Source organism: Trichosurus vulpecula, chromosome 2, assembly GCF_011100635.1.
Source record: "Trichosurus vulpecula isolate mTriVul1 chromosome 2, mTriVul1.pri, whole genome shotgun sequence".
Classification (NCBI taxonomy): domain Eukaryota; kingdom Metazoa; phylum Chordata; class Mammalia; order Diprotodontia; family Phalangeridae; genus Trichosurus; species Trichosurus vulpecula.
In genome coordinates, this window is record NC_050574.1 from 198,129,029 (window position 1) to 198,251,550 (window position 122,522).

The following is a 122,522-nucleotide window of genomic DNA, read 5'->3' on the forward strand; positions in this document are numbered from 1 at the left end:
TGTATTAATACCTAATTGCTCTTATATCACTTTAAAACACCTAAGGACCAGATCCCACATAGATACAATATAATTTAAATCCCAGCCTTAGTCTATGGGATAATGATTCAGCTTTACATTTGCACCTTCACTTCACAAATCTCTCTTCCCCCTGTCCCAACTACTCCCACCAATATCCAGAAACAACACTATCTTTCACATATTTGCATTTATCCAATTTTCCATTTTTCCCCATAAACCCTTCTACATCTGTAGGTATATACCTTTCCTTTTATCACTACTTATTTATTTTTGATTACAGAGACCTGCCATAAAAAAGCATCATATCATCTCCCCCTGAGAGTGGGTTCTTTTACATCAGATGGCAAGCTTTACTAATGAAAACTACCAAACCAAACCCTGTCTCAAATCTAATCTTATCAGTTCTGCTGACTTTAAGAAGCCAGGTTCGGAAGCTTCTGACCCCTACTGTTCTCTTTCTTTCCATAAAAACTCAAATCCCAGTACTGCTGCCCCTCCTCCTTCCTTCCCTTCTATCAGATGGGCATAGATCAAGCTTTCTTCTTATATAGACCAAAGGAGAGGAGGGGAAGTGGGGGAAGAGACTGGCTTTTCAACACAGTCCCCACTTTTAAACTTTAACTCCTTTAGAATTCCTGTCTCTGCCTTATCTTCTATCCCTGGTCCTATCCAGGGAGTCATAAAATTCAAGGATTTAAGTCCAAAATCCTTGTTTTAGTTAACAGCCTCAATTTCTTGATTAAGTACAATTATTACTCTAACAACACTGAGATTACAAGAAAAAAATGCTTTTTCATAAATTCCCACAACTCAATTCTTTGTTATTACAGAATTTCTAGATATCACAAAGTTTCCAAATTTTCTATTCACAAAACCTCTTGTACATAACAAATAAAACAGGAAATTCCCACAAAGTCTTAGTTAACAATCTCAAAAATGCTATTAAGTAATAGCAAAGCAATTTTAACTGAACAATAACAGCTTTTTAACCCATTTATCATTTGCCTCTGATAGTACAATTTTAACGACATTTAAACCATACAAATGAATGTTTAAACCATACAAATTTAATGCCTTAAACATTTTTATGTATGTAGAAACTTGCATAACCAAATATAACAGTTTCAAACTATCATATTTTTATCACACACTTTTTTAAAAGATCAATTCGTATATAACAAAATTCAGACCTCACAAGGGTCTCTCAAATTTTACAGCCTAAGAGAACTCTAAAAATACAATTTAGAAATAAGATGACTCCAGTTACATTTTCAGATTATCACATATTGAAATTATTGATCCTAATACTTCTGGTATTTATATATTAATACATTAATACCTTAAATACATTTTATTTATTTAGCTGTATATTCTTCAGCACTGAACAGCTCTTCTGAGCTACTCGACTACCTCTGGCCCAAGTATTAGGAATATTTGCCTGGCCATGAATGAACTTATAAAAAAGAAAACTTTATTTCATATCATTATTTGCTTTTATGAACCATCCAGATTTGAATTTGGCACCCTGACCCTCATTGGTCAGCTTTCACCAAACTCCACTTTAGGCATTCCAATCCCTGACTCCAATTCTTCAGAATTTTTACAGAAAGGTTTGAATTAACAAAGGGCCTAAGGAATTTGAAAAAGGTGGGCCACTTCCCTTTCAAGCAAAATGACCAAGCTAAAACATTTTTAGTTTCCCCTCCCTTTGTATGCCTCAGCATGAGAGGGGGATCCCTTTCACTTGCTGAGGAGGATTGACAAAGGTGAGTTGAAGAGGAACACAGGATTATCCATAATAAAGATCTCAGCCATAGGTAAATTACTTTGGGCCTAGCAGTCCCTTTGAGAACAAAGAAGCCTGCCTTTTAGATATGCTAATTTTCAGTGGCCAGCTTCCTCAACAGCTTTGGAATGTAGTTTAATTTCCTACCACTAGCCAACAGTAAGACTTCATATTTTTATATAATCTCTGTGGAAACAAAATTCAGCCATACCTTACATGGCCAAACTTAATGATTATACAAATCAAAATCTTTCTCATAGTCAATACCCTAGACTCAATAAAACCTTTCATCACTAACTAATCAGCCCTATTTTCCAATCAGGTTACAAGTTTCTTTTAGCTTCAGCTCCTGATTGACACACCCAGTCTTCCAAGGTGGAGTTGGGGGGAGGGGGTGGCCAAGAGCATATGGACCCAGGGCCACATGGACTCAACCCACCCAAATCTCTTACTTCCAGCTTCTATCTCCCTTTCTTGCACAATCTTTACTGAAACATTTTACTCTCTGTATCTCCAATTTCAGTCTTTCCTAATCTTGACCCAAACTACTTCAAACATTTCAAATAAATGAAAAAAAATATTATACTCACTAGGCTTCTTCTCCAACTGCTTTTTACCTTAAATCTTAAAAGGTTAAAATGACCAACAATTTTTAATCACATTCTAAGCAGACCACTGAATCCCCAAAGCGATCATCCCATCATACAGAAGATTCCCTTTACTTCAACAGTTTTTAAAACACTTTGCTTGATGTTAGAGTTAATGCAAACACACAGATTTTTAAAAAACCTTTAGGACCTAATCAAATCTTAATTCAGAGCTCCCAGCTTTCTTCTCTTTCCAATTCAGTCATAACTTCTAAGAGCTCTCTTCCTTTATGTTTTCTTGTCCTCCCTCAACCCCACAAACTCAACAGAGCCAATCCTCACAAGGACTCCCTGTTTTTTGTTCAGGATTTCTTGAGAGCTTGCTCCAGGGTGTAGAGCAGCACTTTCCCTGGGTCAACCCACCAGTGCTTTTCTTCAAATCACTAGGAGAAATCCATTCTCCCCTCCTAGGTCAAATATGTTAAGAGCTCTTTTCCCCATTCCAAGCAAATCTTATTTCTCAATTTGGAGTGAATCCAGACATGACAAAGCAGGACTCCCCCACCTTGCTCAGGCACCTGACTCACGCTGTCTATGGCGATTTTCCTTTCCTTTTCCTCCTTTACTCACATTCCTGGGTTCCCAAGGATTCCAGAAAAATAATGCCGGGAAATTAGCAGTCTGAAGAAGGAAATTTTCACCTGCAGATACTAGGACCCACTGCAAAAGAGTGGGGGTACCACCCATTCTCTGCATGAAATACCTCTTTCTTCTGATGCTATATTGATCCCGGACGAGCCCCCACCTGTTAGAAACATACATTGTCTAGGAATAAGCAAGACTCGTTGGGAAGTCAGGAATATTTTAATTATAATTTACATTTATTCCCCCTGAATAAATGGGTACCTCCCCTGAAGAAAGTACAGGAGAAAGTACAAAGGACTCAGATGGAAGCCAGTCCTTTGATAGACCCTCACCTTAAATCTCCCGCCAGGCTCTTCATTAGCCAGATCCAACCCCCTGACTGCGTACATCATGCCCTCCTCAAGTGGCTCCTTCAAGCATGCTTACAAACCTCTGACCTTTCACCTGACTGTCCTGATGCCTGGTTTCTGCTAAAGCTGGGGTGGGGGAGGGGGGGGAAGTACACCTTCAATTCTGTGGAAACAAAACTCTTCCTCCCATTTTTTACAAAAAGTAATAAGTTAGACCTGTGGCATGCATGCTTAATAACTTCATGCATAGTACCTGACATACCCCTAACTATTATCTGTATGTGTGTTGCATGACCCAGAGGAAGATCATGTCAGAGAGCAATACGTAATGGCAATATAGGGGAGATTGTAACCCCGAAGAGCTGGGGCCAATCCCAGCTCTGAAGGGACGGGCCAGGAATGATTAGCCTTATAAAAGCTTGCTAAATTTCTGTATCTGGGCCTCCTGGTGCATTCCAGCCCAGGTGGCCCACTTCTCAAGAATCACATTAAATCTTTCCTTCACTCACTCCTGTGCAAAAATTTTATTTATGGACATTTTCCAGCATAGCTGGTTTGTACACAGTTGTTTGCAGGTTTTATCCTTGTTTGACTGTGAGCTTCTTGAGAGCAGGAACTCTTACATTTCTTTGTAGCCCTAGTGCTTAGTTAGCAGTAGCCACTTAATAAATATTTATTGACTGGCTAAATCAATTTTAAAATCCATTCAGACTCCAGACCGAGGCCAAATATCTTCATTCTTTTCTCCCTGCCTTTCATTTCTTTCTCTCCTATGTATGTCTACTACAGAGGGGTGGAGAGGCATTATCCATGTGCCTTAATCATATGTTTGCCCATTTGGACTTAATTGTTTACTTTGTTTCTTAAGCTGGCTAATGTGATTGAGTGGATGATTAGTGAAATGTTAAAACTGTTGGTGCTATCACTTGAATGCTGTAGTTGAATGGATTGGTTGTCAGAGGACTGGAAGAAAAGAGAAAGATTTAAAACAACAGTGTTTTACCAGCAATGAAAGTTAATAATTCATTTTTATAACCTTCCAGGAGAGAGAGAATACATTACCCCATTTTTCTTTGGATAAGTGAATTAACAGCAGTGTCAGGCTGGCACTGAGGCAATCATTCATTTGATTTGAAAGGAAAACCACTCCTCCAGAGGGTTGGGAGGCCAAAGGATCGGCTGTCAGAGGTGGGGAACCTGAAGCCTTGAAGCCACATGTGGCCTTTTAGGTCCTTAGGTGCGTGTGGCCTTTTGGCTGAGTCCAACTTTTATGGAACAAATCTTTTTATTAAGGGAATTTGTTCTGTGAAGTTTGGATTCAGTGGAAGGTCCTGCCACACTTGAAGACCTCGAGGCCACAGGTTCCCCACTCCTGGGCTAGATAGATATGTAAAGCATTAACTGCTTATTGTGTGCCAGGTTTTGTTATAAGTTCAGGGAATGCAAATACAAGTAAGCTGTTATCAAGGAATTTACATTCTAATGGAGAAATGGAACTGAGGAGAATCAGAAAGGGAGGTGGGAGATGGGTAGCCTGGCTTGGAAGAGTTAGCTAGGAAGGCCACAGGTTCCCCACTCCTGGGCTAGATAGATATGTAAAGCATTAACTGCTTATTGTGTGCCAGGTTTTGTTATAAGTTCAGGGAATGCAAATACAAGTAAGCTGTTATCAAGGAATTTACATTCTAATGGAGAAATGGAACTGAGGAGAATCAGAAAGGGAGGTGGGAGATGGGTAGCCTGGCTTGGAAGAGTTAGCTAGGAAGTGTTATGGAGGCTTGGAACCAGGCAAGAAAAAGACAAATAAGCTGGCCAATTAGAGCCCAATGTGGTTCCAAAGCTGGAATATAATTTTTAGGCCAGAGAAAAAGTAGTACTTCCAAAGGGAGGGGGTAACTTGGTAGCGTGTTAAAGTTATGATTGGCAAAAATCTAAAAAGGAAAGAAGTGATTACAAAGAGCCAGTCTGACTTCATCAAGGACACACATTGCCAAACTAATCTCATTGTCAGTAGGATTGTTTCATTCTTTTGTAGTGAAGCCCCCAGGCAGAGCACGGGGAAAAAGTTAACTTTGGGCTATTATGTATAGATATTTGAGGCTACAAGGCAGTTTTACCACTGACTTCCTTCTTGGATTTTATCTTATGTAAACTGTGTTTCTCATTTTTCTTTCTTCACTGTTTTTTTGTTGTTGTTTAGTCATTCAGCCATGGCTGACTCTTTGTAACCCCATGGACCATAGCACACCAGGCCCTTCTGTCCCTCACTATCTCCTCCCAAAATCTGTCCAAGCTCATGCTTGTCTCTTCCATGACACTATCTATCTGTCTCATCCTCTGCCATCTCCTCTTTTTGCCCTCAATCTTTCCCAACATCAGGGTGTTTTCCAATGAATCTTGTCTTCTCGTTATGTGGCCAAAGTATTTAATCTTCAGATTCAGTATTTGACCTTCCAATGAATAGTCTTCACTATAGCTTTTCTCAGTGGTATGTAACTTGGGGGTATTCATGGACCATATTCATCCTCAACAGATTCTTTTCAATCAAAAGTCCTTTTGATTAGATTTGTTAGACATTTAGCAAATACATTCTTTTGAGCCTTTGTTAGGAATTTTACACCTCTGGCCAGGAATCTGTCATCTCTGTATTTTAAGCCATGGTCCAAAGTATGGAATCCATTCTTATTGCTGCTACCTTCTTAGCCAGCTATTCACTTTCCAAATTAATTTTTCTCTTCTGCATCTTTTGCTCTTAATGAGAATTTATGTGAGGAAAGCACAACCTATTCTCTTTGGTCTTTTGCTTCTTGCCCATAAACATTGGCAGAGCTTTTCAGTTTCCTCCTGGCAGTATCATTTATGCCTATGTGGATAACCAGAAGTGGGTAGTTGTCATCCACTTTGAAAAGTCTTGAGGAGATGCCTAGGTACATGCCCAGGGAAGACAACAGATTTCTCTATTACTGGTTCAATAAATAGCTGCTTCAACAACCCCTGTGCATGGAATTATTGAGGTCAGGGAATCATATGTTGAGGTTTAGGGGTGCTCAGGACCCCAAAATACCAACATGCCGAGTCCTGCTGAATGAATTCGACCCAAATCTTCTTATAGCCAAAGAAAAACAAAGTTTATTAGAGATTCGCCACATTGGGTAGACTCCCAAGAGTCTGAGGCATTCAGGCCAGATTGAATCTGAGTGCCTTCAAGGATGCAAGAGGAGACTTCTATATAGAAAGGCTGTGGGAGGGATCTAGGGATGGTTCTGGGGTGATGGGAGGAGGAGTTTAGGGAGGGTCTTGAGGAAGAGTCTAAGGAAGATCTTGATAGGATTGGGGTGATCAGACTCCAGGAATCAAGAAAATGAGATTTTGATGAGATCAAGGGTGGGAAGTTGCCAGAGGCACTCTGGAGGTAACAGACAATGGAGGGCTGGGCTAGTTTAAGGCTAACAGATTTGGTCATAGATATTTTGATAGGATCAAGGATGGGAAGTAGCTGGACAATGGAGGGCTAGACTAGGTTACGAGTAACAGAGATTTCACCTAGCAATAATGAAAGGCTTATGACTTCAGGCAAATGCTTCATCAAGGTGGGTTCAAGGGGGGGTCCCAGAGCCTGTACCCTATCAGAATGACCAGCTATTACCATGTATCTCTTCTTCCTCTCTTACTCGATGATCTGTTAACCAAATAGCTTCTGTGGCTCCATTGTGTCATTCTTTGGCAGACAAGCAAGTTTTCCTTCTCAGAAAATAGAACTCATTACTCTTTGGCAAGTCTCAAACCTGTTTGCACATCTGTCCTTTTCCTTCTCTTTCTTCTCTATGGAATATTCCACTCTCTAATATTCTTGATGAAGGTCAAGCCTACTTCCTTCCCTGCAGATCATCCCCTTGCCCCCCATCCCATTGAAGCCCTACTGCTGGTTTTTTTTAGGCATACTTTATTCTCCCAGACAGCTTGGAGTATGAGAAGTTCAAGTCCCTTAACCTTCTTCCTCAGGAGGGACGTTAGTCTAAACTTGGATCGCTGGTGATGTTTGCTTTATACTATGGCATGAATATAAATTATATACTTGATGCAAATCATGACATGATTTTCCCTACTCTTTTTTTTTGTAGGTGGGAAGGCAGGGCAATTAGGGTTAAGTGACTTGCCCAAGGTCACACAGCTAGTAAGCGGCAAGTGTCTGAGGCTGGATTTGAACTCAGGTCCTGTTGACTCCAGGGCTGGTGTTCTACTCACTGTGCCACCTAGCTACCCTGGTTTCCCCTGCTCTTGACATTGGTTGATTTTCAATCTTTCAAAAAAAAATTCTTGGTGTGTTTAATGCCTCAAACTCAAGTACCTGGTTAAAATGTTTACAATTAATTAATACCTCTTAAGAACTTGGCAACCCCATGCTGCTTTCCTGGGTCTCAAAAACAACTCCACCATCTCTCCTTTGGCCTTCATCCATTCCTATTTCATAAATTTGTCCCACCGGCCATTCCACTCTAGTAATTTATTTTAATTTTGTTTGTTTCACTTACCTTTGTTTTGCTGATTACCTTTTCCTTTTTCCTCAAGTCTTCTTCTTCAGGTTCTACTCCAAAATCATCCTTGGCCCTCCTTAATCTTCTTATATCCTTGATCCTCATTCTCTTTCAACCTGGAAGCAAAATCTAGACAGGATCTAGGCCTGGAGACAGTTTTTAAAAATTTCCTCATTGTATTCCAAATTATTCTTCCTCCAATTTAAACTCTAATAGTCCAAATGTTTTCAAATCACCAACACAATTTCCTTCTTATTTGGTGCAAATCCTTCTCTCTTATCTTGCTCCTTCTATAACTTTTCCACCATTGTAGCCTGGAAGCAGAAGTTCAAAGTGCCTTAACATTTTGTTAGTGTTTAGTAGGGGTTGGTTATTATATTTCTTTCTTTAAGCTACACGCGAACCAAGTTAGCTTCTTATTGCTATTATGGTCTGCCTACATCAATGAATAAGATTTTAGCCATTTGGATACCTACTAAATTGATTCCAAATACCTATATTTTCTTGTTTATTTAAACATGTAAGAAATTTTTTTTGATGAAACAAAACCCATGTTTTCTTTTTCTTTTTTTTAAAATTAAGTTCTCCATGCCAAATGAAATCATGAGTTTCAACAACAACAACAAAAAAATTCAGGATAGTTTTCTTATTTCTTCGAATGAGTGGCAATGTAGTCCAATGACCAGGCAGGTGGGGCCTATATAAAGGGGAATGAAGTAGACTTGGTCCAAAAAGTTTTATTCAACAAAAATTTATGAAGATGTTGATTATACTTGAAACATGTACTATGATACAATGATACTGGAGAAATGGGAAACACAGAGATGAAAATGAGAGTGCCTGCTCTGAGGGGTTATATTTTAATGGGAATGAGGATGGTGGTAGATGGCAACACTATATGAGATTTTTCTTGCTCAAGTTTACTAAAGATATAGCGACAGTCTTTGAATGACAATAATATAAGTAAAATAAATGATAACATTTTGCATATAACTACTACATAACATTTCTTAATTTTTTAAAGAAAATAAATATAAGAATGTAAGATGAGTAAACGTGCATCTAGGTCAAAAATCCAAAGAATATGTTGTAGGCCCAAAGCAAGAGTTTATATATTTTCTTGTGCAGTTTTTTGAGTGCCTAAATTCAGAAATGGAATATTTGAGCAGGTTATTTGGTTAATGAATGCAGTATGTAGTCCATTGCAGATTCAAAGAGTGTTATGTTAAATGTGGTAGTTGTGGTCAGGGAAGGTGGGGGACTTGCATACTTCTCACCACCATATTATTCCATGATTTGCAGCCATATGGTACCATTGGAAGGTTATTGGTGTGTGTACTTTTTAAAATGACCTTCTGTTTCAGTCTCTAATTAAAATTGCAGGTCACTCGGTAGACAATGGAGAGATGTATACAAGGCTCCTCAGTGGGCTGAAGCACATCCCTAATGAAGAATTAGGAAAGAAGAAAATATGAAAGATATTATCAAAGAAATTTATATCCAGAAGAAGAGATAGTTTGGACCATGTAGAAAAAAAGATGGCTGATTTGTATATTCCATTGGTGACTCACATAATGTGGAGAGATTGAAAGTCAAGGGTCCTAAAGTATACTGGGGCCTTGTGGAGGATTTACCAAAGGAGATGGACAAAGATCATACAGGATTAAAAGCTATGAAAGACCAATGAGCTGCACTAATGGAGAGAATATACACTTTGGCGAGATCAGAGTTCGACTGAAGTGTTCCCACTGTCTGTCTTCAATCTACAATGAAAAGCCCCTTCCACCCTACCCTACCTCAAAATCCAAACATTTAACAGAGGTAAGAGGCACAGTAATTGCTTATTGTGTCCCAGCATGGATTCTGCTTCTACAAACTCATTTGAAATAAGCCCAGAAATACTTCTCCTATCCTTACTTATGCATGGCTTGAGGACTCACAGCTTTGGGTCCATGGTCTTTCAAACCCTAGAAAAAATTCATCCTTTCTGTTATGAGAGAAATGTTATCAAACATTATATTGTCAGGATGTAGAAGTCTTAAAGTTACTTAATGTGACAACAGGGCAGAAGGTGCTAGGAATCATGTGGTTTTTAGTTGTAGTTCAACTATTGGTTTTATAAATGTGAGGTTCTTGTTCGGTGACCAACAAATGGAAGTAGTACTAGACCAACTGGATCTTATCAGTATTAATATCCTCAAAAGCAGAAGCACAAGGAAATAATAGTGAAATAGAAGGATGACTCAGAAAAAATAAAAATAAAAAGTAGTTGAATTCATTGTGCTCAAAGGCAATAAGAAACATCATTTCATAGTTCTTGGACAAGAGTTGCAAAAGATGAGGTGTGCATTGGTTGATAATCTGCACCAATAGCATAAGTGTTCACATCAATGAGATTCTGTCCAATGTAGTATTAAAATATATTAGCTATTAAATTAATGGCTATTTTCCTTGGAAAAACTTCCCACCCACCCCCCTTTTTTTTTAACAAAAATCCTTGGAAAAAGTGAAGAAGGTAGTCCATGGGTATTTTGCAGAAGTTTCTGAATTTATAAATTTGAGGATCACTGAGTTGCTGTGTAGTGTTAATAATTTAGTCACAGATTTAATAATAATATGGGCAAACGTTGTTGTTCATTCGTGTCTAACTCTTTGTGACCCCATGGACAAACTCATCCTGGTGTTTTCTTGGTAAAGATACTGGTGAAGATTCCTTCTCCAAATGGATTACCTTTTGTCAGCTAGTGCCACGATGAGGCAGTGATCCATGAGGCAAATATGGATTAAGTGACTTGCCCAGGGTCACACATTTAGTGTCTAAGGCTAGATTTTAACTCAAATCTTCCTGGTTCTCCTGGCTTCCAGCCCAGCACTCTATCCACTGCTCCACCTAGCTGCCCCTGTGGGCAAAGGTACAAAGGTAGAAAACACAAGTTGTAGATGGAGAAATAGAGGGAATCCAGTTTAGCTGTAATATAGAGTAGGATAAAGATATACTGGGGGCAGATTTGGGAGCAAAAAACAAAAGTTTGTCTATTTTTGAGTAGGCATTGGGGTATCGCCATAGGCTTTTGAACCAAAGGATGAGGAGACTGAAGCGTCACTGTAGGAAAATAAACCAGCAATGATGTAGAAGGTGGTTTGGAGGAATAATAGATTGTAAGTAGGGAGGATCAGCTAGGAGACTGTTTTACTAGTTCAGATGAGGGAGACTTAACAGCTTGAATAAGGATAGTGACAGTGGGAATAAACTACATATTGTCCAAGGAAGAATGCTCACCTTGAAGATACCCAGACAGCTTTGATGGCTTCCTTGGATTCCTTCCAGAGTCTCTTTTGTCAAGGTAGGCCTGAATTTATTTCCATATATATAAAATGTGGATTGTAATACTTATACTCCCTCACAGGTTTGTTTCAAGTGTAACAGTTAAAAATAAGGTAAACGGAGGCACAAAGTTCTAGGCATGATCAATTCATTGGTAAAGCACAAATCTACTAATAAACAGAATCTCAGCTTCCTCAGTAAGCTAATATTCCAAATGAAGGGGATAGTTTTCTTTTATAGGTTTTGGGGAATACAAAACAAAGAACACAACAGGTGAGGTGACATCATGGCATAACTGAGGCACAGGGAACATGATTGGTTGGAAGTTTGGTAACGCCCCCTTCTTTCTTTCCTGTGACTCACAAGTGCTCATTGTCAGAGTCCACCAGCAAGGTTACTTGTAATGGTCCAGACTCTTGGACGGCAAACCAGACATCCTTGAAGGATAGCCTGGTGGTGTAAAAATTAGGTAAAAATATTAGATTAGTTAGTGGTTAGTGATTAGTGATTAGCAGGAGAACTGGATTTGTAAATGTAACCCATTACAGGCTAGCTGAATTCTAAACTAAGTTCTGAAACAGAGATCCATGACTTAATTACAGGACCAAAGCTAATTAACTATAAATAGGATCAGTTAGAAAACAATACAGAATAAATATTGATCATTTCACAAGGAAAGTGCTTTGTAAACCTTAGAAGCATTATATGTGAGCCATTATTAGGAATATTGTAAATTTCTAATAACTGCTATCTTAATTCAGCCTCTTATTTCCTTTTACCTTAACAAGTAGAGGTAAGCTTCTTGAGGGCAAGAACTTTTTGTCTTTGCATTCTGAGAACCTGGCACCTAATAAAGTACTTGACATTTGTTAAACTGCATTTCTTTTTTCTAGGTCCTTTGAGTTTGTCTGAACACAGTTGCCTAGGGACTTTCTCCCACACGCAAGCTTTTCTAAGCTGATTGACCTTTAACCAGCTACTGTTTTCTTTTTCTGGCAGCCAGGTAAGCTCTACAAATTTCCTAAATCTTTCTACATCCGCTCCAGTTTCTTTATGTCTTTTTAATTCCCTAATTTTCTCAAAGAAAAAAAAAAGATCTGAAAAGCAGTTTGGCAGAAACTAGGCATAGACTAACATCTTATACCATAAACTAAGATAAGGTCAAAATAGGTACATGATTTAGAGATAAAAGGGTGATATCATAAGCAAATAAGGAGGTCATGGAAAATTTTACCTATCAGAGCTATTTTTGGATAAAGGAAGAATTTAGGATCAAACAAGAAAAAGAGAATCATGGGAAGCAAAATAGATAATTCTGATTGTATGAAATTAAAAAAAAAACTTTTGTACAAACAAAACCCATGTAGCCAAAACTAGAAGGAAACTAGGAAAAAATTTTACAGCAAATTTCTCTGGTAAAGGCCTCATCTCAAACATACAGGGAAATAAGCCAAATTTATAAAAGTAAAAGTCATCCCCCAATTGATAAATGATCAAAACATATGAACAGACAGTTTTTCAGAAGAAATCAAACTATTTATGGTCATTTTTAATTAAGTACTTACTATGTGCCAGACACTATGTTAAGTGCTAGAGAAGCAAAAAATAAGCAAGAGAGTTGTCTGAAGAAGTTAGAGATGATTTTGTTGACATGGGGGGTGGGGTGTAATAGAGACAATGAGCTCGGTGACATGTGTGTTTCTTGAATCCTTTGGTGATGGTGGTCATTTATGAGATGTCCTCGTGAAACAACAGAGAATAAACTGGATATGCAACCACTGGGGACATACATTTAAATGCACTCTGCTCTTTAAGAATTGTAAACTCATTTGTTGGAAGTAACTTTTGTGCTTGAGGGTGGATAGTCATCTCTAGGCCCATCAGATTTCTTCCCCCTTCCCCCTTCTCTCCTTAGAATTTTTTGATCGTCTTAAGACATGGAGCCAAGGAACTGCTTGGTACTTTTTAGCATTTGGAAACTGTGCCAAATGAACTTTGTTTTGACTCTGTGGTGCAGGGCTCTGGGGAGGCGGTTGACAGGAGGGTAGCTGACACTGTAGTCATAGTATAGGGAGGCAGTACCTGCCTGGCCCCCAGCAGAGGAGGACATCCCTAGCTCCAGAATAGGGGCTATTTCCGGGAAGACAGAGCATAGGCCCCACTGGGTAGCAGTGCCTGTTATTACTTCTGGCCTGGCACATGGGGGCAGCAGCAGTGCCCTCAACAGCACTTAGGCCCTGGCATGAGGAGATAACACAGCCTCAGGACGGGGGACAAAGTTAGGCCCCAGCAGAGGCAGAACATCTTGTGGGAAGCAAAGGTCCCAGCATAGGGAGCGTTGCTAGTTCCCAGTACAGGGAAGCAGGGCTTGGCCTCAGCAGGGCCGCCTCATTGGCAGCAAGCAATAGTTCTGGTTTCAACAGCAGTAAAGTGGACCCCAGTGAAGTGAGTAATAGGGTAGTGGCAAAGACAGGCCCAGCCAGAACAGCCCTTTGCTTACTATATTCTAGAACCATTGGGATCCCTCTACATGGCTGCTAAAACCCAGCAATCATTGGAATATTCTTTCCAGAAAAGATTTGGATGAATTACTGGTGGATGAGATTATCTTTCTTTTAGTGATAGTAGGGAGGTGAAACTGTTTCCCCAGCCCTTAAAGAGGGGGCAGTCCATTAGAGGTCTCTCAAAAGACAAAAATCTTATATTCTTTCTACCCTCTCTAACATGGGGTTTCCAGGGAGGAGGAGCCCCTCCCTCCAGCAGGCCATTTCTCAATCTCCATTGGGATAGGCTATATACAAGAGGGTAATGACTTCCTAGGTGCTGTAATACAGATAACCCTGATCTGCAACCAGGATGGATCACTGTGTGGGAAGTAGGATTATCTTTACTTTTGTTCCTGGTACTGCTCCTGCTCGTTGTCACTTCATCTAGGAAGACCTATGGTGACATTAAAAAAATTGTTATCACCCACTGGGGTGGGCCAAATCATTTTAGATCCAGGACTCAGTCCTTCTGATGGGGGGATGTGTGGTATGGGATTCCCGTGTCTGGATGCTCTAAGGAGCTGTTATGTTGCTTGTCTTAGGATTCTCTCTCTGTGTCTCTCTCATATATTTATTTAGCATTCTTTCTGTTTAGGTTTTCTTTTCCTCCTCTAGTGCCACCTACGCTAGGCTTCTCAAATCTCCAAGGTCAGTTTTGTTCAGTAATAGCCCCAAAGCAATTTAGGTGGTGGAAGGATCTTTAAAAGACCCTTAGGACTTTGCCACTAAGGGGTAGGGTATGGTAGGAGAAGCTCTACCAGAACTCACACCCCTCCCCGCCACATGAACTGTTCAGGAGACTGAGGCTTGGACTGGTGATATGGCTTCCTGGTTGCCTAAATAAAATGACAACAGAAACACCACCACCACACCAAGAGGATCCAGCGGCTCCTGAGGCCTGCCCAGCCGCCACTACAGGTACCGCAGAAGCAGGGAAGCTGTGCTCAGTAGAAGCGATGCGGTATGTATGGATGAATATCTTTTCCTTTCTCTAAATGATCTCCCCTTGTTATGGCTAAGTAAACCTTCTTTTGTTAACTGTTAGAATGTTATGCGTCTCGTTTTGTTCCCGTTACAAACTTGAGCTAGCACCTGACACGGCCAACTATCACAAGCAGGCAAAGTTTTGTAACTTAACAGAAATAAGCAATCAGTGTTTATGTCTAAAGGTAATAACAGTAGCTAATATTTATATAGTACCTACTGTACGCCAGGTACTACGCTAAGGGCTTTACATATATCATTTCATTTGCTCCTCACAGCAATGCTGGGAGGTAGGTGCTATTATTATCTGAGGCAAACAAGAGACTAAATGACTTGCCCAGGCTGACACAGCTAGTAAGTGTATGAAGCTGGATTTGAACTCAGACTTTCGTGACCCCAGGCCCAGCACTCTTAACCACTGTACCACCTAGTTGATAAAAAAAAAAAATCATCAACAAATATTTATTGCATGTCAAACACTGTGCTAATCACTGGGGATATTAAGAAAAGCAAAAACATAGAAAATGCTAAATAATGGCCATATTTATTGATTTAAAGGTATATAAAATGTATGAGAAACAGTGACAAAAAAATGAGAATAAGGAGAAGGAACAGAAGATCTTAAAGGCTTCTTTTTTTTTTGCAGGGGGGAAGGCAAGGCAATTGGGGTTAAATGACTTTCCCAAGGTCACAAAGGTAGTATGTGAAGAATCTGAGGCCAGATTTGAACTCAGGTCCTTCTGACTCCAGGGCTGATGCTCTACTCGCTGCACTGCCTACAACAGAAGATTGTTGGGGCCTAGCTGCCCCAACAGAAGATTTTAAAGACAGTACTTTCTATAATAAAATGGAAGCCTGACCTAAACAAATCACAGGAATGAATGGTTCAAAAGAACTGAATTTGTTAAAATAGTGGTGACATAGAACATTTTACTTCATTGGCTTTGCTCTTGAATTCATGTCATCTGGTTGATTGGTTAAAGTGTATATGCTAAGGGGCTTTGGGGCTAGAATTTTGAATGGCTGTCAATCCAGAGTGCCTCCAACCTGGGGTAGCCTTTGAGGGAGGCCACATGTGAGAAGACATGTCCATGTACTGCACTTCAGTAGGTCAAGGATCTAGGATTCCATTAGCAAATTAGAACATCTGTAAAGCTTAGAAGGTGAGTTGCTGTTGTTGAAGAAATTTATCCTCCTGATAGTCAATCTTTTCATGATGTTTCTCTGAACTTAGTCTGGTCTTTGGACAACAGTCATACATAGTAAGGACCATAGTCTAAATCTTTCTAGCCTGGTGGTATCATCCAGAGCTCATGCCCTTGGAGAATCCCACACCACCTCCCTAGTATGATAAGAACGGGAAGCAGTTGCTGAATTTTAAATACTCTTTAATTCATTTTCCATATTTTAAAAAATTGTTTTTAAAAAAGCATGACTTTTTACATGATTCCACAGTTTGACAATCATAATAAGACTTTACTGACATTACAAAATAACTTGGCACAGGATATTTTCAAACATCAATTCACACTGGCATTATGTAGGACAGAAATAATTGGTTTAGTGTGGGGCAGCTAGGTGGCACAGTGAATAGAGCACCAGCCCTGGAGTCAGAATGACCTGAGTTCAAATGTGACCTCAGACATTTGACACACTTACTAGCTGTGTGACCTTGGGCAAGTCACTTAACCCCAATTGCCTTGCCTTCCCCACTCCAAAAAAAAAAAATTGGTTTGGTGAATTTCGATCCATGTCATTGTACTTTTTTTTTTTAATTTTTATTTTTAGTTTACAACACACGGTTCTACCTACTTTTGAGTTCAGATTTTTCCCCTCCCTCCCCAAGACGGCATGGAATCTCATATAATTACCACGTATAACTTCGCATTGAATTAATTTATATACTAGTCAAGTTGTGGAGAAGAATTATGACCAATGGAATGAATCATGAGAAAGAAGAAACAGAACCAAAAAAAAACCCCCAAAAACAAAAGAGAAGAAAAAAAGGCGAGCATGAAGTGTGCCTCAATCTGCATTCAAACTTCACAGTTCTTTCTCAGGATGTAGATAGCATTCTCCATCGTGAGTCCTTTGGAGCTGTCCTTGTACCTTGTGTTGCTGAGAAAAGCGAAGTCTGTCAGGGTTGGTCCTCATGGAATCCATATATCTGTGGTTGTGTATAATGTTCTCCTGGCTCTGCTCCGCTCACTCAGCATTATGTCGTGTAGGTTTTTCCAGGTTGTTATGAAGTCCGTATCATCCCCATTTCTTATGGCACAATAGTATTCCATTACCTTCATATACCACAGCTTGTTCAGCCATTCCCCAATTGATGAGCATCCCTTTGATTTCCAATTCTTGGCTACCACAAAAAGAGCCGCTATAAATATTTTTGTACATATGGGTCCTTTTCCCGCTTGTGTGATTTCTTTGGGATACAACCCCAGAAGTGGTATTGCTGGATCAAAGGGTATGAACATTTTTATGGCCCTTTGGGCGTAGTTCCAAATTACTCTCCAAAATGGCTGGATCATCTCACAACTCCACCAGCAATGTAACAGTGTTCCAATTTTCCCACATCCTCTCCAGCATTTATCATTTTCCTGTTTTGTTATTTTAGCCAATCTGACAGGAGAGATCATGTCATTATACTTTTAAGAAAATGTTACCTAGTGTAAACCAAATGTCAAGTACTAGGAAAAGTTTACTTTAAACTTTAGTAGAACCTCCCAGAACAAATATTTTTCTGGATAATGTATGAGAGATTGTGCTGTTGATTTCCCCAAGCTGGTGGTGTTGACATGAATCTAGAAATAGGTAAAATATAATATTTTAATATAAAAGTTATTTCACTGTTTCTTACGGTATGCTCGTATGATTCAAGCAGTCAATCAACAAGCCTTTATTGGGCATTTACTTTGTGTCAGGCACTGTGCTAAGCACTGGGGATAGAAAGGCAAAACCACAAAAACAATCCCGGCCCTCAAGAAGCTCATGTTCTAAAGAGGGAGACAACATGTAAATTAATAGGAATGTATATCTTCTATATGATATTCACATAAAAAGGATAAATATTTTACAAGAACACAAAAAGGATAATTATAGATAATCTCACTGAAGATACCGAGTAAAAGTTTAAAGAAAAACTTCTAAGAGAAACCCTTGATGCTCATTAGTAGATCTGCTGACTAAGATTTCAACTGAGGAAGCACATAGGAGCTTAACACTACAACACTATACATTTGAAACTAGTAGTGTATACTACTCAGTGGGGCTTTTGAAAATCTGAAACTCTGCCAGTAAGTGATGTATGTCAGGCCTAGAAAACAGTTCTAGAAAGTCAAGAAATTCCATAAAAGAGGAATATGTTATAACCCCATACACAAATAGCTGATCCAATGGCTTATTATTTTAGCTTAGCCAACTCAAAGCCAAATGAATGGATTTATTTCCAAAATAAGGCCAAAGTAAATTAATTCACAGAAACAAATAATATTATAGCTTGGGCCAGGTTAGAGAGTAAATTTAAAAAAAAAAGTATACCACTAATCCCTTTCTTTTTCCACATTTTAGATGTGGAGGATGTCTCTCATAATCCTGACAGTGCTATAAAGCATTTTATGAGCACTTGAAAAAGTTACCTCTGGGTCGTCAAAGACCTTTTTGGCTTTGTAGTCTGGTAGTCAGTCCTTTCTTACCTATTTCATTCCCTTAGTGAAAGTACTGAGTACTAAATGTAAAGCCTGAATATCATAGGTGAAAAAACACGGTCAATCACTGTCTGGAGTCAAGGATTTAGTTTTGGAAGATGGTTTGTTCTTACAGTCTTTTTAAATGGTCCTTTCTTGATATCTGATGTCCTCCAGTTTCCTGGAATCCATCTTCCCCTATAAAAAAAGCAAATGCTAATCATTTAATGTCATTCAGCATTTTAGGCTACAGAAACATTACCTGGGAGAGAGCAGCATGTTGCTTTTTTTTTCCTCATAGTTTATGTAAGCAACACATTTTAAGAATAACAGCAAATTCCTAAAAGGTAAAGGGTTAATGAATCATTTAATTATGCCATATTTAACATAATCTTCAGCTAATGCTACTTGGATGTTGTTATGTCTCCCATGTTCTAGTCAGCACTAGCCTCTCATAGAACTGGGTTTATTGTGAGGGTAGGAGATGAGAAATGGAGAGGATGATTTTCTGGTAAGTGTGCCTTGCGGATCTCAAGTTCCCATCACCATATGAAATAGGGAAATGAAGTCATTTTGAGTCTAAATATTGAGCTATTACAATAGCATAAAATCAGCTATAAGGCATTTACTTGGAACAGAAAAGGAAATGTATGGAAAAGTACACCTCAACAATTAGAAACATTCTCAGCATCCATTCCTCAAATGAATAGAACATGCAACAGATTCACAGGCTAATGGAGATCGGTTCAAGATTCTGCCTTGAGTTGGAGTTTGCAAACTACATTTTTAGGAGTGGCCGGGCTCGCTCTCTGTTCCTGACAGCTGAGGGTATGATGAGGGCTCCCTGCTTCAGAAATCTCTCTCAGCTTTCTCTATAGAGGCATCAACTCTTGGGATTACTGGGTTTGGGGATGACTGTAGTCCCCATTCAAGAGCCCATACCTAACCCTACATACCAGCTTCTAGTTTTTATTCTCCCACCTCTCGGAAGATTCTTATTCCAGTCATCTGGTTTAGGTATCAAGACCATATTTCTATCATAGAATGTATATGGTGGGATTCTTCCTATTTTTAAAAAATCAGCTTATCTAACACTGGAACTAATGTTTCTTTGATTTTGGATTGAATTTGCCTGTTTGGTCATAGGTTTTTGTTCCTCTGGGAACTAATTTATGGCTTGTTTAAATTTCTTTTTTAAGAGACTGGATTATTAAAATTCCCTATTTTTTGTTCTGTTTATGTGAACAGTTTGTATTTTTTTATACATATTAATCCATTTCATTTATGCTGTTGATTTTCTTTGACGTAATTGGACAAAATGGTTTCTGATATTTTTCTTATTCATTTTTTGTGAATCTTTTTCACTTTTAATATTAGTATTTTGGTTTTTTCTTTCTTTCTCTTTCTGGTCTGGTGTATTCTTAATGCTTTTTGCCCTATTTCAATCTTCCCCACTCCATACCATCCTCAAATGAGTTGTCAAGTTGATTTTTTTCTAAAGTGTATGTAGATCTGATTGTGCAGAGTTAGCCACTTGTGCAAGTCTGAGTGATCCCCATGTTTGAAACCTTGCTTAAACTTTGGCTATTTGAGCAGCTAGCCTACAGGAGATGGCAGTTCAAAACTACCCTCAGGCATGTGCACTGAGACATGGAGAAAAAAACTGAAGTGGCACAAAACTCCTTTCCTCAGGATATATGTGCCACTCAACATACTTTTGCCCTTATATGGAAGTTATTTACTCCTATCTATAAAAGCTATGTGTGTTTTGAAATCTGCACCTCTGCACTCCAACTGCTTGCTGCTTTGGTGTGCTAATAAAATACTTTTACCATTCTTTTCCCGAGTTTGCCTCATTGACAGGGTTAGGTCCAAACCAAGATTTTTCTAAAGTAATTTTGGCAGCAGGAACCTTTGCTTGCATGACTGTCACTAGGTGAACCTGCTCCAACTCTACCACCAGCATTCGGACCTTTGTCTGATTGCAGTGTGGCCTGGACTCTCTCAGAGATCAGTCAGCTGTGATGTGCTCATAGAATTAAACTCTCCAGACTCAGGAAGGATAAGAAGAAATAGGTCCCAAGCCCAAAATTTGTGCATGAAGATATGGGTGCTGTGTGAAAGAAAAGGCAGTCTTAGGTCTCCAAGGGACAGAATGGTCAAAGGAATACAGTTATCATTACTGGCTCCCTCTTAGGCAAGCTGTTAAAAGCTTGGAATAAGGGAAAACTGCCATTTCAACTGGGAACATCCAAAACTTTAGTCATAAAATTCAGCTTGGACGGGACTCCATACTTAGATAATTGTGGGAAGCAAATTTGGCCAAAGGGGACCTTTGATCACAGTCAGCTGTGTATGCTGAAAATCAGACTTGAAGACCTAGAGCCTGGGCAAATAGACACTCTTGGGAGAACTTTCAAACTGAGACTGTCCCTCCTTACCATGTCCATTAGAGGTGCCAGTCCTCACCATAAAACCATAACCATATAATCCGTATTTTTCATAATCAGAGATCATGCACCCTTAAGAACCACTTTTGGGGCAGCTAGGTGGTACAGTGAATACAGCACCAGCCCTCGAGTCAGGAGGACCTGAGTTCAAATCCAGCATCAGACACCTGACACACTTACTAGCTGTGCGACCTTGGGCAAATCACTTAACCCAATTGCCCAGCCTTCTCCCCTCAAAAAAAAAAAGAACCACTTTTATAGGGAATAATCAGAAGAAAGTATGTATCTCCTATTCACCAGAAGACATTGTATTATGACAACAGTTCAGTCCACTCTTTTGGATAGACACAGTCACCATCATTAAGAAAATTAGGACCGTTATAAGGAGCCACAGCCCCATTTGGGAGGATGCCAAGTTGTTAGATGCCCTTCTTATAAGGGATGAGAAGGCAAAGGTCCTGTCCTGTCATGTAAAGTTAGAACATAACAGGACCACATTGCCCAGAATGGCTCCTGATTGGAGCTAGAAGGAGAGAGACTGGGAGATGTTCAGTGAGGCAAAAATGACCCTCTAAAGCAGGCTGCACAACTGATAGACTGTGAAAAATTCCATGACACTATACAAAATTTAGATGAATATCCCAATGCTTTCTATATTTGTTTGTGTGCTGCTGCCCAGAAATGTGCTTAGATAGAGAATATGAGCATGGTCTAAACTGTTTTAGCTTATGTTAATCACTCAGCAGCAGACATTGGTGATTACTGTCATAAATTCTGCCCCAGCTGGAGTGAGAAACCACTAGTGAACTCAGAGGAACTGCCTTATGTTTTATGGGCAGAAGGATAAGGAACTTAGAAAGAGCAGGAAAGTAAGTTTAAGGAAGTGAAGATTTTGGTGCTTGCTACGAAGGGGGTGATGCAGGAGGGCAAAGGAGGAGGAACAGAGGACCAGGAAGGGAGATTTAGAACACAGGGGAGGTGGCCGATGTGCTTTTACTATAAAAAGGTGGGACAATTTAAGAGAGATTGCACGAAACGAGCAGGACAAGGCCTCCAGCAGAGGGTCACATCCTCCAAGTTATCCAAAGGGGACCCCATGAAGAACCAGCTACCACATGGACCCCACCAACAGTTGTGTTGATGCCTGCAATCATAATCACCAAATAGTCTGTACCGTGTTTTGGATGCTAGGAATGAATGGTCACATTAACTGGAGGAGATAGGTGGTTGGGAACTAGGGGTGTTTCTTGAGAATGCTGAAGAGGAAGAAGGTACAGTTAAGGAGCCCTTACTTGAGATTGTGTTAATGAAACACTTTTTGTTTGCTTTGTGGACACAAGGGTGATTTTCTCAATGTTTAAGTGCCCTGAGGGCTTCCTGATGTTAAATATTGAAAGGACAATAGGTGAGACGTGTGCCTCAGCACTCTGCTTAAAGTAGTTATTGGACCTTTAATATATTTTCATTCCTTTTTGTTAATGCCTAATTTCCCTACGTCATTGTGTGGAAGGGACATATATAAACTTAAGGCCATTATTCACTGTGATCTGGGAGGGGGTTAGGTTAGAATATGAAGGAAGTGATTTGGCTCATTAGGCAATTTTAAAGGAACTCAAAAAGTTTATGGGACCCCTAGTGTCTGATTTGTCTGCCATGTTATGAAGCTTACCTGCCACTTTGTGGGGATGGAAGGCATGGGTGTGGGTTTCGTATTATCATCACAGCCTGTGCGATTCTAGAGGAAAGATGGACCACCCCCTTGTGTGCAACAATGTAATATTAATTTAGAGGCTATTATGCCTATTCAGAAACTCATCGATACTTACCTCCATCCGGGGGTGACAGTACCATGCCAGTCACCCCTGTGCTGCCAGTGAGGAAAAATAAGGTGGAAGATGAAGGCCTATCTGTATACCGTTTTGTCCAGGATATGCGAGCTCTCAATAATTTTATCACCCTGAGAGCCTCAGTGGTTCCAAATCCTGTTTCTGTTATCACCAACTTTCCTTACAATATGAAAGTATATTCTGTTATTGATTTGTGTGCTGCCTTTTTGTGTGTGTGTTCCAGTAGGCTTGGACTCACAGTACCTCTTTGCCTTTACTTAAAAGGGCCACCAGTATACTTGGATTAGGCTGCCTCCAGAGTTATTGTGAACCTCCCATTCTATTCACGTAGTTGTTATCAAAGACCTACAAGATGTGCACCTGCCCGGGAGGTACATCTTATTTTAATTTGTTGATGACTTACTGCTTACCCTTCTTTCCCAGGGAACCTGTGAGGAAGATACTATTTTTCTTTTATGCTGTCTTTATTAAAAAAAAAAAGGCTGCCAGATCTCTCCTTTAAAGTTAGTTTGCCCCTCCCACAGTGTAGTACCTGGGATATGAGGTGGGCCCCAATACTAGGGCCGTGATAAATGATAGGATCCTGGGTATCCTTCAAATGCTAATACCAAAAACAAAACTCCAGGTGCCAGCCCTGTTGGAGCTGTGGGATACTGCTGCCCTTGGATTTCAGCACTAGGGGAACTCACTAAGGAATTAGTTGCTTATATGGCTAAAGAGGCCCTAAATCCTTCACACCTTCAGAAACTTTGAAGAAAACATTAGGTGAGTGAAACAGATGATGGCCATCCCAATAAACCTAGGACTGCCCAGTTATAACAAGCCTTTTTTCCTTTTTGTACATGAAGGGAGAGAGGTTGTTGGGATTCCTCACCCAAAATTTAGGCCCCATCATAGGCCTGCCTATTGGTCACTATTCTTGCCAACTTGAGCCCGTGGCATGAGGGGAGGTACCTATGGGCCTTTAATGGGCATTTGTAAAAAGGACCCCAAACCTTTGTCCTTGGCCACTCATTGAGAGTCTGTGAACCTGGACCGCATAGTGTTGCTGTAACTTCATTCTGGTCTAATACTCAAGCCTTCTTCCACCAGCAGGTAGATGTTTATGAGGTAAGCCTTTGGTCTGACCCTATTCTCTGCATTAAGCACTATTAATATCTTTAATCCAACCACTCTCTTTCTTGAACCCCTGAAAGATGATGAGGTCTTGGTCAGTTGAGGTAATTGAAGCCACGGAGAGCCTATAGCCTCTTATAGATGTTCTCTTGGAGGAGCCCAATCTCACATTGTTCATAGATGGCTCCCCCGTTTATTAAAATGGAGTATGAGGGATGGGGGGAATGGTTGTGTCCCCTGGGCTGTTGAGTGGGCTGCACTGTCTGATGCCAGCTGGCTGAGGGTCTCTGAGTGAACAGATCCCAAATATACCTTTGGGAGTCTGTCATGCTACTGGCACCTTGTGGAAGTATCATGGCATCATCATCACAGATGGTAAGCCAACAACTTACGCCTTACTTATTGACCAACTTCTTCAAGCTATTTTGCTCCTTGGGACCATCTCCATGATGCACTGCCTGGACCATTCCAGAGGGCAGTCATTTTTGTAAAATGGCTGCCCACTGGGGTCCTTGAGAGCCACCAAATAAGAGAGCTTATGCTCTCTGCTAGCCTACCCACTGATCATATTCTTCCTTAGTCACAGGTGCTGAGATTGACATCTGGGAGACCAGACATGGATCCATTCTGTGCCACATGGGTGCCCCTGTTATACCTAAACAATTGTCTGCCTCTGGGCCAGGAGCTTCATGCCTGGGCACATATGGGAACCAAGGCACTTGTACTGCAAGTTCTCCGATCATGGTTTGTTTCTGGTGTTCATGCAAAGGCCCATCATATGGTCTCTAACTGCTTCTTTTGCCAACAGTTCATCTTTTCACAGAAGAAAACTGTGACAAAAGTGGTCAACCCTACCAGTTGAACACCTGCAGTCTGACTTTACTGAACTGCCAAAGTCTGTGGGCTACAGTTGTTTTGGTATGCAGAGAACAATTTAGCCACTGGGTGGCCTTTCTGGTGACACACACCACAGCAAACATTAGCAAGGTGTTTGGCCAAGGGCATAATAGTGAGATTTGGTCTGCCACGTACCAGTGGCCACACCTGACCTCAGAAATCACTAAGCAGCTTGTCAAGTGTTTTGGGATAACCTTGAGCTTGCACATACCTTACCACCCTCAACCATCAGGAGAACTGAGTGGCTAAATGGGGAAGTTTAGACCCTTTTGGGAAAACTATGCCAGGAAACACAGTTAAAATGGCCTCAGGCACTTCCCCTCATATTGTTCCAACTAAACTAAGAAACTGCAGTAAGAAGGACTGTGGATTGTCACCTTTTGAAATTTTGTTTGGAAACTGCTCCTCAGGGGCTGGACCCTCACAGCCTGGCCACAGGGAATGAAAACCTGATAAAATATATGATCTCTCTGTCTACTTCTCTTTCACAGGTCTAGAAGGAGGTAGCCTTGATGCAAACTCTGCCTTTGGAAGAGAAGATGCATCCATTTAAGCCAAGATCCATCCACAGCTTCAGAAAGACATCTGGTCTCCAGCCCTTCTGAAATGGACCTTGCCAGGTCCTACTGCCATCTTCCTATAGTCATACTGTCATCAAGCTTGTTGAGTGGACAATCTGGAAACTTCACTCCTGTGTGAAGCCTACCGTGATTCATCTCAGCCTAGCAGAGGAAGCAACCTCTGATCAGGTATTGGACCCAGGTGAGCTGAGAGATAACCCCCAACATCAATCAGTGGTCCTTGGCTGCTTGTTTGTTTGACCTTTATATTTAGAATCTAATTTCTCACCTACTATCTCTGTGCATTTGCATTTTGTGCTTTATGCCCTTGGAGTTGGGGAAACAGAAAAGCCCAACACTTGTGTGTATCTGATCTAATATTCTAGCCTGGCCTTTAACTGGACCAACTGCTGGATATGTGCATATGCCCTTTTGTCCTTAGGAGAAGGGATACTTCTGGTGGCTGTGGGGTCAGACTTCCAGGACTCGTGTGATAATTTTTTTGTAAGCAATAAGGCAAACTTAACGACAACACCATATTGTACTGACATAGTCTGGAATAATAAGTCTTCCTGCTCATTCACTTTTAATTGGGAAAAGATCACTAACCTTTCACAATTCTCAACCCCCTTGAGCTTGCACCATATTGTTAGACCACCGGTTCTGTGTTATGGAAAAAAAAATGGAACACAAGGTCAGGAAATGGCGTGGCAAATGGGATGTAGTTATGCCCTATCCCTGAAATGAAATATGCCTATTCAGGAGGGGAATGGCCTCCTGAGAATTTTTCTTAAGTTGGGGGCCAGGCACACACAAGCAGATTTTTTTTTTGGATAGCACCACAACGTTTTATTTCCTGTGTAACAAAAAAGCATATTCTTGAATCCCCTCAAATTAGACAGGCAGGTATGGGTTGTGGTGGGTGTTCTTTGGTCTTTGGCCCACATCTACCCTACCTATTAGTATACACTTGCAAAGCACGCATGCAGCCATCCAAGTTTCTGTTATCTTAGTTACTCATATATTTTAGAAATAAGACTTTTATCAAAGAAATTGTTGCAAAGATTTTGACCCAGTTCCCTTTTTTTCTAATTTTACCTGCATTAGTTTTGCTTATGCAAAAATTTTAAATTTTATGTAATCAAAATTATCCATTTTTATTTCCTATGATCTTTTCTATTTCTTGTTTGGTTACGAACTTTTCCCCTATCAGTAGATTTGACAGGTAATTTCTAACATTCTCTACTAATTTGCTTTTATTGCCCTTTCTAGCTAAATCATGAACCTGTTTTAAGCTTATCTTGGTATTCTGTGTGAGATGTTGGTTTATGCCTCATTTCTACTTTATTGCTTCCTACTTTTCCCAACAGATTTTGTCAGATAGTGAGTTCTTGCCCCAATAGCAAGGATCTTTGAGTTTATCAAACACTAGGTCATTTAGCTCATTTGCTTATGTATATTAATTACCTAATCTCTTCTACCAGTCAGCCTTTTAATTTTTTCCCACAGCACTAAATTGTTTTGATGATTATAGCTTTGCAATATAGTTTGAGATCTGTTACTGATGAACTCCTTTAATTACCCCACTTTAAAAAATTTACTCCCTTGATATTCATGACCTTTTTTTTTGTTCAGCCAGATGAATTTTTTGAGTTTTTTAACATTTATTCATAAAATTTTGTTTGCAAATTCTCTCCCTTCCACCAATCCCTCCAAATCTATTCCAAAGGCAAACAATATGATACCCATTATACATATGAAGTCATGCAAAACATTTCTATATTAGCCATGTTGCAAAAAAAAAGCAAGAAACATAAAGTGAAAAAAATATGCTTTGGTATGCACTCGAGTTCATCAGTTCTCTCTTTGGAGATAGAGCTTTTTTCATCATAAGTATTTTGGCATGATCATGGATCATTGTGTTGATCAGAGTAGCTAAGTCTTTCACAGTTGATCATGATCATTGTTACAACATTGCTGTTACTGTGTACAATGTTCTCCTGGTTCTATTCACTTCACTGTGCATCAGTTTATATATAGCTTCATGAGTTTTTCTGAAACCATCCTGCTCATCATTTCTTATAGCACGACAGTATTTCATCACAATAATATACCACAACTAGTTCAGCTATTCCCCTCAGTTCCCTATATATTTGAGAAATCAAGCCTTTATCAGAGAAACTTGTAAATCTCCCCTCCTCCTCCCTCACCCTGTCTCCTGCTTTCCTTCTAATTTTGGCTGCTTTGGTTTTGTTTCTGCAAAAAACTTTTAAGTTTCATGTAGTTAAAATTATTCATTGTATGACCCTCTGTCTTTGTTTGGGCATAAACTCTTATGATATCACCCTTTATATCCTTCAACTTTGCTAAAGTTATTGTTTCAACTATTTTTTAGTTGGTCCTCTAAGAATACTGTAATTTCATCTTCAAAGAGTTATGGTTTTGTTTCCTCATTGTCTATTCTTATTCCTTCAATTTCTTTTTCTTGTCTTATTGTTATAGCTAGCATTTTTTCTTTTTTAAAAATTTTATTTATTTTTAGTTTTCAGCATTCACTTCTATAAGATTTTGAGTTGTAAATCCAGCCCCGCCAAGACGGTGTACAGTCTGATATAGGCTTTACATATATATTCATATTAAACATATTTTCACATTAGTCATGTTGTGGAGAAGAATTAGAACCAATGGGAGGAACCATGAGAAAAAAGAAACAAAATAAAACAACAACAAAATAAGGAGCAAATAGTATGCTTCCATCTTCATTCAGACTCCATAGTTCTTTCTCTGGATGTGGATAGCATTTTCCATCACGAGTCTCTTGGAGTTGTCCTAGATCCTTGCATTGCTGAGAAGAGCTAAGTCTATCAAAGTTGGTCATTGCACAATGTGGCTGTTACTGTGTACAATGTTCTCCTGGTTCTGCTCACTTCACTCAGCATCAGTTGTAAGTCTTTCTGGGTTTTTCTAAAGTCTGCTTGCTCATCATTTCTTATAGCACAATAGTATTCTATTACATTCTTATACCACAACTTTTTCGTCCATTCCCCCATTAATGGGCATCCTCTCAATTTCCAATTTTTTGCCACCACAAAAAGTCCTATATAGCTAGCATTTCTAGTACAATATTAAATAGTGATGATGATGATGGTAATGGACATCTTTGTTTCACTCTTGATTTTATTGGAAAGGGTTCTGACTGAATACCATTATGAATAGCGATTACTCTTGGATTTAGATATATACTACCTTGTGTTTGTCCTTTGTTTTCGAAGAGGACTATGACATCAGGGAAATGATGACAAGACTTGCAGTTGACATTGATTTGAGCAAGGGAGGGCTGTGCAAGGTCACCAGCCTTGCTTTCTCCTCCAGAGCCATCTGGATCCAGTGACCAGATAGTCATCAGGATGACTGGAGATGATCCAGGATGCAATGGAGACTCTGGCCCTTTTAGGCTAATGCCTTTTCATGTACTCATTTAGAGTGAGGTTACCCCATTCAGTGAAAGGCAACTGTTTTTCTCTTTGGAACAGCAACTCTGAGGGCCTTCCTCTCCCAGCTTGATTTTTCTTTCCTTTTTTTCTTTTTCTAATTAAAGGGTCTATCCCTTGACTCTCTTCTTAAAGAGGCCTATATACTACCTATCATTTTAAGAAAAGCTCTATTGCTGTGCTTTCTGATGTTTGTAAAAGGAGTGTTGTACTTTGTAAAAGCTTTTTCTGCATCTTTTGATAATAATCATATGATTTTTGTTCTTTTTGTTATTGATATGGTCAGTTATGCTTATAGTTTTCCTAATATTGAACCAGCCCCTGCCTTCCTGGTATAAATCCCAACTAATCATAGTGTATAATCTTTGTAATATACAGGCATATCTTGGAGATATTGCAGGTTTGGTTTCAGACCACCACAATAAAATTAATATTGTACTAAAGTGAGTCACACAAGTTTTTTGGTTTCCCAGTGAATATAAAAGTTGTTTACAATATACTGTAGTCTATTAAGTGTGCAAGAGTATTATGTCTAAAAAACCAAATGTACATACCTGAATTAAAAATACTTTATTGCTTATAAGCTTATGCTTACTGTAAGTAAAATCAGGATTGTTTGAAAAACTTTCAGGTTCAGCATTTTTGAACACAGAAAAACATTCAGCTACGATCAAGTTGAGTAAAGACTACAACTGTTTAAACAATTTCAGCTTTTCTCAAGGTAGTTATGTTGCAGGAGTGTACTCAAGCAGTAAGTGTGTTTAGGGTAAAGCAGTTTCAATTATGTTAAACGTTGCTTTTATACCACATTACATGGACCACTATTTGAGATGCATGTTGAGAGACATGCTTTTTTGCAAAACAAATATAGGAGTTGTGTCTGCAATCCAAAAGTGAAACATTTGGCATGTTTGTTTTAGTTTATTTCATTTACTATCCTGTGAGGCACATACATTTAAGCCTTTTTTTTTTTGAGTTAATGGGGACAATTTTGAGATGCAACATGGATACTTTAGGATTTGGTCTTGGTATCTGTATTAAATTCTGAGGCCTTGATTTAGATCTTTCATTGTATTGTGATTTCCGTTTAGGTGTATTGTGCTAAGTGAAAGTTGTTAAATAAATCTAACTTTCAAAAAAAAATTTTTATTGCTAAAAAAAGAAATGCTAACCATCATCTGAGGCTTCAGTGAGTTATAATCTTTTTGCTTATGCAGGGTCTTGCCTTAAAGTTGCTGGCTGCTGACTGATCAGGGTAGTGGTTCCTGAAGGTTGGGGTAGCTGTGGCAATTTCTTAAAATAAGACAATAATAAAGTTTGCTGCATTGATTGACTCTTCTGTTCACTTGAACACTTAGAGGCCATTGCAGGGTTTTTAATTGGCCTAATTTCAATGCTGTATCTCAGGAAGTAGGAAGACCTGAGAAGAGGTAGAGAGATGGGGAACGTCCAGTTGGAAGAGCAGTCAAAACACACACATTTATTAAGTGTGCCGTCCTATAGGGGTGTGGTGTGTGGCGTCCCAAAAGAATTACTAGAGTAACATCAAAGATCATTGATCACAGATCACCATAACATATATAGTAATAATAGTAAATTTTTAAATATTGTGCAAATTACCAAAATGTGACACAGAGACACAATGCTCTTTTCTAACATGCTGTTAGAAAAATGGCACTGATAGATTTGTTCAATGCAGAGTTACCACAAACCCTCAATTTGTGTAAAAAAAAAAAAAGAAAGAAAGAAAAGAAAAGAAAAAAAAAGAAAAGGGAAAAAAGCTGTATCTGAGAAGTACAGCAAAGTGAAGCACAATAAAATAAGGTATGCCTGTATTGCTACTATTTTATTTAAAATTTCTGCGTTAAGATTCATTAAGGAATAAGTCTGTAGTTTTCTTTCTGTTTTTGCTCTCCCTAGTTTAGGTATCAAAACTATATTTTTGTCATAAAAGTAATTTGGTAGGACTTACCTATTTTCACAAATAATTTATATAGTAGTGAGATTGTTTCTTAAATGTTTGGTAGAATTTACTTATAAATCCATCTGACCCTGTTGATTTTTACTTAGGGAGTTCATTCAATTTCTTTATTCAATTTCAAAGGCTTGTTCAATTTCTTTTTCTAAGATAGTATTATTTAAGTATTCTATTTCCTCTTCTATTTCCTCTTAATCTGGGCAGTTTGTGTTTTTGTAAATTTTTCTCCCATTTTCCTCAGATTTTTCATTTTTGTTGGAATATAACTGGGCAAAATAACTCCTAATAATTGCTTTAATTTCATCTTCATTGATGGTGTATTCACCATTTTCATTTTAATACAGGTAATTAATTGTTTTTCTTGGTTGATCTATTTTATTTGGTTTCCCCCTTCCCCCATAAAACCAGCTCCTAGTTTATTAGATCATTTTTTTATTTAAATTTTATTAATCTCTCCTTTGATTTTCAAGATTTCCATTTTGGTGTTGAACTTGGGATTTTTAATTTGTTCTTTTTCTAGTTTTTTTTTTAATTGCATGCCCAGTTCATTGATCTGTTCTTTCTTGTTTTTAAGGATGGTAAGCATTTAGAGATATACATTTTCCCTTCAGTACTGATTTGGCTGGATTCCACAAATTTTGGTATGATGTCTCATTATTGTCAAAATCTTTAATGAAATTGTTTCTGTGATTTGTTCTTTGACCCACTTATTCTTTAGGATTAGATTAGTTTCTAATTAATTTTTCATCTATACATTATGGTCTGAAAAGAGTGCACTTAATATTTCTGCTCTTCTGCATTTGGTTATGAGGTTTTGTATGCCTAATACAGTCAGTTTTTGTGAAGGTGCCATGTATATCTGAGAAAAAGATATGTGTACTCCTTTTTATTCTTATTCATTTTTCTCCAGAGATCTATCATATCTAACTTCTCTAAAATTCTATTCATCTCTTCATTTTCTTTCTCATTAATCTTATAGTTAGATTATCTAACTGAGAGGGGAAAGTTGAGATCCCCCCACTAGTATAGTTTTACTGTAATTCCTCCTGTAACTCATTTAACTTTTCCTTTAAGAATTTGGATGCTCTGTCATTTGGTGCATATATGTTTCATATTGATATTACTTCATTGTCTATGGTACCTTTTAGCAAGACTTACTTTTCTTGCTTATTTCTTTTAATTAAGTCTGCTTTTGCTTTGGCTTTGTCTGATATCATAATTGCCACACCTGCCTTTTTTTTTTTTAAACATCAGTTGAAACATAATAGAGTCTGCTCTAGTCACTTATTTTAGCCCTGTTTGTGTCTTTCTGTTTCAAGTGTATTTTTTATGAACAACATATTGCTGGGTTCTGGTGTCTAATCCTTTCTGCTATCTTCTTCCATTTTATGGGTGAATCACCCCATTAACATTCACAATTATGAATACTATGTATGTAATTCCATCATATTTTCTTCTTTTAATTGTTCTCTTTTTACCCTGTCCCTCCTCAAAAGTCTATTTTGCTTCTCACCACTGCCTCCCTTAATCTGCCCTCCCTTATCATCTCTTCCCTTTTCTGTTAGCCCTTTCCCTCCTATTTCTCTGTTGGTTAAGATAGATTTCTGTACCCAACTAAATGCATATATACATATATCTTTCCTTGTTTGCACTAGTTAGATGAAGAGTGAAGTTCAAGCATTAGCAGCCCTCTATTTTCCCTTCCATTGTAAAATCTCTTCCTTGTACACCTCTTTTATGTGAGACAATATCCCCAATTCTTTCTTTCCTTTCCCCCTTCTCCCACTGCATCCTTCTTTCTTATCGATCCATTTTTTAGATCATCCCAATACAGTCTATTTACTACTTGTGCTCTCTCTGTAGACTACTAACTGCCTTAATAATGACAAACTTTTTAGAGGTTATATGTGTCATCTACCCAGATGGGAATATAAACAGTTTAACCTTATTGAGTCCCTTATGATTTTTCTTTCATGTTTACTTTTTTATGCTTCTCTTGAGTCTTGTGTTTGAATGTCAAATGTTCTATTCAGATCTGGTCTTTTCATTAGGAACGTCCTATGCTTCCATTTCCCCTCTGAAGGATTATACTAAAAAAAAAAAATAAATAAAAAATAAAAGATTATACTCAGATTATTCCAGGTTGTAATCCTAGCTTCTTTGCTTTCTGGAATTCCATATTCCAAGCCCTCAATTGCTTTAGTGTTGTAGTTGCTAGATCTTGTGTGATTCCTGACTGTGGCTCCATGGTATTTGAATTGTTTCTCTCTGTCTGCTGGCTATAATTTCTCTTTGACTTGGAAGTTCTGGAATTTAGTTATAATATTCCGGAGATTTTTCATTTTGGGATCTTTTTCAGGAGGTAATTAGTGGTTTCTTTCAATTTCTGTTTTGTCCTCTAGTTCTAAAATACTGTGCCAATTTTCTTCGATAATTTCTTGAATATATAGTCTAGAATCTTTTTTGCTCATGGCTTTCAGATAGTCCAAATAATTCTTAAATAATTTTTCCATAATTTGTTTTCCAGGTAGGTTGTTTTTCTGATTAGATTAGATTCTCTTTTTTGTTTTTAATTCTTTTGACTTTTGTCTTATTGTTTCTTGATGTCTCATGGATTCATTAGCTTCCACTTGACAAACTCTATTTTTTAAAAAGTTATTTACTTCAGTGAGGTTTTGTATCTCTTTTACCATTTTTCTTATTCTGATTTTTAAGTTCTTTTCTTCAGTAAGGTTTCGTATTCTTTTGCCATTTGGACAATTCTTTTTTTTAAGGTGTTTTCTTCAGGTTTTTTGTGCCTCTTTTCAAAGTTGTTAATTCTGTTTTCATAATTTTCTTGCATTGCTCTCATTCTTTTCCCCATTTTTCCCTCTACCACCCTTAACTGATTAAAAACCTTTTTTTGTGTGGTTTTAAAAATCTTTCTTTAGATCTTCCAGGAATTCTTCTCGGGTTTGTGTCCAGTCTTTACTTTGAGGCTTTGCTTGTAGATATTTTCACATCGTCTTCTTTTGAGTTTGTGTCCTGAGTTTCCCTATCTCCATAGAAGCTTTTTATGGTCAGGTACATTTTTTCTTTTTTTTGCTGTTTTCTCATTTTTTCCCAGTCTATTTCTTGACTTTGAACTTGATGTTAGATTTGGGTTCTGCTTACCTGTCTGGTGGGTGGGGGTGGGGAGTAGTACTGTCCCAAGCTTCAGGCATTTTTGCCCTGCTCTTTCACAGCTTTGTTCTGGAATCTGTAAGTTTTTAGTGCTTCCAAAGTGCTGTGATCCAGGCAGAGGTGTGGTTTCTTTTCTCCTGGTCTGTGTTCTGGTCATTATGTAGGTAGGGGCCCTGATCTGTTGCATGCACCCCTCTCCACCCTGCAGCTGTGGTCAGGATTTAGGAAATGGGCAATAGAGTTGTCAAATAGGGCCTAGTCTTTTATCTAGAGCCAGTATACGGTTCCCTGAAATCATTCTGTCCTGTTGTCCCAATCCCTTTATTGTTTCTGGGCAGTGAAATTTTTATTTCTCTGTTTATTTTATTTCTCTGTTTTGACTCTCCTCAGTTTAGGTATCAACATCAGATTTGTGTAAGAAGGAATTTGGTAGGATTCATTTACCCATTTTTTTTTCAAATAGTTTATGTAATACTGGGGATTAATCTTTAAATATTTGGCATAATTTGCTTATGAATGTATTGTGTCCTGGGATTTTTTTCTTAAAGAGTTCATTTATGGCTCATTAAAATTTTTTTCTAAGCTAGAATTAAGAATTATATTTCTTACTCTGTTAATCTTAACAATTAGTGTTTTTGTAAATATTCATCCACTTCATTAAGATCTTGTTGGCATATCATTGGACAAAATAGTCCTAATAATTGCTTTTATTTTTTCTTCATTGGTTGTAAATTCATCTTTTTCATTTGTGATAATTAGTAATCTGGTTTTTTTCTTTCTTTTTTAAAAATCAGATTAATCAATAGCTTATCTATTTTATTCGTTCTTTTAAAAAAAGCTCCTAGTTTTACTAGTTCAATAGTTTTTTGTTTTTTAGTTTTGTTACTCTCTCCTTTGCCTTTCAGGATTTCTATTTTGGTGCTTTGTGGTTTTATGTAATTTGTTTCCTAATTTTTAAAAGTTGCATGCCAAATTTATTATAAATTTACCCTTTCTCTCTTTTATCGATGTGTTCAAAAGATATAAATTTCTCCGTATTTTTTGACTATATCTCAAAAATTTTGGTGTGTTGTCTCATTGTTATTACTATCTTTAATGCAATTATTGGGTTTCTATGATTTGTTCTTTCATCTACTCATTCTTTAGTATTAAGTTATTTAGTTTTCAATTAATTTTTAATCTGTGTTTCAGTGACTTTTATTTAATGTAATTTTTATTTCATTAAGGCTACAAAAAGATGTATTTAATATTTCTGCTTATCTGCATTTGTTTACAGGGTTTTTATTCCTTAATTCATGGTCATTTTTCTGTGAAGGTTCCATGAGAATCTGAAAATAGGTATACTCTTTCCATTCCCATTCAATAGAGTTCTAGCATATTTAACTTTTCTAAGATTGTATTCATCTCCTTAACTTATTTCTTGTTAATTTTATGGTTGCATTTATTTAGGTATGAGAGGGTTAAAATGAGGTCCACACTATTATAGTTTTACTATTTCCTCTGAAAATCATTTAACTTGTAAGAATTTAGATATAGAAGAGGATTCTGGGAAGACGGAAGAGTAGGTCAGAAAATTCCAAACTCTCAAGATTTTCCTCCACAAAAGAGATAAAACAGTGCCTCAGGGCAAATATAGAATGGTAAAAAATAAATAAGAGAATGGGCAGAACAGGGGTCCTCTTGGGATAATCTGAGAAGATGTGAAGAAAAATCCCAGATAAGGTTGGTCCTGGTGAAGAAGTAAACACTTCTAGGCTAGGGACCACTTAAACAACAAGCAGCAAGCCCTAGGGTTAGCTGGGTTTCCAGGCTGCCTCGGCCCCTGCCAAAGGAACTTTTACCCTGGGGGATAGTGAGGGGAGTTGGGCTTCTGAGCCAGGGAAGATCGAGGGAACCTCTGCTGACAAGGAATGCCAGACCCAGCTGTGCTGTGGAGATGTGGCCAGGGGTGAGAAGGATCCAGCACATGCCTAGTGAGTGCAGAAGCAGTGGGGCGGGAATGTGCTGGCTCTGGGCACTTACAAGAGGCTGGAGGTCTTGGTTTGAGTTCAAGGCCGGAGAGGAGAACTGAAGGAGGATCTGAGGCCAAAGCCACCACCAACATACCCCATGACTAGAGGTGATTACAAAAAGGAGCAAAGAAAGACTCCAACCATAGAGTTACTATGGGAATAGAGAAGCTTGGGGTTCGTCTTCAGAGGAGGATAGTGAAGCCAAGAAACCCTCTTCTACCCCAAAGAGTAATAACAAATGGTCACCTGCCCCAAAAGAATTCATAGAAGAGTTTAAATAAGACTTTAAAAATCAAACGAGAGAGATTGAGGAAAAACTTTAAAAAAAAAAGACAATCCAAGAAAACAAGAAGATTATGAAAAGAAAGTCAACCAATTAGAAAAGGAGCTTCAAGCCCAACAGCAAGAGATAGAAAGAGAAATTCCATTTAAAGTTACTATAGACACTACAAAATATTTGGGAATGTACTGCCAAAACCAATCCAGGAACTATATGAACACAATTACAAAAGACTTTTCACTCAAATAAAGTCAGATCTAAATAACTGGAAAAACATCAGTTCATGGTTGGGCTGAGCTAATACAATAAAAATGACAATTTAACCTAAATTAATTTACTTGTTTAGTGCCATACCAATTAAAGTACCAGAAAAATTATAGAGCTAGAAAAAATAATAACCAAATTCATCTGGAGGAACAAAAGGTCCAGAATATCAAGGGAATTAATGAAAAGAAATGCTAGGGAAGGTGGCCTAGCCATACCAGATCTTAAACTATTATAAAGCAGCAGTCATTAAAACTATAGAGTGGTAGATCAGTGAAATAGGTTAGATACTGTATTTCCCCACGTATAAGACGCTCATTGTTGTAGATTTTTTTTTACTTGCATTTCCCGCTTTTTCGTGCTTGTTGTCTTTGTGCTCATTGTTTTGCATTTGTTACTGGTGTATTAGCCTACGTTTTCCCACATTCTGCCCAGAAATGGCTCAGAAAAGATTTTCATACAGTGCTGAATTCAAGTTAAAAGTGATCCACTTTGCAAAAGTGAAAGGAAATTGTGCTGCTGAATATAAGTTTGGTCCTCCTCCAACTGAGAAAACAATCCGAGACTGGCTACAGAAAGAAGAAACCCTCCTGAAAATGCCACAGCAGAAGAAGGCCATGAGAGGCAAGTCAGCAAAATGGCCTTATTTAGAGAGGGAACTGAAGATATGGATTGAAGAACAAAGGTCAATTGGAATTCCTGTGTCCACAAAGATGGTTCAGCATGAGGCAAGAAGACTTGCTGATGAAAAAGAAGTTACTGATTTCAAAGGAGGACACAATTGGTGCTTCAGGTTCATGAAATGGAATGGACTAAGCATGTGTACACGCACCAGACTTGCCCAAAAGATGCCTGAAAGCTATGAGCAGATGAATAAAACTTGAGTTCAATAACTTTATGTAATACATTTTTTTTTCAAATTTCAGGCCCCAAAATTGAGGTGCATCTTATACATGGGGAAATATAGTACACAAGACACAGTAGTCAATGACAATGGTCATGTACTGTTTGATAAACCCAAAAACTTCAGCTTCTGGGACAAAAGTTCGATATATGACAAAAACTGCTGGGAAAACTGGAAAATAGTATGGCAGAAACTGGGCACAGCCCAATATCTCACACCATATACTAAAATAAAGTCAAAATGGGTTTACAATTTAGATATAAAGGCTGATAAGCATCTGGGAGAGCAAGGAATAGTTTACCTGTCAGATTTATGGAGAAGGGAAGAATTTATGACCAAACAAGAGACAGAAGAGCATTATGAAATGGATAATTCTAATTACTTTAAATTGAAAGGTTTTTGTACAAACAAAGCCAATGTAACAAAAATTAGGAGGGAAACAGAAAATTGTGAAAGAATTTTTACAACCAGTGTCTCTGATAAAGGTCTCATTTCTAAAATATACGGAGAACTGAGTCAAATTTATAAGAATACAAGTCATTCCCCAATTGATAAATGGTCAAAGGATATGAACAGGCAGTTTTCAGAGGAAGAAATTAAAGATATTTATAGTTATATAAAAAAATGCTCTAAATCACTATTGATTAGAGAAATGCAAATCAAAACAACTCCTAGGTACTACACCTCACCTGTCAGATTGGCTAACATGACAAAACAGGAAAATCACAAACACTTGAGAGGATGTGGGAAAATTGGAACACTAATGTATTGTTGGTGGAGTTGTGAACTGATCCAACCTTTCTGGAGAGCAATTTGGAACTTTGCCCAAAGGGCTATAAAAATATGCATACCCTTTCACCCAGCAATACTATTTCTAGGGTTGTATCCCAAAGAAATCATACAAGTGGGAAAAAGACTTGTATGTTCAAAAATATTTATAGCAGTTCTTTTGGTGGTGGCAAAGAATTGGAAATCAAAGGGCTGCTCATCAATTGGGGAACGGCTGAACAAGTTGTGGTATATGAATGTAATGGAATACTATTGTGCTGTAAGAAATGAGGAGCAGATGGACTCCATAATAACCTGGAAAGACTTATATGATCTGATACCGAGTGAGGGGACCAGAACCAGAAGAACATTATACATGATTATAGACACATAGTATCTCTGATGACTAACTTTGATAGACTTGGCTCTTCTCAGCAATGCAAGGTTCTGAGACAACTCCAAAAGACTCATGATGGAAAAAGCAATTCACATCCTGAGGAAGAATTACAGAGTTTGAATGCAGATTGAAGCAAACTATTTGCTCTTTTTTTTTGTTTGTTTTTGTTTCTGTTTTGTTTCTTCTTTCTCATGGTTCATTCTATTGGTTATAGTTCCTTTTTACAACTTGACTATTGTGAAAATATGTTTAGTTTGAAGGTATATGTAGAACCTATATCGGATTGCATGCCATCTTGGGTGGGGAGGAAGGAGGAGAGAGGGGGAGAAAATTTGAAGCTCAAAAACTTGAGGAACTAAATATTATAAACTAAAACAAAAACTAAATTAATTAATTTAAAAAATTAGTAAGCAAGAACAACAATAACATAAAAAGAGATCCAGAACCTTAAGGAAGTAAGTAACTCCTTGAAAATCAGAACTGGGCAAGGGGAAGACAGCAAAGTTAGAAGAAATTAAGAAATAATAAAATATAAAGAATGAAAAAATAGAAGAGAATGTGAAACATCCCATAAGAAAAACAACTGATCTGGAGAACAGATCAAGAAGAAAAAACATAAGGATAATCAAACTACCTGAAAACTATGATTAAAAGAATCTTGATAACAATAATACAAAAAATAATTGAAGAAAATTATCCTGAAGCACTAGAACAAGAGGGGAAAGTAGAAATAGAAAAAAATCCGCTTATTACCTGAAAGAGAACTTATGAGGAAAACCCACAGGAATATTATATAGTCAATTTTCGAAACCCCCAGCTGAAGGGTAAAATATAATGAGCAACCAGAAAAAAAATTTACATATGACAATGCCACAATTAGAATCACACAAGACCTAGCAGCGGAAACACTAAAAGACCACAGGTCTTGGAACACTACCAATTGAAGAGCAAAAGAATTGGAGTTCCAGCTGAAAATATCATACCCAAAAAAGCTAGACATAAACCTGAATAAAAAAAGGACATTTAATGAATTATCAGACTTTCAGAACTTTGTTTAAAAAAAAAACCCACACTTAATAGATTTGACATAAAGGAGCCAAACAAAACATAAGGTACATACCAAAGACCAATTACAAGGGACTCAATGAGGACAGATTGTTTACCTTTTATGTATATAAATATAGAACATATATCTAAGATTGTTATTAGTAATTGGATAGTTCATAAGAAAGATTAGGGTAGACCTGAGCATGATATGACTTCAAAAAGTAAAACTGTTCAGGAACAGCTAAAAAGAGTAATTATCTTATACAAATGAGGTGCGAGAAGAAGAACTGATACAGAAGAATTAGATGGAGAAAGAGGGCTGTCTGTTCTGGAAACCTACTTTCATTGGGAATGGCTTCAAGAGGGACCAACATATATATATCTAGAAGAGTACAAACATCTTCTAAATTTAGAAAGAAATAAAAAGCTAAGAGGCTGCAGGGGGGAAGGTAAGGGAGGCATCTTTGGAGGGGAGGGTAAGGAAATAGGTTAAAAGGAGGATATAGAAGGGTGCTTAGATTTATGGGAATGGAAGGATAAGGGAGGGATCCTTGAGAGGATAAGGGAAGGATCTTTAGAGGGGAGGGCAAGGGAATAAGTCCAAAGGGCATATAAAAGGGTACTTAGATTTATGGGAATGGGAGGATAAGAGAGGGATCATTGGTGGGGAGGCAGGTTAAGTAATAGGAGGGCAAGGTAGTGGGTAGAAGTAAAGTACAAGAGTCAGGAGGGATAGGAAATGAGAGACACGCACAAACATAAAAACAAAGATTAGCAGTAGAATCTCTTTGGGAAAGTATTTGTTTATATATGTATGTAGGTATGTATGTATGTGTGTATATGTCTATGTGTATGTACATATCAATATCTATATATAAATATATCCACGCTTAATTGGGTGGGGTAGGGGGAGATAGGAGGAAGGGGGAAAAAAGAACAAAGTAAAAAGTGTACAGCAGAGAACAAAACAAAACCTTGTAGGTTGTTTTGCTTCCTTGTAGGAAGCAAAGAAAAGATAACAGTTTTCAACACAACCCATGGCAGTTAATATATAGGCTTCCTTGAAATGGAAATTTATTGCTATATATTTTGAATCCTACTACAATCCTCTACAATAACTAGAAAACATCTCCCTCTCCTCTGAACTACTCTGCCTCTCTTATTGCATTTTCACATTCAACTTTATAGCTGCTTAGGCACATTTAATTTTTTCTCCAGCACTTTTTATGCTCCAAGAGGGCAAATTTTATATTTTATTCTTCCTTATAAGCCCCATAGTACCTAGTATAGTACTTTGTATAGTCAAGTCAAGAAGCATTTATTAAGCACCTAAGTACCTGGCACTACACAAAACAATGGAGAAACAAAAAAAGGCAAAAGTAGGCCTTCCTCTCAAGGGGCTTACTTGTAGAGGGAAAAGCCTCAGGGAAGACTTCAGAAATGAGATGGCATTTGGGCTAGACCAGTGACATACATGGCTTTGCTGACTACTAAGTTTTCTAGTGAAATTGTCCCAGAGAATCCTCATGTCTTGTTTTAAAGTTTTATTTAGTTGTCTTTATTAGTATTTCCCAAGTTAATCTACACTGAAACTAATAAAATATTTATATTGTTTCCAGGAAATTGCTAAAATTACATAGCTATATGGTATTATATATACATACATACAAAATATTTCGAGGAAGAGAGTTTGGAATACATGAAAATATTTATTTAAATTTGAAGTATTTTGAGGTAGAAATATTTCAATTTTGTGTCAGTTAAAATCTTTTCAGAATTCATCCTTTCAATGGCTAATACTTTGGCATAAAGTAAAAAATGTTCTAACTATGTTCTAACTTTATATGGCTCTTCACACAGAAGTATTTACATTAACAAATTCAAAGCATAGGTCTTAACTTGAATGAAAACATAAATGGCAATACTTTTCAAAGTTTTAGGTGACAGAAAGCTAGGAATACACTGAAGAGAATTAAAATCCCCCAAAACCTCTTCAGGCTAGACTTATAGGATCAAATCTAATAAGATAAAAATTAAGCAGAGATGAACATATAATCTTACATTTGATTAAAAAAAGTCAATAAGATAAATACAAAAAAAGATATGACTAAACTTAGTAGTTCATGTTTAAAAAAAAAAGACCTGGGTGTTTTAATGTACTTCAAGCTCAGTATTAGTTTAACAGCAGTATAACTTGGTAGTAAAAAGAAAAAAAAACCTAATGTGGTTTAAGGCTGGATTAATAGAAATATAGTGACTAAAATGGGGGAAATCCAATACTAACGAAGTGATAATCCCATTGTATTGTCACCTGGTCAGACCTCAACTGTAGTATTGTATTTAACCCTGAGTTCCACATTTTAGTTTCACATTTTAGGAAGGACATGAATAAACTAACAAGACATTCAGAGGAGGGTAAACCAGAATGCTTAGAAACCAGAAACCATGTCATACAAGAAATTGCTGAAGGAACTCATGATGTTTTAGCTTGAAGAAAATATAGTGAGGATATAAACGTTTTCTACAAGTACTTGAAGGATCATCATGTGGAAGAATTGGTAGGCTCTAGGAGCAATGGGTAAAATTTATGGAAAAAAATTTAGTTCAACATGAGAAAAAACTTCATCACAATTAAAGCTATCCAAAAAATGGAATGGGCTGCCTTGAGAGGTAATAAGTAGTGCCTCATCATTGGAGGTCCTCAATAAAGATGGCTGGTCACTTGTTAGATATGTTTTAGAAGTAATTCTTGCTCATTTATAGGTTGGACTGGATGATACACTGAAATCTTGTTTAGCACTGAGATCCTAATAGAACAAAATTTGTGATGTGTACAGGAAGTGCAAGAATTTGAGCATGAAGGCAACTTTGTTTTTTCACTGCATAGTGAATAAAATAATTTATTTCATTTAAGCGTTTTAGGGAAGGAGAAAGAAAAAGACAGAGAGAGACAGAGACCAACCAAGACCACAAACACTTCAGTATGATTTTGTGGATAAAGTTAGTGGTATTGGCACATAAATTCCTTTCATCCTTCCTCATTGAACTATCCATTTATGCATTTACTCAGAAAGCAATAAAAATCAGCTTATATTGATGTGTATGATTCATGAGACCTCAATATTAGGGTAGCTGAAGGGAATATGCATACATATATATATGTGTGTGTGTGTGTGTATATATATATATATATATATATATATATAAAATATATTTATGTATATATATAAGTGAATGTGTATGTATGTATATATGTATGTGTGTGTATATATATATAGAGAGAGAGAGAGAGAGAGAGAGAGAGCGGACACGGTGAGTTGAAGATGAAGGGAAAATATCTAAAAGAAATAAAATCAAATTAAGGGATGAGAGAGGAGTATATTGAGAGAGGGAGATAGGGAGAGACAGAATGGGGTGGATTATCTCGCATAAAGGTGGCAAGAGGAAGCAGTTCTGTGGGAGGGGGGGAGAGGGCAGGTGAGCGGGGAATGAGTGAATCTTGCTCTCATCAGATTTGGCCTGAGGAGGGAATACCATACATACTCAATTGGGTATCTTACCCCACAGGAAAGAAGAGGGAAGAAGATAAAAAAAGGGGGGGATGATGGAGGGGAGGGCAGATGGGGGTGGAGGTAATCAAAAACAAACACTTGCAAAAGGGGACAGGGTCAAGGGAGAAAATTCAATAAAGGGGGATGGGTTGGGAAGGAGCAAAATATAGTTAGTCCTTCACAACATGAGTATTGTGGAAGGGTTATACATAATGATACACATGTGGCCTATGTTGAATTGCTTGACTTCTTAGGGAGGGTGGGTTGGAAGGGTAGAGGGGAGAGAATTTGGAACTCAAAGTTTTAAAAACAGATGTTCAAAAACCAAAAAAATAAAAGTTTTTGTATGCAACAAGAAAATAAGATACATGGGCAATGGGGCGTAGAAATTTATCTTGCCCTACAAGAAAGGAAGGGAAAAGGGGATGGGAGGGGAGTGGGGTGACAGAAGGGAGGGCTGACTGGGGAACAGGGCAACCAGAATATACGTCATCTTGGAGTGAGGGGGAGGGTAGAAATGGGGAGAAAATTTGTAATCCAAACTCCTGTGAAAATCAGTGCTGAAAACTAAATATGTTAAATAAATTAGAAATAAAAAAAATTTTAAAAATCAGCTTATCTTTATCTGGAAACAAAATTCATCATAAAAGAACATGCAACAAAAAAAAAGAAAAGTTTAAAGAGAACAGGGAACTCCTGAGGGTAAGTGAGGCCAGTTCACCAAGTAGTGTTGGGGAGGACAGAGGACATGGCAATAAAGGAAGAATAAAGTCAGCGGGTCTTGCTAATAATAACAGGGAAATAGCAAAATTTTGAATAGGCAGTCACTTCTCAAGTAGGACAAAGATTTAGACAAGCTTGATTATATTCAGTTTGGGAGAGCATCCCTAACTTGCAATCAGCTGACTTCTGAAGTATGTTCCTGTCCCCTTAGCCGAAGCCACCTCACCCTGCTGGTTTTAAAAGTTCCCAAGCTTCCCCTAGGCCAAACCTACTATGATCCTTAATCTCCCTTCTTCTAGCAAGGAAAAATTACCCTTCCCATCATCCCCTTAATGATAAGAGGCTTCATAATAACAGCTGGCACTTACATATTGCTTTAAAGTTTGCAAAATGCTTTATATTATCTCATTTGATCCTTTCAACTACTCTGGAAGGAAGGTAATAGAGGTATTATTATTCCATTTTTAAGATGACGAAATTAAGGTTCAGAGAGATTTAAGTGATTTGATCTTGGTAAACAAATCTTGGTAAACAAAGATAATAAATGTTAGGCAAAATTTGAACCCAAATCTCTCCTGAATTCAAATTCAACTATGTATCCATTGCAGCATATTTCCTCTCTAGTATGTATAAAATGACATTTGGTCTGTACAACTTTTTCAATTTTGCCCCTTATAAGAGGGCTCAGGCATGGCAATACTTAGTTGACTTTTCCCATTGGGAAATGTGATAACTAGAGCCTTTTTATTCTTCTTCTCTCCCCCAATTAATGAAGTGTTAAAGCTTGATCACACTGTGTTAGGTTATCATTCACCTTTTCCCACAAGGTTGCAGGGTTTTTTTCCCCTTAAGCTTATGGGTTTTTAAAAAGACATTTAGTAGTAAAGTTTTGTGGACTAGCAACCATAGTCATAAATCAGGTTGGAAATCACTGACACATATATCTTAAAATATGTCTCCCAAAGTGTTGAACTTAATAATATTGTCAATTCTTATTATTAGTCAGATACTAATAATAATAGTGTAAGTTCAGGGAGGTCAAGGATTAACTAGAACTTCCTCTCCTTAAATGTAGTGGAAAATGTGCAGGACTTGGAGATGAGAAAATTGGATTAAAATTTTGCCATCTGCAGGCAGATACTTGAATAATTTGCGACCCCTACTTTTATTAAGAACTTTTTAATCCTCTTTTCCTCCTATTATACCTAAGATTTTGTTTTCAGAGTTTAAATTTAGCATAAGTTAAACGAAGAACATTATTAAATGTCAATTTTATTAGAGGCAATTTGTTATAAGTGGGTAGAGAGCTGGCCTTGAATATAGGAGCATCTGGTTTCAAGTCCTATCTCTGGATACATGGTGGATGTGTGATCCTGAGTAAGTTATTTAAACTCTTCGTACTCTATGGGACTAAGCTGCAAGCAAGGTGTGTTGGTGGAAGAAGTTTCCTTAACTAGGAGTTCCCTATACCAATGAAATCAGAGGTGTAATACCTATGCCTAATTTCATGGAAATTAAGTCTATGTAACTTAACAGTTTGTTTCAAAGAAGATTTGTGGTTTTTTAAAAAATCAATGACATGTCAACTAAAATTACTATTTTCTCAACAATCACTGAACTATATAACAAGGAGTTTGAGGGGACAGGGCCAAGATGGCATAGAAAAGACAGGGAATCACCTGAGCCTTCCCAGATTACCCTCTAAACAACTTTAAATACCACCTCAAAATAATTTCTGGAGTGGAAGAACCCACAAAAAGATGGGTTGTAAGAATTTTCCAGCCCAAGACAACTTAGAAAAACTGCAGAAAAGATCTATTGCAACAGGGTAAGAGTGAAGCAAAGTCCAGGACATGCAGTGAACTGGCAAACAAGCAGTAGGCCTTGGGGGTGACTGAATCAACAGTGGTAGCAGCTACTTGGGGAGCTAATGACTCCATAAGACATCAAGAAGCAATAAGACAAAATCAAAAGAATGAAAAAAAATAAAAGAAAACATGGAATATCTCAGTGGAAAAACAACTGACCTGGAAAACAGATCCAGGATAAATAATTTAAGAATTATTGGACTACCTGAAAGCATAATTAAAAAAAAAAGAGCCTAGACAGCATCTTTCAAGAAATTATCCAGGAAAACTGTCCTGATATTCTAGACTGTAGCCAGAATGGCCTTTGTTTTCTTTGAATGACTCAGCTTACCTCATTGAGCCTCTGGACACTGTGGCTTGCTCTTCCGGGGCAGGAAGCCCAAAGAGCATTCCAGGAAGCAGACAACTTCCTGTGTGATGAGTCATGGGGCTGGCTGAGGGGAGGTGTTAACGGCTACGCTAGGGGGAGGGGCCAAGTCAAGAACCAATCGGCCCTGGTCGTTCAGGCGGTGCTTGATGATGTCAAAAACTCTATAAGAGGGGAGAGGACAGCTTGAAGATCCTCTTTTCCTTTTCCGGTTGGAGCCAGAGACAGTTACAGCGACAGTTACAGCGACAGTTACAGCGACAGTTACAGCGACAGTTACAGCGACAGTTACAGACACAGCCACAGCTGAAGCAGGAGCTGCCAGTAGCAGAGCTGACCTACGGGAGAAAGCTGAACAAAGACTTCAGGCCAGTGGGTAATCTTATTACCATAGAGGGGGAAACATGATTTTGCTTTACGCAATCATGCTTCTCTGTAGCCTCCTGGTTACTCTTTCAAGGCGTACTTATTGGGCCTGGAAGCTTTTGATCAATATATCAAAATGGGGTTGCTGGTTCATGGGTTGGTTACTGTGGAGCCTAAATAAATGTTTTGATTCTTCTGCCTTCTACTTTGAGAGTTTCTTATATCCGGCGGTTCCGAACGTTTCAGACATGTTTATGATCCTCTTTGAGATTATAAACTCTGCCCTCCTAATACATAGACCCAGAGGGTAAAATAGAAATTCAAAGAATCCACTGATCACCTCCTTCAAGAGATACCAAAACGAAAACTCCCAGGAGTATTATAGCCAAAACCAGACCTCCCAAGTCAAGGAGAAAATACTGCAAGCAGAGAAAAAGAAACAATTCAAATATCATGGAGTCACAGTCAGGATAACACAAGATTTAAAGGACTGGAGGGTGGGAATATGATATTCTTGAGGGCAAAGAAGCTAGAATTACAGCCAAGAACATTTACCCAGCAAAACTAAGTATAATCCTTCAGGGGGAAAAATGGATATTCAATGAGATAGAGGACTTTCAAGAATTCCTGATAAAAATACTAGAGCTGAATAGAAAATCTGACTTTCAAATACAAAACTCAAGAGAAGCATAAAAAGATTAACAGGAAAGAGAAATCATAAGGGATTCAATAAAGTTGAACTGTTTACATTCCTACATGGGAAAATGATACTTCTAACTCCTAAAAACTTTCTCATTAAGGCAGTTAGGAGTATAGATAGAGGGCACAGGTGTGAGTTGACTATGAGAGGATTATCTAAAAATAAAATTAAATTAAAGAGGGAGAAAGAGGAGTGCACTGGAAGACGAGAAAAGTGAAAGGCAGACTGGGGAAATTATCTCATATAAAAGAAATTGTTTTATAGTGGAGAGGAAATGGGGGAGGTAGAAAGGAGCATGTGGACCTTACTCATAAGAATTAGCTCAAAGAGAGAATAATATACACACTCAGTTGGGTGTATAAATTTATCTTACCATACAGGAAAGTAGGAGAGGAAGGGGATAAGAGAAAGGGGGAAGGGCTGATAGAAGGAAGGGTAGATTGGGGGAGGCAGTACTTAGAAGCAAAACAGTTCTGAGGATGTACAGGGTGAAAAGAGGGAGGAGTAGGATAAATAGGGGGAAACAGGATGTAGAAAATACAATTAGTAATCATAACTGTGGAAAAAAATTTTACAGCAAGTTTATCTTATAAAGGCCTCACTTCTCAAATATATCGAGAACTGAATCAAATTTATGAAAATGAGAGTCATTTCCCAGTTGATAAATGGCCAGGGGATGTGAACAGGACATTTTTGGACAAAGTAATAAAAGTTATCTATGAAAAGATGCTTGGAATCACCAATGACTACAGATATACAAGTTGAGACAGCTCTGAGGTGCCACCCCATACCTATCAGATTGGTGAATTATGACAGAAAAGGAGGATGGCAAATGTTGGAGGGGAAATGGGAAAAGTGAGACACTAGTGCACTGCTGGTGGATCTGTGAACTGATCTAATCATTCTGTGGAACAGTTTGGAACTATGCCCAAAAAGCTATGGAACCTTGCATACCCTTTAACCTAGCAGTGGCACTACCAGATCTGCATCCCAAAGAGATAAGAAAAAATGGGGAAGGGGACCTATGTGAATAAAAAATATTTGTAGCAGCTCTTTTGATAGTGGCAATTGGGAAATGACTGAACAACTTATGGTATATGATTGTGATGGATTACTATTGTGCTATAAGAAATGACAAACAGGATGCTCTCAGAAAAACCTCTGAAGACTTACATGAACTTAGCAAAGTGAAGGGAGCAGAAGCAGAACATTATACACAGTAACAATACTGTACATTGATCAACTGTAAATGACTTAGCTATTCCTTTTTTTAAATTTATTTTTTAGCTTTCAACTTTCATTTCCACAAGATTTTGAGTTACAAATGTTCTCCCCATCTCTACCTTTCCCCCACTCCAAGATGGCATGTATTCTGATTGCCCCTTTCCCCAGTCTGCCCTCCCTCCTATCACCCCCTTTATCCCCTTTTTCCCTTTACTTTCTTGTTCAAAAAAAAAGTTGTTTTTACATGCAACTGGAAAATAAGATGTATAGGCAATGGAGTACAGAAATCTATCTTGCCCTACAAGAAAGTAAGGGGAAAGAGAAGAATGGGGGAGAGTGGGATGACAGAAGGGAGGGCAGACTGGAGAAAGGGACAACCAGAATATATGCCATCTTAGGGTTGGGGGGAGGGTAGATATGGGGAGAAAATTTGTAATTCAAAATGTTCTGGAAATTAATGTTAAAACCAAAAATATTAAATAATAAAACTTTTTTAAAAAGAAAAAAGAATGCTTGAAAGTCCTCTATTTCACTGAAAATCATATTTTACTTTGAAGTATTATACTCAGTTTGCTGGGTAATGACTTAGCTATTCTCAGCAATACAATGATCCCAGAGAACTCTAAAGGATTTATGATGAAAAATGTTATCTATCTCCAAGGAAAGAACTGATGGAGTCTGAATGAAGATTGAAGCATACTTTTTTTTTTACTTTATTTTTGGTCTGTGTTTTCTGTCACAATATGAGTAATATAGACATATGTTTTGCATTATTGCACATGTATAACCTGTACCAAATTTCTTGCCTTCTTAATAAGGAGGGTACAGAGGGAGAGAATTTGGAACTCAACATTTTTTTAGTATACTTTTTTTATTTTTTAATTTTTATTATTAAATTTATTTTTTACTTTTAGTCTATAACACTCAGTTCCACAAGTTTTTGAGCTCCAAATTTTCTCCCCCCTCTCTCTCCTCTCACTGCCCCCAAGGAACTTAACATTTTAAAGAATAAATATTAAAAATTGTTTTTACATGTAATTGAAGAAAAATAAATATGTAGCAAAGAAAATGTTAAAACTGAATAATTATGTACTTTATGATATAGTTTTAAAATATCACCTTGAACATGATGCAGCTTTAGATTATGATGAATTAATATGATCTGAGGTTTGAATACTAAAATGCTTATGACATAACAAAAATGTATAAGTATTCTGAGTAATAGGAATCTATTTTATTCAAGTTCTCTTTTTCATATATGATAACATGTATCAAAATCTAGAAATTCAATTCTTGAAATAAAATGAATACCCATATTTGTTGGTAGCATTTGCCTGCAGAGATAATTATTAGAGACAGGTATAAGTCACCTGCCTGGAGATGACTAGGCCTTTCCATTCACCCTACTGATGTGTCCTTTGGACTCTCTGCCTCCCACCCCATGCTCATACAGTGCAATTCCTCTTCCTCCTTGGCTCTCCAGCTCACCAAGTGTTGCCCCATTTCCCTTATTCACTGTACCCTCCTGCATTGTGCTCTGAAGGTGTGCTCCCCAGACCAAGCTTTGCCATCTGTCCTGCTGCTGCAACTTCCTCTGTGTGCTGTCTCCACCTACTGAAATGTAAACTTCTCAAGGAAAAGGACTATTTCACTTTTATATTTACCTCCCTTGCACTAAGCTCAGTGCTCAAGTACACGCTTAAATATTTTTTCTTTCATATTCATTCATTGATTCATCCACAAAACTCAAACTAGATCTTGAGCTGAGATTAGAAACATTCCTTACCTTTTAAGGAGATTTTCTTTCATGTTGGTCAAAGAATCCATAGGTTGTTTCTTAGAGGCTTGTGAAATTGTTAACTGAAAGAAAATTTGAAAGTAATTTATTCTTTACTTTCATGAGTAAATGAAAAAAATGACTACACTGGCTACATAGCCAAAGTAGAGTCCTAAAGTCATTAGAAGACTATTAATTCATGAGTTATATTTGGCTTTAAATATATTGGAAAGACTTTAAACCCTTCCAATAGACAGGGGAAACTGTGGCCCTGTCCACAAGTTAGAAAATCTCATAGTAGGAAAGGACTTTAGAGATTACTTAATCCAAACCATAAACTTCCTGAGAATGTCTTCTACACATTCTTGATAAACAGTCATCCTAACTATCTTAAAGACCTTCAAGTAATGGGGAAATTCAATATATCACCAGGTAGCCCATTCCATTTTTGGACAACTCTAATTGTTGAGGGTTTTTTCCTTGTATAGACCTGAAATCTGGATTAAAACAACTTTCCATTTGGGACCAAGCATTAATAAATGTAATCTCTTCCCTGGGAAAACTCCCCAAGCATGGGAAGATAGCTATGACATGCCTCCAAAGTTGTCTTTTCTTCAGGACAACAATTCCCAATTCTTTTAATGTGTAACATCATCTTATCATTTGATTTTCCTCCTTTGTACATACTGCAGCTTGCGAATATCTTTCCAAAACAGCAGAGCATGTGATCTGACCAGGGCAAAGTAATAGCCTTACTTGTTCTAGACACTATAATTTTATTAATACAGAACCAAAATGACAAACTTTCAGAATTGGAAGGGATACCAGCCATTACCCGAATAATAGTCTCCTCTTTAATATCCCCAAGAAGTAGTCAAACAACAACCTTTGTTGTCAGACTTCTATTGGAGAGAATCCCACCACTTCCCAAGCAGCTTTTTCTACCTTTGGATAGTTCTGATGGTGAGTAATCTTTTCCTTATATAAAAACTAAATTTTTCCCCACCCGTTTTTTGCAGCTTCTGCATTTGCTGATAGTTCTGCCATCGTTGTCTTCTGTGAACTTCTGGCTTTCTCTACTGCTAGTCTTCTACCCACATTGTAGCTACCTTCCAGGGTATCTAGTTTGGTGTATATAAAGAAGGAATTTTCACCTTTCCTTTTTTCTTAATAGCCCTGGTAGAAGTACTCCATCTTTGTCCAGTAGCCTGTCATTTCTATATTTTAAACCATAGTTTGGAAATCCAAATCATATTCTCAGATTCCATCTTTTTAACCTGTTGTTCATTTTCTAAATCTGCTTTTTTTTTCTTCTAAAGCTTTTACCTATGATGAACAATAGTAATTAAAACACCACTACTTTTTTTCCTTCCTCCCCTCTTGCAAAACACTTCATCTACTATAGCAACATTTCTTCTATTTCTTTTGGCAGTATCACATGTGCTCACACAAATCCCAAGAAGTGAGTTTAAGCCAAAGTGATTATCAAGTCTTGGGAGATCCTCCCATGGCCTGGTAAGACCACAGACCTCTCTATCATTGTTATTAAACTGACAATAGATGCCTCAGAGCCCACAGTAGGGAGTTATTCCCCCTAACTATTCTAGTCTACTTCTTCTGTCCCTTCCTAGAAGTTCTCTCCTCCAACAGCACGTAAGGATTCACATTATCATTCTTTAAAAATCAGTTACTTCCTCTTTAGAGGGACCAACTGCCTCTTCTGGCAGTCTCACATTGCTTAGGTTCAGTGATTTTTCTTTTAAGTTCCTTCTGTTACATTCATTCATGCTCCTACCTCCTCACACAAATCAGGATTTTTCTCTGCCTCCTTAGAGACTTTATCTTCCTTGTTTCCACATTGGGGTCCATCTTCCTTTTATGTTTAAGGAACACTTTATTCTCTTTGCTGATCCAGACACTGAATAGGTATTACTGAAATCCCAATGTCATACTTCTAGGAAGGAGACCAATCCACACTTTAAGCTTAGATTGGCTGTGGCAGAAATATGAGCTTTACATACTTATTTGAAGATTCTCAATCTTTTCTCATTCTTGCTAGTAGCTCCCCAAGAAAACTTGATATCTTATTAGCCCTACGACCTTAGCTGCTTTTTTGAGCTACTAAGTCAGACATTTGGCTCATGATGAGTTCCAGCCCACTAAAATCCCTAGATCTTTTTCATATGTTGTTTTCACATTTCCCAAATCTATACTTGCTCCATTCTGCATTTGTTTTGCTGATTTTTATTTAAGATTTTATTTATCCCTATGGAATCTAATCTTATTAGACTTAGCCTATGATTTTAGTCTGTAGAGAGTTTTATAGATCTTAATCCTGTCATCTAACATATTAACTATCCTTTCCACATCCATATCATTCACAAATTTGTCTGATCCCTCCTCAATGTCTTCACTCACCAAATCAGCAGCCTAGGAGGTGAGAAGAAGAAGCATAACTCCTATGTTGGTGCCCTGGCACAAAATTCTAATTTTTCCATGCTAGATCTGTCTCTGATCCTCACTCTCTAACCCCTAAATGTCTGACTTGCTTAAAGAGTATGGAAAAGATCTGGACCAGTCCACATTATGGCTTAATATGGCTTCAGCCGTAACAGCAGAAAGGGCCAGAGTATCATTTGGGATGCAAAACGCTGGGGTTCTTCCAGAAGGCCAGCTAGTAACACAATCAACAGCATTGCACTGAGGTCCAATAGTATCTTGGCAAAGAAAGAAGCCAACTCTAGATTCATGCAAAGAGGAGACAGAGAATGGACCGTGCCACAACCTAAACGGAGCCATCAGGGGACTGAACCAAAACCCAAGAATTTCTCCATAGGCTGGGGCCTAGTCTTAGCTACTACATCCAGGACCAATCAAGGCCTTCCCCCTCCATCCAAGATTATGGGAAACTAAGTGAGTCTCACCAAAGCTCCAGTACAGAAACTGAAGCTGGGTATGAGTTAAAAAAATAGAAAAAGAAAATGCCAGAAAAAAAAAACACATTGAAGAAGTACTGTGAACTGAGATAAGTCCAAGAAATAGAAACCTGGAAGAAGAAAGTAAACTCCACTAGTCCAAGGAGAGCCTCAGAAAAAATAAAAATCTTGGAACCAGCTTCAGGATTTTCTGTAGTTCTCACTGATGTTCAACATTTAGGGTGAGTCAGAATCTTATTGTAGACCAGTTAGGCGATACTCCTAGGTAACTATGGCCCTCTCATCCCCCCACCTAATTTAAACTACTTAGTTTCTGATTGGTTGAGTTTATGCTTTTACTTTCCATCTCCTTTTGCATAGTCATGTTACAAATTCCTCCCTGGTATCTATTATCTTGCCTTCTTTGCTTTCACTCTAGTCACTGATCAAAGTGTTAAGATGAATCTTTCTCCCATATTTCCAAGCTTTAATCCACACTATTACTTCCAATCTCAACAGTCAACTGAAATTGCTCTCTCCAAAGTTACCAATGATAATAATAAGTGAATATCTCATTTTATCTCTTAACTACCAAATGTAATGGCTTCTTCTCAGAACTCATTCCTCTTGACCTCTCTCTAGCATCTGACACTACTTGCCACCATTTTCTCTTAGATACTCTCTCCTCCCTACATTTTCATGACACTAGTCTCTTCTGGTTCCCCTCCTATCTGTGTCTGAGCGTGCCTCCTTAGTACCCCTACACACCAGGAAAGTACCCTGAGGGAACACTGAGGTTCCTGCATGCTACTTCTGACTCTAATTCCCCTCCCATCTCACCCTAAAAGTCTGAGTTGCTTCAGAAGTATTGGAAAAGGTCTGGAAATCACTCCATAGCATCAAGATTAACTGTAGTTTTCACTAATGTTCAGGAGGCACTGAGTCAGAACCTCACCACAGATTTAGTTAGGTGCTACTCAAATGTAGTATAACTACACTTTTCCTACCCCTTTTAATCTGACTGGTTCCTAATTAGGTCAATTTATTCCTTTCATCTTCCTATCTTTTCAGGTAACCAAAATAGGAGATCCTTTCTGGTATCAGACTCACGAAGAAAGTATAAATTGGTACAGACTTAGGTTAACTTATTCTAATTCTCATGGTGGTGCCTGGTGCAAAATCTTTGATCTTCAAGCTACTGTAGTCTTTGAGTGACCAACTGAGTTGCTGGAGAACACAGACTCAGCAAGACTGAATAGTAATTGCTAAAAGTTCTATAGTATTTTAAGGTTTCAAAAGAACTTATCACAACTCTGTGTGGTGTCTACTTAGAGGTATTAATATCCCCATTTTATAAATGAGAAAACTAAGGGTCAAAAAGCTTAAGTGACCCACAATGGTCCCACAGTGACCAAGTAAGAAGAAACTCAGGTCCTTCTGACTATAGTGCATGTTCGTCACTACTGCACTATAATTTATCAGGAATTATTTGAGGGGCATCTAGGTGGAGCAGTGAGTAAAGCACCGGCCTTGGAGTCAGGAGGACCTGACTTCAAATCTGGCCTCAGACACTTGACACACGTAATTACTAGCAGCATGACCTTGGGCAAGTCACTTAACCCCAATTGCCCTGCCTTCCCCCCTCAAAAAAACCAACCAAACAAAAAATAATTATTTGAAAATGACTGCAATACAAAATATTTATAAAGTGATTTGTATAAAATTTACAAATATCCATGTAAATCGTTTGCATAATAAATTTATTTTGTTAGTGTGCTCTCTTTTTAATTCTAGAGGCCAAATTATTACATCATGACACACATGACATGCCATTTAGGAGAAATAGCAAACTTCGGGCTTGAAAAATAAGATTCAGAGTTCCTTAGTATTGGATTTCAGTTATCACATAACTCCAAGTTGGGAAGTCTCCAAAATGATCATTGGAGGAGATTAAGGGAGAGGAGGAATAAATTTTCACGAGGAAGAATCTTTTAAATCTATTTAATTTGTATCTAATACGAAATAAGTTAATTTTTTTCTTCCAATTGCACAGTTCAAAAAAAAAAAGGCCTCTCTAACCAAAGCAAGGTGCCTTTCTATTAGGCATAATGTGGTTCAACATATGAGAAATAAGTGTTTCAAAAGTTTGTGTATCTGAATTGCATATTTCTTTGCCTGGAATTTCAGGATGCTCATGATCTGGTGCCACCTTATCTTTCTAATCTTATATTTCTGCCCCCCATCCACTCTTTACTTTGGCCACACTGGAATACTCTGACCTCTTAACAAACTCAGTTTTGCACTTTAAGGTCTTGGCTCACGGTTTCCTATGCCTGAAATACCCTGTCTCCCCCAACACTATCTATGGAATCACTACCCATCTTTAAAATATAATTAAAATGCTACTTCCTCTATGAAACCTTCATTGCATTGGTAATATCTTTTCACACATCAGACCTCACTTTAGTTTCACACAATTCTCATGAATTTAGCAGGTTATCATGGATTATGGTGCATAAAAACTGTGTATGAATTATTTCTCTAGTAGGCAGTAAGTTTTAAGAGGCCTGGGACTTGTGTCCTATGCAGAATTTTGTGTTATCTCCAGCATCTAGTTCAATGTTTTATACTCATTAAAGTGTTTAACAACTATGTTACAGGCCTGTGAAAAAAATGATGTGCAAACTTTTAAAAGTCCTATAAAAATGAAAGCTATTTTTAATATAGTATCCCAAAAGTAAGTTTAAAACTGCATTAAGACCTTTGGGACACTTTATTGATTGACTGAATTGAATCTGCTGAATTATTATTTAAGTATAATATATAATTTAAGTATAAATTCAGCCACTGTCAACTGACCTGGTTAATGAAGGTCAAAAACATCCAAACACTTAAATTCTGCCATTGACATACTATTGTTGCCAGTTGATGGATATGACCAGGCATAATGCAGCCATAGGAACAAACACTGGGGAAACAGAGCCTGTTGTTTTGTATATCTTGTATAATAATGGTTTGTGCATTCAGATGTGATCTGAAGTGTTTTTATTTTTAACAGCACCAAGATCTTTGACATATTAGAGTTTGTTTCAAAACATGCTTTATGTTGGGTATTGCTTCATTTTTGTACTTTTAATTTTTTAACCAGTGGGAGGTCATATCACTTAAAAGCAATTATACTTGATGAAAAAAACATTCCTCTAATGACTTTCTATAAGAAATAATGTAATTTTCTTCCATGACTAACATGTAGATGAATAAAAAATATAATAGTTAATGTGCCTGATTCTTATTTTTATGGAGAAGAGTAAAGGTTCCCACAAGCCCATAGAAGGAACCCTCTATAGGTTTACATACGGAAAAGTGACTTTTGATGTGATGCAGCCCTGTGACTAAGGGTAACTTGGCTGCAGCTCTCAAATGGGCTTGGCTTCAGGCAAGATAAAGCTGGGGTTGGCAACTTACATGGGGGGGCAGCAGCCACTACTGCATCCTGTTAGGATCATTTCTTGTAATGGAGAAAAGGCTGCTGCTGGTGACTGTGGACACTGCTGGTTCTAGGGGGATCAAATTTTCCTTTCAAACCGGGCAAAAGCCTTATTTGAATGAAGAATGTGAGATGAAACAAAGTGAGATTTTCCTCTCCTCTGGACTGAAGAGGGTCTCTTCCTTATGCAACCCTGAGAGCAAAAGGGAAAAGTGGGCTTATCATTACATTATCACCTTATTTTAAAACAGCTAATTTGTGGGAGGGAAGAACAAGAAAGCCTAATTTGCATCAGATCTATGAGCTGTTCTTTTCTTGGTTGTACAACCTCTTCCACCCTCCCTCCTAGGCAAAACCTAAAAATATACAATTTCTACACCAGTTGACTCAATTTTTTTTTGATTGTGTATTCCACCAGTAGAGTCTTTTAAGCATACGTCCCTAATACAGTGTATGCTAAAAGCCTCATCTCAAAGGTCTTAACAGCTTAAAACTACACTAAGATTTCTGGGATGGTCTGTATATGTATAATTTACTTATAAATTATACATACACTATTATACTAATATATTAGGTATATTATAAAATATACACAAAAACAATTTACAAGATTATAATAAAAATTAAACATTTTAAAACAATTTTTATTTAGTGGTACAAAACATGTTTGCTCACTAAATATTTTAATTATTAATAATATTTTAGAAAGTAATGTAATTGAATATGGTTCATTATTTTTTAAAAGTTTGCCTTAATATTTTGTGATATAATGATTCAAAGATCTGGTTCTGAATCTAGTTTGTTTTGATATTTGGTGTTTAGGTGAAAAAGATACTTCACAAAGACACGTAGATTCAGACTGAAGAAGTACATCACTGGTTAGGCTTACTTAAACATGTACTCATTTTTCAATCCCATTCACTGATGATGTGAAAATTCTTGTTGAAATTCAGCTAGTAAATTTCCACCTTTCCTGTCAATCAATTGTTTGTGCAAATTAATTAGAAGGTGCTGTATTTTTAACAAATAAGTTCAAAACCCATGAAGCTCTTCGGAAGACTTTTAAAGTAAGTTAGAAAATTCTGAAAGTTTTTGTTGGTGACATTTTTTGGCAACAAATGCTTAGTTTTAAATATCTTGTTAATCACGATGGTTTCATACTATAATTAATATCTTAAGGTAAAATATACACATAGGAAAGGCTCCTTGTTAATTACAGTGGATCTAAATCCAAATTTCAAGCATCTTGATAATTCTGGAGGGTTTTGGCCAACTTCTTGTCCGATTTTATTACAATGTCATTGTTTTTGCCTCTGTAATTTGGCTGATTATGAGATTGTGATAGGTGTGGAAGTGGCAGCTCTGCCATTTTCTTGGTTTTCACTTGCGCTTACATTATTAATAGTTTCTTCAAATCTATAGTTTCTTTGCAGGACCCTTGTGTATAACTTGTTCATTTCGTAAAAGTTAGTTTTGTTAAAATTAGACAACATAAGCCATAAATCCACTTAACAAAGTGCACGTGAACAACAATAGACCCAAATACACTGAAATCTGGTACACATGCAGTCACTGAAAGTATAGCTCCTATTCTTCCCTCAGGGTATTGTATATGACATATGACTGTGTCTGAAATATGGACCAAGAGAGAGTGCCAGCACCAATCTATGTTTAAATACTAGTTTACCTTAGACTTTAAAAATAGAAAGAGTTCTACCTTCACACAACAGCTTTCATAATCTCCTTCATTCCTTGATGCCACTCCCCTAGTTCAGGTCCTCATTACCTCTTGCCTGAGCTGCTGTGATAACCTCCTGGTTGATGTCCCTGCCTCTCATCACTCTACTCCAGTCCACACCCTCTGCAGCTGCCTAAGTGGTTTTCCCAAAGTGTAAGTCTGATCCTGTCATCCCCTGACTCCATGAACTCCAATGTCTCCATATTAGCTCCAAGATGATCAAATATAAATTTCTTTGGCTTTTTAAAAAGCCCTTCACAACTTGGCCCCAGTAAACCTTTCTGAGCTGATACATTAACTCCTTTCCTATACTTTAAGATCTAGTCACACTGGTCTTCTTGTAGTTCTTCTGTCTTCTATCTCTGTTTACTTCCTGGCTGTCCTCCCTGTTTGGACTGCACTCCCTCCTCACTGCTGCTTCTTTGAATCCTTTGTTTCTTTTAAAACTCATCCCAAGAACAACCTTTGACATAAGGGTTCATAGTCTAGAGTTATTGGTCCCCAAGGGGTAGTTGGTAATTTCTAGGGGTTCATTAACTTTTCTTATTAAATTAAAATTTTTATTAAATTAAAATTTTTTTTATTAAACTTAGAGGAAGTAGTTGCATCTCCCCCCTCCCCAACCCCCCCACCAGTAGCGATCATGATTGCTCAAACACGGCATCAAGCACAAAATCACCCCTTTTGTTTGCACACTCCGTCCTGGCTTAATAATCCTTGTGCTATCAGTTTTTGCCCCACAGTCAACTAGATAGCTATTCACCACATACTATCAACTCTTTTTATTTTTTTCATTAAACTTTAGTTTCCTTTGAAACTCTATGTATTTTATTTTATATATTTAAAAACATTATCCTGAGAAAGTTGGTCCATAAGTTTTACCAGACTGCTAAAGGGGTCCATCACACACAAAAAAATTAAGAATCCTTGTTCTACATGAAGCCTTTCCAGATCACCTCTCCCCTTGCCTCCCCCCACCCCGCCCCGGCCCCCATTGCTAGTACCCTTCTCCCTAAAACTTTTAACATTTTTTTGTAGTTACTTATACATGTACATGCTATCTCCTCCAAAAGACTACAAGATACTTGAGGGCAGTAACTGCTTTATTTTTGTCTTTGTATCCCAGTGCCTCCCACACTCTCTGGACACAATGGCCATTGAATCATTAATTAACATATTTTCTATCTGGAACTCAATGGATAAACTTGTGCCACTTTTACTTTGAAGACCAGTGTTATAAGCTTCAGAGAGCCTTTCATATATTACTTATATATAAGGACCTTTAATTAGCAATTAAAAATGACCAGGTGTAGTTCTTCCATACCATATAAATGGAAGGGGGCAAGGGAATGGACATTTGTTGAGCCTCTCCTATGTGTCCAGTACTGTGCTAAGCAATTCAGAAATATCTCATTTGGTCTTCACAACAACTAGGGGACACAGGTGCTGTTTTTAATCCCCATTTTACAGCTGAGGAAACTAAGTCAAACAGAGGTTAAGACTTTCCCAAGGTCATACAGCTAGGAAGTGTCTGAGAACTTAGAACTTGGGTCTTCATGTCCTAGGTAGAGTAAGTGGTTTACTTACTAGAAAATCCTAATATTGATGCTAGTTCCTCCTAATATGTTTTCTGTTCATAAAACTTGAAAAGTTAATTCAGATACCATTATGCCTAAGGAAAGATGGCTCATTTTTACAATTTAAAAAGGAAGAATGAAGCACTTTGTTGGCAATGGCAGTGGACTAGCCATTAGGGAGCCAGTACTTGGAGCATGCAGAGATATTCCCTGCCTGGGTGTAGCCCCAAGAGACCACATGGAAGCTTGGGGTGAGCCTGCTCCTGGATATGATGATTCAGGAGTTTTTAAAGTATGCCGAACAGCTATCTAATTGACTATGGAGCAAAAACTGAAGGCACAAGGATTATTAAGCCAGAACAGAGTGTGCATAAAAAGGGGTGATCTTGTGCTTGACACCGTGTTTGAGCAATCATGATCGCTACTAAGGAGGGAGTGGGTGGAAAGAGATGCAACTACTTCCTTTAAGAGGAAGTCCAAGAGAGCATGCCAAGCTGCATGTTTAGGAGAGGAAAAAAAAGAATAAGAGTAGAAATTCTCTTTCCCTTTAAATCCAATGACTGTGTGGCTCTTTCTGGCTCAGTGAGCAATCCTCTCTGACACACTGTCCTCCCCCTGCTGCCATCAGGGGAGCTAAAGGATTGCCGCATCCTTCCAAAGTATTTCATTCTTGAGCATATGTATCCCTGGAAGTGGCTTAGGAAGGGTCAGCTCAGTTCTACTGCTATTCCATTATGAATGATTGATCAATTAATGTTGAGTATACCTCAGATTACTAGATGAGTTTGGGAAATATATATTAAGCCTTATGATGCTACCAAGTCATGATATAATAGTGATAGGAACTTCAGTTATTTAGATGTTAGCTGGCACTCTTTCTCTGCCAAAAGCAGAATAGGTAACAACTTCTTGATTTGTTTAATGATCAAAGGGAAACTGCTCTGGACCTGATTGTCACCAAAAAAGGATGGAAACCTTATGGAGAAATTACTATTCCATATTAGAGTCTGTAGTAAAGAACAAAAATAAATACCAGTTTACTTTTAGCATGTACCCTAGATTTTGAGAGAGAACATTTCAAATCATTCAGAGAAAGAATAGGTAAGGGTCCCATGGCCTAAAATTCTACGGGAAAAGTCTAGACGGAGGCTCTTAAAAATGTGATTCTAAAGACATAGACAATTCAATTGAAGAGGTTTAGGAGGAATGATTTCAAATGAATTAAAAGGAAGACTATATGGTACAGTGTGAATAGTACTGATTCTGGAGTCAGAGAACCTGGGTTCAAATCCTTCCTCTTCTACCTGTGTGACCTTGAGCAAGTCACTTAACCTCTGGCCCTCAATTCTTTTTAGAGTGAGAGAGATGGTGGACTAGATGACCACTTTTAAGATTCCTTCCAGCTTTAAACATATGGTCCTGGACAGAGAACTAATCAAGTAATGTAAAATTTTTTAAAGACATTTGTAGAATATAGCAACTGGGGAAAGTAGTATAAAAAGTGTGGCTTAGTAAAAATAATTTCAGAAGCGCTGAAGCTCAGAATGACCAGAGGCTGACAAGAAAAACTAAAGATAACCAAAAGGGTTGGAAGTATTTTTCTAAACCAAAATGAGGAAAAGACCATGAGTAGAGAAGGGTGGCAGATAGGACAATAACAACAGGCAGCCGAGGGGACACAGAACTGCTCAATTCTTATTTTGTTTTTGTTTATGCTTCCAAGGAGAATGATTTTTGCATGGGAAGAAACAGACCAAATTAATAAGGAGTTGATACTATATCTATGGAAACTGGTAGTATACAGGTATTCAGTATTTCCTCAGTCTGCGGAAGCTATTGATTTTCAACGAAATTGAATAATATTTTCAATACACAAATAAAAGTACATCTTTAGCTCATTGTATTATGAGGCTAAGATTCTGTTGCAAGAGTTTTGGAAAATTACTTTTCGCATCAGGTATGCCTACTACATATACAAGAAAAGAAATAGTATGACAATTGAAGCCATCAAGGTATAAAGAGAGTTGGATCTGCAGTTAGAAGATATTGGTTCATTAAATATTGACTGCCATTTGCTAGCAACAATCATATTTACTCTACAATGAAACTCCCGTTTAAAAGTAGTATCAAGGAACAATCTGACTAATAAGCTGTTATACCAAACATTAATTGTACATATTTTGTTATCTACTGTTCTACATGACAGACTTCTCCAGATAAAATTCACATTTTATGTACTAAAACTTTAATTTTTTTAAAATAGAAAACTTTATAAAATATATCACACAATTTGCTTTCACTGGTGCATTCTTTTAGTTATTATTATGAATAATGGTCATTCTGTTCTTTCACAGATGAAAACATATATGGTATGAAACATATGAAAAAATGGGTACTAACCAAGGAACTTGCTTCCTAAAATAAATATTGAAAATAATTATTGATGTTTTTTGGTTATGTATCACTTTTTCATAAAGATGGAATAACAGGTTTATAATTAGCTATATGACCAATAGGGCAGTATAGCATGGCTGTTTTTTCTATAAAATGAACTGTTGATTCAAAGGCTACCACAACCTTCTGTCAAGTGGTTTTCTTGCTTTCTTGGAATGTTTCTTCTTTCTTGTTGCCATCATCAGACTCATTAGTTCATTACTCATTCGTAACTATTACATCCACTACATTAGTATCTCCTTGTCAGCTCAAACTTGCCCCTCTTGTTTCTAGTAAATTAGTTGATTCAGTATGAAGGAGAAATATTCTGCACTATTTCAGGAAGTTAGAATATTTAGAGAGGTATTTACTTCAAAGCTTATATATTTTTCAGTATCAGAAAACATGAAAAAGTTTTTTAAAAAGTTTAGTGACAGACCAAATTAAGCAAAGTCATTTTTAAGGCATTCAACAATGAAAATGGGAGGTGTCAAGAAAGAGATGAAAAGTGGAAAAAAATCAGCAAAAATTTTTATAGCAAAGTAGGACAGCAGAGCCACCACTTTTTGTTCTCTAACATCACAGTCCTAGTATGCTAATAGAGAAAGTGAAGTAGCACTGAAGAAAAAAAAATGGTCTCATACAGATGAGCTCCATGCTGAAAGTGACACAATTTTGAGAACCTTGAGAAACTGAGTCACAAGGTATCTGAAAGGGGGGACGAAACCAAAAGTGTGGGAAAAACTCAGACCCTATTAATTCCTCCCATGGAGGAAAATACAAATAATTACTGACCCAAATCACATCTTAATAAAATTTTTATGGGTATAATCAATATACATTAGGGAGATATCTGATTAGGATACAGGTAGGGAATAGGCAGGATTTCACAAACCATATTACAAAGTAGACCAAATCTCCACCATCACACAACTGGCTAAAAGTTACAGAGTGTGCAAGATCCTACTATGCATAGTTCACAGTCTGTAAAAAAGCATCTGATTTTGGTAAAACAAAATGCCATATTATAGGGTCTCTCCTTCTAACAAGGTTATCTCTTATGCACAAGCCAAAATCACATAAGATTTCTTGAAATATTAACAAAAGAGATAATCTTGTTCAAACAACCTGTGGTGATTAATAGGCAATCTTGGCCTGTGAAGAAGATCCATTGCAGAGTTCAAGAAAAGGGATCCCCATAGGTCGTGATGTCCTCTAGATGCTCCTGTTTGTATATGGTATCTTTCTGACTATATCAAGTCCCAGAAAACTGCAGAGCTCCCTAAATGAGATCCGTAATCATGCTGAGTTTGGGTCTAAGTGTTCTCACGGGCAAATCAAGCAGATGAAGAAAGCCCATCATCCAAACAATAACAGGTAGTTGGATGAACAACCTGTACAGCTCAGCCATTAGTATTTCTCTTGGACAGTCAATGAAAATAGACAGTTGGCCCCAACTTAACAAGAGAAAGACTGTAGAGGTTGGATTGTCTTTGAGAACTTGCAAAGTTCTTTTAATGACCTGAAAGCTTCTCCCTGAAGCAAAGACTCATCTTTTTAATAATAATCCATCTTTTAAAAATAATATTCTTTTGGTGTTGTTATGCCATTCTTAACCATGGACATGACAGTCTCCAAAGGAATGAACTGAAGACCTCTCAAACTCTAATATTCACAACTAAAAAAATGGTGAAGGTGAGAATCCTTGTTTTATACCTGTTTCTAATGGGAATGCATCTAGTATTTCTCTACATGTTTGGCTCATGGCTCATGGAAGAGATTTTTTATTATGTTAAGAAAAACAGGGAGAGGTCTAAGGGACTCAAGATATATATTCTTAGATAAGTCCACTGTGTTGATTTGTTTTGTTGTACTATACATAATTGTTACAAGGGAAGCTTTTATTAGTTGGGGAAGGCTATGAACTGGACCTTTGACAATAGTTCTCTATTTGCATAGGGAACTTGTGGATGAGGAAGCTCCCTCTACCAATGCAAGCTATCATCTTCTCTACAACTTAAAGTCTTAGGCACCCAAAGTGCTGGAAAGCTAAGTAACCTGTCCAGGAACACAAAGCCAATGTGTGTCAGGGACCCAAACACGGATATTCCTGGCTTCGAGGTTGGCTTTCTATGGGCATTAGTAAAACATTTTAATGCACAGAGGACAAAAAAAGTGAAGAAGGGACATAAGCATGTGGAGAAATTTTGTTATTAACTTGTTAATATACATATATGTATGTATGTGTATATGTCTGTGTATTTATTTAAAAAATGGAATGTAACAAATACAGTTTCTTATGCCATCTTTTTCCTAGGTTCATCTTTATATGCTGAAATGCTTGTTTGTGCCAATGGTTAAACACACAATAAAAAATAAGCTTAAAAATCCTTCTAGACTTAATCTTTTTGTGTTTTTTTAATTATCAATGCATAGCGATTTTTTACAAAGGTTTTTTTCCAGCATCTATTGACATACAGTAATTCTTTTTTGTTTGTTTGTTTTATTTTTGTTTGTGTTTTTATTAGAAGGGGAGATTTTGGGGATAGATCTGTGATTTAATTAGTATAGGCAAGAGAACTCACAGTGAAGAAATTCCCTTTACCAATGGATATTTGTACCACAATGGAGATTTGTACCTCTTCTATAATTTACATGGTCTTAGAGAGTTGCCTAAGAGAACCAGAGGTTAAATGATTTGTTCAGCCCTGGTCTTTCTGATTCTAAGGAGCATCCTCTATTCCAGCGCTTCTTAAACTGTGGGTAGCAATCCCATGTGGGGTCGTGAAAAATTTGGCAACAGTAAAAGGTTTCTGAACACACAATGGCCAAAAATTAATTCAAAATCAAATGTGTAATAGATCCGAGGTGTTTCTGGCAGCGCTTGTCCATGTTGCATCGAGCAACTTCACTGCAGCCTTGGTTCTGAACACACACCATGTGTACTTTGCACTGTGTATGCCATCACGCCCACATAGCACCAACGAACACTGCCAAAACGCAAAAAGGGGTCGCAGGTGGAAAAAGTTTAGGAAGCCCTGCTCTATCCAATATGCCATCCCACCTCACTTTTGTGGATATACATTCCACATTTAAAAAATATAAGGTAGGTATTGCTCATCCAGGAGGGCAAAGGGAAGCCACCTGGACAGCAAATGTGTATCATGACAAATTCTGCTTGCTTCTCAAATTTGCATAGGATTAAAAGGACCCAAGGGGCCCTTATAAGACATGTAATTGATCCACTGAACTAAGATGAATTTATGATGCTACTCAGTATGTCTTACGTGTTTTAGGATGAAGGCCTTTTGTCCCTCTGCAAATTTCATTTTCTAGTCAGGTGTTTTTAGCCTAGGGTCTACGAGTTTGTTATTTTTTTAAATATATATTGATAACTATATTTTGATATAATGGTTTCCTTTGTAATCTTATGTATTTTATGCATTTAAAAACATTATTCTGAGAAAAGGTTCACAGGATCTGTCAGACTGCCAAAAGGGTCTGTGACATAAAAAAAAGGTTAAGAACCTCTGTTCTAAATTCATCATAAGTCTGAAATTTGTCTTTAGTTATTACTTTCGATATACTTAATGACCTCATAATATTGGTAACAAATAAATCTGAGGTAGTGAAATAAGGTATCTGGTTTCTACTTGTTCTTTGTTATGTCTGTCAGTTTAACTTGACAAACAGTTGAGAGCTAGAGGTAAGCTTATCTGTCTAGATTAATATAGAGGGAGCTGCCATGAAGTAGGGCTAGAGAAGGCAAGGTCTAGGAGAGACGTATTGGCTTGGGCTATGAGTTCACATGGTGAGCATGGAAGAGTGTTGACTGCAACAAGACACAAAGCTGATAAAGCATCTTCTCTTCAGGATCCTCTAGAGGACACCAGCCAGGATAAGGGTAAAAACAGGTATTGTCACCTGGCTATATGTGTAACCATTTCCCTAAGTTCAACTGTCTTTACTAGGCCTCCTACCAACCATGGGCTATTTTTCCAACAGGGATGTTGCTTAGCCTCTCCACAACTATGTATAGAGTAGTTTTCCACTGATCTGCTAACCTGTGTATCCCATGAATGCTAAGATTTCTTAGCAGGACTCTGTCACCTTGTGGAAGGTCCTGACAATGAATGTAAGCACCATATCACCATTTACTTCTATTAGCATTCTTCCTGGTTTAAGATTTAGCTAAGTGATAAGCTTCCTTTCCCCTCCTGGATCACTGCCTTGTCATGCCAGAGAGGCCTGCATAGCTCAATGAAAGTATGAGCTATGTTGCGCAGAATTGCCCAAGATGGACAGGTCATAGTGGAGAGTTCTGACAAAAGATGATCCACTGGAGAAGGAAATAGTAACCACTCCAGTGTTTTTGCCAAGAAAAACCCATATGGGGTCATGAAGAGTCTGACATAACTGAATGACTGAACAATAATAACAACAAAGCTTTAAGTTTCTCAACTGAGAAACAAAATGGTCATGAGTATATGCAGTCCCTATCTTCAGAGATTCCAAAACAAAGGATGCTAGGTAGGTGTGGCTCATGCCCAAACACCAGCAGGGAGGAGACACTGACCTCATTCTTGGAGGAATTGTATGTATGCACAGGAAAAGTTTTGAACTAGTCTCAACGTCCTTAAGACATTCATCAGGATACAGTTGAAATGTTTAAGCTGTGGGTCCCCTTGAGGGTGAGAGTGTTGTCCTAGACTTCTTAATGCAGGACAAAGCCAATACTGGCACATGCCTGAAGCAGGTGACCATCTTTAAAATCTTATATGCCATAGTTTTCCAGCAGTACCTAAAGGGCATTTTTGTTTTATGTATTTCAGGGACACTACTCCTTACTGGTTCTCCTCCTCACCTATCTTACTACTCCTCAGTCTCCTTTGCTGAGTTCTTATCCAGATCACAGCCTCTAACCAGAGGAGTCCCACAGGGCTTTGTCCTGAGCTCTTTGTTCTCTCTCTGTACTACTTCACTTGGTGATCTCATCAGCTCCTATGGATTTAATTATCATCTCTATGTTGATTATTCTCAAATCTGCCTATCGTGGCCCAAACTCTCTGCTGACTTCTAGTCTCACATCTCCAACAGCCTTTCAGACATATAAAATTGGATGTCCAGTAGAACATCTTAAGTTCAACATGTCCAAAACTGAACTCATCTTTTCCCTTAAAATGTGCACACACTACCCTGCCCCAAACTTCCCTATTACTGTAGAGGGCACTACCTTCTCCCAGTCTCCCAGACTTGCAACCTAGGTGTCATCATTAGTTCCTCATTATCTCTCACCTCCTATATCCAATCTATTGCCAAGGCTGGTAGATTTTACCTTTATAACATTCCTTGAATATGACCCTTTCTCTCCTCCAATACTGTCAACCACTTTGGTACAGGCCCTCACTACCTCACACCAGGACTGTTGCAATAACCTCATTCTTGGTCTGCCTGCCACAAGTCTCTCCCCACTCCCATCCACCCTCTACTCAGCCAACAAAGTGATCTTCCTAAAAGAGCAGGTCTGAAAATGTGACCCTCCTACTTAATAAACTCTAATGGCTTCCTATCAGCTCTCGAATCAAATACAAAATCCTCTGTTAAGTGTGCAAAGACCTTCATAACCTAGCCCCTACCCCACATTTCCAGTCTTCTTATACTTTAGATCCCACCCCCTACTCCACATATACTTTTCAATCCAGTGACACCCCGTTGTTCTGTGAACAAACACTCCATCTCTTGCTCATGCCTAGAATGCTTTCCCTCTTCACTTCTGCTTCTTGATTTCCTTCAAGTCCCAATTAATATCCCATCTTCTTTCCCAATCCCTCTTAATTATTCCCTTGGCTAATTATTTCCTATTTATCCTGTATATGCCTTGTTTGTGTGCTGTCTCCCCCACTAGATTGTGAGCTCCTTGAGGGCTGGGACTGTCTTTTGCCTTTCTTTGTATCCCCAGTGCTTAGCACAGTGCCTGGCACACAGCAGACACTTAATAAAGGCATACTAACTATTGACCATGACTATGCACAAGTAATATCTGACTACTGACTCATTTTCCTGTGGATATCTACAAATGAGAAGCATTAGAGAACAGTTTCATGTATGTAGTAGCAGGACTTTTTTGAAGATCCCATTGATTCCCTTCCTGGAAAGGACAGGCCTCTATCTATCTGATCACAATTCTGCCTAGTATAGACTTTAAAGAGCGTAAAAGCACATTCCAGGAATTTACAGTTCTGAGAAAAGAATGAAAAGAAACTAGGCCTAGCAAAATCATACAAGGCCAGTTTTTAATACTCCTTTGCTACTTCCAGGTCCTCTCCCCCTACCTCCATCACTCAGTAATCTCTCCTCCTTTCACGTTCAAAATATCCATATCTACAAACCAATCAAAAACCTCTAGGTCACTGCCCTGCCTTCCTCAGTGAGTTCAATACCTGATTCACAAATTCTCTCTCTTCCCCAACTTCTGCCCTCACACTAGGGGACTTCAACATACATATTGACTCTCCTTCAAACACCCTAACCACTAAATTCCTCAGCCTATTCATTTCCCATGATTTACCCTTCCACTCCACCTGAGCTATATACAAAAGTATTCATAGACTTGATCTTGCCATCACCTACAAATGCATTGCTCTCCACGTTCAAGGATTCAGACACCTCTTTATCTGACCATAATCTAGTGCCTTTTGTCTCCCTCTGCCTTTCCTTGCAAAACCCCATTCTTTGTCAGCACCATGATCTCTAATCTCTTGACCCCTCAATTCTTTCCCAGGCTGTCACTCCTGTATTAGTGATTCTTTCCTCTTTTCCTCATCTTGACCATTTGATGAACCAGTTCAACTCTACATTGTTCCCTCCTCTTGAGTCTTTGGTCCCTTATCATATCATCTGTTGTGCCTGGCTAAGCCTCAGCCTTGGATCACTCCTAGCATATGCTTTTATTCCTACACGCATGATGCTGAATAAAGGTGGAGAGAATCATACAGTTGCTCTGACTGGGTCCACTACAAATTTACATTACACAGCCTCAAGTGGACCCTTCACTACTGCTAGGCAATCCATCTACATCTCCCTTATAAACGCATCATCCCACTCCATAGCAGCTCTTCCAAACCTTTTCATCTCTCCTCAAACATCCTGGAGTTCCTCACCCTACCTTCTCAGTTGAGAACCTTGCCTCATGTATTATAGAAAAATTGAGGCCATTTACTGTGAGCTCCATCTTCTCCCCTCTTCCTCATCTCATATCACTTAAATACCTTCTGCCACTATCTCCTTCACTCCTGTCTCACATGAAGAGGTGATCTCACTCATTACCAAGGCAAACCCTTCTACCCGCACAAGCAATCCCATTCCAAACCGTCTCTTTCAATAGACACCTCCTCTGTTATCCCCACTCTATCACTTATCTTCAGTATCTCGCTATCTACTAGAACCTTCTCTATTGCCTATAAACATGCTCATGTCTCCCCCATCTTCAAAAACCCTCACTTGATCCTTCCATCTCCACAAACTATCATCCAATATCTCTTTTGCTCCTTGTAGCTAAACTCATTGAGAAAGCTGTCTAACAACAGGTGCCTCTACTTTCTCTCCTTTCTTTCTCTCAACCCCTTACATACTGGCTTCCAACCTCATCATTCCCCTGAAACTGCTTTCTCCAAAGCTGCCAATGATCTTTTCACTGTCAAATCCAACAGCCTTTTCTCAGTCCTCATTCTTCTTGATCTCTCTGCAGACTTTGGCACTATTTATCACCTGCTTCTCTTTGACACTCTCTTCTCTCTCTAGATTTTTGGGACATCACTCTTTCCTGGTTCTCCTCCTACCTACCTGCTCCTTCTCAGTCTCCTTTTCTAGATCCTCATCTAGGTTATACCCTCTAAGCATGGTTGTCTGTCAGGGTTTTATTCTGGGTTCACTGCTCTTTCTCCCTCTATACTCTTTGTCTTGGTGATCACATCAGCTCCTGTGGATTTAATTATCATCTCTATGTCTAAGTCTACCTGTCCTCCTCTAACTTCTCTGATGACCTCCAGTATCACATCTCCAACTGCCTCTCAAACATCTCAAATTGGAAGTCCAGCTGACATCTTAAATTCAGCATGTCTAAAATTGAACTCATCTTTCCCACTAAAATTTCCTCCTTCTGAACTTCCCCATTACTATAGAGGACACCACCATTCTCTCAGTCCACCAGGCTTGCAACCTAGGCATTGTCCTTAGCCCTTCACTATCTCTTACCTCTCATATCCAACCAGTTGCCAAGAGCTGTAGATTTCAATTGTGCAACACCTCTTGAACACATTTCCTTCTTTCCTCTAATACTGCCACCTGGTGTAGGTCTTCAGTACCTCAGCCATGGACAATACTGTATTAGCCTGTGGTGGGTCTCCATTCAGCTGCCAAAGTATTTTCCTAAGGCACGGGTCTGAAAACATTCCCTTACTCAATGAACTCCAGTGCGTCCCTATCATCTCCAGGATCAAGTAACAACATCCTTGGTTAGTGTTCAAAGCCCTTCATAATCTATCCATTTCTGTCTTCCCTCCTCCTTTTTAGTCTTCTTACAACTTTTACCCCACCCCTGCACATACTCTTCAATTCAGTGACACTGGCCTCCTTGCTGTTTCACAAAGAAGACACTCCAACTCTCAGTTCAGAATTTTCTCTAATTGCCCCTCATGTCTGGAATGTTCTCCCTCCCAACTTCTCCATCTTCTTTCAAGTCCTAACTAATATCCCACCTTCTATAGGCAGGCTTTCCCAACCTCTCTTAATTCTAGTGCCTCCCTCATGTTATTTTCTATTTAACCTCTATATAGCTTGTTTGTACATATTTTGCTTATCTGTTTGTTCATTGTCTCCCCCATTAGATTGTGATCTCCTTGAGGGCAGGAACTGCAAATAAGTTGAACATGTAAAGGATTCTTTTAGTTGGGTAAATACTTCTGCCTCCTTTCCCACCTTCTATACTTAGAGTATCTGTTTTTCCTCAGTTTTGATATGTTTGCCTAGGAAAACAGCATGAAAAAAGAAAACTAAAAACAAGGGCATATCTGAATAAACTTAGTATTCTAATATGAATAATTGGTTTACCTGAGATATTTCTGCTAAATAGGCGCGTCGCTCACTGTTGGTCTTATGGAAAGCCTAAATTAAAGATACATGTTAATTCAACATTAAATAATGTTAATGATATTAATTAATTAATTTGAATTATCTACGAACTTCCTAAGTTACATATTTCTTATAAGGATTTCATGATACTACATATTGTTTTCTATTCAATACATTAAATGGCATAGTAATTTCTAAAAAAAGTTGTTTGTTAAACAGAATAAAAACAAACCTTTGATGCTTGTTCCAGTCTAAGCTCATACTCTTTTACTTGATATTCAAGACTTCGTTTTTCTTTTTCTAGCTGTTTAAGTAATTGATTTAAAGAATTCTGGAATTATAGAAAACAAATTTATCACATATTCATCAATAATTACAAAAATTTGTACGACCTAGATTTTAAATTATATGCTTCAAAATCTGTATAGGAATTTTTTTTGCCAATTCAAAAGAAATACAGGGACAGGCATTCAAAGAATAAATAGTATTTTTAGTTGCATACTTCACATTATAACCTTAACTTTCTCATAGACTTCCTTTCTTTAAGAGATTTCTCAGGAAACTTATAGTTAAAATGACAATTTGAAAGGTAGTAGAGGAGCCTAGCTCCTCTCAATAGCAATACTGTCTCAAAAGGAACCTAGAATGAACAATCATAAAGAAAACCAAAGAGAGCCAAAAGCAAACTCCTCAATCCAATCTAAAAACTCTACAAAAGACAGTCTGAGGCTGGCAGAAGCTGTTAGAGGAGTTTGCACAACAGAAAGTGGAGCAAAACTAGTTAATATAATTGAAGGTAAAGGCTAGAAAAGCAGCACAAACCATAAATAGGTTTGGCAGGTATAGGCTGGGAAGAGGGTCATTCCAGAATAGGCAGAATGAGACATTGTAAATAACCTGAACTGGATTGTTGCAAGGCATTAGGAGCTCCAGGAACAAGATGCCTGAAGTCAGAGCAGAACAGATTCAAGCGACGGACATAATCCTAATAGGTAACTGGAGAGGGAGACCTGTTTCAACTGTGCACTCTCTAGAGCACTATGAGCAATAGCTTAGATAGGGGCAACTAAGGACCTAAGGACTGTTGTTAGGGGGGTTGTGCAAGAGGTCTGAGACCAGCATGATTACCAACATCTGACTGGTTCTTGTCAGGGCCACAGAGAGAATGGAACCAGCTCCCAATTGTAGCTTATTCAAGAACATGGAGAGACTTACTGAAGCCAGAAACTGTAGCAGAAGTACCAGCTGATCCATTCAGATAGGAACTGGCAGCAGACCCAGAATATAGAAGGACAGAACTTAAAAAAAAAAAAGTCTTGTCAAATCCATCCAATAATGCAAGAGTGGGCTGGTCTAAGAACAGAGTCTCAAATCCAAGAAATGAGGCTGGAAATATGAATGAACAGAAGAAAATATCAAAAACAATGAAGAAATTGCATGGCCTAAGGGAAGCCAAAAGGGCAAATCCAGAAGACAGTAATCCTATAATAACTATAATCAGAGTCTCAGAGAGGGGGAAAATAGCTTGGCCATAAAGTCTATACATGTAGCTGAAAAAGTGAAGAAATTTTTTTTATAAATGAAATTAAAGTTCAAGGGAAAAAACTGAAAGAAAAATAGAATAAAAAGTGGAAATTTTTACTTAGACTCCACAAAAAATAAAATGGAGTAAACATAACTCAACAACTTCATGAGACAAGAAATATTAAGACAAAGTCAAAAGACTTAAAAAAAAAAAGAAAATGTAAAGTATTGAAGGTGAAAAATAACTAACCTGAAAAATAGGCCAAGGGAAAATAATTTATGAATCAGGATTGTCTCTTAAGATGACAGTATGAAAGTTTATACAGAAATCCAACTCTTCTACATATTCTCTAACAAAAGTCTATGAAGACCACCTGATCAAATAATGATTGAAAAATTCAAAGAAAAATAATAGGAAGATCTCTCATCCAGCCTATGACTGGGGACACGGACACACACACACACACACACACACACACGCCAGTAGCTTGTGGGACTCATCTGCCTGGGAAGCCAATGGGAGTATAGGCAAACAATTTAGAAGTCTGCTAGCATTCTGATCACATATACTCCAGGGATATCTGAAACCTGCCCAGAGTGCTCAGAAAAGGAAGCTCCAGGTGGCTCAGAAACTCCAAATACTTTGATACTCTGACCACTGACATAGGACCAAGAACTGGCAGTGCTCCAACTGGGATACCCTAACAGGGCCAGAAATCTGCAGTACTCTGACCTGAGATACTATAGAGGTCCCTGAAGACTGATACACTTAGAACTCATAGGATGCAGGGGGACTGTCAGGGTTCTGAATGCAAACCCACCAGTGGAAATAGAAATCAATGACAGGAACCCAAGAAACTGAGCTCAGGACCAAACAATGCTGATATTTCCCAACTCACATTCAAGAGTACAAAAGGGGGCAAAGCCTGGCCCGATCCTGGCCCAATGTCCACATATAAGAAACTAAGGTTAGAGATAGGAGTAAACACAAGACTACATTGAACACTATGATGAAATATTATGAGTCATATGATGTTCAAGATGTTTGAAAAACAAAAGAGTGTAACTCCACATTAATTACAAGAACACAAATTGCTTGGACCCCACAGCCACAAGCCTACATGGAAATATATATACAAAAGATTCTTAAAAATCAAATTATAAGTGAAATAAGAGCTCTGGATGAAGTCATTAGACAGAAATAGCTTGGAATAGAAGCAGGAAATTACCGAAATAACAATCTTCCTAAAAATAGAAGCAGAGACCTCAAATCAATGACTTCATAAGAGAAAAAAATGTCAAAACAAAGGCAAAAGATTGAAAAAATAGAAACAAATGTAAGTTATCTTATTTTAAAAAAACAAAAACAAAAAATTTGGAAAAATATATGACAAACAATGTAAGAATCATCTGACTATTAAAATCATGACAAAACAAAACAAAAAACTTGGGTACCATACTATTTCAAGAAATCATAAAATGAAAACTGTTCAGACCTATAAAAATCAGAAGGGCAAACCAAAATAAAATTGATGAGTCACCTCCTAACCAAAATGAAAGTATCCAGGAATATCACTCCCAAAATATAGAGCTTCTAGGTCAAAGAAAAATATTGCAAGCATCCGGAAAAAGAAAGAGTTTAAGTACCAAGCAACCATAGTTATAATTACACAAAACTTGCTAGTAATAATGATAAAGAGAAGAAAATCTTGGAATATGGCATTACAAAAGGCAAAAATGAAGGCTTACAATAAAAAATAATCAAACTTGCAAGACTGAGTATAATTCTACATGAGAAAAAAATGGAAACAATGACTAGAAGTCTTTCAATTATTCCTGATGAAAAGATAAGTGCTGAGTAGAAACTCTGAAATGCAAACACCAGAATTCAGAGAAACCTAGAAAGGTAAATATATTTGAGCAATTGGAAGAGGTTAAATGATGGAGAACTTACATTCTAACATGAGGAGAAGAGACAAGTTTCCTTTCAGAAACTTAATGTCTTTAAGGGTAACGGTAGGAGTTAAATAAGACAGAGGGCATAGGAATTGATTTTGTTCTGCTTTAATGGTTTTAAGAGGAAGGAAAAGAGAGCAATAAAGGAATATATGAGGGAAGAGATGAGGAAGAAGGGGGTAGAACTACTTTCTTATTATTGGGGTGTTGGAAAAGACTACATAAACATGGAGAAAGGCATGGAGGCAGCAGGCATTACATGAACTTTACTCTTATATGAACCAGACAAATGAGGCTTGCATACATGTGCACACACCAAAGAGTTTGGTCTAGAAGTATTTTAGTCTCAACAGAGAAACAGGAAAGAAAAGTAAAAGGAAGAATGGGGCTATAAGACAGTATAAGTGGGAAGAAAATAGCCACAACCAAAACAAATTTCCACTTTCAAGGGTAAATCACAAACGAAGGAATAAAAGGACAGCAGTAAAGGATAAGAATAAGTGATTGGGGTCCACGCAAGGGGAAGAGAGGAGTTACAGCGGAATGAAAGCAGGCCACTTTAATTTTGAACTTTAGTGCTGATCACATTTCTTCTCTTTTACCACCTCCTTCTTCTTATGATACAATACAATAAACATTGATTAAGGGCCTACTGTGTGCTAAGCACTGTAAATACTGGGAACATAGCTTCTTTCTAAAGGGGATAGTTGGGGGCAGGGAAGGGAGGAAGAGTTGGACTGGAATAGCACTAAATTTGTGAACTAATTTATTCAGTGCCACTTTTATAGGCCTAACCATGAATGACTTTTTTTTTTATAGGAAGGCTTCTACATATCAAAGAAAAATAGTCCAAATCATACAAGATTATTCTTCATTCAAGAGAAATTTAAAAAACAAACCACAAAACTAAACTATGATAGACCACAGAAGCAAAAGTAATTAGTTTTCACTCCAAAATAATTTATCATGAAAAGTTGTGCTTTCAATGGGAAAAGAGAGATTTTCAGCAAAAGGGAGCAATTAGATACTTTGGGGCCTTTCCCAGGTTCTCTCCTTTATTATTCTGTTTCTTCCAGTGCCTTATTATCCTAATCATATTCATTGTCCTAACCATAACCTACAATCTACTCCCAGATGCTTTAGCTAGGCACTACCCTTCTGCTAGTTACTATGTCCTCCTTTTCCAATGTTCGTCGTCCTGGAGAACCAGTTCAATTTTACACTGTTTTATCAAATCCCTTATTCCTTTGTCCTATCACTGATTTTACCTTGTCAAATCTCAACTTCTATCATCAATTAGCTTCAGGCAACTTCCTGCCTTTTCCCCACCATCTTGGCTCCTCTTCACTTCTACTCTTTCCAAATCAATTTTCTATCCTAGTCATCACAGCAGTTATTTCAAATCTTCTCTTCTTAAGCCTCCCCCAGAATTCCTACCCTCACCCTTTTAGCTGAAGACACCTTTTTGAAAAACTTTAAGGTCAAATAGATCCCCTTCTTCTCCCTTTCTCCTTATCTTAAACTTCCCTGATATCAGCTCCATCTTTTCCTTCACTCAAGTCTTTGCCTGAGCCAACCCCTCTACTGGACTCTTGATCCCATCTCCTCCCTCTTCAGAGAAGTTTGCTTCCATTATCTTAACAATGTCTCTAATCTTCGACCTTTCCCTACCCATGGTTTTTTTTTTCCTTTTTTAATGTTTATAAGTACATATATATGTGTGTGTCTATGTAGACACACACATATATACATACATACATACATACACACACACATATACATGCACGCATAGGTATGGTCTAAATAACATCCCTAGGAATATGAAGTGGAAGTGAAGAACAGATTTAAGGGATTAGATCTAGAGCAGGGGCAGGGAATCTGTGGCCTCAAGACCACAGGTGGCCCTTTAGGTCCTCAAGTGTGGCCCTTGATTGATTCCAACCTTCATACAAGGTTGTTCTGTAAAACTTGGACTCAGTCAAAAGGTTGCACTCAAGGACCTAGAAGGCCACATGTGGCCTCAAGGCCACAGGTTCCCCATCCCTGTTCTAGAGGTTCACAACATTGTGCAGGAGGCAGCAACAAAAAATATCCCAAAGAAAAAGAAGAGTAAGAAAGCAAAATGGCTGTCTGATGAGGCTTTACAAATAGTTAAGGAAAGAAGGAAAAGCAAAAGGGAAGGGATAAAGGGAAAAATATACCCAACCGAATGCAGAATTCCAGAGAATGGCAAGGAGAGATAAGGTTTTTTTATATGAGTGATACAAAGAAATAGAAGGAAACTGTGGAATAGGAAAGACAAAAGATCTCTTCAAGAAAATTAAATATATTGAGGGAATGTTTTGTGCAAAAATGGGCATGATAAAATGGTAGGGATTTAACAAAAGCAGAAAAGATTAAAAAGAGTTGGCAAGAATACAGAAAAGAACTATACAAGAACGATCTTAACATCACCAATAACCATGATGGTGTGGTTACTGATCTAGAGCCAGACATCTTGGAGAATGAAGTCAAGTGGGCCTTAAGAAGCATTGCTAACAATAAGGCTAGTGGAAGTAAAGGAATTCCAGCCGAGCTATTTAAAATTCTAAAAGATGATGCTGTTAAAGTGCTGCATTCAAATGCCAGCAAATTTGGAAAACTCAATAGTGGCCGCTGGATCGGAAAAGATCAGTTTATGTCCCAATCCTGAAGAAGGGCAATTCCAAAGAATGTTCAAATTATTGAACAACTGAGCTCATTGCACATGCCAGCAAGGTTATGCCTAAGATTCTGCAAGCTAGGCTTTAGCAATATGTGAACCGAGAACTACCAGAAGAGCAGGCTGGTTTTCAAAGAGGCAGAGGAACTAGAGAACAAATTGTCGACATTCACTGGATTATGGAGAAAGCAAAGGAGTTCCAGAAAACTATCTACTTCTCCTTCATTGACTACACTGAAGTCTTTGACTGTGTGGGTTACAACAAAATGTGAAAAGTCCTCAGGGAGATGGGAATACCGGATTATCTTACTTGTCTCTAGAAGAACCTGTATGTGGCCAAGAAGCAACAGTTAGAACTGAACATGGAACAACTGATTGGTTTAAGATTGGAAAAGGAGTATAACAAGGCTGTGTATTGTCACCTTATTTATTTAACTTATATGCAGAGTATAGCATGCGAAATGCCAGGCTGGGCAAATCAAAGTTAAAATTAAGATTTCTGGCAGAAATATTAACTATCAGATAGGCAGAAAATACCACTCTGATGGCAGAAAGTGAAGAATTAAGAAACCTTTTGAGGAGGGTGAAAGAGGGTGAAAGTAAAATCTAGCTTGAAGCTTAACATAAAAAAACCCCACAAACTGAGATCTTTGCAACTGGCCCCATCACTTCCTGGCAAAAAGAGGGAGAAGAAATGGAAGTAGTGTCAGATTTTATATTCTTGGGCTCGAAGATCTCTGCAGATGGTTACTGCAGCCATGAAATTAAAAGATGTTTGTTCTTTGGAAGGAAAGCTATGGCAGCTCCGAGCAGCATAATAAAAAGCAGAGATATCACCTCTCAACAAAGGTCCATACAGTCAAAGCTATCATTTTTTCCAGTAACAATATATGGCTGTGAGAGTTGGACTATAAGGAAAGCTGAGCACCACAGAATCAATGTTTTTGAATTATGGTGCTTGAGAAGACTTTTGAGAGTCTCTTGGACAGCAAAGAGGTCATATATCAGTCAATACTTAAAGAAATTAACTCAGACTCTTCACTGGAAAAGCAAATACTGAAGCCGAAGCTTAAATATTTTGGCCGCAAAGTAGACAAAACTCATTGGAAAAGACCCTGATGGTGGGAAAGATTGAAGGCAAAAAAAGGGGACAGCAGAGGATGGGATGGATAGATAATGTCATGGAAACAACAAACATGAACTTGGAGAGACTTCAAGAGATAGTGGAGGGTAGAGGAGGACCTGCTGTGCTATGGTCTTCGGGGTCATGAAGAGCTGCACATGACTGAACAATTGAACAACAAACAACAACACAAACATACTTGTCTCCCAATACTTAAAAACAAAACAACTTACTATATCTTTTAATACTTTCTAGCAATAGCGGTGCCAAAAAAAGAGAATCTATTACAACCTTTTTTTTTCCCTAACGGTAATAATATTTTGTTTTCTCCCCAATTACATGTTAAAACAATTTTTAACATTTTTCTAAGTTTTGAGTTCTAAATTCTTTCCCTCCCTCCCTGAGATGGTAAGCAATCTGATACAGTTTATGCATGTGCAGTCATGTAAAACATTTCCATGTTAATCATTTTGTATAAGAAGACTCAAAGAAAGGAGGGAAGAAAGAAAAAAAGGAAGGAAAGGAAGAAAGGTAGAAAGGAAGAAAGAAAAAGAGAAAAAAGAAAGAAAGAAAGGAAAAGAAAGGAAGAAAGAAAGAAAGAGAGAAAGAGAAAGAAAGAAAGGAAGAAAGGAAGGAAGGAAGGAAGGAAGGAAGGAAGGAAGGAAGGAAGGAAGGAAGGAAGGAAGGAAGGAAGAAAAAAAATAGTATGCTTCAGTCTATATTCAGAGAATATCAATTCCTTCTCTGGAAATGGACAGCATGTTTCATCATGAGTCCTTTGGGATGGTCTTAGATTATTGTATTCCTGAGAATAGCTAAGTCATTCACAGTCGATCATCACACAATGTTGCTGTTACAGTGTACAATGTTCTCCTGGTTCTGCTCACTTCATTTGGCATTATTTCCTATAAGTTTTTCCCTGTTTTTTTCTGAAATCCACCTGCTAATCATTTCTTATGGCAAAATAATATTCCATCATAATCATATACCACAGCTTGTTCAGTCATTTCCCAATTGATGGATGTCCCCTCAATTTCCAATTCTTTGCCACTACAAAAAAAGATGCTATAAATATTTTTTTGTACAAGTGTGTCCTTTTACCTTTTTTTCAGTATCTTTGGGATATAGACCTAGTGGTGGATCAAAAAGTATGCACAGTTTTATAGTCCTTTGGACATAGTTTCAAATTGCTCTCCAGAATGGTTGGATTAGTTCACAACTCCATCAACCATTAATGTCCCAGTTTTCCCACATCCCCTGCAACATTTATCATTTTCCATTTCTGTCATATTAGTCAATCTGATAGGTGTGAGGTGGTACCTCAGGGCTGTTTTCATTTGTATTTCCTTAATCAATAGTGATTCAGAACATTTTTTCATATGCCGACAGCTTTGATTTCTTTGTCTGAAAACTGCCTGTTCATATCCTTTGAGCATTTATCAATTGGGGAAAGACTAGTATTCTTATAAATTTGACTCAGTTCTCTATATATTTGAGAAAGGAGGCCTTTATCAGAGATATTGCTACTAATTCTCCCCCCGCCCCACCATTTTCTGCTTTCCTTCTAATTTTGGTTGCTTTGGTTTTGTTTGTACAAAAACTTTTTAGTTTTATATCATCAAAATTATCTCTTTTACATTTTGTGATGCTCACTGGGCAAGGTAAGTGAAAATGGGGGTGATATAAAAACAAAAGGCATTAAAATAAAAGCTTAGAGAGGAGGCAAGCCAAGATGGCCACATGAAAACAGCACTTACCAGAGCTCTCTCACAAGTTCTGTCAGATCCCTCTAAAAAAGTGAATCTGAGCAGATTTGAGAGTTAAAAGCCACTAATAAACTGTGTGGGACAAATTTCCAAGCCAGGAGAGTCCAAAAGGTCAATGGGATGGATCTATAGGCTTGGAGAGTGCTTGGCGTACAGAGCTGCACAAGACAGCACCAAAGCGGAAGCAGCTGCAGAAACCAGCCAGTGATCTAGGCTGGGAGAAAGCTGGGCACCAAAAACCGACAGAGATCCTCAGGCCTCCCAACACAGGGCATGAGCCTGTCTAAGTGACTGCGGCCATGAGACATCTTCTCCTGAGGCTTGCAGCCCAAAGGTTTGAAACTCACATTCTTGCACTTCCAGGAGACATAATGGCCAGGTAAATGGCTTTCATCCCTCCCTCCCTCACTGACCCAGAGAATTCCTTGGGAAAAATGCCGGAATAGAGGAGACAGACGTGGGGCTTCAGTAGCCAAACAGTGGGAATTCCTAAGTCCCAGAAAGGCGGAGCCAGCAAGGGTCAACACCAGGAACCTAGACATGCCTTTGCACAGCCAGGTGAAGTGGCAGACACCAGTACGACAACAGATGAGACTCCCAGTGCTGGAGAGCAGCCCCAGAGGAAGAGGAGACTTCAGGCGACCCCTCCCCCACACCTCAGGAAACCAAAGGCCATAATACACAAAGCCAGTAACTAGGGTCACAATTCCCAAACAAGAAACCTGGGACAGAGATCCCTGAGCCCCCAAAGCAGAAATCCTCTGTAAACTCAGGAAAAAGCTAACCAACATGAAGAACACAAAAAAAACCGAGGACCATTGATTCTTTTTATGGAGACAGGGAAGATCAAAATACCAATACGGAAGAGGACAGCATTGACACTAAACTCACATCTGATACTTCAAAAGGGAATGTGAACTGGTCTCAAGCCCAAAAGGAGGATTTTAAAAACCAAATTAGGGAGGTGAAAAGAAAAAATGGAAAAAAAAAATCACGGACAAGATCAAATCTTTAAAAAGTAAAATTGGCGAAATGGCTAAGGAGATTCAGAATCTAAATAGAGAAAATGACACCCTGAAAGGTAAAATCAACCAACTGGAAAAAGAGATTCAAAAACAAAATAAAGACAGCAACTCATTAAAAATTAGAATTGAGCAACTGGAAGCTAATGACTCTATGAGGCATCAAGAAGTAGTCAAACAAAATGTAAAGAATAAAAAAATAGAAGAAAATGTGAAATATCTGATTGGAAAAACAACTGACCTGGAAATAGATCCAGGAGAGATAATTTAAGAATTATTGGTTTACTGGAAAGCCATGATGAAAAAAAGAGCCTGGATGGTATCTTCAAAGAAATTATCAAAGATAACTGCCCAGAGGTCCTAGAACCAGAGGGTAAAATAGTCATTGAAAGAATCCACCGATCACCCCCTGAAAGAGATCCCAAATTGAAAACTCCAAGAAATATTATAGCCAAATTTTGGAATTACAAAGTCAAGGAGAAAATACTGCAGTCAAAAAGAAACAACTCAAATATCATGGAACTACAGTCAGCTTCACGCCAGATCTTTCAGCTTCTACATTAAATGACAGGAGAAATTGGAATATGATATTCCGAAGGGCAAAGGAGCTTGGACTACAAGCAAGGATCAACTACCCAGCAAAACTGAGCATAATTTTTCAGGCAAGGAGATGGGCATTCAACAAAATAAGGGAATTCCAGACCTTCCTGATGAAAAGGCTAGAAGTCAATGGAAAATTTGATCTTCAAATACAAAACTCAAGAGAGACATGAAAAGGTAAATGGGGGAAAACCCCCCCACAAACCTTGTTAATCAAAAAGGGCAAATTGTTTACATCCTTATATAGGATTATATTGTTTTATAGAAGTTTTATATATATATATATATATATATATATATATACACACACACACACACACACACACACACACACACACACACACATACATATATGTGTGTGTGTGTGTGTGTCAATCTTGAGAGTAGTACAGTTATTATGACAATCAAAAGGGATACACATATACTGTGGGTGTCAATATAAAATAACTGATATAATGATAAAAAACATAATTAAGAGATGTAAAGGGAAGGTTCTGGGAGAAGAGGTAAGGAGGTAGTAGAAAAGGGTAAATTACATCACATGAAGAAGTACAAAAACACATTATAGTAGAGGGAAAGATGGGAGGGAGAACAGTAGTATATGAGCTTTACTCTCATTGGATTTGGTTCAAGAAGAGAATAACATACTCTGAAAAGTATAGAAATCAAACTTGTCCTACAGGCAGTAGGAGGGGAAAAGGGAAAGAAAAGGGGGAGTGGTCAGAAGAGAGGGAAGAAGTAGCAAGGGGAAAAGAGTAAGATAAGGGAAGGAAATTAAGAGGGAGGATAAATTGAGGAAGGCAGTGGTCAAAAGCAAAACTCTTTTGAGGAGCAGAAGGGGAGAGGAAGAAATAAAAGCATAAACAGGGTGGGGGGAGAGACAGGATGGAGAAAAAGACACAGCTTGTAATCATAACTGTGCATGTGAATGGGATGAACTCTCCCATAAAACAGAGGTGGATAGCAGAATGAATTCAAAACCATAATCCTACAATATGTTGTTTACAAGAAACACATTTGAGAAAGGGGGATACACACAGGGTAAAAGTAAAAGGATGGCATAGAATATATTGTGCTTCAACTAAAGTAAAAAAAGCAGGAGTAGCAATTCCAATCTCAGACAAAGCAAAAGCAAAGATAGATCTAATTAAAAGAGATAAGGAAGGACACTATATCCTGCTTAAAAGGCACCATAGACAATGAAGCAATAACATTATCTAACATATATGCACCAAGTGGTATAGCATGTAAATTCTTAGAGGAGAAGTTAAGGGAGTTACAGGAGGAAATAGACAGCAAAACTATACTGGTGGGGGACCTCAACCTCCCCCTCTCTGAACTTGATAAATCTAACCTCAAAACAAACAAGAAAGAAGTTAAGGAGGTGAACAGAATTTTAGAAAAGGCAGATATGACAGATCTCTGGAGAAAACTGAATGGAGATAAAAAGGAATATACTTTTTTCTCAGTGGTACATGGCACATACTCAAAAATTGATCATGTACTAGGGCATAAAAACCTCACAATCCAGTGCAGAAAGGCTGAAATAGTCAATGCATCCTTCTCAGATCATGATGCAATAAAAATTATTTGTAACAAAGCATCATGGAAAGATAAACTAAAAATTAACTGGAAACTAAATAATCTAATCCTAAAGAATGAGTGGGCCAAAGAACAAATCAGAGAAACAATAATAACTTCATTCAAGAGACTGACAATAATGAGACAATGTACCAAAACTTACGGGAGGCAGCAAAAGCAGTTCTTAGGGGAAGTTTTATATCTCTAAATGCTTACATGAATAAAATAGAGAAAAAGGAGATCAATGAAATTGGCATACAACTGAAAAAACTAGAAAAAGAACAAATTGAAAATCCCCAATTAGATACCAAATTAGAAATACTGAAAATCAAAGGAGAGATTAATAAAATTGAAATCAAGAAAACTATTGAACTAATAAATAAAACTAAGAGCTGGTTTTATGAAAAAACCAATAAAATTGATAAACCCTTGGTCAATTTGATTAAAAAAAGAAAGAAGAAAACCAAAATACCACTATCAAAAATGAAAAGGGTGAATTCACCTCCAATGAAGACAAAATTAAAACAATAATTAGGAATTATTTTGCCCAATTGTATGCCCATAAATTTGATGAATATTTACAAAAATACAAATTGCCCAGGTTAACAGAAGAGGAAATAAATTACCTAAATAAGCGCATTTCAGAAAAAGAAATTGAACAAGCCATCAATGAACTCCCTAGGAAAAAATCTCCAGGGCCAGATGGTTTTACATGTGAATTCTATCAAACATTTAAAGAACAATTAATTCCCATATTTTATAGACTATTTGGGAAAATAGGCAAAGGAGTCCTACCAAATTCTTTTTATGGCACAAATATGGTACTAATACCTAAACCAGGAAGAGTCAAAACAGAGAAAGAAAATTATAGACCAATTTCCCTAATGAACACTGATGCAAAAATTTTAAATAAAATATTATCAAAAATATTGCAGCAACTTGTTAGGAGAATAATACACTATGACCAGGTAGAATTTATTCCAGGAATGCCTGGCTGGTTCAATATTAGGAAAACTTTCAGCATAATTGATCATATCAACAACAAAACTAGCAGAAGACATATGATTATCTCAATAGATGCAGAAAAAGCATTTGACAAAATACAACACCCTTTCCTATTAAAAACACTGGGAAGCATAGGAATAAATGGAGTTTTCTTCAAAATTATAAATAGCATTTACCTAAAACCATTAGCAACCATTATATGTAATGGGGATAAGCTAGATGCATTCCCAGTAAGATCCAGGATGAAACCAGGATGTCCATTATCACCCCTATTATTCAATCTGGTACTAGAAATGTTAGCTTTAGCATTAAGAGAAGTAAAAGAAATTGAAGGAATTAAAATAGCCAAAGAAGAAACTAAATTATCACTTTTTGCGGATGATATGATGATTTACTTAGAGAATCCTAGAGATTCAAGTAAAAAACTACTTGAAATAATAAACAACTTTAGCAAAGCTGCAGGATATAAAATAAACCCACATAAATCCTTGGCATTCCTATATATTATTAACAAAGCCCAACAGCAAGAGATAGAAAGAGAAATTCCATTTAAAGTTACTGTAGACACTATAAAATATTTGGGAGTCTATCTGCCAAGACAAACCCAGGGCCTATACGAACATAATTATGAAACACTTCTCATACAAATAAAGTCAGATCTACTTAAATGGAATAACATCAGTTGCTTGTGGTTAGGCCGAGTTAATATAATAAAAATGACAATTTTACCTAAATTAATTTACTTATTCAGTGCCATACCAATCGTACTACCAAAAAATTATTTTACGGAGCTGGATAAAATAATAACAAAGTTCATCTGGAAGAACAAAAGGTCCAGACTATCAAGGGAATTAATGAAAAGAAATGCTAGGGAAGGTGGCCTAGCCATACCAGACATCAAACTGTACTATAAAGCAGCAGTCCTCAAAACTACCTGGTACTGGCTAAGAAACAGAGTGGTAGATCAGTGGAATAGGTTAGGTAGACAAGACGCAGTAGGCAATGACTATAGCAGTCTACTCTTTGATAAAACCAAAGAATCAAGCTTCTGGGTTAAGAATTCACTGTTTCACAAGAACTGTTGTGAAAATTGGAAAATAGTATGGCAGAAACTGGGCATAGACCCATATCTTACACCATATACCAAAATAAAGTCAAAATGGGTACATGATTTAGGAATAAAGGCTGATACTATAAGCAATTTGGGAGTGCAAGGAATAGTTTACCTGTCAGATTTATGGGAAAGGGAAGAATTCATGCCTCAACAAAGGTAGAGAGCATTATAAAATGCAAAATGGTTAATTCTGATTATGCTAAACTGAAAAGTTTTTGTATAAACAAAGCCAATGCAACAAACATTAGGAGGGAAGCAGAAAATTGGGAGAAAATCTTTATAACCAATGTCTCTTATACAGGCCTCATCTCAAAAATATACAGGGAACTGAGCCAAATTTATAGGAATAAAAGTCATTCCTCAATTGAGAAATGGTCAAAAGATATGAAAAGGCAGTTTTCAGAGGAAGAAATTAAAGATATCAATAGGCATATGAAAAAAATGCTCTAAATCACTATTGATTAGAGAAATGCAAATTGAAACAACTCAGATACCACATATCTCCTGTCATATTGGATAACATGACAAAACAGGAAAATGATAAATGCTGGAGAGGATGTGGGAAAATTGGAACATTAATACATTGTTGGTGGAGTTGTGAACAGATCCAGCCATTTTGGAGAGCAATTTGGAACTATGCCCAAAGGGCTATAAAAATGTGCATACCCTTTGACCCAGCAATACCACTCCTAGGGCTATATCCCAAAGAAATCACACAAGTCGGAAAGGGAACTGTATGTACAAAAATATTTATAGCTGCTCTTTTTGTGGTGGCAAAGAATTGGAAATCAAGGGGATGCCCTTCAATTGGAGAATGACTGAACAAGTTGTGGTATATGAATGTAATGGAATACTATTGTGCTATAAGAAATGGGGAAGATACAGACTTCATAATAACCTGGAAAGACCTACATGATCTGATGCTGAGTGAGAGAAGCAGAATCAGGAGAACATTACACACAACCACAGACATATTGATTCTGTGATGACTAACTTTAACAGACTTGGCTCTCCTCAGCAATACAAGGCTCAAATACAGCTCCAAAGGCCTCAATACGGAAAAAGCGAACTGTGGAGTCTGAATGCAGATTGAGGCAAACTATTTGCTCTCTTTTTTTTTTTACTCTTTTTTTTGGTTTTGTTTCTTCTCTCTCATGATTCATTCCATTGGTCATAAATCTTCTTTGCAACTTGACTATTGTGTAAATAAGTTTAATGTGAAGGTTTATGTAGAATCTATATCGGACTGCATGGTGTCTTGGGGGGAAGGAGGGAGGGGAGGGAAGGGAAGAAAATTTGAAACTCAAGAACATGCAAAGCTAAGTGTTGCAAACTAAAAATAAAAAATCTAATTAAAAAAAGAAAATATATGAATTAAAGAATTTTTTAGAGAAATGTAAAAAAAAGCTTAGAAAGTATTTAAAAAAAAACAATAAAAATAAATAAATAATAAATTTTCAAATTATTGAACAATTGAGCTCATTTCACATGCCACCAAGGTTATGCCTAAGATTCTGCAAACTAGGCTTCAGCAAAAAAAAAATCAACAAAAATAAATAAAATAATCAATAAAAATAATATTAAAATCTTGTATTTCTACAACTTTCAATATATCATGTGACTAAATATTTGCTTTGCTATAGAGTATCATTTGTGATTTATGAGGCAGCTGGTGGCACAGCAGAGACTGCCAGGGCTGCAGTCAGGAAGACCCGAGTTCAAATGTGGCCTGAGACACTTACTAGGTGTATCATAGTGGGAAAATCACTCAACGCTGTTTGCCTCAGTTTCCTTATATGTAAAATGAGCTGGAAAAGGAAAACACTCCAGTATCTTTGCCAAGAAAACCCTAAATGGGGTCACAAAGAGTCAGACATGACTGAAAATGACTGAACAACAATCATTTGTGAAAGTTAGCCTTTCTCATCCCTTTCTCATGGATACTTTTTGGTGTATAAGCAGATTATTCTCACAAAAATGTTGTAAAGATGTGAAAGTAGGCAAACACATAGGCAGTTAGGGATATTCTTCTATCAGGTAGATTTTAGGGAGTAATAATAAGATCTCCAATTTCTCCATGTTTCTGGTATCTTCTATTTCAAATCCTCTCAGTGTCCACAGAATGATCTCACTTCCAGCACAGACCTCCTTTGCATATACTTAGCTTTGTCAGCTTGCTTTTCCTATCATTGTTTTCTTCAGTGCCATTTCCATTTCCTTATATAGTTTATCCAGGTCCTTGATATTAATTGAATTCAAATGTGGAAGTCTTGCTGAACCTTGATCACGTTAAGAGTCTGTTACAGACCATGGAAAGATGCCTGCATGATAAGACCTAGGAAAATTCACATCTCCCACAAATACCAGAAAAAGTTCTAAAAATGCACAGAAGGAACAAAGATAAAGACCAAGAAGAAACAATAAGTGCCTCCATTCAGTTCAGTTTTGCCTACACTCTCACACACACACACACACACACACACACACACACACACACACACACACACAAAGTGGTCAGAATTCTGTAGAAACTCTAAGTGGAGATAAGCCAGGGTATATCGAAAGCAAAATCTTGTGAATTGAGAGCAGGAGACAGTGCTAGACCAGTACCCAGAGAGCATAGCCTGAGATACAGCAAGGTACAGAGCCAGCTCCAGATTCAGAACTGTGCAGCAATGAGTCAGAGAAGGAACCAAGGCCAGAACCTAAACTGAGCTGGCAGAAGACTGAGCCAAAACCCAGGAATTCCTGCAAAGGGCAAGATCTAGACTTAGTCCCCACATCTAGGACGAAACAGGACCTGCCCACACTATTCCAACTGTATGGGATGAAGTGAAGTCTGATCTAAGAACAAATCCCCAATCCAGAAACAGTAGGAGATGTAAATAAACAGAAGAACATGTCAACACAATAAAGAAACAATATGAATTGATAGAAACCCAATGAGTATACCCAGAAGAAGAGATTAATTCTACAAGTTTTAAGTAGAGACTGAGAGAAAAGAATATCATAGCTTAAAGGACCATTTATGTAGCTGAAAGAAATCCTACAAGATACACGAAATTTAGTGACAACTAAAGAAGAAAGAATGACAAAGATAATTAATAACTTGGAATGGACAGTAATAAACTTTAGCCAACAATTCCTTGAAAATTATAATGAATCAGAGTTTGCTATAGAGCTTTTCCATTTCTCATTTGTTTACTTGTCCCATTTCCAGTTGCATCCTTAAATTTTATTTGTAGGACTTTGATTACCTGAGTATTTGAGCAAACTTTCCTCAAATTTGTTTTCTCTTCACTGCCTTCTTGCTATTTTATTAAATTTGTGAGAGCATTGTGTTTTTTTCATCCTTCTCCATAAGATTTTACAAATGAGTTTATGTTCTAAATGCCAAGGGGATTTATGTCAAAGTGCCAATTGAAATTAAATTAAATCAAACAAAAAATCCAGAACTTTATTAAATCACTATTCTGTGTAAGGTGCTACTCACTTTCAGACAATAAGAAAAAAATATGAGACTGTCATTACTGTTCCTAGGTGCATAGTACTTTCACTTATAGACAAACAATAAACTTCCGGATGGTTAAATTGAAGAATATAATATTATTATACAAGAGTTAGTAACTAAAGTGAAGTTGAGCACTCCTTTAAAATAGACTTTTTGAGGAAATGAGCAAAAAAATTACCAATTTTATATTACAGAAACTATTAGTTCTAAATATTCAAACACAGCAATGAAAATATGGAGTAATGTTTCTTATAAGTGATCTATAACAAAGAATTAAAATTCACCTTACATAAACACCAAGTGCCCCCTTGTGGCAAATAATGTTTTCTTAAAATGAAAAATGAAAATGAACCTAGATATTCACTAGGATAATGGTTTATAAACTGTATGGACTTTTGAGGGTACAACTGCCTTCCAGCTGATTGGTGACATCTGAAGAGAACCCGAACCCAGTGGCTTCTGAGAAACAATGCCCCATGAGACAAGCTCAGGCTATTGCTATGTCTGCCACCTGTCAACTGACAGGTGGGTATTAGGCTATGTCTGTTGTCTCTGGGTATGCCTCATACTTGGCAATCCAGGGCATGTGCAAGAGTGACCCTGTCTGGCAACAAATGACTGGCACGGTGGCAAAATAACCCTTATCCTCATCATTAGGAATAAATTTAGTCAAACCAGTGGTATCTAAGAGACCACAGATTTCTAGCCCTCATTATCATGTTTCAAGGAAATACAGCTACCATTCTGAAAACAGAATTTTTCTGAATCCAGAACAGATCATGAAAAACTTTTCTGCTAGAACAGAATACAAGAGAAAAAACATTGCAATGAATTGCTTTGTGTTATAAAATGTAAATGAACAGATGGGCAGCTAGGTGGTGCAATGGATAGAACACTGGCCCCGGAGTCAGGAGGACCTGAGTTCAAATGTGGTCTAAGATACTTGACACTTATTAACTGCGTGACCCTGGGCAAGTCATTTAACCCTGCGATGCCTCCTCGAAATTCACTTCTTAAAGAGGCCTGTTCACTGAATGGGCCTTACCTCACTCAAAGTGAGAACCTGAAAAGATCTTAGCCTGAAAGGGCCGGGGTCTCCCAATGCATCCTGGGCCATCTCCATTCATTCTGATGAATATCAGGACACTGGACCCAGATGGCTCTGGAGGAGACAGTGAGGCTGGGGACCTTGCACAGCCCTCCCGCACTCAAATCAAAGTCAACTGCAAGTCACGTCATCATTTCCCTGATGCCACGGTCTTCTTCGAGAATGAAGGACAAACACACACAAATAGTTTCTACTTTATAAATCCTATAAACTAAGGATCGGCAACATTTCAAAAATCACAGAGTAGTGGTGCCCAGTGTGGCCAATCAGGCAAGGCAGAAGGTGGGGAAATATAAATGATAGTAAGTAATATTAAGCCAACATTTTTTCTGAGCCCTGACTAGAGAACTGTAATAGCCACCATGACTAGTTTCTGGCTTAGAGCTCGGTCTGGTGCTTCTTCCTGTAATGGAGAGAATGTTGGATTTGGAGTTAGCAGACTTGGTTTCACAGTCCTGGCCATTACACAGGTTCTGGTTCAGGGGTGGGGAACCTGAGGCCTTGAGGCCCTTTGACAGAATCCAAACTTCAGAGAACAAATCATTTTATTAAGGGGATTTGTTCTGTGAAGTTTGCAGATAATCTGGTTCTTTAATGGATATGGATAGAAAGGGCTGGAAAAGTCTACTTGGCTGGATAAGGGAGATGAAATCTGGGATTTTCCCCCCAAAACACAAAAGCTATGTATTCCTATGAGTTTTATGTCATCTGCAAATCTGATAAATGTTATCAACTAAAGCCTTAATCCAAGTAATAGGAAAAAAAAATGTTAAACAGCATAAGGCCAAGCAGAGATCCTTGAGGTACTCAAGTGGAAACCTTTCAAGCTGACATGGAACCATTAATGTCTAAGTACAGCCATTGAGCCAATGATGAATCCACCTAAGCCACACTAGCCCACATGTCTTCATCCTGTCCACAAGAACAGAGTGTAATATGTATCTCACTCAATTCTGGAAGCCCATAGTGACTGAGCTCAGTGTGTAGGAAAATGGTTCAAGTTTGGCAGCCCTTTCTCCTCACAGGCTAGGAAGAAAACATATATCAAATATCAAAGGCTTTAATTGCAAGAGAATAGAAAAATAATTAACAGTAAAACACATGCAGGGGCAGCTAGGTGGCACAGTGAGTAGAGCACCAGTTCTGGAGTCAGGAGGCCCTGAGTTCAAATCCAGCCTCAGACACTTGACACACACTAACTGCGTGACCTTGGGCAAGTCACTTAACCCCAATTGCCCTGCCCATCCTCCCTGCAAAACAACAACAACAAAAAAAAAACACCACATGCAACTAGTATCATTCTCAGCTTCCATACACATATCCAGCCAGGCTCTGTCTCCTGGCAGCTAGGTTATGCCTCAGACTGGATGTTGGCTTCACCTTCAACACTTCCAAAGCACAGATCAATCTACTCTGCTTCTGAAGGTCATCCACTGAAGGTGATATCACTGAAGGTCTCCAGTTGGCAACTCATCTGTGCCTGAGAAACAGCTTCTTCTCTGCCATGCTAATGCTTCAGAGATGGTCACTGCTCTTAAAGTGATATTTCTCAGGCCAACATGCCTCAGGGCCCTTTTGTTAGCCTCAAAACTTTAATTTGGCTGGTGGACAAAAGGGTTGCTCAAACAGCTAGCTATAAGAATTCAGAGATATCCTCAATGGAAAGTGCCCAGCCTTTTAGCTGAAATCCATTTCTAGCTCAGTACGCCGACATGATTGTACCCCATTCCCATGGTTAGCACCTCCTGCATAGTGTTTCTGAGGATGGGAGTAAACAGGCACCCATTTTCCTATACTCTTTAAACCTACCTGGTAACTAATTCTTGACTGTGCAAATTGTCCTGAAACTTAAATAATTCTCAAGAAGGCACTAGAAATACTGCCCATGGGGGTCAGAGGCAAACTCCACCATGGTCCTGCCAGCATGGTAAAGCTTACACTCTCCCTCCTGTGGAAAATGTTTACTATCCTGGCAAAGTACACCACACTTACAGGAATATTTATAGCTAACATCTTTCAGTTGTTGTTCAATCATTTTTCAGTCACATCCAACTCTGTGTGACCCCGCTGAGGTTTTCTTGGCAAGAATACTGGCATGGTTTGCCATTTCCTTCTCCAGCTCATTTTACAAATAAGGAAATTGAGGCAAATTCAGTTAAGTGGCTTGCCCAGGATCACTAGTAAGTGCCTGAGGCCAGACTTGAACTCAGGAAGATAAGTTTTCCTGACTTCACACCTAGCACTCTCTCCACTGTGCCATCTAGGGCAACATTCAAACACCCATTAATTTGCATAGAGTAGGGCTGCATGCATAAGACAACAGGTATGTATGTAGGCCACATCTAGGTATGCAACCTAGGGCACAAATAATTATGTCTACAGGCGCTGAGGCATGGTGGATACAGGACCCACCTGGGAAAGATGAAGAACCCTGTTCCTGTTCTGCCACTGCCACTGAATGCGTAGCCGCAAGCAGAGCACTTAACCTTGCAGTGTCTTGGGTACATTCTAAGACTCTACCCTACAAACAAGTTTCTAATCTACATCGGTGCATGATGGAATCCCAGGTAAGAGGGGGCGACATGGCAAATACACAGTAGAAGTACAAAGACACAGGACAAAGCATCACATAAGAACAACGCAGACAGAGTAGACCAAATTCAGAGGCCACGTGCGGCGTATAGCATAAAGTATCGGTGCAAGACTAAAGTGCAAGGAGTGCTGGTACATGATTTTCTGTTTGCAGATCATTGTGCACTTAATGCAGCCTCTGAAGCTGAGATGCACCAAAGTATGGATTGATTCTCTGCTGCCTGTGCTAATTTTGGCCATCTCCAGTCCTCTTGATGAATATCAGGCCACTGGACCCAGACGGCTCTGGAGGAGAAAGTGAGGCTCGTGAGTTTGCACAGCCCTCCCTCACTCAAATCAAAGTCAACTCCAAGTCAGGTCATCATGTCCCTGATGTCATGATCCTCTTTAAAATCGAAAGACAAACATAACCTCACAAGCAAGCTCCCTAGCACCCTCTGCATAGAGAGGCTGCAGAAGCAGCCAACAGACCCTCATTACATCAATCAACTCAAACCCTGCCCTTCCTCTAAGAAACATCCCCTAACCCTTATTTGAAGCACTGAGCTGATGTGAGTCATGAGTGATGATAGCTTCAGAGGTCTTGCTCATAGAACACAGAAGTGGTGAGAGTTCATCTCTCCTTGAAACACCACTGTGGATTCCTTCCTTCCTGCCTTGTCCTGAATATCATCAAGCCTCAGTTTCAGGCAACATCTCTGGTTGTATCCCTTCCCTATCTCACTCTGTGATTGTTTGGGTCTGCCCCAATTTGAGAAATGAGCACTGCCCAAATATGGCACATTTTCACTGTTACCTTTCTCCCTTTGATGATCCTACTAACTTGTGTCTCAAGTTAGAGCATGTAGCTTTCCATTCTGTGAGTTAAAATGTGCTAAATAATGCCCTGTTGCTTTACATTACTAGCTTGTCTAATTCTTCAGCAAAGTCCCAGTTGTAATGGACAGGAACATTAGGCCAAGCTATCTCTTGCTGTTTCCTGACCGTAAGGATTTAGACACTGTACACAGCCTGAGTATTAGGTAAAAATGAAGAGGCCTCTGGATTCAACCCTCCTTCCTTCTGGGCAGAGGTTTCCCTCAGACCAGGGAAATCTTGGCAGGTAACCCCAAAACAACATAGGGAAGTTACCATGTAGAGAGAGTCCTATACAGGGTTCAGACAGGTATATTTTCTTTAAAAAGTAGTCCTTAAGGGGATCTATCTCACCAATAACATAGAACCACCTTTCCCAGGTTTGGGGCCTGAAGGTCTATTAGGTTTAGGGGTATAGGTACATTTACAACTGAATTATTATTCATCTTTCCCTTCTCTTTGGAAGAGAAACCGATTCTTTTCTCTTTAACGCCTTCCTCTTTCAGGAAAAAAGGAGAAACAAAACTTGGAGAGGTTGGACAATTAATGGGTGCTGCTCCTAGTCCTGGTGCAAAGGTGAGGAAAGTCCTTCCCTTATCTCACCAACTAGTGCTCTCGGCTCTCAGCAGTTTCCTTGGCACCTCATCTGTCTGACTACTCCATCTAGCTGCAGCAACAGCCCAAGAAAGTCCCCGAAGAAATAATAATGATGATGAAGATAATGGTGACAGCGCATTGACACAGAGGCTGCAGTGGGCCAGGTACAGTGCCAAGTGCTTTACAAACATTACCTCACTTGGTCACCATGACAATCCCGCAAGGTGGGTGCTCCTATCACTCTCATTTTTCGCTGAGGATGCTGAGGCAAACAGAAGTTTGAGTCTTGGCCAGGGTCACAGAGCCAGCAAGTATATGAGGATGAATTTGATTTCAAGTCTTCCTGACTCCACGCTCAGCACTCTATCCATTACACTACCCAGCTGCCCAGATGGCAGAAGGAAGGAACAGAGGAGAAGGCTCCCAGAGACGAGGCGCACTGTTCAACTCTGCCCACCCAGTTGCCTCTAAGATGAAAAAAGAACCTTCTCTCGTTTCTCTCTCCCAGACAGCCTCAGACATCCAAGTTCAGATGCATCATCAACTGGCAAACTTTGGGATAGCGTCTGCTTGATTCTTTGTCTCCACAGCAAGTTTTACACATGCTATGGTCTGATCCAGAACTATAATTATCGTTCAATTGGTTTTCGATTGTGTCTGACTCCCTGTGACCCTATTGGGGTTTTCTTGGCAAAGATACTGGAGCGATATGCCACTTCTCCAGCTCATTTTACAAACGAGGAAATTTAGGCAAACACGGTTAAGTGACTTGCCCAGGGTCACAGAACTAGTAAGTGTCTGAGGCCAGATTTGAATTCAGGTAGATGAGTTCCTGACTCCAGGCCTGGCACTCTAACCACTGTGCCACCTAGCTGCCCAGAACTGCATTACACAGCTTTACTTCAGTCACTTGTTCATAAGTAACTTCCCTTTGGGGAGTTCCATTGAAGTAAACGTCCAGGAGTGGCTCTGCTTCTTGGTCCATATTCTCGGCTCAAGTTTCCACACTGAGCTCTGAAGTGTCCTCTCTTTTGCTTTTGATGGCTCAGATTTGAGGAGGTGTCCTGGGCCCACGTGATGTCATGTTTGGTCCCTTTTGACCGATCTTTCTCTAGAGACGGTGCCTCTATTTTCCTCACCAGCCATATCAACTAAGTCATTGAGAGACTCTTCTTGCTGCTGACTCATATTTATAGGTGAAAGCAGTGTTTCATTATAGACTAACCCCTTCGTCACTGACATCGGTCAAGCATTGTCCACCCACTCTAATGGCACTGTTCCTTTGATTTCCCCTCTCCAGAACAGCCTTGCCAGCTGTAACACAAAGTCAGAGATCGCGTCTCTCTCCTGTTAGAGAGCAATGGTGAATCCAAAATAGCTCCCCTATACTACCAGCCACAAAACTAGCCAGGCAGCCTCTACAAACACTTGAGCATGGCAACTCCGGGGTACTACATTTAGGAGTATGAGGTCAACAGCAGGGCCTTGGAAGCCCTCCATCAGTCTTCTGTTTCCTGGCACTGGTCCCCTGCTACTTGTGAATTACTTCAGCGACATGTCCTAGATCAGACCTAAAAGGTTCTTCTCCTGGTAGGCTAGGAGACTCCACTGAAAATTCAAGTCAACAAATATTTATTAAGTATCTGTTTATGTACAAATACCTCTTGTGTATAAGCCCCTGTTATGCACAAAGACAAAAATAAACCAATGCATGCCCTGGAAGAGGTTTGGAAGAGATTGTTTTATTGGGGGAAGGGATATATGTATATACATACATATGTGTGTGTGTGTGTGTATATATATATATATATATAGATAGATAGATAGATAGATATATGACTGTATGCATGCACATACGTATATCTACACGCATACAATTATATGTGCATCTGTATATGTGTGTATATCTATATTATTTTTCTTTATTTGTTTTGTTTGTGAGTTTGTTTATTTATATGTAACACAGGCAGAGAGGTGTACACTGTAAAGGTAGGGTTGAAAGGGACTGAAGAGGTCATCCAGATCAACCACATACTTTTACAGATGAGGAAGCTAAGGCTTAGAGAGTTCAGAAGCCTTGCTGAAGTTATAGAGATCACGTGGGGCAGTCGTGATGTGATGTAAACCCAGGTCTACTGACTTCCTCTCCAGCTCTCTTTCCACTTCATTGATTAAAGTTATATACAAAATAATTGGACGGCTAGGTGGCACAGTGGATAAAGTACCAGGTCTGGAGTCAGGCACTCTCATCTTCTGAGTTCAAATCTGGCCTTAGACACTTATAAGCTGTGTGACCTTGGGCAAGTCCCTTAACACTTTTTGCCTCAGTTTCCTCATCTGTAAAACGAGCCGGAGAAGGAAATGGTAAAGCACTCCAGTATCTTTGCCAAGAAAACCCCAAAGTGGGGTCACAAAGCATTGGACATGACTAAAAACAACAATACAAAATAATTACAAGAAGTAGAGAATACTGAGAACTGAAGAAATTGGGAAAGGCCTCGTGGAGGAGGAATGACCTACGAAATGGAGTCTGTAAGGCAGATGTAAAAACACTGAAGTTCATCCGGGCAAAGGGCCAGAGGCAGGAAATAAAATGGTCTTGATGGGGAAAAGTGAGCAGGCCACTCACACTGGAATGGAGAGAAAGGAGAATTTTAAATAAGACTACAAGAAATAAGTGGGAATTAGACTGTGCAAGTCTTTAAATGCCAAATTGAAGAGTTTATATTTCATCACAGAAGCAACTGGGAGCCACTGAAGATTTCTGAGTAGGGAATAACATGGTTGGATTTGGGCTTGGATAGATTGGAAAGGGGAAAGACTGAAATCACAGATATCAGTGAGAAGGCTATTACCACAATAGAGACAAACAGTGATTGTGCTATAGAAGTGAAGAAGATGGGCTCCATAGAAGGTACAGTCAAAAAGATTTAAAAATTGGATATTAGAGTTCAGGGAGAGGAAAGAGTTAAGGTTGGCCACAACGTTGCAGACCTGGGTGCCCAGAAGGATGGTAGTATCGTCAAGAGAAACAGGAAAATTTGGAGGGCAGTGACGTTTAGGGGAAAATATAGTGCCCACTGATAGGTTCTAATGACATGCCTGGTTCTGACATTAGTGAGCTTTTAGATGTTCCCCTCTAGCTCGTTTATTTCCAGACCCCTCACTAAATCCTAACCAGCGATTTTGGGGGCCCCAAATTTGGCCCATTTATCTCTTGCTCCTGTTGTGGCCTCACCCTGATCAGTTTTCTACCAATGTTTCTGTCACTGACATTTTTAGCCATTTTAAAACATGTACCCATCCTATATTTCTGAATTTATCTCAAGTCCCCAGATTAACATGTCCTTAATGCATTTCATATGATTCTAAGTACTTCTTAAATTTTTAAAGATAATTTTAATTCTGATTCTCCAACAAAGATACTCCTTTTTTATTTTATTATCAATTTACAAACAAACAAAAAACCAAACAAAAAAACCAAACCCTATCTTGTTCATTAGAATTAAAGTATCTTAACACTATTGGGCCCCAGCACCAATCTCTGTGAATATTTTATAATGTTTTTAAAGTTATTCTATGGTTGGCATGATAAAATATGGTACCATAAATTAAGATTGGAGAAATCTGCATAAATGTCTGCCTCTAGGTACAAAAATACCCTGAAACTTAAAATAGCTCTAATGGCAATTTTCAAAACCTACACAAGATGGGGACATTTCTCCAAGAAAAAATTATTTGCTTCAATACCAAGTCTAACCTTCCAAACTCAAGAGATGAAAAGTATAGGCTTTTCTGTACTGAAAATAAGAGGATTCTATGCAATGTATATGTAGTTGAAGCTGTATTTAGGATAACTGCTTATGGGAGAAAAATCTTTTTTTCTTTGTGAAGTTATGCAAAATCATTTACTTCAAAATTTTCTCTTTGTTTAATAAAGTAGAGAAATTAATATTTTACTCACCAATGGCATCCGTTCATAGACACGAATAGAAGATAATCTATCTACAACAAAACAAATATCGGTAATTGATATAAAATCAAATCTCACTACACTCATAAGACATTCATATAATCACTCCTTTACCTGAAGGATTCCCATGAACTTTTGCCATTTTCTCTCGAAGACTTAATATTTGTTTTTCTAACTGATTATTAAGTTCAATTTGTGCTTCATAACGAGTTTTCCATTCATTACCTTTATAAGGAAAAAGAACAAAAGCAAAATTACCAGTTTCATATCTCAATGTTGGCTTATTTTTCAATTTAAATTTATAAGTACTACAGTGTATTTAGAATAGAATATATTTTAAATATATTACTATACCCTTCTAAAGTACTACTATATTTTTAGAGTCATTTTCATGTTTCTTTTCTTTCAAAAATGCTTTTGTATTTAAAATCATCATCAAATATTTAAAATCATATAATCTTAGATCTGAGAGTGTCCTTAGATGTCTTTTAAACTCACCATCTCATTAACATGTTCCCCATAAAACATAAATGATGTGTTTAGCTTTTGACTTAACATTTCAGTGGAAGAAAAGTCATTACCAGAATGGTATTTTGGGACAGCCCTGACCCTTTATATGTGTGTGTGTGTGTGTGTGTGTGTGTGTATGTATGTGTGTGTACACATAGATAGATATAGTTTTTTTTTCTAGTGATATAAAATGGCTTCCAAAGAAATCTCTGAATCTCATAAATGGGAAGACCTTAGGGTAAACATACTACCTCTAGTGAAGATCTGAGGGAAGTTATATATTCCCACTATTAAGGGAAGAGTCATGAACTGGAAACCCATTAGAGGGATGGAAATTTTGATGTATATACCTGAGGCTCTATGATAAGTTACAACTGTATGTTGATTTACAACATTAATATATTAGATTGAATGACAAGTATAAACTCTAAGTCCTCATATTCTTCATAGCTTCCTCACTGTACAAAGAACAAGAGACTCCACTAGAAATCTTCTCTTTAGTCATCCCAAGTTCGGCAATCTTGCTTGCTAGTTCTATAAATTCTACCTCTGCAATATATCCTCCCAACAGGCTCCTTTTTCACTTCCATGGATTATTGTAATAGCTACCTAAAATGGCTTCCTGTGTGTCTACTCCCCTCACTCCCTGCCATTTTTCAAATGGCTCCCACTCAGCTCTTCTTTAAGTGTACACACACACACACACACACACACACACACACACACACAATTAACTGAGGTCTGTATGAACAATTACAAAATATCTAGTGAGCCACACTGAAATAACATTCTGCATGAGAATGAACTATTTTTACACTTAATTTAAACCACTATAAACACAACTACTACATAGTTTGAACTGTGATTCATAAGTAGCATAAGACATATAATTCAGTAAATATGTGATCAAAAAAGGAGGGAAGCTGGTCACATATTGAAAATGAGGGATAACAAACAAACACAACTTTCTGATGAAAAGATCAGAGCGGAATAGAAAATTTGACATTCAGATACAAAACCTGAGAGAAGTATAAAAAGGTAAACAATAAAGTCAAATTGTTTACATTCCCATATGATAAAATGATACGTATAACTTCTAAAAACTTTATCATTATTGGGGCAGTTTAAAGAAATTTACATAGACAGAGGGTATGGGTGTCAGTCAATTATGTTGAAATTATCTCCAAAAAAAATGAAGGACTAAGAAAGTAAGCACTGGGAGAAGGGGGAAGAGAGAGGTAGAATGGGGAATTATTTCTCACATAAAAGAGGTATGCATTTATAATGGAGAGGAAAATGGAGGTATGGCAGGCTTGAATCTCACCCTCATAGGAATTGGTTCAAAGGGGGAAGAATGTATACATACATACACTCAGTTGTCATAGAAATGCAACTATGGGGGAGATGATAAAAGGGATGGCAAATTAAGGGAGGCAGAAGCAAAACAGACTTTTGAGGAAGGACAGGATAGAAAGAGAGAAAGGAAGAAACAGAAGAAAATACATAGTAATTGTAACTGTGAATGTGAACAGGATGAGCTCACCCATAAAATAGCAGAATGGATAATCCAACAATATATTGTTTACAAGAGTCACACTTGAAACAGAAAGACACACAGAGTTAAAACAAAGGGATGGAGCAGAACATAATATGCTTCAGCTAAAATTTAAAAAAAAAAAAAAGAGGGGTAGCAATCATGATCTCAGATAAAACAAAAGCAAAAATAGACCTAATTAACAGAGATAATCAGGGAAACTACATTATGCTAAAAGGTACCACAGAAAATGAACTAATATGAAAATTTTTTCCAGTAAGTTTATCTGATAAAAGCCTCATTTTTCAAGTATATACTTAGAGCTAAGTCAAATTTATAAAAATAAGAGCCATTCCCAGACTGGTAAATGGTCAAAGGATATAAGCAGGCAGTTTTCAGAAGAAGAAATCAAAGCTATCTATACAGTCACATGAAATGATACTCTAAATCACCGATTAGACAAAGGCAAGTTAAAACAACTCTGAAGTACCAACTCACACCTGTCAGAAATGACAAATGATGAGGAAAAGAAGAAACACTACTGAGTTGCTGGTGGGTAGTGAACTACTCTGGAGAACAATTTGGAACTATGCCCAAAGGGATATAAAACTGTGCATGCCCTTTGACCCAGCAATATCACTACCAGGTCTGTATCTCAAAGAGATCAAAGCAAAAGGAAAAGGTCCTGTATGTACAAAAATATTCACAGCAGCTCTTTTTGTGGTGGCAAAGAATTGGAAATTGAGAGAATGTTCATCAATTGGGGAATGGCTGAACAAGTTGTGGCATACGATGGTGATGGATCACTACTGTGCTATAAGAAATAATGATGGTCTTTTTCCGGCGGTGAAGATCTCCCCGCGCCAACATGCCTCTCGCGAAAGACCTCCTGCACCCCTCTCCCGAGGAGGAGAAGCGGAAACACAAGAAGAAGCGCCTGGTGCAGAGTCCCAACTCGTATTTCATGGACGTGAAGTGCCCAGGGTGCTACAAAATCACCACTGTCTTCAGCCATGCGCAAACGGTGGTCCTCTGTGTCGGGTGCTCCACTGTGCTCTGTCAGCCTACCGGAGGCAAGGCCAGACTTACAGAAGGATGCTCCTTCAGACGGAAGCAGCACTAACGACTGAATCAAGATGAATGAGGAACTGTAAAGAATAAAACAAATTTGATACAAAAAAAAAAAAAAAAGAAATAATGATGGTGGTGGTTTCAGAAAAACATGGCATGAACTGATGAAAAATGAAGTGAGAACCAGACAATCACTGTGCACAGGAACAACAGTGTTATAATGATGATAACCGTGAAAGATTTGGCTACAATGATAAATTCAATGATCCAAGCCAATTCCAAAAGACTGATGATGAAAAAATACTATCCATCTGCAGAGAGAGAACTGATGAACTCCTGAGTACAAACTGAAGTATAATTTTCTCGTTTTATTTCTCTTGTGTTTTTATGGAAATATGGCTAATATGGAGATATATTTTCCATGATTTCACATATATGATTGATATATTGCTTGCGTGATCAGCAGGTGGGAGAGGGGGTGGAAGGGAGAGAATCTGTAACTCAAAATTAAAAAAGAAAAGAGTGCTAAAAATAAATAATAAAATGGTTTAAAAAAAGAGAAGACTATGGCAATGGTAAATGATAATTTATCTTACACACACACACACACACACAAAACAAATAAACATAACCCAAGCACAGAAGTGGTATTCACAGAATGTAAAATGACCTATTATAGGATCTATGGGAAAACAAGCATAAAAACAATTTGTGATGAAGAAGTATAGAAAGCTATTAACCTACGACAATGAAAGAAAATACTTCAACACTGATAGAAATAGCAACAGGTCTACTGAAGTTGAATTTTATTGCACTATTATTTACATACTATTATTAACCACCAAAAATATAGTCTTATTGCAATATTGGTTGCATGGCCTTCTCTAGTATTTTTCCTAGTTAGAAAAACACTAATATGTAGAAAAATTATACCTTCATCATCAACATTTTTTAATCCTTCTTCCAATTCTACTATCTTGTTCCTGATTTCAAGCGTTGTGAGTTGCACTATATCCCTGTATAATTAAAGAAATTGATTAAATAATGTTTACCATCATTCAGTGGAAGAAAAATGCTGTAATAAGACTAACATACAGTAACATTTTACTTATCCAGAACACATTTATCCTAACCCTTCAACTAGAAAAGGTACATATGAAAACTAAGAGAAAAAAATATATTCTGTACAACTAAAATAGTCCCAAAGCTAATCCACTGAAAAGTAAAGCATTTCATAGGATAGTCTGGAAGGCAACCATGAAAGCACCTATTTACTCTTATTTTGTAAAAGTTTCTAAAAAGTCTGGATATCTGGTTTCCCGTGTCACAGAAGATGTTTAAGCAAGAAAATGGATGGGGACTGTTACTAGTAGCAAGCAAATTCAAAGTACAAGAAGTGACAGTCCAACAGAAACGGAAACAACTGAGGAAATTGTAAAAAGCAGACTAAAGAAGTATAAAAACACAGTAACCAGGGTCACTGGGGTGGGGGTGGGGGGTAAGTTGGGTTGGCAAAGATACCTTAACAGCCATTAAAATATCACAGTATTGTGCTTAATAATGAGAACTATCATAGGATCAAGAGTTGGAAAGACTTGCAGAGAGCACCTAGTTCAACTCTCTAAATGTACAGATAAAGAAACTAAGGCCCAGAGGTTAAATAAATTTCCCAAGGTCATATAAAAATAGCAGGATCAGGATTTGAACCCAGGTTTTTAGACTCATAATTCAGTGCTCCTTCCACTATATTGCCTAATACTCACGATAACCATGAGTCAAATATAAAAGGTTAAAATATATTCACTATAATTTAATACAGGTCTGTATGAAATGTATTTTAGAAAGATTTCTAACCAGAACAGTTAAAATGAAAAGTCTGGGTGTTTAAGGACATAAGCTTCAGTTATTTGAAAAATTCACCCATATAGATTTTCCTCTCTCCTTAATATGAAAGGTGTCCCTAATATCAGATGGAACTACGTCTCTATAAAAAATGTACCCACGTTTCCATTTCAATTGAACTCAATTAAATTAAAGATCTTAAGAACTTTTTATATTCAAAGCACTGTTCTAGATGCTAGGGATTCAAATACAAAAATTAAAAAAGGTCTCTACCCTCAAAGAGCTTATAATTTCCCGAGGCAATCCACCAGGTATACAGGTCAACCAATCAATCAATAAGCATTTATTTATTCAGTATCTATTATGTGTCAGTCACCGTGCTACATGTTGGGATACAAAGTCAAATATGGAATAGTCTCTATTGTCAAGCAGTTTACATTCTATCAGGGAAGATATCGTGTGTGTGTGTGTGTGTGTGTGTGTGTGTATGTGGTATGTGTATGTGTGTGTGTGTGTGTGTGTGTAGACAGATCCATATAGATATCTAGATATGTCTATAGATATCAACTTAGATATCTATAGACAAATCTCTATGCACATACAATAGCTAGATATTTATAGACATATATATATCTATATATACACACAGAATACAAAAGGAATGTTATCTTAAGAAGGAAGAGCACTAGCAGTTGGGAGAATCAATAAAGAATTCCTATAGAAGGAGGTTCCTCCCTTGAGGAGTTAGCATACTGAATACAGAGCTAGACTTGGAGACAGGAAGACTTGAGTTGGGAGCTATGTGGAGAATGGAATGAAGTTAGAAGAGACTTAGGACAGGAAGACCAATTAGAAGGCCATTCCAATAATCCAGGAGAGGTGACAGGGACCTGAACTAAGGTGGGAGCTGAGAGAGTAGTGAAAAGGGACAGCCATAAGGTACAAATGGTGAGATTTGGCAGCTACGGAGATACGTGGAGTTGGAAAGAACGAGAATAGTGTGAAGCTGCAAACTCTTGGGAGACTGGGAAAATGGTGATGCCCTTGACAGAAATATGGAAGTCTTGAAGAGGGTTGGGCTTGGAGGGAAAAGATAATGAGTTCTGTTTCAAAAGTGTTGGATTTGAAGTATCTCTGGTACATCCTATTTGACATGTGCAACAGGCAGCTGGTGATGCAGGATTGGGGATCTGAAGACACACTGTGGCTGGATGTAGAGATCTGAAAGTCATCTGCATAGTAAAACCCAGGGGAGATGACCTCTTTAAAAAAGGGGCCCCAAAAAGAGCCTTGGAGGTGTACCTATAATTGCAGAGGTTGGGGGAGTGATATGGATGATGATTCAGAAAAAGAAACTGAGGACAGATAGGTAGGAGGAGAGCTAGGAGAGGATAGTGTCAGGAAAATCCAGAGGAGAGAGTACATCGAGGAAAAGATGGTAGTCAACGACATCAAATGCAGCAGAGAGCTCAAGGAGGATTAGGAGTGAGAAAAACAATCTCATTTGGCAATTAAGAGATGGGGGAAGGGGGAGTGCAGGGGGAGTTTATTGGCGAGATGACTTTGGAGTGAGCAGTTTCAGTGTAGCCAGAATGGACTTTGTTTTCTTTGAATGACTCAGCTTGCCTCGTTGAGCTTCCCTGGACGCTGGGGCTTGCTCTTCCGGGGCAGGACCAGAGCTTCCTGTGTGATGAGTCGTGGGGCTGGCTGAGGGGAAGTGTGTTAACGTGGTCTACGCTAGGGGGAAGGGCCAAGTCAAGAACCAATCGGCCCTGGTCATTCAGGCGGTGCTTGATGATGTCAAAAACTCTATAAGAGGGGAGAGGACAGCTTGAAGATCCTCCTTTCCTTTTCCGGTTGGAGCCAGAGACACCTACAGCCGAAGCTGAGCTGCCAGTAGCAGAGCTGACTAGAGGCTAGTGGGTAATCTTCTTACCGTAGAGGGGAAGCATGTATACGATTTTGCCTTATACCATCTCGCTTCTCTGTGGCCTCCTGGTTACCCTTATAAGGCGGACTTATTGGGCCTGGAAGCTTTTGATGAAAATATCAAAATGGGGATGCTGGTTTGTGGGCTTGTTATTGTGGAGTGTAAATACATGCTTTAGTTCTCCTGCCTTCTGCCTAGAGAATTCCTTATATCCTGCAGTTCCGGACCTTTTAGGCACATGTGAGATTCTCTTTGAAATCATAAATTCTGCCTTCCTAATATATTCAGTTAAGTGAAGAGGTAGCAAGCCAGACCTGCAAAGGTTTGAGAAATGAATGGGAGGAAAGAAAATGAAGAATACATTTCTCTAGGAATTTGCCTGAGAAATGGAGGACAGATGAAGAAGAGGTTGAAGAGAAGGCAGAAAACAGTTAAGGTGTTTTCAAGGACAGAGGAGAGAGACAGACATGTTTGAAAGCAGCCGGGAAGGAACCAGTAGGTAGGGTGAGATTTACGATTATAACGAGAAGGAATGATTGAAAGGTCAATCTGCTAAAGCAGACAGGAGGGGTTAGAATCGAGGACACCTGTGATCACAGATTTAGGGATGGAAAGGACCTTAGAGGCCATAGAATCCAACCCCCACTCATTTTACAAATGAGGCTGAGAAAGATTAAGTGACTCACCTAAAATTATACGGCTGGTGTCTGAGGGCAATGGGTCTAGCCTTGGTAAAAAGGACCCATGTCATTCGTTACGTTTTAAGTAAGGCAGCTCATGATGAATAAATAGCCTCAGTTGGGTTTGTTTGGGTTTTTTTGTAAATTATGAGGCAAAGTACTGAGCTGAAAAGTTGGGAGAAGGAAAAGATGTGAAGATACAAGAAGAGAGGAGACAGTTCAAAATTAACTCTGTGATGAGTAGGATAGGGAATTAAGAGAGCGAATTTCCTTGATTCAACTTCAATAAGGGCCTAGTTGAGGTTAGATTGGCTACATCTGCAGTGAATCTAGTCCGCTCATTTGCATGAATTCCTACAACTCCTATCAGAAGCACATGAATAGGAGCAGAAGGGTTTGTTGTTTTTCAGTTACGTCCAACTCTTTGCGACCCCATTTGGAGCTTTCTTGGCAAAGATACTGGAATGGCTTACCATTCATTTCCTTCCTCAGCTCATTTCACAGATGAGGAAACTTCAGACAAACAGGGTTAAATGACTTGCCCAGGGTCACACAGCTCTTGTCTGAGGCCACATTTGAACTCAGGAAGATGAGTTTTCCTGACTCCAGGCCCACCACCTAGCTGCACCCAAGAAGAGGTAGGTAGTGGGAATAATCCAAGATTGGGGTTTGGCAAAACATGAGCAGCCAGACGACAAGGCCGAAGTGATTTGAGAATAGAGTACAGTGTGGTGTTGCACTGCTCAGAGTGCTGAGTCTGTAAAGGAAGGAAAGTGAAGTCTGAGTGGCAGGACTGGCCGAGAGAAAAGGCTGAGGTTTGAAGGGATTGGAGGTCATATGATGAAGAAGAATAGATTTAAGAGTAGTAAGGCATACAGAATGACAGGAGGTTATTGTCAGATACAGAGGAATGTCAGTTTTTTATCATGGATATGGGTCATGGCAAGAACTGAGGTATGATCATCCTCTAGCATGTTTTAGGTTGAGTAGAATTTGAAATTTGAAAAAGGATTTGAAATTTTAGAACTGGGAGGTTAGACTGTTTGACAGAACTCCTAGCATAAGGGCAGAAATTGGAGAAAGACAGAGAACCAGGTACTAGTATCCTTGAGAAAGGAAGGAAACTGACCTGGGTCCTCCATTCTGAAATTTCAACCAGGTGAATAAATTTTGATGGAGTGATTTTGAACTTCAAAGGAGAAGTTGCTCAGTGATGGCAGTGCCAGTGGCAAGCAAGGAGTATTCTGACTCCCAGCTCCAACTCCCCAAGTGCTGCAGGGTATTAGAGAAAGTGCAGCCAGTGCTCGAGTGGATGGTCATGGATGTACTATCATTCAGGAGAAGCCAAGTATCTATGAGTACTATAAGATGGAAAGAGCTTGAAAGGAAGAGGTTCAAAATTAAGGACAAAATCTAGTATGGTATGGGAATCCTAGAAGGCATACAATGGGAAGGGCAGGTTGAACTGAGGTAGACATGAGGTTAGGGTCAAGGAAGATGAGGGTGAGAACAGGCAAAGGGGGTTAGAGAGGACAGTAGTTTTACTCTTATGTAGTGTAGTGGATAGTGTGCTGGTCCTGAAATCTGAAGATTCATCTTCCTGAGTTCAAATCTGGCCTCAGACACTTAGTAGCTTTGTGACCCTGGGCAAGTTACTTACCCCTGTTTGCCTCAGTTTCTTTATCTGTAAAATGAGCTGGAGAAGGAGATGACAAACCACTTTAGTATCTTTGCCAAGAAAATCCCAAATGGGGTCATGAGGAGTTAGGACTGAAAACAACTGAACAACAGTCGTAATCAAATATCACAGGGACTATGAAAGTATAAAGTAGGTGGTGGGAGTCTTCCTCAGAGCTAGGAGTAGTAAAGGAAGGAGGAAGAGTGAATATATAGAAACGTTTTGAGGTACATAGTAGTAGAGTTCATGACAGCCTCTATTTTGTCAGTAAACTAGAAGATGAGGACGTCTGTGCAGAAATGGTGATAGAGGAGACATTAGGAGAAAAAGGAAAGGATTAGGAAGACTGTTGAGGAGTGTGATAATAGAATTAAGGAAGAATTTTTTAAAACTGCCATCTAACAACGAGGGGCAGGTGAGACTAGATGATAAGAATCTGTAGTAGACAGTCAGCATAGTGGTGTAATTTAATCCAAGACCCTCACCCTTGCACTAGCTACATTCTCTTCCCTCTACCATCTCGACCCTTTGGTGGCCTCTGTTCTTACCTTGCCATGACCTAGCCTTGGAATAGTTCCACCATCTGCTCCCTTCAGTCCTATTTTTACATGCTACTGAAGGAAGATGGAGAAAAACAAGCAAGCTAAATTGTGCTTACTGGATCCACTACAAATTTATGTTACATAATCTCAACTGGGCCTTCACTGTGGCAGGTCAATCCTTTTATACCACCCTAATTAACTCACTATCCCACCCAGCACAGCAGCTCTTTCAAAGCTTTGCATCCCTCCTTAAAATACCCATTGCTCCTCCTCCATTCTGCCTCTCAGATGAAAACCTTGCCTCATATTTCACTGAAAAAAAAAAAAATTAGGTCATTCACCAAGAGCTCCTACCTCTCCAGTTAACTCACATCTCTCAGATGTCTTCTGGCACTACTTTCTCCTTCACTTCTGTCTCACATGAAGAGGTAGCCCTTCTCCTTGCCAAGGCAAACCCTCCCTAGCCCCCACCTATGTGATCCCATTCCAGACTGTCTTCTCCATTAGATTATAGGCACTTTATCCCCACTATCACTTATCTTCCCTTTCCCCTTGCCTACTGGCTGCTTTCCTTCTGCCTACAAACATGCCTGTCTCCTCCTCCTTCCAAAACTCCTCAACCTAATGCATCCCTGCCATCATTTCATAAGTCTCTTCTCTTTCTCCCTGAGAAGGCTATCTACATTCAGTGACTATTTCCTTTCCTCTCATTCTCTTCTTAATTCTCTACTATCTGGCTTCCAACCTCATCATTCAACCCAAATTGCTCTCTCCAAAGTTACCAGTGACTTCTTAATTGCCAAATCTAATATCCTTTTCCTTAATATCCTTTCCCTCAGCCTTCTTGACCTTTTTTGACACTGTCACTGACACTCCCTGTTCACATGCATTGAAGTCAGCACTATTAGACACTATAATTGTGTCATGGTAATTAGTTCCAGGCCATATATACCCTGATCCTGGTTAGTGAGCATTGGTCCCCCAAATAGATACAGGTATTCAAATCCGCCCTACACAGTTACGGCAGTCGGTTCCAGGCTATAAAACAGCCCAATCCCCATTAATGCGAATGAATCCCCCGAAATTTTCCGTTTAAAATTGCAATTGTGTAAAATAGGACCATTAGTTCCGGGGCAGTGAAAATATTTCACATTCAAAGGACGCGCCAGTTTCATTCTAGTTCATCTCGACCTATTAATGCCTCAGTAGAAAGGAGACATTGACATAGGAGTTACCAGACTGAAGGCTGCTGGGGAACCCTACTCTTGGTCTAAAGCTCTCACTTTTCAGAAGGCGAAACTGAGTCCCAGAGTGTGTAAGGCAAATTTCTCAAGGGCCGCAGCTCGGAGGCTTTGGGATTAGGGCGTGGGTCTTCAGCAGAATCTTAGCCCCCAGCGAGGGCTGGGAAGTCGGGGCGGGGAGGGGGCCATGGCAGGGACTTACGCAGCACGCATGCACGTGCACAGAGGGCATTTTCCCTAGGAATTTTTTAAAGCATAAGGGGCCTCTTCGGACAGCAGCCAGCCCCGCCACCTGGGAGGCACAGGTAGAGCTCTCTCGGGACTCCATCGGGCACTTTCTCCTCGTTTCTTTCCAACTCACTTCAATCGAGTTTCCTCCAGTAACTCCAATCTAAGGCGGTCTGTGGTCCAATTGCACAGGGTGTCCCCTTTTCCTTCCCCCATAATTTGAGCTCACTAGGCTGTCGCACCTTTTTGGTCGAGGGGCCGATTTAGAAAGGCGAGCGCGGGGCGAAGTATGGGGAAGCCTCCCGGCTGAAGCTGCGCCGTCACTATGGCGAGCGCCGGGCTCCATAGTCACGTAGTCGGGACCCTCCCAGTCCCTGCAGGAGGGACCGGAGGAGCGACAGACACTGTCCCCCGGCCCCCGGGGTAACTCCCCCGGGGATGCAGAAGCCTGGACGGTGGGAAGCATTGGACAGGGGAGGCAGAGAAGGGGCTCCGTAGGCGGAAGGAAGCGGGGATTCCGGGCACACCGAGAAATGCCACAAGACGGCCAAGCTCGCACTCGATGCCCCCATGCAGACCGGCGAAGTGTGAGAGAAGGAGAGAGCCCTCGAGTTCTGGGCTCCGGGATATTCGATAGCTTTCCCTGATTGGTGAAGCAGAACAATACGCCTCGCCTTTCGGCTCTGTGATTGGCGACCACCGGTGTCAGTTTCACTGGCTTAGAGCATTCTTGAGCCAATCTCGAAAAACTGCCTGAAGAGCATTCTTTCCTGAGGGCCCCTCCTAGCCCACCCCTCCCCTCTATGGGTGACACTCCGCTGTTGGGTGACCTTGGTCTAGTTACTTAACTGCCTTTTAGAAGGAGAGGGGAGAAAGACTGTGACCTTCCTAGCTGTTATCATAGAGCAAAGGTTTTCCTTCACCCTGGGCAATTTCCTTAAGATTAGGACTTTCTGTAGCCCAAAGACAAATTTCATACAGTCCAACCTCCTGCTTTTCCCCAATCCTGACCTCAGTTTGTGTCATTTGATCTCCTTTGGCAGCCTGTGAAGGTGGGGGAAGGAGATGAGTGAGTCCTGGCCCCAAGGAGCTCACACACCAGATACAAGATTAACAAATGTATACTAATCCGGGCATCCGTTGATACTTGGTATGAGTTGCACATTTCAGTGCTTGGTGCTCACACAAGTGGGAGGACGGCAGAGAGGAGTGCTATCCATTTTACTGACTAGGAAACTGAGTCTCAGACAGATAGTCCAGATATTTTGACTCCAAATCAAGTGATCTTTCTGGTATATGGTTCAACTTTCATTGATTCAGATACTTTCAATGAATTGTAAGGGCTATCCATCACATATAGCATGGAAGGGAGGCAGAACAGACATCTCTATCTTCTTTTCCCCTCTCCCCTTCTCCTGCCAGGGGGAGGAGCAGGGAATTGGGGCCTGGAGGCCACTTGACTCTCTTCAAAGAGAGGGGTTGCCAGGCTAGAATTGTTTGGTTGTTATCCTTCATGCTCAAAGAAGATCAAAATGTTAGAGTCAAGTTACTGTATCCAACTGTGACTGATCAGACCAAAACAGGTCAGGCACAAATAGTCTGTATGCACATTTGGAGTAGAGATGTCTCTAAATTTGCATATCTCACATTTCTTTTGAGCTACTTCAATTCTGCTTTGCTTATAAAGCACAGTACCTTCTTTAGTGTCTCCCATGTCTCACAACTGATTCCAGAGTTCCTCAGAGAGACCTTGAGAATGTGCGTGTATCACTGCTTCTGACTTCCTTGTGAGTGCTTGCTTTGTGTGAGTTCTCCATAAAATAGCCATTTAGGCAAATGTACTTCGAGAATTTGAACAACATGGTCAGCCCTGATGGGTTTGTTGCGCTCCTGGTTTGAATGTTCGGCAGTTTAGTGTCTGGCATATTACCTTGCCAGGTGATCTTCAGAACAGCCCCGAAGGCAATTGAAATGGAAGCGATTCAGTTTCCTGGCATGGTGTTGGTATACTGTTCAAGTTTCACAGGCATTCAACAATGAGGTCAGCACAATAGCTCTTGGACTTTCACTTTGGTAGGCAGCCTAACATCTCTCTTCTTTCCCACACTTTCCTTCAGAGACTCCCAAACACTGAGCTAGCTCTGGCAATGCATGTGTCAACCTCATCATCTAAGTGTGCATCCGTGGAAGGTATACTGCCAAGGTAAGTGAACTTATCCATAGCATTCACAATTTCTCCATTTGCTGTAACTGATGGTTCCACATATGAATGGTGTGGTAATGGCTGGTGGAGAACCTCCATTTTCTTGGTGTTAACTATCAGGCCAAAATTAGTGCAAAGCAGCAGAGAACCAATCCACAGGCTATTGCATCTCAACCTCAGAGTCTTCACTGATTGCACAATAATCTGCAAACAAAAAAATCATGCACCAACTTTCCCTCCACCAAATACTGGTTCTACAATCAACAAACATAAAGGAGTTATCAAAGAAAACCCACATATCCAGATAGGTAGCAAAACAGAACTCAAAGAAGGTATACATAGGAGAAAATATATACGAGTCAACACAGAGTGAAGGAGTTCTCTCAATGAGATTGAGGTAACTCAGCTCAACCAAGAAAAAGAGTTCTAGATTCCATCTGAGGAGAAACTTCCTAAAGCCTCTAGAGTAGCAGGCTAGGGATAGGGGGCATGATAGAGACTGCCAGTTTCACTCATGTCTTTCCAGAGTCTTCCTTCAGTAACCTGAATGGGGTCTACTTCTCCCATCTTCCTTCTCAAAGCTGGAAGCCAGAAGCACCCAAAACAACTCAAAGCTTGAAGTGACTCAAAGATTGTTTGAAGAATGAAATTTTCTCTCTCACTAACTCCACCCCACTCCTCATGAATGGCAGGGCATTCATCTCCACCAATTAGGAGAGAGTGCCATGCTAATTTGCTTTGGGACTGGGGTTACAGAATGAATTAATGAAGCATTTATTAAGTGCTTGCTAAGCACTGGGGATACAAATAGAAAAATAAGACAAGTTCCCCACTCTCAAGAAGCTCATATTCTAATGGAGGAAGATAACACATACAAAAGGTTTCAGTTGCAAGTCAGAGAAGTCCCCTTGCCCTTAGGATGCACCGGCAAAGCAATGTTTATAACTGTATATATGACATATTCAAAATATGTGGAACAATAAATGTAAGATGCTCAAAAGATTTACTTCATTTTAGTTGAGTCAAGGGAGGATGATGGGAGTTTTGAGTGGGATTTTGAAGTGAAGAAAGAAAAGAGACACTTTACAGAAGCAAAGAAAAGACACTCAGAGAATGGAAGAGACATATACAGAAAATACGGGGGGGGGGGCGGGAAGGAAGAAATATGAAGCTAGAATCCATAAATTATAAGTAAATGTTAATCAAAGATTGCAAGGAAACCAAATTTGTTCCAAAAAACTAGTCCACTTTGTTCAGGTGTTCAAGTCATACCTCTTTTATGAACTTTTTCCCAGTGACTACAACCTAAATCAGTCTCTTCTCATTCTGACCTATTTAATTTATTGCCTGCACCACTCACTCACTTGCAGTTGGATGTTTGTCTGTTACATGGGTATTACATGTCTCGTACTTTAGCTTTGTGTATTTCTCCAGCAGTATTGTACAGCCAAGGAGTAGGGCCAGAACAAACAGGTAAATAGGTAATTCAGGGTTAGGGAATTAGTACTATGGGAGGGAGCAAAAGAATCTAGAAGTGTGGCATGGGCAGTTGAAATTGGCTGGCCATGGGTATAGGTAGGGAGTTCAGTTTAGTAAGTAGGTGACTATTAGATTGAAATGAGAAGAGTTGAGCAATTAAAAATCTAAGTGAGTGGAAAGATTTCAGATATTTCAGCTTGAGAGAACTAGTAAAGGAGGTTGTATTTGGTGGCGATAGATGATGTCCATATTGACAGATGGTTAATGGCAAAGTTAAAGGCAAAATCAGATGCCATTGTAAGAGCAAGGAGCAAACTGACCCCTGATCTTCTACCACTAAGCTGGAGAAATTGAGAGATCTCTTTGGGAGAGGGCAGGCAGGGATGTAGTATCTTTAGGGGAGTTAAGGCAATAAGATGAAGTGACTTACAGGGCTATATCCCAAAGAGATCGTACAAGTGGTAAATGGACCCATATGTACAAAAATATTTATAGCAGCTTTTTGTGGTGGCAAAGAATTGGAAATCAAGGGAATGCCCACCAATTGGGGAATGGCTAAGCAAACTGTGGTATATGAATGTAATGGAATCCTATTGTGCAGTGAGAATTGAGGAACAGACTAACTTCATTATAATCTGGAAAGACTTATATGAACTGATTCTGAGTGAGGGGAGCAGAACCAGGAGAACATCATACACCATTACAGACACATGATATCTGTAAGGTCTAACTTGGATAGACTTGACTCCTCTCATCAATACAAGGTTCAAAGACAGCTCCAAAAGACTCATGGTGGAAAAAGCTAGGCACATCCAGAGAAAAGAATTGTGGAGTCTGAATGCAACTTGAGGCATTTGCTCTTTTTTTTTTCCTTCTTTGTTGGTTTCATTTCTCCTTCTTCATGATTCATTCCATTGCTTATAATTCTTCTTTACAACTGGACTATTATGTAAATAAGTTCAATGTGAAGGTATATGTAGAACCTACATGGGAATATATGCTGTCTTGCGGGGAGGGGGTGGGAGAGGGAGGGAGAGAAAATTTGGAACCCAAAAAGATGTGGAACTGAATGTTGTGAACTAAAAATAAAAAAATAAACTTGTTTAAGATTTTTTTAAAAAATAAGATGAAGTGACTTAAGGGCTCTGCGAAAGGGAAAGCTGGAAAAAAATAGGGTGGAAAAGTAGTTTGGAGCCAGATTTTGGAGAGTCTTGAATGTCAGAATAAGCTTTTATTTTTTTTTTCTCTAAGTAAAGGGGGAAATTTTATCCCATTTTATTTTCTAAGTATAGGAGCTATATGAGTAATGGAATGACATATTCAAGGTGATATTTTAGGAAGCTGACCAATTGACAAGCATTTATTCAGCATCTATTATGTGTGAGGTGCTGGGGATATAAAGACAAAAATGAAAACCGTTCCTGTCCTCAAGAAGTTTACATTCTATCAAGAGAGACATTATATACACATATAAGTATATACAAAATAAAGGCAGTATTTATAAGAAGGCACTAATAACTGGAGGGATCAGAAAAAACTTCCTGTGGGAGGCAGTATTTGAGCTGAGCTTTAAAGGAAACTAAGGCTTTTAAGAGATAACTGTGAGGAGAAAGGGCATTTGAGGCCTGCATAGAGGCTCCTAGACAGGAAATGAGGTATCACATGTGAGAAGACGCAAGAAGGCCAGTTTGGCTGGCTCTAAAAACATGTGAAGGGGAGTATGATAAAGCTGACAAGTTGTGTTGGAGCCATGTTGTAAAGGGCTTTAAGTACCCACCAGAGGAATTTGTATGTTATCCAAAAAAATGATGAAGAGATGTGGCATGGTTAGACCCTTGCTTTAGGAATATCATTTGGGCAGCTGTATGGCAGCTCTATGGATTGTAGAGGAGAGAGACTGAAGGCAGAGAGACCCGCAGGAGACTATTGTGATGGAAATCAGAACTAGGATACAGGCTGCTAAAGCTGGAGAGAAGGGGACGGATTAAAGAAGTAAAATTGACAAGATTAGGCAATTGATAGGAAGTGAGGGAAAGGGAAAAGCCAAGGATAACTCCAAAGGTTGAGAACCTAAATGACTAGAAGAAAGGTGACACACTCAACAGAAATAGATAGGGAAGGTTGGAGTTGACCTAAGTTGAGAAGAGAAATATTCTTTCCATTATAGACATAGTGAGTTTGAGATACCTATAGGACATTCAGTTGGATATGTCTAGTGGGTGGGCTGGTAATATAGGACTGGAGTCCAGGAGGCAGATAAAAGCTGTGTATAGAGAGATGGAAGTCTTCTTTTTGCTAGTCAACCAAATGATAAGTACAGTAGAGACTTGTACTCTCTAAAGACTTTCAATCAATCATATTATAGTAAAGAGTTGGTCTGCTGTAGAAAATAATTTTTGAAAATCTGCATGTTTCCCTTTTCATATATTCACCAAGGATGACTTCAATGTGTGTATAGGTCATTCTCATAAAAGTTTTGTATAGTAGGAATATGAATTGATATTAAAAACTCATCCAGGGGGGTGGAGCCAAGATGGCGGCTGAAAAGCAGGGACTAGTGTGAGCTCCCTGCCGAGTCCCTCCAAAAACCTATAAAAAATGGCTCTGAACCAATTCTAGAACTGCAGAACCCACAAAATAGCAGAGAGAAGCAGGGCTCCAGCCCAGGACATCCTGGATGGTCTCTGGGTGAGGTCTATCCCGCAGGGAGCTGGGAGTGGAGCTGAGCGGAGCAGAGCCCAGCGTGGGCAGTGGGGACCAACCAGGCCAAGAGCTGGGTGCAGCGTGCCCTAGAGCTCTGAATCACTGAGCTGTGGCAGTTACCACACTTCTCAACCCACAAACACCAAAGACAACACAGAAGGTTAGTGGGAAAAGCTGTGGGAGTGGAAGGAGTTCACGGTTTGGCTACCGCCCCAGGGGCAGCGGAGGTGGGGCAGCTACAGAACTAGAGCTGCAGTTGCTTCTGGCCCCAGGCCCACCTGGTGGGAGGAATTAAGTGGCAGATCAGAGCAGGAGTGCAGAGCCTGCTGAAGATCTAAGTCCAGTCTTAGTTGGGGGTTCTTGGGGAAGGAGGAGTGCTGGTGTGGCAGAGCTGGCGCATCCCCCCAAGCTTGGAACATAGAACTCTTTAGTCTATAAGCAGTCATACCCCACTGAAAAACTCAAGGGTCAAGTTGGTTGGCTGGGAATATGGCCAGGCAGCAAAAACAGACTCAGATTCAGACTTAGACTTTGGAATCTTTCTTTGGTGACAAAGAAGACCAAAACATACAGCCAGAAGAAGTCAACAAAGTCAAAGAGCCTACAACAAAAGCCTCCAAGAAAAACATGAACTGGTCTCAGGCCATGGAAGAGCCCAAAAAGGATTTGGAAAAGCAAGTTAGAGAAGTAAAGGAAAAATTGGGAAGAGAAATGAGAAGCACGTGAGAAAACCATGAAAAACAAGTCAATGACTTGCTAAAGGAGAACCAAAAAAATGCTGAAAAAGATACTGAAGAAAACAACACCTTAAAAAATAGACTAACTCAAATGGCAAAAGAGCTCCAAAAAGCCAATGAGGAGAAGAAGGCCTTGAAAGGCAGAATTACCCAAATGGAAAAGGAGGTCCAAAAGACCGCTGAAGAAAATACTACCTTAAAAATCAGATTGGAGCAAGTGGAAGCTAGTGACTTGATGAGAAATCAAGATATTCTAAAACAGAACCAAAAGAATGAAAAAATGGAAGACAATGTGAAATATCTCATTGGAAAAACCACTGATCTGGAAAATAGATCCAGGAGAGATAATTTAAAAATTATTGGACTACCTGAAAGCCATGATAAAAAAAAAAGAGCCTAGATATCATCTTTCAAGAAATTATCAAGGAGAACTGCCCTGATATTCTAGAGCCACAGGGCAAAATAGAAATTGAAAGAATCCACAGATCACCTCCTCAAATAGATCCCAAAAAGAAATCTCCTAGGAATATTGTCGCCAAATTCCAGAGCTCCCAGATCAAGGAGAAAATATTGCAAGCAGCCAGAAAGAAACAATTTAAGTATTGTGGAAACACAATCAGAATAATCCAGGATCTAGCAGCTTCTACATTAAGAGATCGAAGGGCTTGGAATACAATATTCCGGAGGTCAATGGAGCTAGGATTAAAACCAAAAATCACCTACCCAGCAAAACCAAGTATCATGCTCCAAGGCAAAATATTGACTTTCAATAAAATAGAGGACTTTCAAGCTTTCTCAGTGAAAAGACCAGAGCTGAATAGAAAATTTGACTTTCAAACACAAGAATCAAGAGAAGCATGTAAAGGTAATCAAGAAAAAGAACAAGAAAAAGAAATTGCAAGGGACTTACTAAAGTTGAACTGTTTTGTTTACATTCCTATATGGAAAGATGATGTGTATGATTCATGAGACCTCAGTATCAGGGTAGCTGAAGGGAATATGCATATATATATATATATATACACATATATATTTTTATGTATATATATGTATTTATGAGTGTGTATGTATGTGTATATATATGTTTATGTATATATATGTATATGTGAGTGTGTATGTATGTATATATGTATGTGTGTGTATATATATATATGCATACCGAGAGAGAGAGAGAGAGGGAGCAGGCACAGGGTGAATTAAAGATGAAGGGAAGATATCTAAAAGAAATAAAATCAAATTAAGGAGTGAGAGAGGAATATATTGAGAGAGGGAGATAGGGAGAGAGAGAATGGGGTAAATTATCTCGCAAAAAAAGTGGCAAGAAAAAGCAGTTCTGTAGGAAGGGAAGAGAAGTCAGGTGAGAAGGAATGAGTAAATCTTGCTCTCATCAGATTTGACCTGAGAACGGAATACCATACATACTCAATTCGGTAACTTACCCCACAGGAAAAAAGGAGGAAGAAGATAAAAAAGGGGGGGATGATAGAAGGGAGGGCAGATGGGGGTGGAGGTAAGCAAAAACAAACACTTTTGAAAGGGGACAGGGTCAAGGGAGAAAATTCAATAAAGGGGGATAGGTTAGGAAGGAGCAAAATAAAGTGAGTCTTTCACAATATGAGTATTGTGGAGGGGTTATATGTAATGATACGCATGTGGCCTATGTTGAATTGCTTGACTTCTTAGGGAGGGTGGGTGGGAAGGGAAGAGGGGAGAGAATTTGGAACTCAAAGTTTTAAAAACAGATGTTCAAAAACAAAAAAAAGTTTTTTGCATGCAACTAGAAAATAAGATACACAGGCAGTGGGGCGTAGAAATTTATCTTGCCCTACAAGAAAGAAAGGGAAATGGAGATGGGAGGGGAGTGGGGTGACAGAAGGGAGGGCTGACTGGGGAACAGGGCAACCAGAATCTTGGAGTGGGGGGGAGGGTAGAAATGGGGAGAAAATTTGTAATTCAAACTCTTGTGAAAATAAATGCTGAAAACTAAAACAAACAAAAAAACCTCATCCAGCCACTAAGTTTAGCTACTTTACATGAGACCATACTTCATACCCCATCCAGCCATTTACATAGTTTCCTGGCATATGAACTTCCCTCATCTTTTTCTCTCTTGCCCTGGGCACAGTAATCAAGTCAATGTTACCATTCCTTCAGTTAAGGACATGTCCATTAATTACCCTATAGATCAATCACCATCCTTGTGACTCACCAAACCCAAATTCTCTTTCCTGATCAGGTCAGTCCTCTCACATGTGTTGTCTTCTGTTATAACGTAACTCCTCAAGAGCAAGGATATTACTTTTGAATTTATATTCCTCCTGTTTGTCACAGTGTCTGGCATATAGAAGGTGCTCCATAAATGCTTATTTTATTCAAAGGACTCCTTAAAAGATTTAACAGTAGGCATAATTTTGTTCAATGACTCTGATAATTAAAATAAGACATAAAACAGGGAGACATATGCTTGTTGAATGTAATTGCTAATGTCATAAAGGATGTTAAATTCATAGTCCAAGTGGAAGAGTAATTGCTTATTGATGGTGAGTTCTTCAAGGTGTTCTTATTAAAGATATCATCATAGGGATTGCATCAAGCCCTTGAACAGTACAAAGACTCCTAAATGAGAACTGGGCACTCAAGTTCAGCTTAACTATCTATACAGGAAAAACCAAGGGCATCAAGATTGCATATTATCCAGACGATAATGTATCATTTAGATGATCAATCTATAGAGATCATCCACTAGCACACCTGTCTTGTACTAACAGTGCAAATAGGCAATGTGTTGAGATCAGAACTGAAGAGGAGTTATCCAGATTGTCCTTGGGAAATTGTGCAAGCTTCTTTTTTAATGGCCCTAAGCTTCTCTCTGATATAAAGGCTTACCTTTTTAGATATTCTTCTAGTGATAGTATATGGTTTTAAGTAAAGAAATACCACAGAGTCCAAAAAACAAAACAAACTGAAAATCAACTAAAGGTTAATGGAGATACATGATATATGTGGCAGGCATAAGAAGTCTGCAACTCATTACAGAAATTAATTGTAAAAGGGGAAGTCCAGTATAAGGGATGCCATCAGAGAAATGTATGATCAGAAAAAAAAAAAGATGGGCATATAGCAAGAGTGTGGTATATCTGTTAGGCAATCTGCATTCTCCATTGGTATCAATATATCATCAAGTGATCTGGAGGAAGGTCCTCAGAATATTGGGTGGAGCTTTATGGTGGATTTATGGGAGATCATGGACAATGACTGCACAAGTTGATCAGGTTTATATGGGTTGTACTCTTCACCTTCAGATACATTATCCACATCAGTGAGATAGTCAAGTCATAATGAACATATATAGAATAATTATGCACTCTAGTTTTACCTTCAAGCAATGATTATATCTTAATCTTTTTTTCTTGTCCTTCAGATACCTGTTGACAAGTGTATTGTAAACAAAGAAAGTTGGCCACCATGGACCTTCACTAACATCAGATAACTAATAGTCTTCTCTGAGTCTTCTGCCCTGTTTGAACCAAGAGCCTCATCTGACTTCCCAAATATCAGTGCAAAGAAAGTGCAGTGACATAGTATTACAGTGGAAAATAGTTGTAAAAGTTATTTAAATAAAAATTGATTACATACTTAAGAAAATTACTTCATGAAGGCTTTTTTTAAAAAAGCTTTCAAAAAGTTCAAAAAAGTAAAAAAAGAAGTTTCCAAAAGTCCATCTTTACAACCATAAAAATGATTGCAAGGTATAGAGAATGTTTATTTCATCCTTTATTGATGTTTGTCTTTTATTTTTATTGGTGCACTTAGTTTTATTTTAATCACATTAATTTTCAAATCCATACCTGCTCTCCTACACAGCAAGCCATTCCTTGCAACAAAGATTTAAGGAGCAAGAAAAATAAACAATTGAGTAAGATTAACCAGTACATGAATCAAGTCTGATAGTCAGTGTCCCACCCATCATCCCAGTTACCCACGCAAAGAAGAAAGGTTCATTTCCTCCTATCTTCACAAAAGACAAATATATGTACGTATGCATATGTGTAAAAACTTTGTTTTTTCCATTTTCATTCTTGTAGATGTTGGGTAGATTTCTCTGAATTCTTCAGTTTCTTTTTTTTCCCTTTTTACTATATTTTTATTTTGTTAAATATTTCCCAATTACATGTAAAATTTTAGTATTAATTTTTAAAAATTTCTAGTTCCAAATTCAGTCCCTCCCTTCTTGAGAAGGCAGGCAATTTAATATCAAAACTTCACATGTGAAATCATGCAAAACATTTCCATACTAGCCACATTGCAAAAGAAAACATGAAAAAAAAACAAGAAAAATAAAGTAAAAAATGTATGCTTCAATCTGCATTCAGAGTTTGTCATTTCTCTCTCTCTAGATGTGGATAGCATCTTTCTTCATGGGTCCTTTGGAATTGTCTTGATTAGAGTGGCTAAGTCTTTTCACAGTTGATCATTCTTACAACATTGTTGTTACTGTGAACAATGTTCTCCTGGTTCTGTTCATTACCATTTGCATCAGTTAATATGTCTTCCCAGGTTTTTCTGAAACCATCCATCTCATTTTTATAGGACAACAGTATTCCACATGGGCAGCTAGGTAGCACAGTAGATAGAGTGCCAGGCCTGAAGTCAGGAAGACTTATCTTCTCCGAGTTCAAATATGGCCTTAGACACTTACTAGATGTGTCACCCTGGGCAAGTCATTTATTTGCCTCAGTTCCTCATCTATAAAATGAGCTGAGAAGGAAATGGGAAATCATTCCAGTATCTTTGCTAAGAAAACCCAATTGGGGTTACAAAGACTTGGACATGACCGAAAGGACTGAACAAGTATTCCATCACAATGATATACCACAATTTGTTCAACCATTTCCCAATTGATGGGCATCTTGTCAATTTCCAGTTCTTTCCCACCACAAAAGGAACTTTTATAATTATTTGAGTACATACAGGTCCCTTTCCAGTTTTTTTGATTTCTTTGGGATACAGACCTAGTAGTGGTATTGCTGGGTCAAAGGTTATGCACGATTTGATAGCCCTTTGGCATAGTTCCAAATTATTCTCTAGAATGTTTGGACTAGTTCACAACTCCACCAATAAATGCATATGTCTCAATTTTTCTACATCCTCACCAATATTTTCTGTCATGTTAGCCAATCTAATAGGTGCCAGGTGGTATTTTAGAGATGTTTTAGTTTGCATTTCTCTGATTAGTAGTTATTTAAAGAATTTTTTCATGTGGCAAATCATAGCTTAGATTTCTTTCGAAAACTGCATGTTAATATCCCTTCAATATCTGTCAACTGGGAAATAGGTTTTATTTTTAGAAATTTGGCTCAGTTTCCTACGTTTGAGAAATGAGACCTTCATCAGAGAAACTAGCTGTAAATTTTCCCTTCAGTTTCCAATTTTCTTTCTAATTTTATCTGCATGTTTGTGCAAGTTTTTTTAATTTCATATAATCAAAATTATTCGTTATACTTCCTGTGATCTCTATATCTGGTTTGGTCATAAATTCTTCCTTTATCCATAGATCAGACATTTTCTCCATGCTCCCCTAATTTACTTAAGCTATCATTCTTTATGTCTAAATTATTTA

At 38.5% G+C, this 122,522-nt stretch overlaps 2 protein-coding genes across 2 annotated transcripts; one reads left to right on the forward strand and one right to left on the reverse strand.

Annotated features, from left to right (window-relative positions):
- Positions 1–18,566: 18,566 nt before the first annotated feature.
- On the reverse strand, positions 18,567–110,126 carry CCDC169 (coiled-coil domain containing 169). The gene is made up of 9 exons (XM_036745272.1): positions 110,023–110,126; positions 102,573–102,655; positions 98,639–98,749; positions 98,516–98,556; positions 71,729–71,827; positions 71,476–71,529; positions 50,227–50,300; positions 25,948–26,001; positions 18,567–18,666 (listed from the first exon to the last, which is right to left on the reverse strand). The coding sequence occupies exons 1-9, from the start codon at positions 110,124–110,126 to the stop codon at positions 18,567–18,569; spliced, it is 720 nt and encodes a 239-aa protein (XP_036601167.1).
- Positions 101,420–101,749, forward strand: LOC118838065 (40S ribosomal protein S27). The gene has a single exon (XM_036745273.1). It carries the CDS (start codon positions 101,437–101,439, stop codon positions 101,689–101,691), a length of 255 nt encoding a protein of 84 aa, XP_036601168.1. The 5' UTR covers positions 101,420–101,436; the 3' UTR covers positions 101,692–101,749.
- Positions 110,127–122,522: the final 12,396 nt, after the last annotated feature.

What these genes read in the sequence shown, in the direction of transcription:
- LOC118838065 (XM_036745273.1), top strand. Translation starts at nt 101,437, where the DNA reads ATGCCTCTCGCGAAAGACCTCCTGCACCCCTCTCCCGAGGAGGAGAAG.
- CCDC169 (XM_036745272.1), bottom strand. Translation starts at nt 110,126, where the DNA reads ATGGAGCCCGGCGCTCGCCATAGTGACGGCGCAGCTTCAGCCGGGAGG. An exon ending in TCTATGAACGGATGCCATTG is followed by an intron (nt 71,828 to 98,515) that starts GTGAGTAAAATA and finishes CTATAATTCCAG; the next exon opens with AATTCTTTAAATCAATTACT. An exon ending in ATTTAGCAGAAATATCTCAG is followed by an intron (nt 50,301 to 71,475) that starts GTAAACCAATTA and finishes ATTTTCTTTCAG; the next exon opens with TTAACAATTTCACAAGCCTC.